Source organism: Mya arenaria, chromosome 1, assembly GCF_026914265.1.
Source record: "Mya arenaria isolate MELC-2E11 chromosome 1, ASM2691426v1".
In the NCBI taxonomy this organism is placed as follows: domain Eukaryota; kingdom Metazoa; phylum Mollusca; class Bivalvia; order Myida; family Myidae; genus Mya; species Mya arenaria.
The window spans coordinates 37,766,379-37,910,557 of NC_069122.1; the positions used below are offsets into that span (position 1 = coordinate 37,766,379).

Here is a 144,179-nt window from a genome sequence, read left to right on the forward strand (position 1 = left end):
GCCACGAGAAATCCTAAATCATTATTAATATAATGAAAACAACTGGAATTATACCAAAAGGCAAACAGTTTTAACCTGTTAAATGGCACAATGACAAACTAAACAAATCTACACAACTCACAGTGCAAAACATACCGACCACATTTAAAAAAAAATACAAACCAGAAATGCATTTAATCATATTTGAAGGGAAACCTCCTTTGAACTAATTCATCATTTTCTGTTACAGACGCATCGATATTTACACCGTGAATCGACTTAAATGCATTTCTACCATGTATCTTGGTCTGTTCAAGACATCGAACAATCCATTCTGGTTTGTTTAGTATGAATAAAATTAAGTTATACCAGGCTCAACCAGAGAACGTGTTCCTGGGAAACGACATGCGCGAAATATGCGTAACATGAGGAAATGACATGGAGAGAAACAAACACATGCTAAAACAGTATATTCACTTCTTTAGAAAGTTCAAGCTACGTTTAGTTTTCAGTTACCGTTTTTTAACATTCCGACCATACAGAGGAGTGTCTCATGTCGTAACACATTATGTGGTTATCAGTATACATGGAGCAATGATGGATGGATTTTAGATGAAAACATAAGCCAGTTCAATACGTCGATGGAATCCAACGTAAACATATGCTAATGTTTTAGATTGAGAATCACCCTAGACTTTCGAGTACAAAGGGATTCCGATATAAAATATGAAATTTAAAGACAGGTAGATTACAATTGGTAAGGTCATGCCAACCAAACTACATGTAGACTTCATCCAATCTGTCTTTTGGCGTTATTTGTACCATGCTTGTTGTTCTTTTCTTCTACTCGATAGCTGTGCTTGTTTGAATTCCGGGTTTCAGTGCTTCTCCGTGTGATTCTTATTGATTTATTAATGAATCTTTACTTCAACTTTATTTTTAAATTTAACAGATTTGTCACATTACTTTTACCCAATACTCTTTTTAAAATACGCCAACTATCAAAATAAATGTATGAACCTCGCGCTATTCCTATGTATGATCTTTGAAATAGTCCCATCAAAGTTTTCGATTTTCTAGTTTTAAAGGTATCGAAAACCTTGTGTAAACTAGCCATAAACGCTTTATAAAATATATACGGCCTATACTAACGTTTAGAAACATGTCGTGACTTAATACAATTGAAGCCTTCACTGAATAACAACTACTGTATAATGTTTCCATGAATAAAGTTCATATTTTTAACGTTTGTGAAGGAGTGTTCAATTGAATGTCCAAATTGTGTAGGGAAAATGAGTTTGTTTGTGTTTCTTTTTTTTTCTTTTTTTTTTTGGGGGGGGGGGTGTTTTGTTGTGCTTTTTTTTTTTTGGGGGGGGGGGGTATAGCGACGTGCAATACTTCTATTCTATACCGTTTATATGAAACTACCAACGGATTTGCATAAAAACGGCCGTTTTAGCTGATCTTAATGGCATAACAATGATTTGTCATTTCTTCCCGACATATTGTGATGAACATTGCAACAACACGTGTCAAAATATGACATTTTGCTGCCTACGCCAATAATGTTTTAAATAAACATTATTAGTTTTTAATATTTTTTTACATGGATTGTAGTTATTCAGAGTTAGTTAATGTTATTTTAATAACGCAATTTTGAAAGCGTATTCTGCACGGCATTGTATTCAGCTAATAAAATGTTTACATGGGAAAGGCATCACATCTCATATGTTTAAGTTGATTATTCCTTTCAAAGCGATACTTCCAAAAATATTCATATGTCCATCATTTTGAAAATTTGTGAAGTAAGTTTCTCTAAGCGCACTTTTAGCATAGTGATAGTGTTACATCTTCGTCAGTTTGTATTTCACCATTCTATACGGACGCAATTGCCTACGTATTTACAGTACCGTATTGTTTGTATTTTGCAATCCGAGATTTTATTTAGTTTGATTCGTATAGTTTCATGGAGATCTACTTTCAGCCTGGAAAATACAATTAAATTATGGGGGTGTTAGAACGATGAAAATTTCATCAACTAATATATCATGTGTTTTTATTGTAGAACAGGGAATGTAAATAACATAGCAAAATTTACCAGACAAAAAAAAGGCCTCGCGGGTATATAAATAAAATTAATCTTGTATTGGTTCTATATCTTAATGCGAACAAAAACCAGTATTGGGAACAGTTGATTTACGAATCTAGAATACACAGGAAGTGCGATGTTTAAAATGAATTGTGGTTTTATGACGCAATAGAGAACGATCAAAGCAATACATGCGAAGTACATAGCAAGTATACAATTTTTTATCCCAAGGCTGGCGTCTTTGAAAATGTTCCGCAATTTACTGCGCGGTTTTTAAATGATTTAGCATGTGAATTACGTTGTGAAATAAGTTTATCGCTGTTAAATGCAAGTGATAACCTTTGGGAGTCTTAAAAAATATGATATAAATCGAACTAAATGTTCCAATTACATTCATTCTAACATTAGCTTAAGACAATATTGCTATTGATAATTGCCTTTTGCACCGAACGGTCATAGAAGACACATATATTTAAAAACAAATTCAGTAGCTTGGCAACATCATAAGATCTTATAGTAATAACATGAATATATTATTGTCCACAGACACCATCGTCTTGCACACCGGACATGCATTTCCGATGAATTGTCGGAATAGACTTCCGGTTGCAATAAATCACGCAAGCACGGTATGTTAAGGTACACCACGAACCTTTTTATAAACACAATCCATATTTAACCCCATTTTAACAAGAACTTAACTATCACGCATTTAGAAAATCGCTATTTTTCCTCTGAATAAAGAGGTTGTGGGTTTGAGTCCTATCGAAATCGCCCGGGCTGATAGGGTGTTCGAGCTCTATCACGGTCGCCCGGTCTCAAAAACTATCGGATTATTCCAAGAATAAGTCATTTCAGCCAATATATGTATTCGAAGTGGAGCTAGATACATTTTTACTAGAATCACTATATTCAAATTATTTATGTCGCAGACAGAAGATGCATGATATTTTCATTCTGATTATTGGCTGGTCAAGGTATCATTTTTCACAACCGAGACAAAATAATTGAAAGTGAATTGATGATCGGGAAATAATGAAGTGCCATAAAGGGACAAAGAACTAAAAATGGGACAGCCAAAAATAGTACAAATTGAAAACATCGATCGAATGTGTGCTTGTGTTATTTTTCAACCACCTGAACTGCTTGACATAATAATACAAATTTGATTCATTTTTAATGGTACAAAATTTTCTTATCAAATAACTAAAATGCATTTAAAAGAAGAAAAAGATTTAAGTGGTAAAGAGTCAATAATTAGGCGACGCACTATACAAGTGGATACATAATTTGAATCTGGGTCTAGGCGGGTGACGTAACTGTTTTGTAGCATGGTGTTAAATAAATTGAGTGCGGTTTAATCGAATAGACTTTCAAATTTTTATTGGGCTGTTTATTGCATTTCCCCGCTCACATTTTTTGGACAACAACCTCTGAACTCTTGCAATGCTGTTGCCAGGTTTCCTTAGGCAGAATATTCGGGAAATATGATTCTATAATTAACCCATGTTTGGTAATGATCTGTATCAGGGAGATGACCATAATTGGTTATTATCAAACGAATCAACTTGACAGCAAAATAAGCATATATAAAATTATGGCAGTATTAACTGTGCAGCTGTCAGTTATCTCTGTCGCGCAATTGGTTAGCGCATTCGGCTGTTAACCGAAATGTTGGTGGTTCGAGCTCACCCATGGACGGAGAGAATTTGCGTTTATGATTGTATTGGCCTTGAACACTGTGCGTTTAAACACGAAATATATGGGTCGGAAGGTAGTGTTTTTTTTAATAAGGCATGTCTAATTACTGTCGAACGGCATATTTCTTTGTTATATGGAACAAAGAACTAATGCACCGTTTGGCTCTGAAAACATTTTATTCTGTGTAAACAGTAAATGCCAAATCTTAGGATCAAAATATATATAATTATTCTGTATTTACAAAAATGTATGTCACCTATGATGCGATATTAGCGTATTATATGGATTTACCTATTATCAACTGTTACACTTTATCTAAGTTACACCTTGAATAATATAATATAATATACGGAATACCGTATGTAACGTCAGTCGTTCTACTGACTGAATCAAATCTTGTGGGATAGATATGACACCACTTTCTTATATATTATCTATGGGTAAAAATGGGTTCAACTTTGAATTAAGAAACAAAGTTTATGAAAAATGATGGCCATGTATTTCAAACGCCTACGTTGATGCGAGACAACCTATTATTTATGGCTTCATGTTTATTAAAAGCAATTGTACGGCATAAGATTACTAGGTCATAATGTCATGACAGATAAGAAAAACATCATCTCCAATTTAGAACAAAGGTGTGATGTAAACTGTTTTCAGAGAGGTTGGCCTCACTTCTTTTTTAAAGCGAACTTTATGGCATTGCGTGTTTTGTGCTACTTTTTAAGCGAAATAGCTTCCTCGTTGGGGTTGTTTTAACAAGACTATTTTCGAGTCTATTTGTGCAGGACATCTGTTACTCCTTCTTTTGTTATTTGAAGCAAAACAACTTCCAATTAAAGACTAACGACTCAAAGCCCATATCTCGCAGAGCCAGCTTAAAAGGCAAGGCTGTTCACACGTGCTATCACCATGTTAGGCTACAACGCGGCATATATATTCCATCACTTAGGGCCAAGTCAAAATTGAATAGCACCAAAAGTCCAAGAGCATATTGTGGTACAACAAAGGACTAACTGCTATAGAAAAAACATCACGTTTCACTGTTATATGTCGTATGTGAATAAAAATAAAACCAAAATGTCTGATTATTAAGGGCCAACACTGTGTTAAAAAAGTAAAGTAACTATTTTTTTTCCAATACTAAATGGTTATGGTGAGGTCAATCCGCTGCAAGAGAACAGCAAAACTGGTTTCCATGCAGGATTAAACTGTATGTGTTTTGTATTTTTTGTACGTAACACTGTTTAATGAATTGTTTGATAAATCACGGTTTAATTGTGTCAGAGATGTATTGTTAATATCAGTGTTCTCGCCTCCTGAAAACTCTCCTTGTTATGTTAATAGTAATTACTCATGTTTGCAAAGACTAGAACATTTGATTGCTGACAATAATATAAAGTGTTATGAACTAATACTGTGTGGTGATTTTAATGCAAGGACCGGTAATTTGCCAGATTATATAACATTTGTCGAGGTTCCAGAGCTTCATGATGTCAGGGATATTCTTGGTGGAGATACCACAAGCATAAGGCAGTCGTGTGATTCTGTTGAAAACAACTGTGGAAGACTTTTACTTAACTTTTGCAAGTCGTACGCTTGTCTCATTTTAAATGGACGACGTCTTAGAGATAACTGTGATAAAGCATATGATAAATTTATATTTGTTAATCAAAACGGATGTAGTGTAATTGACTACTGCATTGCTATAAAAAAATGTTTTTGATTTAGCTGAGAATTTTACTGTTAATCATAGAGTAGAAAGTCCACACTTTCCAATATGTGTATCATTCGACATGTTTTTGAGCATATAGAAGAAATTAATGCTACACCTATTAAACGATATAACCTAAATACTGATACAAAACCTGAATATATTGCAGAATTATCTGCAGGCTATGAAAATGGCATATTCCATTCTTTAGAGTCTTGTATTAATAATAGTGATAATGTTAATGATATAGTGGATAAATTAGAACATGTATATAAACTATGCAGTGAGAAATTTGTATACACAATTATTCCTAGGAAAGTTAAGCCAGGGCATAAGGTTTGGTTCGACTCAGAGTGCAAGAATGCAAAAAAGAGAATTAACATTTGCATTAAGGCAGTTTCGTTTATCTCATCATGTTGTTAATCTTAATAGTTATTTACATAAGAAAAAAATATTCAAGAATATGTGTAAACGAAAACGATTTATACATGAGAAGCAATATTTATCACATATTGAAAAAAAATGTTAATAATTCAAAATTATTTTGGAAGGAAATAAACAGAATGTCAAAGCCTGTTCCTTAGGAATCGCCAATTGATATAAATACTTGGTACCAGCATTTTAAGTCTTTGTTTTCTTCTGACATTGGTGTAAATGGTGGGAGGCTAGGGTACAAGACGTAAATGTTTATGACTTGTATGAGGTGGAAAATATTCTTTTTAATAGTCCTATATCACAAGAAAGGATTATAGATACTATTAAAAAACTAAAACTGAATAAAGCGAGTGGAGGGTTTATTCTACCTGTGCATATTGTCTATGGTATGGTTATTTTACTACCATTGATTTGTAAACTATTTAATAAATTATTTGCTTCAGGGTCATTTCCTGAAAAATGGTCTCATTGTATTATAGTACCATTGCATAAGAAATGCAGTTTGGTTAATCCTAATAATTATAGAGGAATTTCACTTATTGATGTATTAAGTAAGATTTATATTACTATTGTTACCGCTCGTGTAACTTTTGATGTTGAAGCGTATAGTAAATTATCAGAAAGTCAGGCTGGTTTTAGAAAAGATTACTGTACTACAGACAGTGCATTTGTATTATATGCTGTTAAAACTAAATACCTACAAAGGAAACGGAAGCCTGTGTATGTTGCTTTTACAGATTTTAAAAAAGCATTTGACTCTGTTAACCGTTCATTATTGTATGATGTTCTACGTAAAAACAATATATCAGGGTGTTTGTATAGAACTATTAAGTCAATATATGCCTCTGTTAAAGGTGTTGTTAAGACCAAAACAGGACTCTCCAATGTTTTTGATTGTCCAATAGGATTATGTCAAGGTTGTATTTCAAGTTTATAAATGAACTGCATAGCTTATTTTTAAACAACAATGTAAGAGGTTTACAACTTTTTCCTGATATAACTGCAATATTTCTAAATATGTTTGCAGATGATATTGCATGTGTATCTGACACCGTTGTAGGCCTACAAAGGCAGTCAAATATTTTACAGGATTTTTGCAATGAATGCAAGCTTGTTGTTAATATAGACAAAACAAAAGTTATGGTATTTAAGAATGGTGGGCAATTATCAAGACATGAAAATTGGTATTATGCAAATAGTTAACTTGATGTTGTAAAGGGTTTTGATCATGTTGGTGTTCATTTTTCAAGTACACTATCTCTGTATAAAATGGCTGAACATATGTCAATTAAGGCAAAACGAGAACTTTTGCATGTTTTTTAAGTTCGTTTCAGAATTATGGTTATGTACCATATAAAACATTTTTCAAAGTATTTGATGCAAAAATTATACCAATTATGTTATATGGCTCAGAGTTGTGGGGACATTACAATATGTATTGCATTGATAATGTACATATGTTGGGATGCAAGAGGTTCTTGAATGTTCAACAAAACGCTTGTAATGATGTGGTTTTAGGTGACTTGGGACGTTTTCCTATGTATATATATTCATATATATTCATCTAAACGTTGTATTAAATACTGGACTCGCCTTCTTAATATGCCGAAAATTGGATACCCTAAATAATGTTATGATATGCTTTTATATTATGATAGCATCGGCTTTGTAATTGGGTGTCTACTGTAAGAGAAAATCTATATAGTAACGGCTTTGGCTACATTTGGGAAAGCCAACATGTCAATAATGTTACGTTGTTTTTATTCCATTAAAGTAATAGGTTAAAAGATCAGTATTTGCAAGTATGGAGAAATGTGTAGCGAATAGAAAGTTATCATTATATTCTCAATATAAAACAAATTTAACACTTGAAACATATGTTTATGTTCTAGATGTAGCTAAATTTCGTAAATGTTTTGCATCATTCAGATGTTCTGTACATAATATTTCTATTGAAACCGGTAGACATTTTGGGATATAGAGAGAAGAACGCACTTGCCCATACTGCGAATGTCCTTTGTTAAATGTTTTAAGGAATCTTTATATTGCAAAATACTATCGAGAAAACCCTACTATCGATAAATTTTATGATTTAATGTCTAGTACAAATGCTTTGAATGTACGTAATTTAGCAATGTTTATTTATTATGCATTTGAAGAAAGAAAATATTTTATGGACATTTGAGTTTGATATCATAACATGTCATTATCACTATCTATCATGATTGTTTGATATATGTATGATATTGTGTTTGTGTATGGGCCGGAGGCCTTTTGAACACTAAACTTTGAGCTTTGAATAATGGAGACAACAACATGCAAGCCCATTTCCGCAGTTTATACCTTGAGAAATTCTACTGGAGATGTCTTTAATGGTGTCAAACAAGGGATATAAACACATGCAATCATATATTCTCTGGTGAGGAAAGAATAACGAAATATTTCAACTCATTTTTTAATTATGCAAATACCATAAACATAAAATATTGTACCAGATAGTAGTCGATAGATATTCTGAATATATGTGGCCATTGATCTCAGTGTCTAAAATATTTTGTTAATCTCATGCTAATACAGGGTCCCATGTGTTCCGTCCTCTTAATTGCATGTGTAACCGCAGTTTACTGTTTAAAGCTGCACTCTCACAGATTGAACGTTTAATGAAGAAGTTGTGAAAACGGTCCATCTGTGAAAGTGCAGCTTGAAGACCAACATTGTCAACTGCACACTTGTTGCTGTTAAAAAGTATGTTTTAATGTTTTCAATTCAAAGGAAATCTGAAAATTTCGAAAATATATGCATGTGATATGTAAAGAAATGAAGGTAGTTACATAGACATAATGATGAAAACGTTAATTAGAAAATAAAGGTAATGAAGGTAATAACTTATTATTTCCCTTTCTAATCAAGTCGAAAATCATTATATATTATTTCGTTTATTAAAAATAAATATATAACCACACGTTTTTCTTGCTATATTGTAAGTACACCCGGTCAGTTTTTATTATGAGGATGTTCTTTAGTCCTTCGACAACTAGAGCATCATTTTCTCACTAGATAATTTTAATGTCACTTATCATAACAGCTCGAGGCGTTAAAAGATGTGAATATTTCTAAATCCACTTACCTCGTTTTGAAAAATAACGCTGTGAGTGACAAGAATACTTATTAAAGGCTTAACGCATTCACGTGAAACATGTAGATACCTAAGTTATCATAGCTGGCTAGGATTTGATGTTTCAAAACGAATTTTGAGTATCATCCGTTATGTTGTCGTAGTGACAGAGTTATAATCTTGAAAGCATTATTTTATGTACAAAGTCCTAATTAAAAGATAAAAAGTCCTAATTTTGGTGTAATATCACGAAATTGAAAGATAAAGCATGCTAAGGACATACTTTATCCTAACCAAGATAAACTTATTCATAATTGGTATATATTTAGTCCTAACACAGACATTCCTAGTCCTGATTAAGATATAATCCTACGTAGGAGATATTATCTTGTTATAGGGAAATATTAATCTTAGTAAAGACTAAGTATATCTAAATTAAGATTAAGTTACTTCAGATTTCAAGTTAAATTCCGCTAATTATGAATTGTGTGTTCTAATTAGGCCTTACTATCTTCAAATTAGAAGTTAGTACCACTTTAATAGGATATGCGCATAGTCGCTGTTTGCAAATCCAGAATAAATCTTCCTGTAAAAAAATATGTATGGAGTGGAATGACTTTGGTTTCAGTTTAAGGCACTAATATATTTTGTATTTATGTATTAGGTTAATTCGTTGGTTTAATTTCAGAATGCATTGAAACTGCCGTTAAACATACTGAGCAAGTTTTTACCAGAAGATTGCTGATTAAACATAGCGAAACAAGCGAAACCATCTAACGTTTTGTGCTATATGACTTTATGCACCATGGCTCCCATCTGTCGAAATCGTTGTGGACATTGTCTGCCTTGCGGTATTACTCTGTAATATTAAAATAAAACTTTGATTCCTTTTTGAGTCAATTTGTACAGCAATAATTTCCCCGAGGACAATATTGTCAACGACGACATTTTCTGTTCACAATGTGCTCAGACTTGTTAAATAACTTCTTAAATTGTTGCGATATTAGTCTGAATTATTGACTTTATTAGAAAAGTCTGGTGTTGAATAACAGCGAAATAGGTTTGCTTTTTGTTTCACTAAATAAAGAAATTGCTACATGTTGAGGTATTAGACGCGTAATACACACTTTTATAAAAGCTTTAACCGACAACATAGTTATAATCATGGTACACTATGGGACTTTTATCCAAAGTTTGAAGATTTTTTACCTTAAATTAAAAAAGTTATTTATGTTTTATTACACCCACCCCCAAACTCCAAGGGCTACAAAGAGCAACAAGTAAATATTTTGTCTATATTTGATTATTTTTTTCGCATTATCAGAGATAATGAAATAAACACAACAGTTTCTGGTAAAATAATACTTCAGCTAACAGAAAACTAAAGTTCAAACGAACAAATTATTGATACACATGGAAAAAAAATCATTTTGATTGATCTTGTGAGTCTCCGGAACAGAGCAGTATTTCGATGTTTGAAAATATATAGCAGTTTTACAAAATTCATAAAAAATAGTTAAATATAAGGCAAATTGCTGAAATCATTTTAAATATTATCTATAATGTCTATTGAACAATTTAGAAGACAATTTATGATAGTCTCAATTCTGAGTCAATGATTTGGTTTTCATGCCCCTTCAGGTACTTTACCCATCCAGAATGTTCAGTGCTGTAAAGGAAAAGAGGTGTACTTTAAAGCCTTTCTAACTAATAAGTATAGATAACTATACTGCCATACATATTAACAATAAAATATAAACAGTTTAGTATTTATCGACATTATTTTGAAAAAAAAAAAAAAAAAAAAACAAGCTGATACATACATGTATATATAAAGAAAATTATTAAATTTATCAATAAAATTCATCATCATCATCATCATCATCATCATCATCATCATCATCATCATCATCATCATCATCATCACCACCACCACCACCACCACCACCACCACTACCACCACAACCACCCCACCACTTGATTATTGAATACAGTGGGTTTATAAAAACAAAAACCAAGTCAAATATGTTTTATATGAAATACTCACATCATCTCTGTCAGATGCGACTGCCTTATGCATAGACATGGCTGTCAAATCTATCTCAATGATCCAACATAGTATTTAATGCAGGCTCTTCATAACCCTGCCTGAAAGAAATTAGACTTCTGATTATCAACCAACAGAAACTACCACCATAAAATACAAATGCACAAGTATTATACAGTCTGCACTAATTTCCGTTTTAGCCAAGAGTAAGGGTAGGTAGGTACAAATATGTAGTTGTTGTGCGTATGGTTGATAATGATATACAACAGTCTGGGGTTTTAACGAGACCTACACCAAGCAAATGAATGTTGCTAGTGTCAAAGCAGTTGTGGCTTCAAGCTCCAAACCATGTACAACTTTTTCTCACAAGTTAATTGTGAAAATATGCATTTTGTTAACAAATAACGGGTATGTACATATGGTATGTTAGAAATAGGTCACGTACCAAACACATCATTTTAATACACAATTTTAAGTCTGATATTTTTCTAAGATATAACAATCAAATTAAAGATTACATACTCATGTCATATACATAAATAATGTACATAAGTACATATAAAAATATGTAACATGTACATGAGTACATGTAAAAATATGAACACGCTGTGCGTTGTCTAAACATTTAGCTAACCAAAAATGATTTAAGAATTCCAAAGATAAATTAAAAAACAAACATTTTTGAACACATCAACGTACAAAACTGCTCAAGTATACTTACATTCATAGCCCTTTTATACGAATATCTGAATATCCCAGTTCCATGCTGATTGTTGACAGTTCGTTTTTTCGACAGAAAATCTTCTCATTCGCGTATAATTCCTTTATAATCCATGTTTTACTTTAATGACTCAAGTTGTTAGATGTATCGTAATCAACTGTCAGGTGCACTTTAAGTTTTATTTATTTTAAACATATATTCAAGAGAAATACTTCACAGAGTTTCCAAATACTACAATGTAGAAATTCCATTATTGACCTATGAATAGCGGGGAAATACCTTCTGTTTCTAAAAATAGCAACATCCGGTACAGGCCGAATACACCCGATGTTCGTCGCGATCTGTTACGGCGAGTGCCGATATATGTCGATGCTACCCGATGTTTCTCGAGTTTTATTACATGGCTAATACCTTAATTGCTAATTGAAGTAGCATACATGTGCAAAACAGCAGCATTGCGCATGAACAGGCAAGTTCCAACTGAAAAAGCAACCTTTCATCAATTCGAAGAAAAGTAGTAAAGAAATGCTCGAACCTGATTCCTCACTGCTAAAGTACGGTTTTATAAAGTCAATGTAGTATCATCGACTTTGTTCATTGACAGTACGGACTATGATCATTGACCATGTTGTTCAGTGTCTTTCGGGCTTTGATCATTGACCATGTTGTTCAGTGTCTTTCGGGCTTTGATCATTGACCATCTTGTTCAGTGTCTTTCGGGCTTTGATCATTGACAATGTTGTTCAGTGTCTTTCGGGCATTGATCATTATCCATGTTTGTCCGTGTCTTTCGGACTTTGATCATTGACCAGTTGTTCAGTGTCTGTCGGGCTTTGGTCATTATCCATGTTTTTCAGTGTCTTTCGGACTTTGATCAATGACCATGTTCTTTAGTGTCTTTCGGGCTTTGATCATTGACCATGTTGTTCAGTGTCTGTCGAGCTTTGGTCATCATCCATCTTTTTCAGTGTCTTTCGGTCTTCGATCATTGACCAAGTTGTTCAATGCCTTACGGACTTTGATCAGTTACCATGTTGTACAGTGCCTTACGGGCTTTGATCATTGACCATGTTGTACAGTGCCTTATGGACAATGATTATTTACCATGTTGTTCAGTGTCTTTTGGGCTTTGATCATTGACCATGTTGTTCATTGTATTTCGAACTTTGATCATTTACCATGTTGTTAGTGTCTTCCGGTCTTTGATCATTGACCATGTTGTACAGTGCCTTACGGGCTTTGATCATTGACCATGTTGTACAGTGCCTTATGGACAATGATTATTTACCATGTTGTTCAGTGTCTTTTGGGCTTTGATCATTGACCATGTTGTTCATTGTATTTCGAACTTTGATCAATACGAATTGGTGATAGTGTTCGTTCTGTTCTGCTATTCAAAGGTGATGAGACTGACTAATGACATGACATTGACAAACAAAATGTAAGGCATTTGTATCCTTTCGTCTTTTATTTATTAAAATCTGAGATGTTATGGGAGCAAATCATTTTTTAGATTGGAACATACCAAATAATAATAAGCGACGATGTACAGTAGTGGTAAACCAAGTTTGCTAGAAATCAATCGAGTTTCTCCAAAATACAAGCAAAAATTACACCGGATGTTGATACTAGTGATTTAGTTTCGGATGAACAAAATCCGGATAAATCATTTGCTTTTCATCCAAAGGGTGGACGATTTATACAACTGTACAAAAGTCATAAAAATAAACGAAAAAACGTTGAATATGTATTTTAAACACTTACCAAGTTACCATTCTCTTTCTGTAAGAGATGAACGCCATACTGCATAATTGCACGGAGATAGTACCACGGAGATACCCGAAAATTTCCGTTATATTCCGGAAAGTTAAATTTCTGTATACTTGAAAATTTGGATGCTGATGGTACACGAAATATCGAATTTCCTCATTTCTGTTTTTTATGGAATGAAACTTCGGATCGGGATAATACAATAAGCTTTAAATAAAGTAAAACAAATAAAAAATGCTTAGTATATATATATAGCTATTTTTGACCAAAATTATGATTTTTTTCCCTGGTCGCCTTAATAGCTATTTTTATCAGTACACAAATATACTAACACAAAATTTTAAGAATATTTTTTTTAATATTAAAAGAGAATAATATTTAAAACAATGAAATGATCGCGTAAATAAACATTCAAGCTTATCAACTTACTGTCAATGGACATTTTTATTGACATTTGATACATCAAATCTGGACTGAAAATATTAAGGAGACCAATTTTTGTCGCCTTAATCCAACGGTCCCCATAATGCCTAGATTAATATATATATGGTCACCTTAATATCTGTAGTAGATATATATATATACTGGGACCTATAATACAATAATAATAATAATAATAATGTAATCTTACTCCCAGATATATATATATATATATATATATATATATATATATATATATATATATATATATATATATATATATATATATATATGGAGTAGAACGGTCTCCTCAATGCGGATTCCATACGATATAAACGAAATTTTATGGAATTATCCTATTTTATTTAACAGCCGTGGGATGAATTTCCAAAGACCCGTGAAATATGTACCTGGTAATACTAACCGTACCAGGTACTGCGCATGCGCAGACGAGGGTAAGTGAATATCGATTAATGGACGTGAAATATGCAGGATTCGTCATAGTGCATGCGATAATTTTGCATCGATAGGGAGTCGATATGAGGAATTCAGAGGTGATTTTATTTAATTGAATTAGCTTTCACCAATTTGCTATTGCTGCTATAGAATACATACACATTATGTTGTTTTCAAAGTGTATATTTTGTTGAAAATCAGGTCAAATGACGAAACATGTTAGACGTACTCAATCATGCCAATCGATACTGCAATCCACTGGTGCCCCCCCCCCCCCCCACACACACACACTTTGTACAACCCTCCAAAATATATTCAAAATCTCTCGAACATGTCTAGCTATTGCTTCATCATCATAATATCATTAGGGTGCGTAGCTTTCAGTATAACATGTAGGCCGCGGTGTATACATTTTTTTTAAAGAAGTCATAGTATTTAATGAATTATTTAACGTTGTCAAAATTAGTAACACATTTAAAGACAAAGACATCTCAGGTGAAATGTTAAGTGTTGATGTTCTTGCTAGCATGTTTGCAAAATCATATATCACAGTAGCGGTCGTATGTGTTAAGCGCAATCTGTAACCCACTTTCAGGGCTTCTTTAGTTAAGGAAGTGCGCTTCTATTATTACCGTCTCGGGTTCACAGTTCATACCACACTTAAATCTATATAATATATAATTAGTTCGGTATAAACCCCTAGTGAATGAACATGTATATTCGCCGTAAGAAAATAGTGTTTAAACCCTATTAGGAGATAAAATATATTACACCTTGTTTTATGAAGTTATTTCACTTGAAACATGTAGTATTCAAATATTGAAATATTTTATCTTACAAATGAATAAAGCAAAGCGTTGTTGGCAACGATTTACTTTTAACGGCGCCAATTATACCGCGTGCGTATACTCAATCGCACATTCCTGGATCATATGCCAAAAATATCTGGCAAAATTAGAGTGAAACAGCTTTAAGTCGCTTAAGGGTGTCCAAAGCCATTTGTGCCATTTTTAATGTTGTCAGCCCACCATTGCAAAGTATCATCAATTGTTCTTGGAATATTCATAGATGAATCATAATTACCGTAATGTATTCTGATTTGTTCTTCTTTTATCTTTTCAAGTGGCCGTATATACAATGATGCATTTTGAACTCCCGGGGAGACTGCCGTCAATTTTCCAATTAATTTTGCAAAATGACGGATTGTCGTTCTTTTTGTTTGTAAAAATTCTAAGAATAATTGTATTATTTCTTCCTGTTTTTACCATTGTTAAACTAACAGTCATAGATTCGGAACACAGAACAAATCCTAAGAATACAATTCTTTTGGACACTGACTTAGATTCGTTTATTGTTAGGCCTAATTGGTCCAATAATTGAACAGTGTCCTTAACCATTTCTTTCACAAGATCCGTATGAATCGCCCACTAACCAAGAATCATCAATGATATACACACTTATATGTCCTAGAGATCTGAGATAAGAGAACACTGGTTTCATTATCTTTGATCATATCATTGGACTACATGCGTAACCCATGACTAATGCTGTGAATTGGTATTTAACACCTCCGAAGAAAAACCGGAAATATTTACGATCTATATATAGAATAATAAGCATCAGACAAATCTACAGATGCTAAGAAGCAGTCTTTTCGCATGGCATTAATTGCAGATGGTAAAGTTTCCATTTTGAAATGAGATGTGTTAACATAATTTTTATTAAATGATTTCAAATTTAAGATAATCCGAACACGCCCGTCTTTCTTTAATCTAATAAAAATATTAGATATGAATTCGTCGCACGCATCCGTGAGTGCAATTTCGATTATCCCACATTCCTAAAACCATTCGAGTTCTAAATTGATTTTCCTTTACATCATTTTTAAAATTTATTGGTGTAGGAATATGTACTTGTTTTGGTATTGATATTAATTCTATTTCGCATCCCCGAATAGTATTTAAAATCCATCTATCGCATGTTATTGTTTCCCACATATAAATATTGTCAGCAGTCTTGCCCTTAACTTTAACTTGCCCTAAAACTTTAACATAAGTCAATCAGGGGCCCTAACTTGTATTAAGGAGTTATGTAACCTCATTGTGTGATGGTCCTGAACAAGTGTGTGAAGTAGTAAGTCAATTGAATGAAGGGTATAGAAGTTATAAATAAATTTCCCAACCTGCCCTAAAACTTTAACCAAAGTTCAATAGTCAATCAGAGGCCATAATTCGTATAAAAGATAATATGGAGTTATCTTATCTCATTATGTGATGGCTCTGAACAACTGTGTGAAGTATTAAGTCAATCGAATGAATGGTATTGGATTTATCAGTGCAAATCCCAACTTGCCCTAAAACTTTAACCGGACGCCGACGCCGACGCTGGTGCGAATAGTATAGCCCTCCTTATTCTTCGAATAGTCGAGCTAAAACACACACTAAAATTAATAATTTAATAAACACAGGGTAACATAAAGCGTACAATATATATTATTTTCATGAACTCTCAGAGAAAAGCAAAAAGCTACATTTAGGAAGATGTTTTCAAGTCCGAATGCAAGTAAATTGTTGGGAGTACATCTAAATTACAGAAAACCGTCCCTAAATAGGATAAGTATATTGATATACAAAAACATATATGACATATAAAAATAAAGACTATTAAATATGTTTCCTAAAGATTGCAAATTATGTTTGCTCCATTTTCGCTTATTTTGAAAGGGAACATTAAATATACTCATAAAAGGGTTTAAATGTTATTTAATGCGTAATGCATTTGTCACTAACTCTTTGAGAATCCTTTCAATAGTGATACTTTGACAACAGTAAATATCAATACAAAAGTAATTAAAGTATGCAAAGCAATGACAACAAAGTTTGTCAGAATTATCATGTTCTTTAAATTTGTATCTTATTAATTACAAAGTATATTTTGATCAATGTTTACATTTTCGAAAGCTGACTAAACACCACACAAAATGAAAACGTTTGTAACATTACAAAGGTCAAGGTTATCAACACAAAGCGCATTGAACTGTGACATTTTCAAATCTCTTATATATATATAAGTCTCGGCAATAGATGTCTTCTCTGCAAGACAGTCGATAAACTTTGGTGTGACAACGTCTTGAGGTGAAGGCAGAAGATCTGAAGAAAAAAAAACTCAGCGTAAGCTAAGTCAAACAATTGCAATTATTTTGACATGTAAGATAATTGAAAGTTAGAAAAGTGTTATTGGCAAACTACACTTACTCATTACAATGCATTCCGACAATGGGTTTGGCGGCATCCACTTCCCGGTCGCTCCACAATTAAAAACAGTATCTGGGTTGAAACCAGTTGGAAGGTCATAGCCAGAATAACAGTAGAACTTGCACACGCGAGCGTATTGCTCTTTCCAGCCATTGCATGATATTGCACCATGTTTTGGGGCTTGCATAGGTTTGCACTGGTGTGCTAGAAAGAAAGAAACGTGTTTACGAAACACATATTTATATTATTAGTTTTCCTTTTATAGGGACTATATAGTGCTTTATAAATGAATTCATATCAATACATGTGTGTTCTATATTCAGACAAAAATTGTAATTTTCCAGTTGTAACAATTTAAGCATTTACGTTTGACTTTAATCCAAAATGTGCATTCTTCCCTCATTCCATATGACGGTTTGATTGCAGTGTACTGTATTGCAAATTCTCCCCAGGGGAATTCGAAAGAGCTGTTTTGGTAATTTTTCGATATTTCAATTCCGAATCCGTGTGGGTCGGTAAAAATGGGTTCTGCCCACGTCTGATTCGTTGTCATTGTTGTCACAAGAATGACCTTGTTTGTAGGGCAGTGATCATATATAGGTGGCTGGATGTCTAACAAAGAAATGGCTATAATCTGACTTGCATTATTTTTAAAGAGGAGATACAATTCATTAAGAAGCGATATGTCATATATAACACGTATTTGTCCACACGACCTTGTTGAAAGTAAATCGTACGTGAATTTAAAAATTAACAGATGAAACTTCAATTTAAACCTGTTTCACAGTCTCGTCCTATCCAGCCATTGGAACATGAGCATCTATACGTTCCAAGCAAATTAGTACATATTGCACCATTTTTGCATGGATAGCTATTGCAGGAAACTGCATCTAAAGTGATAAAAAACAATTGTAAAAATAAAAACAAGTGTCGTTGATATAAATATGCAATTATAAATTTCCATCAGATATTTTTATCTTACATTCACATGTCGGAAGCGATCCCGTCCAGTAGCCCGAATGACTGCATGTACGTACTGCTTTTGATGGATTAGTCATTTTGTAGTCCCTATCACATCTATAGGTTATCTTGCGGTTGTAGGAAAATGATGCACCAGTATAGGTGCCGTGGCTTATTCTCGATGGTGACCCACATGTGACAACTGTAACGATGATCACAGTAGTACGAATATTCCAAAGGCAATAAATTATTATTATATCATTTTAAATATGAAGAAGGACTACGCAACGTCACTTGTGTATATGTTAAGTAATTTAGAAAGAAAACACACATTTATTAAACTCTTACTTTGTTCGCAACATTTTCCTTTTGTGCCTGATTTGCAGCTACAATAAGCATAATGAGAAATCAATCTGATAGCTGTTCCACCATTATGACAATATGCGTTGCATATTCTTGTCTCCCAGCCAGACCCTGTTGTGGCACACTTCTCAAATTCATGGCAATCAGGTCTATCAAAATGCCAAACTGATCGCGACCGTTTCTGCGTTCCGCCACCGCATGTTGCGGTACATGTAGTCATTCTAAAATGCCGTCCAGGCTTTTTTTTTAATGATGGTTAGTCCAGGCTAACCATCATTAAAAAAAAAAGCCTGGACGGCATTTTAGAATGACTACGGTACATGTTGACCAAGGTTTCCAATCATCCCATCGGCAGCCACAAGCATCCCATGTTGAAGCTCGATCTGCGCGACAGTAATTAATTTCACAGCAAAGTAAGAAGCTGGATACAAGAAATATGTTTACATTCATATTTTGCATTGTTTTATTGTGCTTTAAAAACGTTTATGAAGTAACGATCCATCAATTACCTACGGTACTGTAGTGCGTTGATTTATGAAAATTCAAAGGTTTAAGCATCGCTTATCTACTCAACCAATCAGACTGGGTTATGGTGGTTCGGTGATTCTCCCATTTTGTATTCGGTCGTTGTTATTGTTATAGTTCGTCGCATGATGAAAGAAGTATGTGTTTTATCTCGATACGGATATACTTTATGCTTTGCTGAATGTGGATACAATAAATTGCTACATAACTATATAATTTTTAAAATAATTAAACGTTCGATTTCTTTTCAGACCAAATTAATTCGATGTATCTCAGTAACATTATTGATATGCCTGAAAATAGTCCTCTGCAGTCAGTCACAGGTATTTATAAATTATAATTAGTTTTTTTTAAAGTATTTGAATAAATGAAGGTTGAGATTCAGTATTAAAAAGTTCACATTTCAAAGTATTTTGCTCATCCATTTCCTTTCAGAATTCCATTTTAGTTGGAGGTTGCGCTATTGATTCAAATGTGAAGGTATGTCAGTGTACAAGAGATGTTTTGGAAATTCAAAGGACACGTGTCATGCCATTTGGGGTGTCCTGTATAGTTTATGATGATAATGTCGAATACAACAGAAGTTGCTATGATAACAGAAATGAAGGTAAAGATTTTACTGTTCGCACCATTTTCAAGTTAAATTGCACTATGTTCAATATATTCTCGATTTTTCTTTTATTACAAAGGATAATCATGGCTTTATTAAGCATAAGAGTTGTAAAATAAAACATATTAACAAATAACATGGAACAATTTACAAATTAACTATGAAGACCATTTTAAGGTGAAAACAAAACATTATATAATATGTTAGTTTATGCTTCTATTCACGATTAAGTCTAAATTTGCACAAAAACAGAACCGTGTAACCTTTATCTTTTCATGCGAAAATTAAGTATTTAAAATAAATATTTAAAACAAATCAATATATATTAATATTTAAAACTTCGTTATAAATAAAAGTACGCGTTTTTATAACACACTGTACTTCACATTTTATCCCGGAAAATATCATAATTATATAATAATGTGCATTGTATGCACTGGTCCCTAAGTAAAGCCACATTATGCAGGACGCCGACTAATGTGTGCAGAAAACATGTAAATATAAGGACTGGAAATAATTTTGGGGCTTAAGTGCAACATTGAATTACCGGCTAAAAATAGCCATTCATGTGAAGAGAGTTTTTTTTTTAAATCAACATGATTATTAACTTTATGTTTTAATGCAGTGGTGGTCCACCGCGAAAAAAGGTTCGGTGAATTCGCAGGAGTAGGTAGTCTTGTGGGGGGAGTGTTTGGTCCGATCGGTAGGGCCATTGGTGTTGCAGTTGGACTCGTTGTGGACATAATATGTATATTCCTTTGCGGTAAATTTATTTATACTATAATATAACCAATACCCTAAAACGATGACTGGTTGCCTAGTTGGAAACTAATATTTTACCATTTGCTTACAAACCATTTAATCGTAATTTCAGAAATGATGTATTTTTATCCTGTCTATGCATTGGAAAAAAATACATATCACTGGTACAAATATTTAATTGCTGAATGATTAAGATGAATGCATCAATATTAAAACTATAAGTAGGTATTATTAAACTATCTAGGAAAACAGGATCCCCCGCCAGAAAATAAACCACCGTACGTTAAAACACCGGCAAGACTTCATTCGACGAGTACGATAATAGCCGGCAGCGGAAAAACAAATGCGACCGTATCATGGACTGTGCCAACATTTTATGACAAGGAAGACGCGAAGGAATTAAAGTATGTCATAGATGCAAAGGGTTTTAAATATGCATTATTAAACCAATGACTCTATATAACTCTATCAACTATAATTATTTTTGTTTACTTCTTAGAAAATAGTTTGTACATATATATTGCATATACATTTAACTATATTATTATTTATAAAGTTCATGTAGCATACACTATGATAAAGTAAAATCATTAGTATTTTTTGTAACCTTTTGTGGCATAAAAATTCCCTATTTCTGTACTTTACGCAAGTATTCATTTAAGTTCCTCAACATGAAACTGTGAGTGTTTATGCTATGTTATGTTCCTCACCCTTTTAATGTGCTTAAAAACTCAAGACTTCATTTCCTTTTATTAAAAGCTCTTTAGTGTGAATTATTGTAACGGTACATATTCAAAAATGATCTTTTACCATTGTAAGAAAAAACAAACTCAAATTAAAGAGCATGTCTATGATAATCAGAATATCAGATAAATTATTAAATCAAAAATTCAACACTTATAATATTCATTCAAAAACAAAAACACTTTCCTTTTTTCTAGGAAATATTCCAATCATTTAAGTGATAACTATTAAATATTCCATGATCTACTTCTTAGCTATCACCTCTGTCTGCTCGCTGTCTGTACTCCCTGACCAAAAGCTCATGGCACCTGTCAATCATCGGCGTGTGTGACCGAATTAGCTGTGATTGCAACCATCAATAGCTTTTATGATATCAGGAGACTTATATCCTCTTGGGATTAAGTTTTTACATTTAAAATTTGTAAAATGTTATTTCAATTATCTCCAGTTTTAATTTTATTACTTCTTAGTTTTAAAGACAGCTGATTGTAAAATCAACATCCCATCAACTTGTTTATATTTCTCCACCGAGAGACCTTTTATCGCCTTACTTTAACATATCTTAAAATGTGCACTAATTCTTCCCCGACCCCGCATTTTTCCTCTATTGGGGTAATAGAGGAAGAATGCGGGTTTTGGGAAAGATTAGTGCACAGAGTGACAAAGGAGGGTTCGGAGAAGAAAGAAGAGGGGTCTCTTCTTTCTTCTCCGAACCCTCCTTTGTCATTCAGTTCTCAGGGATACCACTGTACAGTTTTTTACACTTTTTCACACAGCAATAAGATGGACGTCGGTATTTGCACATATAGGCTACGTGTGGAATTGTTCGAAAACTATCAATCACGAACTTAAGGTCTAAAATCCTAAACTCTTTTAACCTGTTGACATGGTTAAATATGGTATTAATCCGCTCCTGCGACATTCACGAAAATCCGGGTCCCTCATTTTCTTCCTCGACATGTTCGTCGAACTACGAGGTATTAGACCCAAATCTACCCATGGTTCACTACAATGTTCAAAGTTTTATAAACAAAAAAGATATTCGTTTTGCAGAGCTAAATCACTATGATGTATTGACATTCAATGAAACATGGTTGATCGACAGTGTTGCATCCCACAATATACTTTTTCCTATCTTCAGTATTCCCTTCAGGCGAGATCGTCCTTCAGGCAGAATTTGTGGGCTCTTAGTTTATGTCAAGGACAGCATAACAGAATTTCGTCGAACTGATCTTGAACTAGGTGATATCGAAGTTATTTGGCTTGAAATCATATTTAGAAATAAGCATATACTTCTTGGTCTATTCTATCGACCACCTAATGCAAAATCAATGATTTTGAACCTCATCAACCAGTTAATTGGTCTCGCGTTTGATACTGGAATTAAAGATATTCTTGATACTGGTGTTTTTAATCTCGACAAATTTAAGCTTTCAACCAAATATTCATGTTGCCACTCATTTCACAGAAAATTCTCAATTTCCCATAGACCTCATTTTAGTATCGTCACCTGAGCTTATTCCAATATCTGGAGTTGGTGAACCTTTTCTTGGCCAGTCAATACGTTATCATTGTCCAATCTGTTGTTTTAAGTATAATTAAGTAGTTAACACTTCGTTTAAGCGAACAATATGGAAATATTCGGATGAAAACTATGAACTTCTTCGTAATAAGATTTCTTTATATGACTGGAATACATGCTTTGATCAAGATATTGATGTCTTTTCAACACATCTCACTTAACAGCTCTTTTTTCTGGGATCATGTATCCCAAACAAAACTGTCACAATTCGAACATCACACCCTCCCTGGTTTCACAACGAAATTCGATCATCTATTGAACATATTATCCGTCGTTGAAAGGGCATACAAGAGAGCCTAGACAACCAAGAACCCGGCACATCTGGCAACCTATAAGCAGTTACGCTATGAAACAAATCATCTACTTCTCTCAGCAAAGCACTCTCATTTCAACAAATTAGCATCGGGAACAACATAAAAAACTTGGAAATTTATCAAGCAGTTTTTACGCAGCCTACGAACGCAAAACAAAATACCCCCACTTTGACAAACAATTACCAAATATAAGAGGACAACTATGACAAAGCAAATATCCTTAACACACATTTTCAATCACATAATATCGACAGCTCCAATGCAAACCTTCCTAATATCTATAACAATGGGGACACTGCCTTATTATCTGATATCGTTATTAATCCACAGGAAGTGTCTAACGCTCTACATATTCTTAAGAACGGTAAAGCCTCTGGACCTGATCTTATAAACGATACAATTCTTAAAGAAGTGTCCAAAAAACTCTCAACTCCTTTAGCAGGACTGTTCAATCATTCGATGCAGTAGTAAGGTCCCTCGACAATGAAAACTCGCACATGTTTTATGCAATCTGTAAGAAAAATGACCCCCAGAATGTTGGAAACTACAGACCTATATCTCTGCTAGTTCTAGAAAGAATTACGTCATTTCAATCTTGATTCATCCCAAACGACTCCACTGTCAAAAACGTACATCTGTCTATCATTCATTTTGTCAAGCTCACGATCAAGGCAAATAAATAAGAGCCAATTTCTGTGATATATCGAAAGCCTTTGATAGAGTTAGGCATCAAGGACTTCTTTCTAAACTCCAACAGAATGGTATTTCTTGACGCCTTCTCAACTGGTTTTATAATTACTTCTGGGGCCACTCTTATTTCATGAACGATATGAACGACATTGCCAATGATATCAAATCCACTAATAAGCTTTTTTCTGATGAAACTACTTTATATATTGCTATTGATCCTGGAGCAGCTGCTATAACTTAATTCCGACCTGCATAAGATAAACGAATGGGCTTAACGTTGGCTTTTCACTTGGCTTTTCACTTTCAATCCATCTAAAACCGAATCACTTTTCATCTCACGAAAACATAACAGGTCATATCATCCTTCTCTCTTTATTAACAGCGTCCCAATCCAGGAAGTCAAAAGTCATAAGCACCTTGGAATCACATTATCATCGAAAGCAGCATGGCATGAAAACATAAACACCTTTAATAGAAGGCATTGTAACGTAACATATCATGAGGCAATTCACGTTGACACTCGATCGAAAATCATTGGAAATTATTTACAAAATATTTATCAGGCCAATTCTGGAATATCCCGCCATAGTGTTGGACAACATAACTCAGACTGAAACTAAATATCTAGAACGAATCCAGAAGCAGCTAGAATAATATCAGGAGCAACGAAGTTGGTGACGCTTAACAATCTTTACAGGGAAACTGGTCACGAACCCCTTGAATCTAGACGATAAAACACAATTTGTTTTACTCTTTTAAATGCACCATTCACTTGCACCTTCTTTTTTAAACGACATGTTGCCATCATATGTTGGTGATGTAACGACACACAGATTTAGAAACGCTCGCAATATACGCAATATTTAATGTAACTATAAACAATTCGCCTCATCCTTTCTTCCTTCAACCATTTCGTTATGGAACTCTCTGTACGAATCAACAAGGGAATCGCAATCGCTTTGTTCCTTTAAACATGCACTCAATAACAAATACCCTGGTCGTTTGAGACCAATTTTATGTTGAAACCAATTCAACACGCACGACTTCGCATGCACTGTAGTTCTTTACATGAACATCTGTTTTTAAAGAATATCATTGACGGTCGTTTATGGAGAAATCGAAGATTTATATGACTTTTTTTAACTTGTCCTCTATTTGCCGACCAGAGAATCGCATGGCTTACTAGCCTTAGACCCCAATTTTACGTCACTTTGCAACTTTTGCTATTTGGCGACAAAAATTTCCAGTCAGATGTAAACAAGACTATTTTCCAATATGTACACACATACATATCTAGTACAAAACGCTTTAAGCGCTAACACATACCGATTACGAGCATTCCCACAATCCCTAAGTACTGTGAGTGACTACTGTCCCCTTCTTTCTTCCCCTATTTTCCCCTTTCCTCTTATTACTATCAACCCCCCACCCACACACACACACGCACACGCACACGCACACACACACGCAAATACACGGTACCGTGTATTTCTCAATCCACTTTTGTCGAAGATATTTTTTTTATAATTATAGCATAGTACCATAAAATTGCGTAATACTCATATTGTACAAGTTATTTTTGTTTATTTCAATCACTTCTTATCAACAGTAATGTATTAAACAATTCCTGAAAGATTTTTTTATCAATTATTTGTACTCACCTTATCTCTAACAATGAAAACAGAAGAGAGACTTTGTAAAACCGATTATGGTTAATTCTCAATTCTGTGATTTACTCACTGTTTATGCATTTCATCACTATTTTTATATGTATGTTTCGCATTTCTGAACTTCAAATGCTTATTTACTTTGTTCAATATTTTCTGCAACAAATGCTGGTTAAACCAAACTAGTGAATCTAAGTATAAACGTACAATCAATGATTTTAAAACTCATTTTTGTTCTCCTTAAGGTACAGAACAACTCCTGCGAATTTCCGCTCCAATGGAATGTATCCAGAAGGAAGTCATGCGGTGTTCTTCGCAGCTGAGGACAGTAAAGGGCTTCCGGTGCAGACAGGTTTGCGGTTTAAAATAAAAGGTGAGTATATCCACATCATTATTTGGGTTATATAATATATCGTAAACATTTACCTCGTTTGTATTTAATTGTTATATTATATAAATATCATTATTTAGGTTAGGAAAATGTGATATGTATTCGCATTGACTATCATATGTTGTTAAATATTGGTTTAAGATATAAAATTTTGAAATACACAAGGGTTATGTATAATGTGTTACTTCAGGATGTTGAAAGTCATCCCAGATGTATTAACTGGGTGTCAATGTTTAAGAATATGCTTTGTTATTTTGGTTGTCATGATGATTGGTTAGCACAAAGATTTGTTAATGTAAATGCCTTTGTCAGTATCTTCGGGTCAAGGACACTGTTAATAAAAAAATAGAGTTTGAAACTAATCTAGAGCCTCGCTGTATAGGAACTTTGTAAATTATGAGATAGATTATCTGTCGCATATTAATATAAACATATATAGAATTACTCTTACAACGTAGTTAGTATCATAGCATGGAGTGAATATTGAAACAGGAATATAGTCTCATTTACTAAGACATGAAAGAATATGTAATACATGTAATAAATTAGAGGATGAATAACACCTGCTATTTGAATGTCATTCGTACCATTGAAATCGGAAAAAAAGTAGATAAAGAACTATTTTTTACGGGACCAAGTCTGTTTAAATGTATTGAAATGTTTAAGTCAAATAATGTTACTTTACTTAAAAATGTGGCGGTATATGAGGGTTTTTTTAATTAGACGCTTGTCCCTCATAGTATATTTTGTACCAAAAATTATAGTAAGCATGCGATTCCGTAGTATAAAAATATTAAACATGTTGTACAATTTAGTGAAAAGTATACTTGTTATCAGTCAATGGAAGTCTGAATAGATATTAGAATGTTAGATTGTGAAAACAGTTTACAACTATAAGAAATTATATATTATAACAATCTAACATAACATACATATCTTTCATTGACAAATTTGGCCAAATATTAACTGTGCATATCACATGTGTCAAGTTGTCAACACAAACAATATTATGACCGTCCACAGTTTTGTTTAATAGGCATGTTTGTATGTATTAAAATGTTTTAATTATGGGATATGTTGACAAATATATGAACGAATGATGTATATTGAACGGTTTCTGAAAAAAAGAACTTTTTCTGCCTAATATATGCAATCCCCTTACCACAATTTTAGCTCCATATTGTTAGGCACAACAATGAAATAGCGGAGTCATTATTATTATGACTGTGAATTTTATTATATTCAATTGCTTAAAAAGGTGTACTCTTAATCCCAAATACGATTCACCGCAATTAATACAAGTGTTTGCATATACCAAAAAATGATGAATAAATGTCATAAACAATGATTTATAGAAGGATACGGAGTTTAATTGAAATAAAGGTGCAGAAAACATGGTATTTCTGCCGTATAAGACTGTTATATCCATGTTTTTATATTTATGCAAAAAGCTACAGAAACATGCTCAGTAGTAAAAAGTTTAAACATAAACCCGGTTTAGTGGCAATGGGCAAACGCCAAAGACATAGAACACAAAATCACAAACATGAAACATAGAACAGCACAGGACTCTTAAAATAGTCTTAATGAGTCTTAAAATATTGATCCAGATAGTTAAGGCGTGAGTATTTTCAGTTCTTTATTTTCTGATGTATTAAATTTAAGTTTTTTATATAATAATATGATATGTGAGCTGAGCTAATTTTAAGCCCTGAAACAAACATCGTACATATCTATAATTTAATTGTAAATAAAACAATGTACACAAATACAAGCAATAGAACATAAGACAAAATACACAAATACAACGAATTCCATTAATTTATGTAGGTTATTAAAACCGTTAATATTATTAATAATATGGAACACAATACAAAGAAATTGACTATTCTTGTTTTACATAAAACACACTCACCTTGAGTATAACCTCTAGTAGACTACAAAACTGACAGCGAAGACCTCTCGCTCAACCTCGACTACATGTTGTATGCAAATGCTGAAACATGCATTTTAATAAACATTAGATTATTTATTGAAATACCATGTCAAATTCCAGCAATAATAAATCTCAAATAACAAATATTTGACTATTAATTGCAATTCAAGTAGAATCAAAATAAAAGAAGCAAATACCTTCAGTTTGATGTTTTCCTCCAAATGAAATTTTATTAAATTATTTTGAGAAGTTTTCACGCCAGAAACTAAAATCAGAATGTTCATGAGAATCAGGCCTGATAAAAAAATACATTTGGTTCAGATAACCCGACCCTACCTACGGATAGGCGCCGACCCTACCGTTTTTATAGTCAGTGTGAAAACATAAATAAAAAATAATATTTTTTTTAATTCTTTTTCAATATGTAGTTTAAAACCTTAAATACTTGTACATAAGAAAACGTTAACACCATTCCGCTAGGATAAAAATGACATTCTTATATAAACCTAATAATAATAATAATAATAAAAACATTTATTTTCTAGGCCTCATTATTTGCCTAAGGTTCACCAAAAGCTTGAGAAAAAAGACATTCATTGGTTAAAAACTCAAGAAAACATATATAACCATTGGTTACTAAAAATAAAATGAATATTAATGAGAAAAACATTAAAACCTGTTTGAGAACCATCAATTCGATATTAATCACATGACTGGTCAGGTGACCGGCATCATGAAATAACAGTTAACAGTAATCAATTATCATGACCACATAAATACCGTAAATTCCCTAATGATCACATATGTAGAAATATTCATTAAGTCATAAAATATCATAATTCCTCTAAAAGTAATCCTAACTTAATAATATTGAAGATTAATAAAAACATTAATTTATGTTGATTTTGAATCGCATGTTATACTCTATTAAAAGACGATAGTAAATCACAGTTCATGTATTAACACTCACCAATCATTTAATATTGTTGCGTGTTCAGCTATGAAATACACAATCGTGTTATCAGTAATTAGTATTTCCCTAAAATTCATTATTTAGTCAGAAGTTACAGGTTTATCACTCAAAATCTATATTTGTTATGCATGTGTATGAATTGATTTTGAATAAGAGTGCCATTTTAAACTAATGAAGACTAAATAAAGTTAAAGCGCTCGTGGAAGAGTGAGTTTGGGTTCATTTTAAATATTTAGGTACATTGTATTAAACCTTTGCTTATAAGTGATATTTCATTTAAGTGATCCGCTGTGGAAGTCCGCCTTGGCCGGAATACGGCAAACTAGACTGTACAAATAGTGATAATCGTAATATATTCGGTACGAAATGCGCTTTGAAGTGTGACAGAGGATATATATCTCCACGTTCAATGACACAGTGCACAAAGACTGGAACATGGAATCCATCAAAAGCACTTGATTGTAAACGTAAGTGTGGTATATCAATTGTTTTTTTTAATATTATAAGACTAATCTTAATTACAATTCCAATAATGATAAAATCGACCTTCTGCTGTGTTCTGCTATCTTTTTCGCTCGTCCTTTTGTCAAAATAAAAGTCGATTTATTGTCATGCTTGGTGTCGTGGGCGTCGGTGTCTTATGGCTAAAAACGTTTTCCGTGGTTATAACTCTACGACCGCGTAAGATATTCGAGTGACATTTGGTACTCGTTGAAGAAATGCGCAGATGTACAGCAAGGCCCGTAACGCTTGCTTTTCATAATCGTTAAGTAATGTGCATTAACAGTTTTAATACAATTCAAGATATTTACATTACTCTTCGTATCTAAAAGGCTTATTACTATGGATTAGATAAGTGTTCAATTTTTATCCTTTTTAGTAACGCAAAAGCTTAAACGTGGTCATAACGTTTTAAATATTCACATATAATATACGTGACTAGTCACAAATTGCACATGTGTATTAAGGCCATAATCGTAGCTGTAATAAGTGTCAAGTTAAATCCCTCGAAGAAAAGCATGCAGAACCTTTAATTTGGTCATATCTTAAGCATCATTCAATATCACTATATGAATCTTTGAATGCATATTCCCAGATTAAACGAGTACATGTGGAGTGAGGTTTGTATCCCTCGTTTTAAGAAGTGTAGATTTAAGCCCCGTATTTAGTTAAAAGAACTTACCAGCGTTGGCGTTCGTCCTCGGCGCTCTTGCACTAATGTTATTACTCATTGTTTAAACTGTATGTGCACACGCATGAGCATCCAATTCTTATTTTCAGCTATCAAATGTCAACCGCTTCCGCCCATTAAGAATGGAAGATCATCATGTCTGGAGGCCGCATACAATGAACCATGTCAAGTTAGTTGCACCCCCGGTTTCATGGTCAAAGGTGTAAGCCATGTTATGTGCGATGCGTCTGGCAACTGGGGAACAATGCCACATTGCCAAGGTAGGTCAAATGAAAATAAATCACTGTTCGTGATTTTCTTATTAAGAATTATTTCATTCGTCGACTTAAAGTGGCACTCTTATTCAAAATCAATACATACCCATGAATAACAAACATTAATTTTGAATGATAAACCTTTAACTATTTACTACATAATGCATATATGGAAAATGTTAACTACTGATAACAAGTTTGTAACCGTGAATTTAATGGCGAAAAGCGCTAAAATATAAAATGATTGGTGAATGCTAAAATATTTACTGTGGTTTACTATAGTCTCATAAGGTAATGATACCGTGTTTATGCTCATTTCTTTCAAATAAATCTCGGTATCCTTCATAAGAACCATTATTTTTGACATTTATTCATCCTTTTTGGATTTTTAAAACAAAATTATAAATTGTGGTCAATCTGGGAGTAAGAGTGCATCTTTAAAGGGACTCGTTCAAATAGTTTGTAGTAGTTGACTTTTTACGTATGTTTATGAACAAACACCAATCATCAATTGGCAATTAGCATCATCTGTTACATTTATTAGAAGATAGTAACACTAAAGCTTGAATTTTCGATAATTTAATATCATTGAAACAACCTGATTTTTATTCACAATTCAAACGAAATTGATGTCCTATACTGTGATATTATAAAAGGTGAACGCAGTTTAAAATCAGTACATATTAAATGAAATAAACAAACTGAGATTATTTTGTATTCTGTCAGTTAGATGGTTAGGCAATGAAACAAATGCCTTTTATAACTGTTTCAATACGTTGAAAATGCTCCTGTATTTTAACTCATATGTATATTGATTTTTGCATCGCTTGATACCAAATAGTCAATGTAAAAATGACGACATATTGTACTTATAATCTTTATCACCATGTGCAAAATAAGAAATTTGGTTATACATTCTTAAAGTATAAGTCTTGTCATACAGCTTGATTAATATCAACATATATCGCCGTAACCTATCTTAACGAACACCGACCGTATTCGGCCTGTACCGGATGTTGCTATTTATAGTAACGGAAGGTATTTCCCCTGATCTTCAAAAGTCAATTTTTAATTTCTACATCATTGTATTTGGAAAGTCGATAACGTTTTCTCAAGTATGTTTGTTTGTAGTAGAAATCCTCTGAAAGGACAGGATTACTGTTGATTTCTAACTGCTTTATAAATCCAATCATCGAAAAACTGAAATTATTATCAAAATATCTTTTTCAAAGTTCGAATAAAAGTACCGCAGAGTATCATATCTTTTAACTTTATTGATGGATCAGACTTGTATCAAACATTGTATTACAAGGCTAATTCTATAAAGAGTAAAACTGTGTAGGTTTGTGCCATTAACTAAAATATGCTTTGCCGTGGCAGATACACAACCCCCAAAGTTCGGCGAAGGAGAGTGTCCACGTGACATGCAGGTTATCATAGACTCGCCTAACAACACTGCTTCCGTTAATTGGGATATTCCTATAGGGCAAGACAATTCAAATGAAGCAGTAATTGTAACTGAAGTTCACGGTTATATCCCCGGAATCAGATTTCAGGCGGGGAACAAGACGATTAAGTATACTATACGCGATGCTGCCAACAACATAGGGGATTCTTGTGTCTTTAGGATAGAAATTCTATGTAAGTACATGTATGACATTTATAGTATTCGGTGAAAACTTCAGGGAAAAGGTCAGTAGTCAAATGTTCAACTATAAACCATGTTTGATGGCACGAGGTAGGGGTCCAAACGACATTGAACGAAACACAAAAGTACAAACAACACAAACACACACGCATCAAAATAGCTTTATCTTTAAATGATTGTTATAACGTATTATTATATTTTTTGATAATTGTTTGTTTTAAAGTAATGCTTTTGTAACGATACATGCGTTGTAGTTTTGTTTCATAGCTGTAACCTGTCAACCACCTGATCTGGAAAAGGATGGACGAGATATAATTTTATACGACTGTCCAAATTTGTATACATTGGGCGCAAACTGCACATTAGATTGTAAAGGCGGATATCCGTTGGCCGGGGTAAATACAATCAGTTGTTTATTCGACAAACACAAGAAAGCACGTTGGCATTGGGATTCGTTTCAACCTTTTTGTAAAGGTTAGTGTTTTGTTTTGTTTTTCCCCTTCGCTTTTATGATAAAAGATACGTTAGCAATTTATTTCACAGGCACGACTAGTTTCTTCAAAATCATGATGTATAATGATAATGACCCTTAATCCTAAGATTATAAAACTTGCACAATTAGCCACATTCATTTTCCTTTCGCAAATAGCTACAAGATAAACGTTTATTCAAACATGCCTTTTAGGGTTAGGTCACTATTTTACTGCCTTTTAAAAGGCGCTGCCATGGATAAAAAATTTATTCATTTTAAATCAAAATAATTATTAGCCCGTTTCTAAATATTAGCTACAATTGAGTTATTTGCGATACTCTCAAGCGGTTTAAACTTAAATCGTTTGGTGCAGTTACTCACAACCTAAAACAGGTCTTTCGCGCACTATTAGTGTCAGTTTTAACATTAATGGCCGATTGATCAACTTTCCTAAACTGAGTTTATAGGATTTAAAGGTCGTATCCCCATTGTAAACTTACTGTAAATGATTGAAATATTAACCTAGATTGGATAAGAAACAGCTAAGCAACTTGTCATTATGTATGGCTCAAGTCCCACATACAAAGGTTTATTGAATATTATAAATAGAAAACGCAATATAAGGGTTACTTTAGTATATAGCGATCACTGTTACGCTAAAAGATCACATTGCTCTCCATTAATCAAAAGATATTTTATCGTATAATGAGTAGATCAGCATCTTCTATAGACATCCAAACTCTAGTTCTCGTGTTCTTAATTGCATAAACAAATTCACTTAAACTCGACACAGCCTCACAGGTATAAAGGACATCGTGATTATTGGTGACTTCAATTTGGACATAAACAAACCGCCAGCGTACCACAAGATCGAATCTATATTAATAATGATTTAGATGTTTACAGCTCATGTCATTTTGTAAAGTAATGTATTCCTAATAAATCCATTCGAACTCAAGATCTCCCGTGGTTCCATAAGGAAATAAAAAAGGCATTATGGCACATAAGAGGGGTTTACAGTCAGGCGAAAGAAGTGCATGTAATCGGGATATTCACAGGTGCATGTACAATCAACGACTGAATTACTTGACTCACCTTGTAAAAGCTGCAAAGTATGCTCATAATGAGAAACTTGTTTCGTGAAACCAGAACATCCTCTTTTGAGGTTTCGAAAGTTCTCAAACACTATACCTTCCTCTACATCTAAGTATATTTGAAACCAATTCAAACAGGGCCAATATTCTGCTTACCTTTTTCCTATCTCAATTTATATCAAATGTTCCGGACGGCCAAACTAATACTATTAATGCTTCTGAATCGGATAGGCTAACCATGTCTGACTTTAATGCATCATGCCAAAAAGGCATTGATTCAATCAAAAGAACGACAATGTGACAGGAGCTGATAAGTGAATAATTACGTACTTAAGAAAATTGATAGGGAAACAGCTCATCTCCTGCGTAACCTTTTCAACTATTCTCTCAGGTAAAGTACCCCGTCCTTGGAAACTAACAAATGTATGTGCTTTACTTAAGAAGTCGGATTTACAAGATGTGGGCAATTACCTTCCAATTACCCTGATAAGAGTTGTCAGCAAAGTTCTTGAAAGTATCATACATGAGTATATCTTTAACTTCTTTAGAAGAACTGAATATTTTACATCCTTTAAGTCTGGTTTCATTCCAAAAAGGCTCCACTGTCAACAAACTGATTTATATGTGTATCACTCATTTAGTCTTACTCTCGCCGACGGCTAAGAAATTAGTGCAGTCTTTTGCGACATTCAAGCCTTTGACCTGGTTTGGCACAAAGGTCTTCTTTACAAGCTACGTAAGGTAACATTTCAGGGGCACCTTTTAATGGCTCACTGATTATCTTAGCGAAAGAAAACAATTTGTTCTTTCGGGTACTTAATCTGACACTGTTACTGTTACAGCCGCAACGGTCTGTTATTGGCCCCCTTTTTCTAGTAATATAAACGACATTGTCCCGGACATTAGGTCTCCAATTCGCTAATTTGCGGAGTATACAGCCTTATACATTGTTATCGATGACCCTATTGCTGCAGCAGATCTACGTTATGACGTCTTGGCAGGGATTCATACCGGGGCAGAACGTTTGTTTGTTTCAATCCAGCGAAAAGTGGCATTTCTTTTCTCTCGAAAGATAAACCATCTTTTCAACTATTTTTTTAAGAATAATTTACAAATTCAGGAAGTAACTTCACAAACACCCTTGAGTGTCACACATTTAAGTTCCCGCTCATGGCATGAACATATTCAGTCAGTCAAACACGAGGCTTAGAAACGAATACATATAATGAGGTTTTACAAATTCCTCCTCGATCGAAGATCATTAGAAATATTTTAGACAATCTCTAGGAAATCCTTAATCGAGTACGCATTGGAAGCGAAATAAGATTAACTTGAGGAAATACAACACAAGCCGTTAGAATTATTTCCGGTGCAATACGTCTTGGATTATTAAACAAGATATATATAAAACTGTCCTAGAACCACTAAAAGACAGAAGATGCACACACAATCTCAACCTATTTTACAAGATGTCTTATTCAATGACTCTGCCCTACTTGTCGTCCATGATACCCTCCAGTGTTGGAGATACAACCATCTATCATATTTGTAACTCGGGAAATATCCTCAACATCCCATGCAGATCTTATACTTCTCTTTTCTTCCTTCTTCAATCTGTTCGTGGAATGCTCTTCGTGACGAAACTCGATCAGCCCCATCCATTGCAGCATTCAAACGCCATCTGAATAAACCAACAACATTTTCGTTTGATTTACGATGGAGATCTGAAGTCGAGTGTGCACCACGCAAGGTACGCATGCATCGCAGCTCTCTCAATGAACACTTGTTTTCTTAAGACATTTCAGATAGTTCATGTTTCCAGTGTTGCATTGAAGACACATACCTTTTTTCTTTCTCTGCCAACTACCGGGATTCAAGACCAATCCTACCTAAAAGTAACATGCAACCAGATCGATCACACTTCAATCCTTCTCTTAGGCTTCAAAAGAGGCAAATGACCAAATGAACTCGACTATCTTATCAAATGTGTACAACAGACCAACAGATTATGAATGACTCATCAACAACATAATTTGAACAGACTTGAATTTTACCACCATCTTATTAACATGGCATTTCTGTTTCTAAATTTGGTACCCCATAAAAATTTGCAATACAATTCTTGCATATAGAGATCGCCGATCTATATATTATTTTTTAGTAGGGACATTTCAAACTCAGTTTTGTTAATCAAATTATGCCAAATTCTCTTATTCTTCTACTTTTATTTTTAGTTATACTTTTGTTAATAGTGAAAGCAGTTTGAAATTGAAAAGTGGTAGGAATTTTATTGATTACAATTGTAAAAATGAAGGGAACTTATGGAATATACTTGTAGATTTAGAACGAAAAACAAACTTCTGATTTCATTGGCCAAATATTATAATATCATAAATATGTATCACCCGTTATGTGCCTTGCTTGTGTTTGTTTTGCTCTGCTTTAAGAAGGCTATATTGTTATTCCAAAATGTGGTCTAAAGGGCAATGTGAATGCTTACCTAGGGCTACATATGGGTTTGTTTTGCTCTAAATGGGCTTTATGGTTTCCATAATGAAGTCTTAAGGGCGCTATGTATGTTTACTTAGAGCTGCACATGGGTTTGTTTCGATATAAAATGGTTTAACGGTTTCCAAAATGTGATCTTATTTCTACTGTGTATGTTTAAAACATGATGCTTCACATGCGTTTGCTCGGATCTTAATAGGCTTCAAGCTATTCAAAATGTGGCCTTTTTGACACGAGAATACTTTCGTAGTGCTGCACAAGGGTTTGTTTGGCCCTAAACGGGCTTTATATTTGCCAAAATGTGGCCTTATGGGCATGGTGCAAGCTTCTTTAACGTTGCATTTGGATTTGGTTTAAATGTGCTTTATGGTTAACATATATGGTAGTATGGGCACTGTGTATGCTGACTTAGAGCTCCATATGAGTTTGTTTGGATCTAAATTGGCCTTATGATTTCCAAATGGTTTTCAATTATACACTGAGTAGCCGCATTCAAAGCTGAACATGGGTACGTTTGGATCTAAGTGGGCTTTATGGTTTCCAAATGGCTGTCTATTTGACACTGAGTAAGCTTACTTAGAGCTGGACAAGGGTTTGTTTTAATCTAAATAGGCTTATGGTTTCCAAAATGTGGTCTGTTTGACACTGAGTAGGCTTACTCAGTCCTGCATATGGGTTTGTTTTGATTCAAATTGGCTTTATATTTGCCAAAATGCCTTATGGGTACTGTGTAAGCTTATTTAGAGCTGCACATAGGTTTGTTTGGCTCTGAATGGGTTTAATGGTTGTCAAAAGCGGTATTTAGGACACTGAGGTGTTTAATTAGAGCTGCACTTTGGTTTGATTGGCTCTAAATGGTGTTGATGGCTTCCAAATGTGGTCGATTTGACATTGAGTAGACCTAATTAGAGCTACACATGGCTATTTTGGCTCTAAATAGCATTATTGTAGTTGATAAAGAATTGAACCGACTAAATTATCAGAGTGTGGTGATGATCTGGAAGACTGGGTTCGGTTACAGCCGATAGGCGGTTGAATGACCTTTAGTTTAGCTTTTGTAGTGCCCTTCTGGGATTGTTTGATAATGAATGGGCTTGACTATAACCACAGTAGGGATTTTTGATCTCTTGATGAACTCCTCTGTAGCAAGAAAGGTACGAAATGAGGTTTATTGCAATTTTTAGAGGGATATTGGGGATCTTTTTTGTCATTTGGAATTTGTTTGGCGCTTTGAAGGGCACAGAATGAGCAAAATGGGTTTAAGGCACTCAGTGGGCTTATATATAAACGAATTATGGCTTGCTTAGATGTATGGTTGGTAAATTACTAAATTGACTTCAGGCTTGATAAGCCTACATTGGACTCACAAACATATATGTTATGTAGCTTGTTAAGCCTAAATTTGCTAAAGGAGGGTGGTGGTTGTCGTTCACTTGACTTTTAATTTGAAAATTATATGAGCTATGGTTGAAACTTGTAATTTGAGTAATGTATTGACATTTTTAAAATAACATTTACATACATAATGAAATGAAATCAAATTGAACATATATGCATTTTGATATTCAAATTAGTTTCACCTTGGTTTTGAAAAACTTAAAGTATGTAATACATTATAAATTAGTTAACATCTATTTTTATTGAAATATATTTTGAAATGAAACAGTTACAATTCATTAATATTGAAGTCTCTTGGAAACAGCACTTTGTGGTAACCGCCTTAGGTAACATATACTAGGAAGACACCTGGTTGTCTCCATAACAAAAAAAATACCTTTCTGCAGAGCATTTTGTAAGAACACAAATTAGTTAAAAAAGTTCAAAAAATAAAAAGACGGAGATGGACACCTTGCTTACCGGTGTTTCATAGTTTTGACTTTGAACTGACCTTAACCTTGAAGTGATCAGATAAGTATGTCAACATGAAGCACAGTATAGCAATAGCAATCTTGCGATCGCCTTAAATTGACAGCATACTGTATTGGAATGTTCCATGGCAGTGGCGGTTTCGAAAAATATAAAAACCTACACCCTAAACTATTGTTTTATTTGAGGGAACATATAATTTACAACTCTGTCGGCGCATTTTAACTCAACGTAAATCTAAAATCAAAAGGAAAAAGTATACAGAATTTTATTATTTTATCTTGATTTTGAAATTACCATGACCTTGGAATGGCTAAAATGAGCTTGAACTTGACATAGGGGAGGTCAGATTAATATGTCAATATCAAGCATATTATGAAATAGATACACGCAATGCATTTTGTTAAACTGGTCAGTGTAACAATAGCAGCGTGTACAGCATTTTGCGACAATCTTTGGCATGCGTTCATAGTATGAAACCTTGGCGTTTTCAAAAAATAAAAAAGCTATGTCCAAAAATATTGAAAAGAAGGAATATTCAATTTACAATTCTGCCACCACTTTTGTACACAAACTAAACATAAATGAATTATAAACGAAGAAAAGTAAACAGGAACAATCAATTTTTAGGGATTTTTAGGGATTGTTTTCATACTTTGACCTTGAAATGACCTTAACGTCGACCTTGAAATTACCTTAACGTCGACTTGAAGTAGTTCAAACTATATGTTAAATTGAAGTTCTGTACGAGAGAAGTGATATCCATGTGAATATTCACTCTAAGTTCTTTTTAAATGAAAATAGCTATATTCGAACAAAATGAAATGGCCATATTGGGCACCTACTTGAATATTTCCTTTTCGCAAAAGCAACCAAAAGTCCAACACTCTAGAGGTAACATTTTTAGCCCAAATATCCCCAAAAAATTGCCAGAAAGGTTGTTTTGATAATTTCCAGCTCCAGTACGAATATGGGTCATCTGGGATCAAAAACTAGGTCACAGAGCACAAATATGGAAAAACCTTGTAAAAAAACAGGACATATTATAGTTCCACATATGGTGTATGGAAGGGCAGACAGGCACCACCCAGTATGTAGTCCGATCAATTACTTTTGAACCCTTTGTTCAATCAGGACCGAATTTGGTCAGAATGTGTATGAACGAGTTTGATAATTAGCAACATTGATGAAGTTACCCGAGAGTTATTGCACTTTAATTATAGAAATTACCTAAAATTGCTCTTGTCCTATCAATAACTTTTTAAGCATTTCTCCGATCATCACAAAATTTGGTGAGAATGTGAATGGGCATAATACATCAGAGAAGCTAAATCTCTGTTATTGCCCTTTACTTATCAACAAGTCTATAGCACAAAGTTTTACTCAGGTGAGCCATCTTGGCCCTCTTGTTTATAATATACAGGCTTTAACTTAAAATTTGATATCAAAAGATATTGTTAATCAGAGGAGTGCCGAAAATGTCCTTAATTTTCACACTTTTCAGCCTTGAAAACCAATAATGGAAAATACAGGGAATTCGCACATTTTTACAATTATTGAACGAATTTAATGTCTGAATCACTGGGTCACATGGAACAGGAGGTTTAGTGTTTTAAAGAATTATTGGCCTAACGTAGGCTTATCAAGATAGATATTCATTATTCTTGCTTCAAGGGTTGATCGCCTGTAATTGTCAATTATTTTAATTTCAATTCTAATGTTCAAAACAGAAAAAAAATATTCGTTCACAACACTTCAGTGGTACTTCCATAGATTTTCCGATTCTACATTTTAAAACTTCGGAGTTCTACACTTATTCAACTCCTTCCTCCATCCGAGCAACTCTTAAATTCCAACGTACCCTGATACCTCATTCAGGTTAAGACTTAGCTTTTATTCATTTAATCATGATCTCGATACGAAAACTGATCTTTCGAAAGCATGTCTCTTTGAAGAAAATGAATCTGTTTACACGTTAGTCTTTTTTAACTATATTTAACATTAAATGAATGTTTACAACAATATACTAGTTAACCATAGGGTACTCTTACGTGGTGTGTTTCTGATCTAATAAATTTTGATTTTTCTTTAAGCTCCGTATACTCATATATTGGTTTTCTACTATAACGTTCCGCTGAGTACATTTTGTGCTCATTAATAGCACATGTTACTTTGTTATCCATGATAATTATGCAATTTCTTTACTAGTACTTATTGAAATACTATAAAAACATATATTCTTATATAATACATATTTAAGTACATTGCATCAAATATTTGAAATACCCCTCTCTTTTTAAAAAAAATAAAGTCTTAAGGCATGACTGGACATAACATCTCTATAACCCCGACAAACAAAGTTTGCGGGTGTTTATTGGTCACCCTGTGGTTTGTCGGTCCGTCGGTCCTTTGCAATTTTCCTTGTCCCGGGGATAACTTGAAATCTGCTGGATGAAAATTTATTAAACTTCATACGATTATACAACATAGTAAGAAGAAGTGCAGTGTACAAATTATTTATCTCTATTTCAGCTTAGTACAGTGATCTTTTCCGAAGCATATCTTCAAAACTACTGATGAAATTGAAATGTGTATAGATAGATGGCAATGAGAGGAAGTGCAGTGCACAAGCACAATGCCCTATTATGTATATTAAGCTACCACACCCCTCATGAAAAACTCAACTTGAAACTCTTTAATTTGAATGCTTTAGCCCATGTTGTTATAAGTACATTACTACACATATTTTGTGGGTTTCATGGTGGTGGTTCGAATCCAACCAGAATTATTTTATGCTTCTTTCCTTTTTCTTTCAGTAGCTTACATTTTTACAGAAGTTTATATTGTATTAAACAGTAATTAAAACCATTTTTTACTCTTCAATTTAAATGCATTAGCCTTTGTGATAAGCAAATGACTACAAACGGGCCATAACTTCAAAACTATTGATGGGATTGAAATAAAAACTTGGTATATAGATAGATGACAATGAAAGGAAGTGCAGTGCACAAGTACCACACTGCTTCATGTATATTAAGGTAGTACTCCCTTAATGAAACATCCACTTGAAACTCTTCAATTTTAATGCTTTAGCCTACGTTGCTAAGCACAGGATTACAATTATTTTGAAAATTTCAAGGAAGCGGTTCGAATCCATCCAGAAACATACTTTTTCATTGTGTTTATTTCTTTTTTAGTAGCTCACATTTTTAAATAGAAGTAAACATAATAAAGGCCATCAGTTATCACAGTTTGAACAAAGTTCATGGAAGAACCAAGTTGTTGAGTACATGCAGTGCAAGCAAATGAGGTTTGATTGCATTTCAACGACATATGTTCTGCTCCTCTTTTAATAACTTTCCTTCAATAAAACTTTTGTCACTCAGCATAACTCGATAACTTACATGAGATGATTGTCAAGTAAGCTGATGCACTGCATCACAATTAAAAACCTTCATTTATTTTGTCAGCAAAATCACTTCCAACTCAATGGATTTTAATTGAACAACACGCCTTGGTTAAGCATGATCAATGCAAATACAGTGAACGTTAATAACCTCAGAGTTATGGCCTCTTCTCAAAGAAATTATTTGCCATTCCTTTGTCCAGGCGGCATTCGGGGGTATTTGTTACTCAAGATGTTGTTAAGACAAAATATTAACTTATTTATATTTAATTTACAAAACACTTTGTAGAAACTAACTGCACTAAGTTGCGGGAGCCACTCAACGGAGCAATTAGCTGCAGTGGATGGACATACGGGCAGATGTGCATAATGCAATGCCAGAAAGGTTTTGATGTCCCCGCAAGTATTGATGGTCAGTTTGTGTGTGGCACATCAACAGGAAAATGGAGGCCTTCGAGTAAAGTACCAAATTGCAATGGTAAGTGATACATACATGTAGATTCTGTTCAGTATTTGTTAAAAATAAGTTTATTATGATTTTCTTTCCTCATCAAGCTTATTATGCGAGTGCTTTCTTTAAATCAGATGTGAAATTCTCTGAACAATAAAACAAACAATTCCTTTTCTTGTATTAGAATAACGTTTCAATAAATTAGATTTAAACATGATTTTTATATTTCGGCAAGAAACTGGAAACTGTTAGGCTTTCAGTTTTTATATATTATAATATAATGTATTATATATACATATCCGTTAAAAATAAAATCTCATTCTATATATTTACCTTGCTGGTTTTGCAATAAGTAAAATTAAACTGTGTTGATGTCGGTAAGACACATGCTTATTTTTCAGTTAAAACCAAAGCACAGAACATGAATTTGCCTTCGGAATTTTATTACTACACCGATAAATGCAACAGCTCAGATACAAACCTTCTCGAAATACAGGAAAATTTTGTAAAAGCATTAAACTCTTCGAAATTTTTCGAGTATTGCCGAAATGATCCCAATTGCCAAGCGAAGTTTGTCGATATTTCATGTGGACCAACAACATCACGCAGGAAACGAGATATCCAACCACGTTCAGATGCAAATCTCGCATACATAGTTAATTTCGAGTTTGAATTACCATTTAATGTTCCTGCTGGGAAAAGTGAATCAGAGGCGTTTGAAGAAATCGAGAAATTGCTCTTTCAAATGGCTGATGTTGTGCAAGATGCTGTGGACAACGGTGAATTTGATATGCCAGGGTTGCGCGTGAAAAGCGATTCATTCGCTCTTGGCAACGCGCAGTTGAAATGTGCTATTGGTATGGTTGGACGACAAACAACGGGATCTTGCGGTATTATCTAGTTTCCAGAAGCTGTTTACACTATGATAGCTTTGACGATTGTCCTCTATGTGAACTGTTGTATTATTGTGTCTGTAAAATTTAAGTTTGCAAGAAGACCTTTTGGTTCTGCATGACATGATTTATTGCTTAAATAAAACACTTAAACAATTATACTTATATTATGGTAGCGAAATCAATTGTATCTGCATCGTTTTGGTAACATTTCTAGTCTAATCCTTGTATTATAGATTATGAGACTTGAAACGTGAAATGCACACTTTCACTTGCTACCCAGTACAGTTCGTTGGCTTTAACTATCGTTTATTTATTTATTTATGTTTCTTTTAACAGTCGGTTGCACAGTTGGACAGTTCATGTCAACTCGATCGGCCAGATGCGAGGATTGTGCGTTTGGAAGTTATCAAGATACGTCAAATAGTATTGCATGTAAAGTTTGTCCACATCTAACAAACACAACATCTATTGGTTCCACTAACATATCAGATTGCAGAGGTTTGTTCTTTACAAATTAAATATAAATGTGCAATTCGAGCATAAAAATTTCAATCAACGTTCCATATACTTGTGTTTGAATACGTCATCAGCATGTGCTTTTTTTTTACAGCGTTTTGCCTTCCCGGGCACTATTCACCTACCGGTCTTGCACCGTGCGCAAAGTGCCCAAGTAGCTACTTCCAGCCGTCTTCACTGGCTACTTCATGTAATGCGTGTCCGTCTGGTACAAGGACTAGGTCCGAAGGTGGAACAGCGATAACAAACTGCACAGGCAATACTTAGACACTTGTTATCATTATTATGATTATTATTACATATCTAAAAAGGGAAAGCGTCATTTCGGAACTGACATGATCGATAATTGACCCATCCCTTTAAGCATTTTTGGTCATGTTTTCATATTTGTGTTTGTGATAAATGTTTTAGAATATGATGTGAAAACACCGGAAAATGCTGATATTTCTCTTGGTGTCAATACATCATCGAGCGATCTTACGGTTACAATTTGGACAATGTTTCGCAAAAACGTACCCCAAGGTCAACAATTGGTTATTGCGGGCTTAGATAGAATGGAGAACATTACAATTGACTTTAGTCAACAGCCACAAGTCAAGATGAAAGGGTAGGTACAACATATATCTGAAATACACATAGTCTTTACATAATGTATGACTTGTAACGTATTACGTTTTTACAACGGACATAAAAAAATAATTGTAATACTTATAAATGCTATAATACATAATTACGATACCAGTGTATTCATTGAGTACAACTCTATCAAAATGAACGAAAAATGACATGAAATAAGATAACAATTTCGGTTATTTCGTTCCATTAATTATATTTATATATAAACTCATGCCGACAATCGAACTCTTGACGCGTTTGTCAATAACGATATGGCATAATGCTAAACGGGAAAACCGTTATTACCAACCTATACATCCGTAGGTATGAAAAAGAATATTTAGAGGATAAGATAATGACAGATAATTGTGTAAAATACTACGTTGACAAAAATACCTTTTTTTCTTTACAGTAAAGCAATATGTACCTCCAGTCAACGTTTAAAAAGGCTCTCGTGGACTCATGTTGGAATTGTCATACAGCCTTTGAGATTGGAGGTTTTTATAAACGGGAAAGAAATTTGTTATCAGACATACCTAAATGATTTCAGCCAGTTGAATAATTTCCGTACCATACGATTTATCGGAGGTAGGCAATGTTTTAAGTATGAAGTCGTGCAACTAGTATTCACAAGGTCTACGACATAAATTGAGAATATCCGGATGATAGTCGTGGGTGTGTCATAATTATGCTACGTAAAACCTCAGACCGTCTTACAAATAAAAAATTCAACACCGTTTGTCCGTTATTCGACTATCTTGAGTTTATCATACGACAGAAATTGTATTTTACGATTTGCCTTTGACAGCATTTACCAATTACCAACACAACATTCGTTAAACACGTCTTTTATATGTGCACGTTACAACCCAACTTTCAAATCCACCCCTCCAAAACCTAAAGTCTACTCTGTTGAGCCTTTGCTAGATTAGTATCACTCAAAAAAACGTACGTTGTATTTCACAGGGGCTTAACGAAAAGTAGAAAACAATTGCACCGGCTAACGTAGTATTCCCTTTTCAAGTCATTTATATCAAAACGATATTTTGTCAAAGATGGATTTAAGTCTTCTTTTTCAGATGTTTACATATGCTTTCCTCAACAGAAACACAGTTGTCTGAATTCTTTGTATTTGATCGACAAACAACTTTCCCGGAGATGAACATTTTAGCCGGCACTTGCCGTTCGAATATTTCATCAGCAATTATCAACATTGATGATTTGGCTGGCCAGACAGGTGTTAGGGTCATCATTCCTTCAATGTGCGACGGTAATGATTCCTTTGTAAAACTTTTAGAGTATTTATTAATAAATTAAAGTTGATTACCATATACTAAACTCCTTGATGTTTGTTTTTGAGAGTTCTGCCCGTTTCACTGTGAGTTATTTCTATTTTGACGTATTCAACCATATTTTTGCAAGTCTTTTAAATTCAAAGTCATGGATTCTCATTATTAGTGTTTTATTAATGGGAAATGAATACAATAAAATGTCAACTTCCCTGCTACTCTATGACATATTCAACCACATGAACACCAACTGCATTTATGGCAGTTGTTGCTAAGCCACTATTGAAACCAAGCTTCTTATCACTGAAGTTATGTTTTGTTTAAAGTGAGACGAAATGCCAAAGATATATTTGCATTTGTGTAGAGTTCTTAAAGATTGGTAAGTTTCATTGTGGTACAATAAGCCTACAACATATCGTTTATAAAATGTTAAATATAACCATTATGAATTTACAGCAATCAACGAATGCAACAGCTCGCCCTGTGGACGATTTGAATGCCAAAATCAGATTGGAGGGTTCAAATGTTTCTGTAGGTAAGCAAGCAAGTGTGTTCAAGTACGTATCAATGAGATACTTTCTAGCACTGTCTTATGGATTTTATTGAAATGGATCATCTACTCTTACAAGTCAAGAGTGTACACTCAAATGATTATCATCATCATATGAATGTTTCCAATCTTGTAGTGGTGGTTTTTCTGGGAGACAATGTGAGATTCCCCCGAACTTTTGTGGTGATTCTGAATGCAAGAATGGTGCAACGTGCCAAAATGACGTCAGTAATTACACGTGCATATGCCCCTTCGGCTTTTACGGACAGATATGTGAACAAAAAGCTGGTAACTAAGTGTTCTGTAATTAAACAATGTCTTTATTATTTCAAACAATAAACAATTCATTACGCGTTTCACAAATGAGTTTTTGCGTATGAGAATTTGTCTGCTGGGAGTAAACACTCAGTCAACGATAAATAATCTCACCAAATATTTTGTGCTTTTACTTAAGAACTGAAATTTATTTTGGGGCGTACATTTGATCATAAATGCCCATGTTATATTGACTCGTAGCGCTTCTCTGACGAATTTTCAAGATATATATTTCATATTTACTGAACCAAACTTTTAAGACACTATGTAATGATTGGTCTATATTGGCAGCAGCTTTTTAATACAGTGTGAAAATGTCGTGGCATATTTTAACAACACGCTAATTTTAAGAGAGAAAAACATGGTGACTCTTGTTATACCGTACTCTGTAATGAATGCATTTTACCGGAAAAGAATCAGTTTTGCTTTCAAAGCAATAAATGCTGCACTTACAATCGCACACATTTACAAGAAAATAGTGACTAAGTAAGCGTTGATAACGATGGAAAATTTGAAAGTCCAAAAAGCATTATTTAGAAAAATGTTGTTTTTTTTATAAAAAGAGGTATGGATAAGATAAGCATTCAAATTATTGCTGAGTGATTCATTAAGTCTACTATTGCTTATTCTTTTTTTCTTTAAGTAACGTCAAATTATTGTCTATATAATATTTTTTCTGTTTAGTTTAAAAACTAGCATGCCGAGAATAACTATTGCTGACTGGTTCGGTTACGCTATAAATGGAAATTAAAATAATAAGTTTATCCGTTTGCTAAATCCGGGTTAAAATGCTCATACTTTAATGAATTTACATGTGTTTGTTCTCTACATTTTTATTGACTCAAAAGACAATTTGGTATAGTCAATATGTCTGTTAATGTGTTTAAACATCCAGAGAAAATAAATCTTTTTCACAGTTAAAAGAAATGAGCACAAGGTATAGATTGGTTCGATAATTTGGGCATGAAATAAAAAAAAAATGTTTAAACCCTAACCTTCGAAATTCAATTTTTTGATAATCTCATTACCGATTGCATTCGACATAAACAACCTGAATATCATGATAATTAAGAAATATTACACACCAATGAGGGTCATATGACATTATAAGGACCGGCCAGTCAGCCCCCGAAGGTGTATATGGACCGAGGCGTTAGCCGAGGACCATTCACTTTCGGGGGCTGACTGGCCGGTCCTAATAAAGCCATATGGCCCGAAGTGGTGTGTTATTTTTTTATATTATAACGAACACTTTTTTACCATTTCATAATCTTAAAGCGCCTTTGAGGTGTTTTATTGAACAAATCTAATATTGTTTACCTGCGAAAAAAATGTCCTTGTGAAAAATGCAAGCAGCACTCACCGGTTTTATGACGTCAGCGGTCCATATTATATGACGTCAGCGGTCCATATTATATTTTTGGCGAGGTCCGGACCGGCCAAAAACATGATATGGACCGCTGACGTCATAAAAACTGGATTTTTATTAAAATACATTGATATACGGACCGATCAACTTCATATACACAAAGAATGGACACATTTATGAAAGGTATATTGTTTTATAAATTTCAAATATAATTTGTGTTGCCTTAATTGGATAGGTGATCATCATTTGATCAATGCATTGCTAGTGCATTTTAGTTGGGTTCAGCATATGTGGATGGGAATGGGAATATGATCATTCTGGCCCAAAAATGACATTTTGAGATATTGTAACCTTTATGATGCCAAGTATTTCTAGAACAAAAATCCAAAGTTTCAAGTCAAAATTCACAATTCTAAAAATATATAGTACTTTTCGTAACACGGGTGTAGAAATTGAAATGAACAAAATTTATGGTCTAATGTGTTTATTTAGAATGAAATATCCATGTCAGATAAGTATCATGTCAAGGACTATTTACATGTAACATATTATCTACATTTAAAGTATGTCAATGTACACTATAGGTCATAAGAGATAAAATTAAGAAAATGGCTTTGTTGTCGACACTAGTGGTCCATGTAATATGAACGTCAGGTATGCTTATAGAAAATATTAGGGCAATGAAAATGTATATTATTTGTCGTGTTTCGCACGTGTATTATCCATGTGCAGATTCAAGGTATTGTCATGGGCGTGTTTACACAATTACATTGTTAAACATCCATACACTTGAGAGCGTTCGTATTGAATTTACATAACTCGCACTACATATTGAACAAATGTTTTTACCTTGCACTTTGTTTATAGTCAATGGAAACTGGTCGGCTTGGTCCGGGTTTACGGCTTGTTCGGTCACGTGTGGAGGGGGCTTCATGACGAGGTTGCGAACATGTGACAGCCCCAAGCCGGACCCGGAAGGGATGCCATGCGAGGGAAATAACACTGAAACAGAGATATGCAACGTTGATGAATGCCCAAGTAAGTTCAATGTTTTAAAATTACATCTTTTGTCGTGAATCACAACAGTTATTGTTGAAGTAATCATCAATAAACAAGCATGGTTTGTTTGGAAATATGTATTCGTTGTTTAATTAAAGGTTGCAGACGTTTGAGACGCTCAAAAGGGATCTTCATACAATGTAATGAGTCTCAGGAGTTACAAAGCTGTACAATCGGTTGCAGGCCTGGTAGGTATTACTTACGCATTGCGTATATGCATTGATTATTCTGTCACTCGCATAATAATCGGTAAAATAACAAGGTGCCGTGTAAATTTTAGTATATTAGGATAGTTGACTACGTGATGTTTATCTATAGTCAGTTGATCATGTGACCGCGAAAAAGGGATTTCTTTTCTTATCTGAAATGTCAGAGGAAAGGCACAAAATGCTTCAAAATCTTATCAATAGTCCGCCAACAACCGAGCTTAACAATCGCTCGCCCAGAAAGTGCTATCACTCATCATGATAATGAGACTTGCAAAACAAATCGGCAAAAATATCTACATTAACCCACCCGCAAATACTGAAAAAGTGCAGCTTTCAACGATAGTTTATTACATTTCTGTGGTAAATGACAAAATCTCACTTACAACAGAAATGAATTCTCTCTTTGCCGGTATAGATCTGAACATGCAACATTTTTATCTTGAACATCAACATGAATTTAATCCATAGCACACGTAGCGATTATTTCTTAACACTTGTGATCTGGAACTGTGTAGTCTGCGATTTGCGGAATAATTGTAACATGATTGGATAATGTTTGGTGACTGATACACGTGAACAGATTTAAGCACTATTTTGGTCACATTAAAACATGGGTAACATTTAAACAGTGTGTCGATGTCAAAAGGGAAAAACAGGTCCCCTTATTTAAAAACGATACTTGATGATTTTTTGGTAATTCATCGTATTTTTATGGACAAAGTAACAGGATCGCCTTCGGCTGACACCCGATTAATTCCTTCGCCTTGCTAGATAAACTTACTCCATTCACGACACTGTCCTAGTATTCTCTATTTATAAAGTCAATATATTAAGGGCTTTCCACATTGCAAAAGTCATTTGAAGGACCGAAACATAATATATTTATAAATTTCATTATTTTTAGGTTGAGGATAAATATTTCATAAGCATAAAACATACATCCATTGCAACAAAATAAAGATCACATAATAACTATCGCAAACATTCGTTTTACTTGCAAGGACTTTACTTCGCTGATCCTCCGTTGCCCGTGTATGAGTGTGGACTTGCTACAGGTTATAAGTGGAATCACGAAAACGAAAACAACCCAACAGGCCGCTTACAATCTTGTTCAGGTAAACTTTTAAATTCAGTCATGAAAAGAAATATAGATAATACTTGTAAACATTATGTCGAATTAGTGAAATTCGTTTCTACCCAAGTATACATTTATTATTTTGAAATAAACCGTCAATTATTGATGAAGATCTTGCGAAATATCCATATCATTTTATCTGCATCTTAACAGCAGATTACATCATTTATATTAAGATCTTGTGATAATATTGAGTATAACTATCAATCGCATGGCGCAATACAAGCTATATAAGATTATTCTCAATCGCTAGAGTCATTCCCTGAATGAAAATGTTAAAATCAGTTGTTATATTATTGTAATTGTGTTGCTACTTGACAGAGCTTAAGCCTCCATCCCAAACGGGGGCAATTTTTGATGGTCATTATGACACCATCCCTTGCAATGAAAAGAACATAGAAAGGGTAAAATTGGAAATGACATCCAAACTGTCCCAGATGGACTGTGTAAAATCTGGTCATTGTATTGCTGAGATGAAAGCAGAAGAGTGCACGGGTATGAGAAAAAGACGGCCCAATAGAAACGGAATTTCTCTCTCGATCCTGATGAAGTCTTCTGGACCTCTGTCTAACGACAGTTTCAATATCGTTGACGTGATGAAAAATACATCGGGTAAGCTCGTTTAAGTGATCTTATTCTTAAACGAAAACTCATTTATTATAAGGTGTACGCATTCGTTTTGTTAATATCTGTACCAAATTTACAGAACCAACGTCAAAGCTTATAGATTTTATCAAACAAACTATTGAGCTTGAGAAAACTGCGCAGAAATTAGTCAACGAGTCGGTGGACTTTTTCCAAGTTACAATCGATCATCAAAGCCATACCGTTGCCCCAGGACCTAATGGACTCACAACATCTCCTCACGTTTTTTGTCCAAAGGGAACAGCTCCGTTAGAAGTATTCTGTGGTAATAAATTGTTGTTTGTATAACTAAATATTTATTAACTTTTATACCCGCATACATCTCCGCAAATCTAGCAACTTGTGTGTACAATTATTGTTAAAACAGACTCGGATTTGACTTAATTTGCTTTCTTTCTCATTGCAGCGGAATCTCCAATTGGTACGTTTTCCGACGGAAAATCTGTAATCATGTGTCCAACCGGGCAATACCAGGACGAAAAGGGTCAGGAATCGTGCAAGTTCTGTCCAAAAGGCACGACCACTGAAGGAATAGGGTCAATTAATGTAACAGACTGCAAACGTAAGCGATTCGTGAGCATGTTTAATTTAGACAAGGCAATATTTTGGAAAATATGTGGCAAATTTCATGTATAATGTTTCAATAACTACTTTTCGGGAATATGGCTGTAAAGCGGAAGATGACATTATTTTATGACAACTTCAACCTTTGCCCAAAATTACTAGTACAAAAAGAACTAATTTAAAATTCATGTTTTTTTTCCAAATAAGTTCTACAAAGCACGTATATATCATGTCTATTTTACGTTGCATAGTGTAGGCATGGTTCCTTCTTATATCATTTTGTTGTTTCTGCATTGTCCGAAAAGTTTGTATTGCATACGTGGTTCTAGTATAACATATTTATTATATTGTAATCATTGACAGCAATAGAGACAGAAACGCAACCTGAAAAGAAGAAGCCCAATACGCCAGGTTTGTGTCCATCATGTGCTTTTGTCCTTATAGTTTTGTTGTATAATAACAGTGTAAATACTACTAGAGATGAAAACTTTTTTTTTACCAATAAAGTAAAATTCAACTTAACATTTAGTTGATGATATTCAAGATTGTGGTTCCCTCGTAAGAGCAATATCCGAATTATATAATTATACATTTTATTTTTTTTCATCACAGATGACACGGTTTCGTCGGCATTAAAGATCGGGGTGGGTGTTTCATTGTCCATACTGTTGTTGGTGATGTCTGCGCTCATCACTGTAATTGCAAGGAAGAAATGCCGCAGGTAAAGTTAATCAACAGATGATTTTAAGAGTTATTTATCGAAATAAAATGTGTTTAACAAGCATATTTGAAAATTGATAAAACCCGCCGAAACATTTGTTTATGCCCTTTTCCTTAATAAATGGATATATGGTACCGATCTGAAAATGGTTAATGCATGGTCCGTCGCATTGGAAGTAAACTTATTTTCTTATAACATCCAAATACATGCATTTAATAACTATATACATACTAGTGTAAGCGTTTTCATTTTGTTAAGGCAATAAACTGGACTCAAAGTCAGAGAGTCCCGGATTTGACCCCGCACGAATCTTCGTCGAAGATTGGTTCTGGATAACACACAAGAATGTTGTACATTAGTTTTGTTTTGTTCTTTTGTTATACATATAATAGTTGGGTTGCATTTAACCTGACTCCCAAGCACTGTAGTGACTTCCTAATCAGTCAACAACGCGACTGTCTAAACGGACAGAAAAGTAGGCGGAAAGCGCCAAACCCATTGCAGAATAGCTGAGGATTTGTTCTTTGAATTATATAATAATATGTAAAATAGTCAAAATCGGTGTCAATGCTATATGAATTATTTTTGGGTTAAGTAGAAAACATTATTCATAAAAATAAACTTTAGGAAAAGAAAGTTTAATCTATGCGGATTTTGCCTTACGTTTTCAGGAGAGATCGTGACGATCATGTGGAATTAAATGATGCCGATGTTCCGTTTGAGATACAGTCTCAACCGGATTTTGAAAAGTCCGATCTATAGACAAAAATATGACTACTCTTTTTCGTTTCATTTCGTTTTTTTCTGGATTTTAATATAGATATTATATAAGTCGCATTCGATTTGAGGACTTTCAACACAATCAAGGCATGATTTGATAATAAACGACTGTAAGTTTTTGAAAAGTATGTATAGGAAAATGATAGAGTAAGTTTTCAGCATGACTATTGATGTAAATCGTCTTGTTTTCAATATCGCTTATTAAGCAACATATATCATGCCAGTCCTTAACTTTGATGTGTATCCATTGGTGTATTTTTGTATATTTCTATCACATTACAGTGTATGTAATAAGTGTATACTACCGATTATTGTTTGCGTTATTGAATCATTACCATAGGCTGTGAGTACGAAATTATGTACATATTGATTATGTAAAATTTATGTTTGCTTTCATCCTGCATTGTTTTCTTTTCTGTAAGTAAGTTTGTGTAAAAAGTACAGTTCTATTCGCTGAGTAAGAAAGAAAGGCTTGCCAACGCTGTATCAAAATGTCATACAGTGTATGTTTGAACAAAAATAGTTATAATAGATTTGACGTTTCAAAAAAATAGGGTTATAAGTGCTGCGTTTTGATTCGAGAGGATACGACCCATATCAAACACAGTACTAATTACTCGTATGCATTACTAGTTTAAATCACTTTATGACATGATACTAAAATACATTTTAATGAAGCACGATTGTTTTTTTAATAACGTCATATAAACATCGCGAATTGACACTTGTTTTGACCATGACATTCAGTGAAGTGGAATTAAATTGTATACGTCTTCTTGATTTACATCTGTTCCAGACTGTTCTATGTACTAAAAACAGTATAGAACTCAAGTGTTTCGACGAATTTTTAATATTTTGTGTGTTATTTAAACTGAAAAAACTAAATTATACGGAGACTAATTAACTTATTATAATAATTTTTTGCAAGAAAGCAAATTGATTGATTTTACCTCATATGTAAACGAAAAAGTTCTAGTGCTCCGAAACTCTCGGTTTGAATGTCTCAAAACAGTACCAGATACAGTAAGAACAGTATAGAACTCAAGCGACGGTATGTTTGTGATTTGTGTTTTTATTTTGTGTTTGTTGAGGTTAAGTATTACACATTGTAAAGTGGTGACTGTTTCTTTGTGCTATGTATACATTGTTTTCATTGTGTTATTTGTCATAATGTCATTACTCTAAATAGCACTTCATGTTGCTTAATATATATGTTGCATGGCATACTTACTTTTATAGTTAATATTTGTACAATGTTTTCTTATATTTTTGGTATTTTTCTAATTAAATTTTTTATTTAGATTTATTTGTGAAAATGTGCAAATTACCTTTATTCAACTTATACAATTCTGCTTATGAATACGTTTGTGTTTGTTATTTACTTCATTATTTTGTTGGATGTAATAAGGTCAATATAAAGACAATTGAACACTGAATGAGCTGAAAGAAACTCACAACTTTATATGATCTTTATCATACAAGCTTATGTCTAGACTAATATAAACAATAAAATAATTTAAAGCTATGTATCACATTACCCCAAAACTGATGTTTCAAAAATATGTAATTTGTTTTTCGAACGTATTCAGAACGAACGAAATACACTAGGAAACTATTAGTATAAACCTTCGTTATTATTAAAGGGAGAAGAATAAGTTTGCCCAGTATTAACTGTATATTTAAAGATAGTCTATACTGTTTTGTTAAGTTCGATTGTGACTAAAGCATGTATCTTTTAGAATCATTATCAGTCCGTATCCAGGGAAAACAGACTTAATATCCATTATGAGAGGCTATGATAAAGTATCCCCGGCTCAAACGTACACGCTCCTGAGTGAAAAAATGACAGCTACACCACAATACCACTCTCCCCGTTTTTCAAACTTATAAAACGGCCTTACCATTACAAAAGGATACATATCTAAAAGCGACTTTTAAGTGGCTAGCTTTATTGACTTTGGAGCTGAGAGTACCAGGTTCGATCCCACTCGGAAGTTTCGCCCCAGATTACTACTTGTTAGGTCCAGTAAAGTTTTTTTTATCAAATGTGCATTGCATATTTTAAAAGTCACTTACGAGCCAAAGTAGTATGTGATTCACTTTCATACGAAAGAAAGGTGCCGGAAATAAATGCAGGTTTCTATTATTTATTAACCTCGTCGTTTTTATTGTTTACTTATTCATTATCAAACGAGTTCAGTTTAAAAACTAAAAAATCGAAATAACACGTTTATTTTAAAAATAAAATCATTGATAAGACCGGTTCCGTTTGACTTAAAGGCCGGATGTTTTGTGAACCAGACTTTTGTTTCACGTCAAACAACCGTCCTTTGGCGGTTCTTGGCGTCACCGTGAGCCGCCCGTTTGGTTACAATGGAAAACTGTGTGCCTGGAGTTATACACTCTTCCGTTCGTCATAGGGGCCGGATGTCTTGTGAACCAGACTTTTAATTTACGTCAAACGGCCGTTCCTTGATGGTTATTGGCGTCAACGGGAACATCCCGTTGGGTAAATATAAGGAACTTTGTGCTCCGAGATATACACTTTCCCGACATATTAGAAAGCCACGACCAGTTTCTGTGAGTCTAAGGGGCCAGATTTCATGTGAACCAGAGTTTTGTTTCACGTCAAACTACCGTCCCTTTACGGTTCTGTGCGTTACAATGGGGGAACTGTATGCATTGTGTTCTACACATTCCCGACACATTACAGAGTCGAATAAATGGATTTGGCCATCAACATTTGCCATGAAGCATTTTACTCGTCTATTAAAAGAATAATTTTTATTGCACCTAACTAAAACATTATGTAACAACATTATAAGTATCTTCCATGGCCGAGAGTGTAAGATAGGTTCATTCCGACCCGAGCGTAGGGTGTTTTGCGGAAACGAGGTTTACCGCTGTTCCGAAAAAAATGGGACCATATCGATTATTTAAGGGTTGGGCTATGCCATCAGTCATACTATATTGTAAATTTCGATTGCTGTACATTTTGTCCTGAGTAGACCAAAATATTATCCAAAAATAAACATTGGCTGCTGAAAAAGGCATCGAAATTCGATATGGAGTTAAATCTTATCACTTCGGACACCGGATCGATGTTATTGCAATATACTGAAACGATATTATATTCCAATCTGAATAAAACTATCGGATATGTTTTGCATTGTAACCAATTTTAAGTCACAAACACTGCATTGTAAGACACGTTCGTGATTCTGAAAAGATAATTAAAAAATGTTTCTGGAATATATATAAGCATCAAGCATCTGAGCATCTTTTACAGCCTTGAAGCAATAAAACACATTGCCACTAACCATCACGCTGCCAATAAAACCTCGAGTGGCGGTCCACGCTCCGTAAGCTCCTTATATACGAACCTTAAAACACTGAGCACGAGAACATTTCCCGCCTAAAACATTTCCCGCCGTAACCAAACCAGTTTCTTTATCAGTTGAAAACTCTCAAGTCTAAAGGCAAGGTTGGATATTTCTTTCGTGGTGGATAGTAAAACGGACCATGCTGGCAAAACAGAACGTGCAGTTAAACAAGCAAGAAGAATGCTAGATCAACCGGCCCAATCAACGACTGGAGATTATGCCTCGGACAATACTAATGTTGAAATGGGCGAAGCTGAAAGTGTAACGGACACACATATGCCACCTATTATATAGGACGGCGGCCAAGGCCAGGGCAATAGTTATTCAGACTTGAAAATAATATCCTGGAACATTGATGGTCTTAAAAGCAAGTGTTATGATGAAGATTTTATCAGTTACTTTAAAAACTTCGATATAGTATGTTTTATTGAAACGTGGATAGAAAGCGAATCTGAAATTCCAGTATTTGGAAGTGGTTTTAAATCATATTTTTGTTCAGCAATACGAAATAGTACACGTGGCCGCGCAATGGCAGGTATAATTATATATTACAGAAATGAATATCAACGTTATATCTCGAGAATATATGAAGAATGTGACTTTGCCATATTTCTTAAAGTTGACAAGACATCTGTAAGGCTGCTTGAAGATCTTATCATTTGCTTTGCATATATACCACCTATTAATTCTCCATTTTATGAAGGTAAAGATAACTCTGGTGTTGACCTACTAGAGAGCACGTTACGTGAATATGATATTCAGACTAGTAAAAGCTTCTTACTTATGGGAGATCTTAATGCGCGTACTGGAGATTGAATGGACTATTTTACTTTTGATAGGAATATACCAGAATTGCAAACGGTGGAGGATTTATTAGACGATTCACATATGTCCCCACGTGTATCAAATGATAAACATGTTAATAACTTTGGTGTAAAGCTTATTGACTTTTGTAAAGTGAATACACTCAGAATAGCAAATGGTAGACTATTTAAGGATCAGAATGTCGGAGATTTTACATTCGTTAACCATAATGGTTGCAGTGTTATAGACTATTTGCTGTATACGGATAATATAGTTAAATCTATAAATGACTTCGAGATTGAAACTCGTTCTGAATCCAGTCATTTACCTATTCGAGTACATCTTAAATGTTATACATGTAACTCAGATCATCATACAACCGCCACTTCAAATATAAAACAAAAATATATATTCAATCAGAAGAATTGTAATGCGTTTGAAGAGAAACTGTCATATGTATTTATTGAAGAACTTTATAATGAAATTGACTCTTTGCTTGGAAGCCAGTTAACTGATATAGATACGCTAGTGTCTACTGTAACTGATTTGATAAAGGAATGCAGTCAGACTTGTTTAAAGACATTTAAAAGTACACAACAGAAAAGTAGTAATTGGTTTAATAATACATGTAAAACATTAAAGTATAAGACGCAGCGGGCACTGAGAATGTTTCGTCGTGATAGAACAAATGTCAACTTATCAGCCTATTTAATAGAGAAAAACGAGTATAGGGAATATTGTAAAACTGAAAAGGACAATTTTAATAGTAATGTACTGATAAATCTTGAAAATAGCTGCTCTGATGGTCAGACATTTTGGCAAAAATTTAAACGTCTTGTTAATAAACAATCCAGAAGAGAAAATATATCTATCGATCAATGGAAAGATCATTTTGAAGGTCTCTTTCAGAGTTTGACTCTCGAAGATAGTGAATTACCATATCCAGATGATGTATATACAGGTGAATTAACGGATGCACTTTTTAATGACTCTATCACGGACGATGAAATTATAGCCGTTATTAAAGATATGAAAAAGGGTAAAAGTGGAGGTAGCGATGAATTAGTACCAGAATGTTTTATATATAGACTGAATTACTTACTGCCTGTTTTGCGAAAATTATTCAATCGAATATTTTCTACTGGAACATACCCAAGTCAATGGCGTGAGACAATTATTATTCCATTATACAAAAAAGGTGATCCTGATGTAACTGACAATTATCGAGGCATCTCATTGTTGAATGTTATGGGCAAAATATACACTGGCATTATAAATAGGCGCCTTACATTTTTCATTAATATATTTAATAGGCTAAGTGAAAATCAATCTGGTTTCAGAGAAGGATACCGGACTGTCGACAATGCATTTATATTGCATTCTCTTGTTAATCAACAATTATCTACACGTGGTAAAAAGCTATACGTGGCCTATGTGGACTTCCAAAAAGCATTTGATGTTGTAAACAGAGTCAATTTATTTAATGTCATGTCGACCAACGGTATACATGGAAAACTTTATTCCTCATTTCGAGCTATGTATTTGTCAGTGAAGGGGAGGGTTCGCGCAAATCATGGAACATTGTCTGAAAGTTTTAACTGCCCTCTTGGTTTGAGGCAAGGATGTATAGCGTCACCTGTTTTATTCATTCTCTTCATAAATGAATTTATCAAGCTTATTGAACCTCCGGCATTTAATGGTATACAGCTATTTCCAGACACTACCCAGATAAACTCTGTGTTCTTTGCAGATGACTTGGCTTTGCTTGCTGACACTCCGTGTGGTCTACAACGCCTTTTAAATGCACTAAGTGAATTTTGTTATCAGTTTGGTTTAAATGTCAATATTAAGAAAACTAAAATTATGGTTTTTAAGAATGGAGGTACCTTGTCTAAATTTGAGAAGTGGAACTATAGAGGGACGTTATTAGATGTTGTAAATGATTTTACATATGTCGGGGTACTACTTACAAGTCAATTATTTTTAAATAGGATGGCATCAGATCAAGCTTTAAAATCAAAACGAGTGTTGCTAACTGTTTTATCTAGACTATATGACTACGGACAAATAAATAAATCTACATTTTTCAAAATATTTGATACTAAAGTTGTCCCAATCTTGTTATATGGTGCAGAAATTTGGGGTGCAGAAAGGATGGTACCAACAGAACAAGTACATCTATATGCCTGCAAACGTTATATGTGCATACCAAAACATACGATGAACTTTCCGGTGCTTGGTGATTGTGGACGTTTTCCCATGTTTATTATCGCTATAAAGCGTGTTTTGAAATATTGGATGAGAATAATTAAACTTCCTAATTATAGATTTGTTAGGAAATCATATGATTTATTATATTTGCAAGACCAAATTGGCAACAGAAATTGGGTAACCAATGTAAGGAACATTTTATGTCAAAATGGTTATAACTATGTGTGGTTAGAGCAAAATGTGAACAATGAAAAACTGTTTATATCACGTATTATACAAACATTGAAAGACCAGTACTTGCAGGAATGGCGTTCTGCAGTTATTGACAGTCCTAAGTTAACTTATTACTCTTTGTTCAAAGATAATTTGTGTCATGAAAATTATTTAGACATTGTAAAAATAAGAAAATTTAGAAATGCGATTGCATGTTTCCGTTGTTCTTCTCATGACTTAGAAATCGAAAGGGGTAGATATATTAGCACCCAAGGGACAGACGCATATGCAAACTCTGCAATATAGAATCAGAAACTGAGTACCATTTTATGTTTAAGTGCCAACACTACAATGATTTAAGGTTGAAATACCTGCCTAGTAAATATTATACTGATCCCACTGTTAACAAATTTACTGCACTGATGTCTTCAAGAAATGAAAAAAATTGTATTAAATGTATCTATGTTCATATTTTATGCTATGAAATATAGGAAGTTGTATTTAACAGATAATAATTAAATGCATAATGTTATATATGTGCCTTTATGTATACTTCTGTTGTGTATTAGAAAAAATGTTTTCTTAACAGTTGGAAATATACATGGTATATCACGAGCATTACAGTAGTAGTACTCTATATGTTGAAGCATTTTAGTCATGTATTTAGTTTCCCTCATTTCATGTATTATTAATGGCATTATTTTAGATTCATAATTGTGACCATAGTTTGAAAATTACCATACTATTTTAGTATCTAGTACTATCTATCATCAGATTGTCTTGAAATTAATACCTAATATTATAATATTTCGACTCAGAGATCCACATAGTAATGCTACAAAGGTCATAAATATGATTTGATGCAATATAATACACTTTTTATGTTGAAGTAAGCCGAATGTTTTATATATATATATATATATATATATATATATATATATATATTATTGATAACAACGAAAAAAAACTAGCTGTGCTGTACAACTATGAAAACACTAAGATTCCCCGCGAGTAAGACCCCTTAAGTAGGCTTCTAATATCCATTTTAGCACTGCACTTAAGATGCGGAGGGGTCAAGCCACAATGCAGCTCAAGGACGCGGGCAGGCCTTCATCACTCTTGACACAAACATATTATAGATTCAAGGTAATTTGAACTGTTTATTGAACCAAAATATTCATAATTACCCAGGGCGTCATGACATTTGAAAAATGAGTAAAAGTATATAGCTATAAAGTAAGAAAAGCTCTCTTTTAAAACAATAAGTTTTTTTGCTTCATCACAGAATAGTACAAATATGATCCCTCGACTGAATAATATTATTAGGTCATGAGTATAATAATAATAATAATAATAATAATAATAATAATAATAATAATAATAATAATAAAATAATAATAATAATAATAATAATAATAATAATAATAATAATAATAATTAATAATAATGATAATAATAATAATAATAATAATAATAATAATAATAATAATAATAATAATAATAATGATAATAATACCAAAACCTTTTAAAAAAAGAAACAATTTATTGCTGTTGTCTTAGTTGTGTTTCAGGCGGTGTAAATGAGCCATGGCGGTTAAACAAGCAAGGGAAGCAATCATTGTGTCACAAAAATGTAATTAATGGATATTCAGTTGAAGTTGAAAACACAACAAATAATTTAACAGGTAAGAATGAAAGCTGATATTATTAACAAACTGTATGCATAAACAAAAGTGGAAATGCGTAAACAATATTTTTGTATTTTAATATTGTAAATAATTCTTATCGAATCTCCGAAAAATGCCGAAGTCAACTTTTTTCTCGACATACTAGAATTTAACATCTATTGCAGGGTTATTGTGTAAGGGAAGAAACTACGTCTTTCAGTAATATGAGAAGAAACGGAGTTGTAACTCTTCGGAGGCTCTACAAAGGTGAGCATGTATATACAATTTTTAATCTATGACAGCGCATTTTGACAGTATATATTTGTTTCAATAGCATTCATTTAGAAAACTGATACACGTAAAGAAAACTGAAATCCCGTTATAGTGACGTTTTTTAACTGTGCCGGCGAACATGCTTATCAAAGCACTGAATGTGCTGAAAGACTGAGGCGATTAAATGTTGATATATTTCACGATAGCATGCATATGATTATGCTGACAATTTTAAATAGTCTCATTTATCATTGTTGTTTACCAACGCGGAGCCTGAGTAGGCACACGGTTGTAGCGATACTAATCTGGCAGAATGTAACTGACTTGATTGATCGATTATTCCGGACACATTAGCGGAGAGCCTGAGCATTTAACCAAGTTACTCCTCTAATACCAGTGGTCGAAATTAGTTCAAGCCCGCAAGCTTAATACTGATAAATTGCTTTTCGGGCTTGATTAAATGTTGATTTTATATAGCAAGGCTTGTTTGAATTTGAAGATGGCAGGTACTAGTATACTGATCCGGGCTTGTTCATCCAACACCATTATTTCAACGACTGTTATGCCCTGCAAAGTAGCCCAATTTACTTAAAACAAATACCAAATTGATCAAGGAGTAAGACCAGCAATCAGTTTACCTGTGCATTTCATGTATCAAATTGCGTCGCAAGAATACAAACTCGTTACTGATATATTTAAATACAATTATATGATAGCACTCATAGTTCTTCAATTTATTTTACTTTGATAGTGTTTTCGTTTTACAGACATTTTCTCTCGGAAGTTATTTTGTCGGGGACAAAGTACAGCGAACAGTGCACAACCGACAGGGCCTCTTACAGGAACAAGGGTCCTCGACCTTAGCAGGTAACAGTAAAAAATAAGATCTTGTGTGTTCAGCACATAATAAATGATCTTATGTGTTACTAGCCTTAAGCTTAATTATCATAATATTATATTGAATTCATACACTCGCGGACTCGAGTAGCAAATGAGTGCCTTTCATTATTTCAGAGTGTTGGCGGGTCCCTACTGTTCAATGATTTTAGGGGATCTCGGAGCAGAAGTTATCAAAGTCGAGAAGCCCGGTATGTACCACCAGCTAATCATAAAATATATGTTTAATTGAAATAAAGCTAAATTAGTTAGTATTCAAACGGATTTTACTTTCAAGACTTTGTAGACATATAGATGTTTGTTTATTGTATAATTATATCTTCTGGATTTGTTAATTTAACTTCGCAATTACCCTCTAAGATATCCTATCTTTGTCTGTAATATATCCCACTGCTCACTTACGCATATATCATTTGGCGCATTTATGCTATAGTATTTATAGTTTTATATTGTAATAATGCAGGGGCTGGTGATGACACTCGTTCCTGGGGTCCGCCATTCTGTGGCCAAGAGAGCGCGTACTTCCTGTCTGTCAACAGAAACAAGAAGGTTAGCACCGATCTAATTTTAAATACATAGATCAGGGACAGGTTTCACGAAAGACCTAAGATGAGGAAATATTTGTTCTGCCTTAAATCATACAAAGTTTTAAGACAGTAATAATAAGGCAATCTAATCACGTGGTCTAAAAAACTTTGATTAGTTTGTTTAATATGCGATTCACGTTTGTGTGTGAAACCAGGCTTAGATCATCTGAATTTATTTGTAAAACTTGTACATGTTTTTGACGAAAAAGGGGTACTCTTATTCCATTTCCTGGATGTTTAATGCATTAATATAGATTGGTATATTATTTTATATGTATCAAACATTTATGTTAATTTATCGTTTGTTTACATTTGAAGAGCATATGTGTTGACTTGAAGACCAAAGAAGGCCAGGATCTTGTTCGAAAGGTAATATGTTCGTAAAAAATACAGTGTCACTCTGTCAGTAGTGTTATTCAAGCCTTGCAAATTTAGCTGTACAATGGATTTTTAAAATGTTTACCTACAAGTATGACTCATTAAAAATTCACTTAAACCTAAAAAAAGTAAAAATCAATACGTACACATGTATAACAAACATAATTTTTGAGCAATAAACCTTTAACTACTTAATAAATCAGGCATTTATGGAAACTATTATTTACTGATAAGATTTTAACCGTGCCTTTAATAGCTGAAAACGCACAAATATTAAATCATTGGCGAGTGCTGATCAACTATCGTCTCACAAGGTTGAAATCCGTGTTTTTCGCACCTTTCTTTTTAAGTAAACACAGTATCCTTCATTAAAACCATTGTTTTAGATATTTATTCATCCTTTTTGGTAAATTAAAACAATTGTATTAATTCTGGTACATTTTATTTGGGAGTAAGAGTGCATCTTTAATTGTGTTTGATACCTATATTTCTAGCTCGCCATAAAGAGCGATGTTCTTCTGGAGAATTACATTCCGGGTAAACTGTCAGAGATGGGCCTCGGGTATGAACAGCTGGCTGAGATAGCGCCGGGCCTCATCTACTGTTCTATCACTGGTGAGGGAGAAAATAGTTCGTTTTATGGTAGGGAACCAACCATAGAAAAACCGTTCAGTAGAAAAACTAACTCTTCCAGTATAATGTGTTGTTTTACATTAACAATACGATATATTTTTGTTCTTTCAAGGATATGGTCAGACGGGCCCGGATGCTAAACGTGCCGGATATGACGTCATAGTTGCGGCCACTGGCGGTCTAACACATATCACCGGACCAGAGGTGAGCTTTTTTTAACGTATTTTCAAAACTAATAATGATGATTTGTCTTACTGACTGACATTTCATCAAGTTATTGGCAGTAATGCTACATTTTGGTGCCTGGTGACCTAATGTAAATTTTGTATCATTAGTATTGCTTACTGATTAGGCATTTGAAACAAACATATAAGGAAGACATCGTAGATCAAGATATTGCAGCCTTAATTCATACTCGCCAACCCAGTGTATTAAAATATATGAAATCGGAAATGGCCGAGAAGTTACGGATGCCATCTCGATTATGAATGGTCCAATGAGGGCGCTGTTTCAAATTGGTGTATGCAGCATATCAAGTTTCGTTGGCCAATTTTCCCAGGGCTTCAGATATCTAATGAATACGTTGGGATTCCGAGGATGCCTTATTTTAACTGAAATCAAACTTAAAATGACCACTTGTGCAAAATTGCATTGCAAAATATATAATTGGTAAAAAATGAGATGTAATTTTGACATAAGTTTAGAACTGATACCTAAATATTACATTACTTGTCAAATGTACCTTTTCCTACATATTTAACACTACGATTAAACGCTACATAGAAAATACACTATTATTTAAAACTCATTATAATGAAAACACACATACATCAAATATGGACACAGATAAATGTCGTGTGACCATAATCGTTCTCCGCTTTTTACTAGGATGGCGAACCGTGTAAAGTGGGCGTGGCTATGACTGATCTGTCCACGGGTCTGTACGCATACGGATCCATCCTGGCCGCTCTGCTCCATAAAGGAAAATCGGGCAAGGGGCAACATATTGACTGTAATCTACTCTCAACACAGGTTTGTTTGACAGGGTTGTTGGCGTGTCAAACCGAATTTAGCCAATGTCTTCTTTCTTTTCGGATCGATTCTCATCGCTCTGTAGTCAGCATTATGACTGGAACTTACTGTCCATTTAGGTTAGTAAATTCAATCCATTCAATCAATTTTACAAAATATGCAATATCTGCGGTCAGGGTAGTTTGCTTGTGTGGAACGTATGTGTTGGTTTTACATTTTGTGTTTCTCGTTTAGTGTCATTGGACCCAACCCTTGTGCATCTAAACATGGTTTCCCTTACGAAAATACTACCTAGATTGTCCATATGGTTTTTATTGTATTATTATGGTTACAGATAATTTCTCATACGTAGTCCAACCATTTATGGCAGGTGGCCTCGCTGGTAAACATTGCCAGTAACTACCTGAACGCCGGACAGGAAGCGAAACGCTGGGGCACCGCGCATGCCAGTATCGTGCCATATCAGGTACGCATGCGCATACTAATTTTGTTGTTACGTTTAGTTATACTAAATCATTGAAGGAAGCTGAAAGCTGATTTGAGTCGCTCTCATTTTTGAGAGGCCATGAGAAAGTACTTTGGTGGGGATCGAACCCACAACCTCTTGGGTGAGAGGCGGATCTTCTTACCACTTGAACAATCTAACATTTTTAACAGCTGATTGCTCTGTTATGAACTAAGAAAAGATGCAATGATGGACCAAGCATGAGTATGACAATACACTGCACGTGAATATGATCTAATAGATAAGTAACGTTACAGAGTAACTAGACAGTTTGTTTAATTTCTGATTGGCTTACGGCAATTAATGAGTTCATGGAATGTATTTTCGCGCTCGTCTACTCATTTAATCCCATATTAAGACAATAACAAGAAGGTGGAGCTTAGCCGTGCTGCAATGTGTAGCGTGCGGATTAATTATTATAACTATAATTATATTCATTGGTACGTACTATATTTGAGCCGCATCGTGTTTTTATTGGACGCTGTCCTTTATATTTTAGCACAAAAGAGTTAAGTTCTACACCAACCAAAAACTCTCGATTTTGAAATTATTTAACTGGAACTTTCCGCTCGTCTATGATATAAAGTACTTAGAGTAGAGTAACTAGAAGAATATCTCGTGGATTCCCAGACAGGTAATTTCATGGATCCTATTATTATGTCAAAGGATAATGAATTTAAGTAAAGTCTTCCAACAGTATAGGCTCTTTTAAATTCGTTGAAAGTTTCTGAAGCTTTCTTTTACCATTCAGGCGTTTCCTACCGCGGACGGTTACATAATGGCTGGTGCCGGAAATGATCGCCAGTTTGTTACCCTTTGTAAGGTGAGTGTGAGCGACTCTGATGCATATTATTCATGTATAAAATGCGGACGTATCTTTTGTTAAGATCTAAATATAATGACAGGTCTACCAGGGTTTACAGCAGAAGCAACAAATGTTTTCGAGCGGACCTTGTAGCAGTGTTTTTCTCTGGTACAGACGCACTTTAAAAACCCTGTGGTATTTTTCAACTTATTTTGCAGGGGCCTAAATTGAAGAAATTTCCAATACGGTTTATTAGAAATTTGTCCATCCCAATAAGAAAAACAGATAATACGAACGTTAAGATTATCATTGTTTGTGTTACTGGTGTTATAGTAATCTTTGTTTGTAGCTGAATTTCAATCTTTCATTATTTGAATAATAAGTTTGAAATTGAAAAGTTTCGTCGTTAAAATTTCCCAGAGTGAAAAGGCCAGGCCCCTTCCAAATGTTAGCTGAAAATCACTGACCACTAAACAGATTTTCTATCTACAATGTAAAAACACTACTGAGGCGCCCCAAAGGTTAGCAAGGTGTCGCCGTTAATTTTACTTACAAATGATTAGTGTATTAAATTGAAGATTGTGCGCCAGAAACGAATGCTATGAAGGCTGATATGAACAGCTTTTGAATTATTTCGGACAACGCCTGTGTTGTTTTGGAGAATTATATGGCAGAAAATATGATTAACTCATCAATTCAAAATGTGTTAGTTTAATTTCTTGCATATTTAAAAATGTTTTTTTATAAGAAACATAATGATACTATGCCTGACTTTATGAACAGAAGAATGCCAGAACTCAGCGGTATTATTTGGATACAAATATTCTTTTTTCTTTCATGCTTTACGATGAAATATGGGGTTTTAACAGTGAAATAACAACAGTGAAAATATCAATTTGATATTTTCACTGCAAAATAAGGAGTGAAAATATCAACTTTGAGAACTACTTTTAAATTCCTTTGTTATTACATGTACTTGCCTTGATCAAAACAGAACACTGGACTTCAGTAAATTATGTCAAAAAATGTTAAAAAAATAAAGAAATGTTTTATAAATTTAAATAAATATATAATTGGAAATTAACAACTTACCGTTTATTACCGGTTATCCCGTTTATCAAACATTTTACTGATCTTTGAAGCTGAATGTTCGAACATTTGCTTAGTAGTACGTAAATGAGCTTCCTGGAGAATTCACACAACAATTTACAGATAGATCCGATATATTTTACCCCACCCACACCTCAAAATGTGTCAACAAACTAGCGTGGCATTTACTTTTTATCTGGAAAACAAACATTTTAAAGCGAAACAGACTGGTCTCTGACAGTAAGATGACTGAATATTAACTTACTATAAAAAACACGCGTACAAGCTGTCTTAAACTGAGAAGAATGGTTAAAATCCAATGAGTATTCACATTTGTTTTGCTAACACATTTGACCTTCCAAATTTTCATTCTTTAAATAGCGGCATAGTAAATTGGTTATGTATTCATGCCCATCTTAAAATAAAAAGTGTTTTCATTATTTTTTGGAACATATGTGCACTAATAATACTTCATTGTTTACTGTTCATAAAGCTTTGAAATAAAAAAAACGAGCGAATATTAAGCTATAAGAATGAACAGCAGAGAACTATTATTCAGCAAACCGAAAGTAGAAAAGTTGACAGCTATAATAATGCATGAGGGGCGCCCCACGGGTAGCGGCGTAAAGCCCACCCTTTTCAAAAAAATGGGTAATTCAGAATTACTAGTGAACATTTGGTCTGAATACCACCTGTGCACTCTTTAGAATATCCTAAGCAGTATATATGTTATTGGTTTGAGGGATTTTCTGCAATATTACACACGCTTTGGTGTCTTATTGCATTTCGTTGTCATGATATTCGTGTCTCTGTATCATTTACAGCGAATTGGCTTATCGGACCTCGCGGACCACCCAGACTATAAGACTAACAAACTGAGAGTTGCAAATAGAGCGAACTTATTAGAGAAGTTCTCAAACAAGTAAGGCTCATGGTGTAAACACAATGTGGTTTTTTTACCAATAAGATTTTTTAAACCATTTTTAAACAGCACGTGACTTAACATGTTTATACCAGTACCAAAGTATTTCTTGACATACTTTTTTGAATTGTTTAATACAATGACTTAAAAAACTTATAATAGTGGAATAAAGATTGCATGCTAAAACAAATCCCAGTTCTAAAATAGGGCGTCAGAAATAGCAATTCTTAAATACTTAATTCTAGAAATTATCACAAGCTTTGAAGAATTACCCGTGTGTATCACAGACACAGTTACAGTATGTTAAACATTATGATGTAAACATTATGCCATAATCGAAAGAATTGAAGTTATTTTAGACTGAGTTAACTACACGTTGATGTCGTGATCATATGATAATTTTCGTACATTGTGATCCAGAATACGATCTAAATCTACCCTGGAATGGTTGGATGTCTTGGAGGGCTCAGGAATCCCATATGGTCCAATAAATAACATGCAACAAGTCTTCTCTGATCCGCAGGTCGGTGTATTGCTTAATTCAAGTTGTTTTGAGTTTTATTATACGTTTAATAAGCTATACATTTGAGAAGTTTAAGAGCTTAAAACAATTCGTCATAAATGATTAACATTGCTAAGCATGTAGACAAACGTTACTGAGTATTTAGCGCAACACATAACTTACTACAATAGTACATGTTTCAATCTCTTCTATATGTACGTGTAGGTCATAAATAACGGTATGTTGCCATATTCTCTATATATATTTATAGGATCATTTATAACGGTATGATCCAATATCGTCCATTTATACTTGTAGATCATAAATAACAATATGATGCAATATCCACAATATATACTTGTAGGTCATAAACAGCTGTATGATGCAATATCGTCTATTTATACTTTTAGGTCATGAACAGCTGTATGATGCAGTATCGTCTATTTATACTTTTAGGTCATAAACAGCTGTATGATGCAATATCGTCTGTTTATACTTTTAGGTCATAAACAGCTGTATGGTGCAATATCGTCTATTTATACTTGTAGGTCATGAACAGCTGTATGATGCAATATCGTCTATTTATACTTGTAGGTCATAAACAGCTGTATGATGCAATATCGTCTATTTATACTTGTAGGTCATAAACAGCTGTATGGTGCAATATCGTCTATTTATACTTGTAGGTCATAAACAGCTGTATGATGCATTATCGTCTATATATACTTGTAGGTCATAAACAGCTGTATGATGCATTATCGTCTATATATACTTGTAGGTCATAAACAGCTGTATGATGCAATATCGTCTATTTATACTTGTAGGTCATAAACAGCTGTATGATGCAATATCGTCTATTTATACTTGTAGGTCATAAACAGCTGTATGATGCATTATCGTCTATATATACTTTTAGGTCATAAACAGCTGTATGATGCAATATCCTCTATTTATACTTTTAGGTCATAAACAGCTGAATGATGCATTATCGTCTATATATACTTGTAGGTCATAAACAGCTGTATGATGCAATATCGTCTATTTATACTTGTAGGTCATAAACAGCTGTATGATGCATTATCGTCTATATATACTTTTAGGTCATAAACAGCTGTATGATGCATTATCGTCTATATATACTTGTAGGTCATAAACAGCTGTATGATGCATTATCGTCTATATATACTTGTAGGTCATAAACAGCTGTATGATGCAATATCGTCTATTTATACTTGTAGGTCATAAACAGCTGTATGATGCAGTATCGTCTATTTATACTTTTAGGTCATAAACAGCTGTATGATGCAATATCGTCTGTTTATACTTTTAGGTCATAAACAGCTGTATGATGCAATATCGTCTATTTATACTTGTAGGTCATAAACAGCTGTATGATGCAATATCGTCTATTTATACTTTTAGGCCATACACAACTGTATGATGCATTATCGTCTATATATACTTGTAGGTCATAAACAGCTGTATGATGCAATATCGTCTATTTATACTTGTAGGTCATAAACAGCTGTATGATGCAGTATCGTCTATTTATACTTTTAGGCCATACACAACTGTATGATGCATTATCGTCTATATATACTTGTAGGTCATAAACAGCTGTATGATGCAATATCGTCTATTTATACTTTTAGGTCATAAACAGCTGTATGATGCATTATCGTCTATATATACTTGTAGGTCATAAACAGCTGTATGATGCAATATCGTCTATTTATACTTTTAGGTCATAAACAGCTGTATGATGCAATATCGTCTGTTTATACTTTTAGGTCATAAACAGCTGTATGATGCAATATCCTCTATTTATACTTTTAGGTCATAAACAGCTGAATGATGCAATATCGTCTATTTATACTTTTAGGTCATAAAGAACTATATGATGCAATATCCTCTATATATACTTTTAGGTCATAAATAACTGTATGATGCAATATCCTTTATTTATACTTTTAGGTCATAAAGAACTCTATATTGCATTATCCTCTATATATACTTTTAGGTCATAAATAACTGTATGATGCAATATCCTCTATATATACTTTTAGGTCATAAAGAACTGTATGATGCAATATCCTCTTTACATACTTTTAGGTCATAAATGACTGTATGATGCAATATCCTCTATATATACTTTTAGATCATAAAGAACTGTATGATGCAATATCCTCTATATATACTTATCTGTCATAAATAACTGTATGATGCAATATCCTCTATATATATACTTATAGGTCATAAATAACTGTATGATGCAATATCCTCTTTATATACTTTTAGGTCATAAAGAACTGTATGATGCAATATCCTCTATATATACTTATAGGTCATAAAGAACTGTATGATGCAATATCCTCTATATATACTTATAGGTCATAAATGACTGTATGATGCAATATCCTCTATATATACTTTTAGATCATAAAGAACTGTATGATGCAATATCCTCTATATATACTTATCTGTCATAAATAACTGTATGATGCAATATCCTCTATATATACTTATAGGTCATAAATAACTGTATAATGCAATATCCTCTATATTTACTTTTAGGTCATAAAGAACTGTATGATGCAATATCCTCTATATACACTTATAGGTCATAAATAACTGTATGATGCAATATCCTCTATATATACTTATAGGTCATAAAGAACTGTATGATGCAATATCCTCTATATATACTTATAGGTTATAAATAACTGTATAATGCAATATCCTCTATATTTACTTTTAGGTCATAAATAATGTTATGTTGCAATATCCTCTATATATACATTTAAGTAATAAATAACTGTATGATGCAATATCCTCTATATTTACTTTTAGGTCATAAATAACCGTATGATGCAATATCCTCTTTATATACTTTTAGGTCATAAATAACCGTATGATCCAGGAAATGAGCCACCCAACAGCAGGAACCGTCAGAGTTGCTGGTATGTGGTTATAAAAACTATCTTTATACATATAAAATGTCTTTTACTTAAAGCTGCACTCTCACAGATTGAACTTTTTGACAACTTTTTTAGTTTTTGTCTTTGAACGAGCCGATTTTTGTGAAAATGCATGGAAAACATTTATATAAGACTGCTGACAAAAAATAAGATCGCATATTTGTATATTTAAAGTTAAAAAATTGATATTGTATGCATTTTTCTTAAACCGTTAGTAACGGCTTAAGCCATATAACATTAATTTTCGAACGGAAATACGAAAATCTGCGATCTGATCATTTGTCAGCAATTTTTTATCATTGGTTTACAGATATTTACGCAAAAAAATGCTCTTTCCAAGATTTTTTTTAAAAAAGATGTAAAACTCTGTGAGAGTGCAGCTTTAATATGATAGCTGTTTAAGTAAATACTATGACCATGTGCTTTGGTTGTTCATTTAAGGAATGAATTGCGGGGTTGATGTCATTATCAGGGTATGAACGCAATTGGGTTGGTCAATGTGTGTGGAGTCCGCAATTCATTCCTTATATTTACACCAATAGTTCATTATTTCATTCAAGAATTGTTAAAAAAATACTTCATTTCATTTAAGAAAACCTTTCAGTAACCCTTTCTTACCCATTCGGTAACTTGAAATCACTTTAAAACGTAAAATTGAACCACTTCTGGTACCAATATATTTAAAATATAATAAACTAACACTTTTAAAAATGTTGAGCTATATTTTACGGGACCTGCAGACACAATACAACCAATAACAAGATCAATAGCTTTCATGTATATTGTTATGCAATGAATTACGATCCGAACATATCCGAAGATGTTGCGTTCATCGATTGATGAACGCAATTGCCGAAAGGCAGTTCATTTAAGGAATGGAAGTTGATGTGTAAATATTTAAAGATAAAAGAATTGGCGTTAGGTTTCTACCACGGCTTGATAATATTTTAATTCCAAAATTATGTATTTGTATTTACATCTAAACCAAACAAATATATATTTGTACTCAGTTAAAAGACAGCACTATTCGGATATTCATAAATCAATGGAGATTCTTTGAAATGATTTACCATGAACAAAATCCCACTGACTATACCCTAATGCACTATTTTACTAATGAACAGGCAAACTTCCTTGCAGTTTGGAACGATTTGAATCTAGTGTTTATGGGTTCAGTTTTATGTATTAAATTCATTGTCTTCAGGTCCTGCCGTGCGGTTTAGCGAGACTCCAACAGTATTAAACCATTCCCCACCCACCCTTGGTCAACACACAGACGAGGTTCTGAGTGGAGTCTTACAGATGAACGAAGAGGAAATAGCCAAACTACACAGAGATGGAGTCATTACATAGCATATTATGCTTCCTGAACACTTATATTATTAATCGGACATCTTATCGAGTGTCTTTATTTTATTATGTTTGTTTGGCATTCTGCGTTGCAAATTTTTGATTTGAGAACAAAAACAAATAGTCGGACTACGCTCGGTGTTCGTGATAACATGATGTTTTTGCAATATTTCGACATCAACACTGATTAACACTCAGTGCTGATGATTTATTTTGGTAGTGCCTTTCAAATGTGTCGTCAGCTGATAAACCTTTGATTTTAAACTCATCATATTAGTACAACGATCGTGAAATTAGTCCTGGCAATATCCTATTTACCTAATTCGTTGTCACCATGTTACGTAAAGGTATCGTCTGTTTATTAAGAAAACAATGCGATTTCCAACTGTTTGTCTGAAAGTGTTGAAACGATCATGACGTAGTTTTAGTAGTTTAAGGTCATTTTTGTGACTTCCTCTGAAAGTTACGTAGAGGTTATGGCGTACTTTTCCAAGTACTCATGGAATCAGACCATAGTTTTTTACTGTATGCATGTTAAATATCTGACGTCGTGATCATATGGTTATATCTCCATGAAATAATTAATAAAGTACTGATCAAATAAATTTCATTTTCTGAAATATGACTTCAGGGAAAAATAAAAGAAAACCCAACCATGGTAATGATCTAAGTAGACTTCCACTTTCGGTAACAATTCACAACCCATTGCATTAGCTCAGTAAGTTGGCGGTTAAATGTCAATATTCTTTGTTTTTAAACACGCACATTCTTAAAAAAGGCGAATGAATACAATAATTCTCCACAGTAACATATCATAATAAAACAAATTACAACAAACTTTTTTTTTGAAAAAACAACAACAACATTATTCAAAACACTGTATAAATGGGATATTCTTAAGAAACCTTAAATCTTCTCTTTTCTTTTAAATTACGCGTCACGACGCCAGGAAACAATGACGCAAGCAGTACTTGCTGACATATACCAAAAAAGTGTTTTAAAGTCTTAATTTAAAAGGTATAAAAATATGATATAATTATAATATACAAACAAAATAAGCAGTCACCACTAGCGACTTTTTCCGCCTGCCCTCGTTCGAGGGAATTTCATTTTTTATAACCAATGAAACTTCATAATTTTATTATCAATTTTTTGTTATAGAAATCCTAGTCAGACATCTCAATCAAATCTTTATCTACATAACCAGTAATTTATTTTAGTATTTCTGACGTTAATGCATGATTGAAAACGTTATTCAATTTTGAAGGAGTATATTTCACGCACCCCGACCAATTTTTGAAATGTGTAATAAAGGAAATACTATAATCATGAATTGCAAACATCGAAATGCTCAATGTCTAATAAATAAAAATGTACACTGTACATAGAATATCAATTCATGTTCAAAAAATTCGTTAGAGCATTTCTTTATGTGGTCTGAGCTTAATCCAATTTGACACATTTCAATCCGCTCCTCATTGTTTCTCCATTTTATTATAAACTTAATGACTGTCTCCGAACGGGAGTGTCCAAAAATGCCATTTATTTTCATTTAATTGAACTTTATCCCTTGCGACTGAAATTTGTCTTTCTAACCATCGATTTTGCATACTAGCTGATGGAACAATTTACTAGCATTGCACATCATACATTTCCATCATTAATGTTTGTTCAATATATGATATACTCGGTTGTAAAATCACTAAAATCATATGAAGTTCGCTTCATTTCACAACTCTGTGTACAAAGCTTACCTTTGCTATGACCAAAATATGACGTTTCATATCTTCACTGTAATGAGCGATTTCATTGGCTAATTAAAAGTCAATGTGAGGTGACCCCTAACGCGATGTACTCAGATCCACATAGCGTAATGTCCTAAAGCTAGTATTTGGGGCCGGATTTGACACGGCTAAAACGTAATGTCAATGGCATTGTTGTAGGCACTGCATATGAAACAAACTTTAAAAGAGACTCGTTTACGGTATATGGACGACAGTTTTTTTTAAAATTTGTTTAAATTGATTTATTTTACCGACATTTTGAACAAAAACTAAACAGCATATATTTATTTTAATCTAACACTTAAATCGTTCAAATTTCAAAAGAATTCCCAACGGATTTGGGCAAAGTAAAGCATTTCATATCGATTTTCAATAACACATAATTATACAACTCATTTCCACCTTAAGAATTATCTTCTTTAGCTCAAAGCAGTATGTTACGGTTTTCTTTTCATTCTCTGGCGAATGGCGCAAACATGTTCCAAACAAAGGCCTTGATGTCATGAACATCTAAAATTATCTTCCATTTGAAGCAGCATTGAATTATATCTTTCTAATAAAATTTTACAGGTTTTTGAAGATAATTTATATTTAAGAGGTTCAACAAACCCTGTTCAATGCCAAATGGCGTCTTGAACCGATAAAATGAGTTTAAAGGTATGGAAATGATGAACGTGTCTCTTTGTAGGCGGATAGCAACACCTTAGTTAGATAAACATGACAACAATGTCAAACATTCGAGACAGCCAATGTGTGGAGAACCTAACATGACGTGCTATTGGGAATTGTAAATGAACAATCAGACGGTTATTGCTGGTCTAATGTGAGACTGAGGGAAGGAACTTTTGCAGCTCTAATCTTGTTTATCTCTCATTTTAAGGTAGGTTTCAAAATTGGCAATTATATTGTCTATAAATAACAACTTTCTCCAGTCATCTTAAGTGCAACCACCCTTCTGTTCTGTAATCTGTTTTCGACATTTCAGGGTTTCCGTCTTCCTTATGTGTTGTCACCCGTCTTCCTTATGTGTTGTCACATCAATAACGGATAAGTTAGTTGGCCAACTATGTTTCTTTTCCTTTCTTTAACGCCTCGTTCTTTTATTATCGTTATGGAGGTTATGGATTTTAAAATGCTCGTTTACAATGGCGTTTAAAAAGACATGATAGAAAAGTCTAAAGTGCAGTTACCATCATATTTTTTTGTTTATTTCGACGTTATATATTTCCGTCTTCATTATGATGTTGCAATGAACATGATGATTAAATCTGTTGGCTACCTTTATTCATACGTAGAAGTTACCCAATCCAACGTCTCGTGTGATGCAGGCCACGTATCAGAATCAGACGATACAAAAAATGGCGGTACCGATCATTTAGTTACCGTCATACAACGTTCATTATTCGAATAACCATCGCAAAAGAGTTTCACTTACTAGTCATTCGAAGATATTTCGAACCCTTTCCGTGAAATCAAAATCAACGAAAATCATGTATTTGACACCAATATTTATGCAAAAAGCTACAGAAACAAGCCATGTAGCAAAAAGTTTAAACATAAACCCAGTTTAGTGGCACTGGGAAAACGCCAAAGACATAGAACACAAAATCACAAACAAGAAACATAGAAGAACAGCACAAAACTTCACAAACAGCACAGTGCATACAGACTATATATATATATATAAACTAGGTATGTTTATCAAGAATTGTTCGGTACAGCATTGCAAAAGCCAAATCACATTTTCCTCAAGTATTTAATTTAAAGATATAATATGTTTCAGATTATGCTTGATCAAATAAAGGCTAATTTAATGAAATCAGCACAAGGTGCACATCCCCATCAGTAGCACAACAGTCTGTATTTTCATTCGACAGCATTTTAATCGCAATTGTGAATGGAGGCTTGTAACTTGTTCCCTGAACCTGACTGCAAAATACTGGAAACTAGAATCAAACGCTTATTGATTGATTGAATGAGTTTTTCTTCGTGATAATTTCGAAAGCCTAAAACGGCTTTTAGTCGATTCCTTGTTCAAGTTAAGTTGAAATGGCGAGCTGGGATATTTTGCAACATATGGTAAAATGTATACAAAGAACCAAAAAATGACAACAACCCCCTTTCATTTTATGTCTATACACACGCATACCCAAAATTCACAGTAGCACCGTCGGTGCTGAATGAGTGGGTCGAGCACTCGTGTTAGTTAGATAAGGAAGAAACTTCATCACTAGAAGGTGGTGGTGTTCAGGAAAACATGTTATATTGTTTTTATTTTACCGACATGTTCATATTTCCCTGGCTGTAGACGTCTTCCAATACCAAGATCGTAAACCTCTTTTGGCGTCTGATTACACTACAATATAGTTACATTACTATGTTCAATAATGACATTAACTACAATGTAATATACTTATATGCATGTCGATTGTACATTTTGACACAATTAAACCGTCAGCGATCCCCGAAGGCTATATTTGACAAATGATAACCAGAAACACTTTTTGCATGCCGGCGTATACTAGATCCCATGGTTATATTTAGTCTTTTCGTTAACATTGACTGAACTATAAATTACACAAGTCTTCTAGATAGTATCGAAAGACAATATAGGATTTTAGAGAACAGTAAGCGATAACAGAATTTAATGTAGGTATTTACTTACATTGAATGAACTTTTAGCCACATGTAATGGCAGCAATTAAGCCTATTGCAGTTTCAGTTAATTAATATTTTTTTTAGTAAACCACCCCCGCCCATGTGGTTTCCCCGGATGTCACGTTATGTACCGTAACGGCTGACTCGTTCATGATAATTGACTTGATTATTAACGCTGAATACAACGTTTAATGTGCCTGAAACACAAAGATAATGTTTTTGAAGAATATTACGCCCTTCTTTCTATGATAACATAATAAATGAATATTTTGTAGTGAGATTGCATTTGTTGGTTAATTGGTTAACGTCATGTTAGATTCAGGCATATTTCCGGAAGTTTGGAGTATAGGTTTCACCTAACTTCTATATAAAATAAGAATGATTTCTGAATTAATCAAACGCTTAATTGATTAACTTTCAAATATATCTGTATTTACCTTATCTAACCTTTTTTTTAAATTTCATTTTTTAGGCAAAAGTGTCTGGTTCAGAGGTGACGTGTTTAGTTTAGATCAAGGAGAAGTAACTACAATGGACTTTAAGAAATCCATCTATTTTATTCTAATCAAAGTCAGTACATCATCCATGGCCTGTAACATGGCCGCTCCAGAAGCATTTAGTACGCCCAAGTCTTTCTGAATTGCTATCAAATTGTCCACAGCGGTACGTAGACCTCCCACGTACGTCTGAGCCTTCTCCAAACTGCCCGCTCGTGATTGAAATATGATAACGCCTGAAATTGAATCAACAATGTATTAATTCAAACAAAAATTCGACATATCTCAATATATGTACACTGTGGTACTTAAATATGTCAATTAATTTGTTTCAATAATGAAAAAAAACAGCCCAGTAAATACCTTGTGAATTAAGTGGCAAGGTTATCTGTGAATCTTTTTTTAAACTGAATTCACTTCATTTTCTCGTTTATCAAAAATAATATCCGTAGTAAATGTATTGCGTTTTCGCAGTATTGTATACCGTTACATACTGTAAAATAATACTCGGGATACTCGAACATGTTTTATAACTTAAGTTGAAGTCTTTATTAATGTTTCGCAAACTATGTAACCATGGAGGATACCATTTTTGAAATTATTTGAACTGCGTTAAATTACAGGAGTTTTCTACAAGAAAATGGTAAATATGATTCAAATTTGCGAACAGTTAGTTTTTTTTTTGCAGAGTTAGTGACATGGTGATTTTAGCTTAGGCTTCGATATATTACATCGTTAATATCAAACGATGTCATGTCAAAAGTAATATCATTAGTTACAAAATGTAATTATCTAGTTCATGTCTATTAATGAAAACATTCTCTAGAAAAGTTACAAATATCCTTTATGTTTACCTGCTGTAACATATGACTCATGAAACGTTTTGTCAAAGTCCCGCAGTTCCTTGCGTAAAGGCGAGTAAGCCTTAACATTGGAGATTAAACGGAGGTCGATGTAGGTCCCGTGTACCATATTAGCTAGGAAAAGGGACGAATGTATGAACTCATGAACTATCGGTTCAGCATAGTACGCCACCGATTGTTCTTCATAGACACTAGGGTCTTTCTTGCCAGATAACTCAAAGAGCTGAGCTGATAGTTCCACCAGGTGATCTGTGATGCTCTGCCTTATAGAAAGCTATGCATCCGATAAATTGGTTAATAGCGCGGTACAGCTCTGTATTTGTAGACTTGATCAACTCCATGGCTGCCTGGACTTTGGACGTAATATGTCATTGCTATTCTAATGTAAATAAATGCCGTCCAGTTTCTACATACTCAATTGTTCCAGCATTATTTGCAGAGGTAAGCGATGGTAATTGTGTTTGAATTTGCCCCTGTCTTTTTCACTGTTAACAAATAGAACAATACACTGAAACCATGGATTTATCTTATTTACCATCATTTGCGAAGTGTTTTCCACTTCCCTCTTCTGAAGTCTCAGAGGACCCTTTTGAGGCTCAATAAACATGGCCATCATTTGTGGTAGTTCAGCTCCACGCTTCTGAAGTCTCAGAGGATCCTTTTGAGGCGTAATATCCATCGCCATCTTTTGTGGTAGTTCAGCTTCACGCTTCTGAAGTCTCAGAGGATTCTTTTAAGGCGTAATATCCATCGCCATCTTTTGTGGTAGTTCAGCTTCACGCTTCTGAAGTCTCAGAGGATTCTTTTGAGGCGTAATATCCATCGCCATCTTTTGTGGTAGTTTAGCTTCACGCTTATGAGGTCTCAGAGGATTCTTTTGAGGCGTAATATCCATCGCCATCTTTTGTGGTAGTTTAGCATCACGCTTCGGAAGTCTCAGAGGATTCTTTTGAGGCGTAATATCCATCGCCATCTTTTGTTGTAGTTCAGCTTCACGCTTCGGAAGTCTCAGAGGATTCTTTTGAGGCGTAATATCCATCGCCATCTTTTGTGGTAGTTCAGCTTCACGCTTCTGAAGTCTCAGAGGAACCATTTGAGGCTGATTTGTTACGAGCATCTTATGTGGTAGTTCAGATTCAGGGCTGTGACTGAACAAGAATTCTCGGATTTCCCTTTCGTTATTGTCTTCTATCGCTCTCAATGATTTGTAGTTGGCATGATCGAGGTTTTGAATGTTCCAGGACAAGTGAGATTTTCTATAATTATCCACATTTCTTTGAAGGTTCTGTATAAAGCTTTGTTTTTTGGTTCTGAAAAAGGAACAAATAAGACACTTTAGGTCACAATTTGTACTATGCTAAACATTAGTGTTCAACTAGTAAGTACGATTATAGCCACTGCTTAACGAATTTTCCACGTACTTATGTAGTTGATTTAAATATCTAAACCTTACTTTTTATAAAAGGGAACATAACTATATAGTTTCTGTTAAAAAATATGTATGTGATATAAACATAAAGTGTGAAATTAAGCAGTCAGAGCAATAATTTAATATATAAACAGAAAACATGGATTATAAACTGCAAACGGGTTTGAACCAAAAATTGCACAGCCTGACACGTTACTGACTGCGCTTCACTTAGTTTTATAAAAATAATAACGATTTTGTCATGTTTAAATTATGACCTGTGTTCAAAACCTAAGTGCAATTGATACCAATTCAAATGGAGTCACCAGGCATATTAAATACTCATAATTGTACCTCTTACAACATAAGTGCAATTGATACCAAATTATATGGGGTCACCAGGCATATTAAATACTCATCCTTGTACCTCTTACACCTTAAGTGCAATTGATACCAAATGATATGGGGTCACAAGGCATATTAAATACTCATTCCTGTACATCTTACACCTTAAGTGCAATTGATACCAAATTATATTGGGTCACCAGGCATCCAAAATACTCATTCTTGTACCTCTTACACCTTAAGTGCAATTGATACCAAATTATATGGGGTCAAGATGCATCCAAAATACTCATTCTTGTACCTCTTACACCTTAAGTGTAATTGATACCAAATTATATGGGGTCAAGATGCATCCAAAATACTCACTCCTGTACCTCTTACACCTTAAGTGCAATTGATACCAAATTATATTGGGTCACCAGGCATTCAAAGTACTCATTATTGTACCTCTTACACCTTAAGTGCAATTGATACCAAATTATATGGGGTCAAGATGCATCTTAAATACTCATTCTTGTACCTCTTACACCTTAAGTGCAATTATAAAACAAATTATATCGGGTCAGCATGCATCTTAAATACTCATTCCTGTACCTCTTACACATTAAGTGCAGTTGATACCAAATTATATGGGGTCAAGATGCATCCAAAATACTTATTCTTGTACCTCTTACATCCTAAGTGCAATTGATACCAAATCATATGGGGCCAGCAGGTATTTTAAATACTCATTCCTGTACCTCTTACACCTTACATGCAATTGATACCATATTATATCGGGTCAGCAGGCATCTTAAATACTCATTCCTGTACCTATAACACCTCTAGTGCAATTGATACCAAATTATATCGGGTCAGCAGGCATCTTAAATACTCATCCCTGTACCTATAACACCTCTAGTACAATTGATACCAAATTATATCGGGTCAGCAGGCATCTTAAATACTCATTCCTGTACCTCTTACACCTTAAGTGCAGTTGATACCAAATTATATGGGGTCACCAGGCATATTAAATACTCATCCTTGTACCTCTTACACCTTAAGTGCAATTGATACCAAATGATATGGGGTCACAAGGCATATTAAATACTCATTCCTGTACATCTTACACCTTAAGTGCAATTGATACCAAATTATATTGGGTCACCAGGCATCCAAAATACTCATTCTTGTACCTCTTACACCTTAAGTGCAATTGATACCAAATTATATGGGGTCAAGATGCATCCAAAATACTCATTCTTGTACCTCTTACACCTTAAGTGTAATTGATACCAAATTATATGGGGTCAAGATGCATCCAAAATACTCACTCCTGTACCTCTTACACCTTAAGTGCAATTGATACCAAATTATATTGGGTCACCAGGCATTCAAAGTACTCATTATTGTACCTCTTACACCTTAAGTGCAATTGATACCAAATTATATGGGGTCAAGATGCATCTTAAATACTCATTCTTGTACCTCTTACACCTTAAGTGCAATTATAAAACAAATTATATCGGGTCAGCATGCATCTTAAATACTCATTCCTGTACCTCTTACACATTAAGTGCAGTTGATACCAAATTATATGGGGTCAAGATGCATCCAAAATACTTATTCTTGTACCTCTTACATCCTAAGTGCAATTGATACCAAATCATATGGGGCCAGCAGGTATTTTAAATACTCATTCCTGTACCTCTTACACCTTACATGCAATTGATACCATATTATATCGGGTCAGCAGGCATCTTAAATACTCATTCCTGTACCTATAACACCTCTAGTGCAATTGATACCAAATTATATCGGGTCAGCAGGCATCTTAAATACTCATCCCTGTACCTATAACACCTCTAGTACAATTGATACCAAATTATATCGGGTCAGCAGGCATCTTAAATACTCATTCCTGTACCTCTTACACCTTAAGTGCAGTTGATACCAAATTATATGGGGTCAAGATGCATCCAAAATACTTATTCTTGTACCTCTTACATCCTAAGTGCAATTGATACCAAACCATATGGGGCCAGCAGGTATTTTAAATACTCATTCCTGTACCTCTTACACCTTACATGCAATTGATACCATATTATATCGGGTCAGCAGGCATCTTAAATACTCATTGCTGTACCTATAACACCTCTAGTGCAATTGATACCAAATTATATCGGGTCAGCAGGCATCTTAAATACTCATTCCTGTACCTATAACACCTCTAGTACAATTGATACCAAATTATATCGGGTCAGCAGGCATCTTAAATACTCATTATTGTACATATAACACCTCTAGTGCAATTGATACCAAATTATATCGGGTCAGCAGGCACCTTAAATACTAATTCCTGTACCTATAACATCTCTAGTACAATTGATACTAAATAATATCGGGTCAGCAAATAAACAAAAACATGCTCTCGGATCCCACAAGCAGTACGGGCCTACACTAGCTACGCCCCTAATCACAGTTCAAATATATGTGTTGCCTCTATTTTGCTAACTCATTTTAAATTCTTGATGAAATAAGGTCTTAAGCCAGATATGGTACCGACATTACTAGCTTTGTGTGTTATGAATATTTCGAAATGACAACTTTTTTGACGTTTATGTAGAGGTTAACACACTTTTTAATTGAGCCAAGTCGATGAAAAGCAACTAAATTGGTTTGCGACTTTTACATCAACTCCCTTGTTTATGAACACTTACATTATCACTTCAATCATGAATATTCAACTGGTATTTTCCTTTCAATTTTTGTACGCGTTTTGAATTTTATAGTTCAATAAATCTGAACTCGTAGCAACAATTACTACTTCTGTTCTAAATGAAACACATTCCTCGTATTGTTGAGGTCGACATTTTATGTATATTTCCTCCACGTCGTTTAGTCTCTTTTCATGTACATAAACAATTATAAAATAACATAACACAACATATCATGCCATTTATTTAGCATTGCTCGTTTACAACATGCATAACCAACAACATTATACATCACATTGAAAAAACCCCAAAGACATGATCAATAGAGTGTGTTGTTTATTATTTCATACATATTAGTAAAAATTATTTAGTTATCACTATCTGTTTGCGATTGTAATAGAGATGAATTGTATATAAATTTACTAATATATCGTGAAATATTGTCTAAAATCAGATGACATCAAAGATATAAACTTTTGTTTTGTAGGCCAATGGCAAACATAAGGTTCAAATTATTCTTTCCTTAAATTATCATAATTGGGACAAATTAGAAAGAAAGGATATTCATTTACAATGACACCGTATTATTGATATCAATATCATTGTTTAACAAATGTATAAGTATGCTTGAAAAGTGAGTTGTTGTTAGATTTCAATATTCTATCCAGTATTGATATTCTTTATTTTACCTTCTACTACCATTGAATGTCTGCCTAATTCACTATTTAACGCAGATAGATTCGTACTTTGTCTGGCATTAAGAACTTTCTTCATGAATTTACAATGATTTAATTACATGTCCTTTAATGGATGGTATCCGAACATTTCTGCACCGAAGTTTAGAAATTAGCCATCCAAGTTAAACCCCAAAGGCCACAGTATACTTGTAGAACATTAAGAAATGTTTGTAAGGCTAAGGTTGTCTTGGCAAAATAACTGCGTCGCCAGCAAATAAGAGTAAGTATAATTGTACATCATTAATACTGCAAATACCGTCAACATTATGATTAATATTTAATAGTATATCATTAAAATTCAGCATAGCAACGAAGTTAAACATCATTTGAAACGTATATGATTTGGTCAAGCCGCAACATGTTGCGGTCCAAAATTACACGCTTATTCTAGAATATAATGGTGAATGCTAAACATGACAATGTATGCAAAATATAGAAAAATAGTGCACCTACTCTTAAAGTAGCAAGGATCTGTTAATGATCCTTCGTTTGTATATGTGGCAAGATCATTAGATAAATTCGCTTTGTCCGTTTTTTTTTTCACATGTCGAAAAGTTAACCGTGTAACTTATTTCAATCCATGTTTAAATTTAAATCAATAATCAAGTTTCATAAGACTGAAATAGCACTATATAGAGCTATATGTTTAGTTCAGAAATTGTTTAACAACAAAACTGTTGTTTTTTTTGGAAAATTTAGCTTAAATATGGTATAGCTCAGAACTAAAAATAACAAGTTACCAACAAAAATGCAGGAAATATTTTACAACCGCGATTGTCCTTTATGTGCTTATATATTCAAGGGTAAATTTGGTGATGAATATAAAAAAATAATGGAATTCAGGTATTGAACAATGTAAGGTCATAGCTATATACAGAAGTTGCGAGTTTTAAAGATACTGCTCTAGTTTTTGGAGTTTTGCATTCTTTTTGCTAACTTACATTACTCTGATTTTCGATGTACTAATACGCATTTAGTGAATTCTGATTTGGTACATTAGTCCGTTGGTGAACGTTTTCATCTTCAAACTTTAACTGGAAGGTAGTTCGACAAAGTAAATGTTTAAAGATCGGTCATCGAGTCAATACCTAGACACATCACTGATCATCCATCACATCGACCCATCATTAAATCCTATCATTAAATCCAGTCAGAATCTTGGAATCAACAGAATTTGATAATATTAATTTTGACACAATTCTACCAATTTATATTGATGACATAAATGTTCAAATACCTTTTGTGGAACTGTTATTCGCCTTGCTTAAGAACCTTGAACATTTTAGTAAAGTTGATTTATAGTGTCGGCTTTTGAAGTTTAATATAACCAGCTTTCATTTCTGGCTCGTCTGGTCTTTGAAGAACAACACGTTGAGGTATTGACATAACCTTTGTGTGCTCATTTCATTATAAATTGTAGCAATAAAGAACAGGTACGTTTCATTAACGGATTAATTAAAGATATATTTACTGCCTGGTTAGTTGTGTTTGTCAATTCGGAAAGAAGGGCTTTGATATCAGACAAATACTCGAACGAGTCTCTATATCTTAACGAAGGGGAAATTTAAAAGAAATCTAATTCTGAAGAAGTTTAATCCTCAGGATTTAAAATCTATCTTTCTAGTACACAACTATGGTGTTTGATTTGCCGTAGACATAATATCATTATGAAAAATACAAGTTTATGAAAACTTTTGTTTTTGTTTCCGATCAGTCAAAACATTGACATAAAGTTTCCCGATCCATGAGACCAGATAGTTATGATCTAGGTCCTCCCTATTTTATTTCCTCGTCAATTTCAATTAAAGGGACTGTACACCAGATTGGCACCAAAAAAGTTTTTTTCTGTAACGAATCTCAGGACAATTATTTAATAGACTGTGTTCCGCTTTGATATCATATTTGTAAAAAAAAGTACCAAAATGTTAAAAAAATGTGTCGGAGACCGGTTTCGAACCCGTGTCGCCAAAATTGCAGTCAAGCGTCGTATCCACTGAGCTACGACCGCTTACTATAATCGGGTGACATAATTAAGCTATACACCTAACTCGGTAATATCACGTGATAATACCGACTAGCCAATCACGCATAAAAATGAATTCTACTAGGTAGACATACCCAGTAATCTTTTTTAATGGAAAAATACGAAATTACTGCTAAACTTAAATAAATTGTAAACTATGTGGTACTCCAGTTAATAAGTTTCAATGCATTGTACACATTAATACCAAGTTTATGACAGTTTTCGACAATTTTCTTTATTTCTTGCAAATTGATCATCTGGTGTACAATTGCTTTAGTGCTTCCAATGTACTTCTACTGTAACTGCTAAATTCTAGTTCGAAGAGTTTGGAGAAAACGAAAACAAGCGAAGTGTCAACACTTTTGACGATCTTGTGACTAATTCATTATTTGTCGCATGACACATTTGAAATTGCAATTATTAAATGTGTTAAGCCGGTCACATTAAAGAAAAATATATGGCAAAAAGGTTGTAAAAAAGCGAAGTAAAAGCTATTTAAACCTGCAAATGGTGCCAGGTTAGTTCTTTTGAAACGGATCCATCAATTAATGCTTAAAATTGTTACATGATGACAAATTGGAGGGGAACAGAAGTACAAAGTGTTTATCTGTATACATGTGTGGATCTTTCTAACATTGAAGTTTAGGAATAAGGGAGACAACAAGTTCAGAAAAAACAAAAACACTCTATGATTGTTTAAAATTTGTTACATTATAGATGTGAAACACCATTTTGTTGAACATCTGACATATGTGTCGCAAAACACGATCTTTATGAGTCTTTCATGTGTACAGCTGTATTTGTGAGTGAGTTCCGGTGTCAATTATAAAGTACACCAGTTTATATGTATGCCAGTGCAAACACAAATATTGATAAATAATTATAAAAGTCGTGCACATTTCTTAGATAATTAAAGAAGTAATGTCCCGAAGGTAGTGTGTGAGTTAGTTTAAATTTCACTACATTCGCTGATAGATGCTGGTAAAATGAGAGGTGACAGAAACAATCGCAGGTGAATCATTGCTCTAGTGGACAATTAGACGTAAAGAGACATGTGCTCCACAACTTCCTTCAATTCTTAGTTTTCCCGGTCTTGCATCTGAAATTAAGGAAAAACCTTGTGGCAGTAGGAAACTAATCAACGCCTATATAAAACTAATAGATTAAAGTTTTTTTGCACACTTGCCATAAACTTGGGCATGAATTTTTACTTTGTTTTCTTTAACTTTAACATTTGTACGACCAAAATAGCACAGCAGTTGATTAGGGAATTACAGAATAACCAAAATGTCTTTACATACAATAAAAAACGATCCGTAAACTATTATTTTAAATTAAGATTATGTACGCCCTCTACACCCCCGTTTTGAAAATGGACATCAAACTGAACTACGTCTAACTAATTTTCTATTTAGCGCAAAGTGTTTGATGAACACTATATGTGGTAAATATCTCGTTATTATTTAAAGGCTTGTAAGAAATGTTTAAATATTCATGATGCAATTGCTCTTCTTGATAAGTTAGCATTCCGTTTAGGGAATGGCCTGTTATGTAATGGAATTTAATTTTATCATGACACAGAACTTTTTAATGTTTTTTATATGCAGGCGATGGGGGATGTTGCAATTATTTTAACCCACATCTATTTTATAAAAGTATGATACTGACAGTTATGCTTGTAAGAACGTTTTTTTGTGTTTAAGTGTTGTTATCGCTCTCTGCCTATTTTATATATGAGTAACTAGAACTTATACACAATTCTGGTAGAGATGATACGGGCTTCAAAGGAATTACAGATTTTACATGCCCGGGAATCTCACGTAATTTTGGTATAATTTGAAAGCTGCAGGGAAAGAATATGTAAAACAATACCAAACAAATTACATAGAATTAGTTGTGTTTTTAAAATATATTAAACTTTGTCATTTAAAGGCCGATTTGTGGAAAAAATCAAGGAGCAAAAATACAAATTTCAATAATGTCATTTTTTAACAGACCTTCGGCCTTTTATTATACATATTAGTTATCAGCAAGCAGTGCTTACAAAATTACAATAAAACTGTATGGGGTCACTAGATATTAAACTTTTAAATTATGGATAAATGAGCTAGTTAAGTGTTCATATTGCGACGTTACCGGGACATTCATCAGTCGGCGCCGTACCTATTCTTGTAATAGAATGGACCATAGTGCGCAGACATGATGCTATACTGAAAAACTACAGAAACAAGCTCAGTAGCAAAACAGTTTAAACATAAACCCGGTTTAATAGCACCGGGTAAATGCCAAAGACATATAACACAAAACAAAATATCACAAACAAGAAACCTGGTTAGAGCTACTCTGGTTCTTAAACGTGCATCTGTATATAGCATACACTTGATACACTTCTGGTTAGAGCGACCCTCGTTCTTTAACGTTCCCAAATGTATAGCAAAGACATGATGTTTCCATGGTTAGTACAACTCTGGTTTTATAAGTGCACCACTGTATACAAAAGGCATGATGTAACGCTGGTTAGAACTACACTGGTATATTAACATGCCCAAGTGTATAGCATAGACAGCATAGATAGCTCTGAGCTTCTCTGGTTTGTAAGCGTTCTACAGTGCAAAGCACAGATAGGATGTAACTATGGTTAGAGCTGCTTTGATTCTTTAACGGGCACTAGTGTATAATACAGAATGGATGTAACACCGGTTAAAGCCACTACGGTATTATAACGTGCACCAGTGTAGAGAGATACCACCAAACTAAGCTATCAGAGTACTAAATAACTATAGGGTAGGCCCCCTTAATATCATGTTGTTGTTTTATCAGAATAACGAACTTGGCATAGATTGATAAAGTAACCATTTACAATACTTTAGAAATGTTAGAATGTTTTAGAATGTTGTCGATGATAAATGCAGAATTTAATACAAATTAAAAACAAATAAAGTCAAGTACCAACGTTTCTTAGAGCTGATAATTATATAGTGTAACTATCTCTTAGTGGACTATCCATAAAGAGCTGATAGTTATATAGTGTAACTATCTCTTAGTGGACTATCCATAAAGAGCTGATAGTTATATAGTGTAACTATCTCTTAGTGGACTATCCATTAAGAGCTGATAGTTATATAGTGTAACTATCTCTAAGTGGACTATCCATAAAGAGCTGATAGTTATATAGTGTAACTATCTCTTAGTGGACTATCCATAAAGAGCTGATAGTTATATAGTGTAACTATCTCTTAGTGGACTGTCTATAAAGAGCTGATAGTTATATAGTGTAACTATCTCTTAGTGGACTGTCCATAAAGAGCTGATAGTTATATAGTGTAACTATCTCTTAGTGGACTATCCATTAAGAGCTGATAGTTATATAGTGTAACTATCTCTTAGTGGACTGTCCATAAAGAGCTGATAGTTATATAGTGTAACTATCTCTTAGTGGACAATCCATAAAGAGCTGATAGTTATATAGTGTAACTATCTCTTAGTGGACTGTCCATAAAGAGCTGATAGTTATATTGTGTAACTATCTCTTAGTGGACTATCCATAAAGAGCTGATAGTTATATAGTGTAACTATCTCCTAATGGAGTAATACTTTTCGTTGTACGTTCAACCAATATTGAAAATTAATACATAAGATAAACTTGAGAATGAAAATGATTTATGTTATAACAGAGAATTGATCCATGTATATATATATATTATGCCAGTGAATTAATCGCCGTCATTCACAAATTTAGATTGAGGAATTCTTATCTATGATTTCCATCTGCTAAGCGGACAAACCAAACAGACAAAAGTGTAAGGGGACACCCGGGTTCGAACCAGGGACCTCTCGATCTGCAGTCGAATGCTCTACCACTGAGCTATATCCCCATATATCAGTTCGTACTTTGACATTATTTCTAAATCTACATACAATACCCTGTCTGTCTCCACAATAACTTGCATATTTAAGATCATATGCAGCTGTTACTTATTTACCATTGTGTCGAACAATGCTACACCTGACACAGGATAAAGCTCAGCGCGCATGTAAAAGAGATTATGATTCAATTTGCTTTCATTGTATATTTGCCTTAAGTAGTTTTAGTATTGGGCATTTGGGGATATTAATCAGATTAAACATGTAAACTTACTCGTTTCGCGAATAATACCTTTATCATCATATCGGCCCAGTCTACGTGCTAGATACTTTAATATTTCGGAAGCATAACGTTCATACCAGTAAAAATGGAATTATACTTACAAAATGAATATTACGTTTTATTGATGAATGACTTTTCGGAAAAATCTCACCTAAGCATAATTATGTTCATGAAAACACATATAACAGTTGAACAAAGTTTTAAAAGGCCAGGGTGCTGCAGAAAAGGAACAGGATGCTAAGGGAAAAAGGGTACATTGTATCGGACTATAATGAACTTATTTAAATATTAACATGAATATGAAAAACAAATGTTGGAAATGGTGTTTGATTTAAGAAGTATTAAGGATCAACTGGCAAAAAAATGTATGTTTCTATAGTCATAGTATTAGCTTTAATCAGAACTAAAGACATATCCGATAATCTTATTTTTTTTCTTTTTATATGAAGGCAGAAGGGCGCACATGCTGATTCCAATAAGGGTACTACCAAGAAAGGACGGGTTGTAGTACTCATCTATAACTATATAGCTAAGACCCTACATTAAATACACTTAGCACAACAATCAACTGAATCTACAACTGGATTTAAACTCAGGCAAAAAAACAACAAAAATATTATTGATAATGCTTTACTCAAGCATCTTTAATTATGAACAATTTAGTGTTGCGGTTGTCAATTTATGCGTCATTATAACCACAAAACATGATGATACAACAGTTAACTGCGTTGCAACTGAAGACATTTGTTAGATTCATCCTGCACAATGCAAATTAATGTCATTATTTGATATTTAATCACAACCAAATAAAAGCATGTATGGAGTGTTAAAATGCTTTTTATCTAACTTGACTAAAACAATCGGATAATATTTGTTTTCGACTGTAACAGGTGCATAATAACCTGTAGTCACAGTAAGGGGAGTAACTCTTTTAGTCTTATTGTCCACTTGAGTAATCAAGTGGACTGAATTGTCGTTCTTGTTGTAAAAGAGTTACATAATAAAATGTTCTAAGTGACGAAGGTTTTGTGATTTCTATCACTTAAACTGTAGTCACAGTAAGGGGAGTAACTCTTTTAGTCTTATTGTCCACTTGAGTAATCAAGTGGACTGAATTGTCGTTCTTGTTGGTGACTCTTGTGTAAATCTAGTCTTATTGTTTGTGATATATATGGTGCATAATATGAGTAATATGTTTATTATTTGGGTGAAGAGTACTATACAGGGATATGGCATATTATTGTAAAAGAGTTACATAATAAAATGTTCTAAGTGACGAAGGTTTTGTGATTTCTATCACTTAAACGTAATGTCCCACACACTGTTTCATAACTGTACCGATGACTGAACGATGATGAATATAGCTGGTGAACTATGACGTTGTAAGTATGGGTCCGTAAATAAGACAATATTTCACTAAAACAAGTTACCTGGTATTCATAAGTACCTGAAATGTTAATCTTGATGCCCCTTGACCAAGGGATGTCTAAGTCATAACTTATGACCTGAGAAATATAAACAAATACAACACAAACATATTTAAACTTGATCAGAAAACACGGTGCACTTAAATGCAATCGAAAATATGTCTTGTGTAAATATTTTATGTGGAAAAGAGACAGAAATGGAATTAGAAGTTTAGTCCTAGATAACAATTCAACGTCTATAAAATGATATGTAAGCAATATCAAATTACGTGAGTTTGGTTTGTGGTCACCAAGCCGGGCCAGTGGGTTTTCTCCGGGTACTCCGGTTTCCCCCACAACACAAGACTACACTCTCGCGCAACATCGTGCCAACGAGAGTGACTTAGTATAAGCTATCATAGCTTCCTTCACAATCGCTGTAAAATATATAATGTTTAAAGTAAATTACGTAAGGCGTAACACTGTACAATATACTTGATTTGAGGTTGTTAATTGTTTAAAGTATTTTTTACTGTTTTTGGTTTTAAAAATGTTAATAAATACATTTGTGTCCTTACCGTAGACAAATGTTGGTACATACTCGTCAGTTTGTTACGTTGAAAAGTTGAATTTTGCGAGAACATATGGTTATTATACTATTTAAAGGCAATATTTATAGTGTATGATATGATAACACTAAAACAGCTACATATATATGTACTGTCCCAGCAATACAGTAGCTAAGTAGTATGATCAATGTCCCAAGCTGTTATCAAATCATCGAATTTAAATGTCAAATGATACACATTCTTCGGGAAATAACCTTACTATATATATATATATATATATTTTTTTTTTTCACAGCTTACAATTATTTATACAAAACATTGATTCATGATCTGCTAGATCCATGTAAGGGAGTGTACAGAAACAACATGTACAATTACTGCAAGTACTTGTTCATGTAGGTACATTATTGGCAAAATTTAAACACATTTTGATACAATGAAAATGTATTTTAACAAAATTTTCAAGGTGTCTTGTTTTTGGAACACAAATCATAGCACATGTTAACAAAGGGAAGTGACTGCGAATTTTCATACCATTGTTGTCAGGCACAGCACATATATCGGAAAAAGAATGTGTTTTTAAAGTGACACTCTTATTCAAAATCAATACATAAACATGTATAACAAACATACATTTTGAGTGATAAACCTACTACTACTTACTAAATAATGCATTTATGGAAAATATTAATTAATGATAACGAGATTGTAACCGTGTATTTAATAGGTAAAAAAACGCAAAAATATAAAATGATTGGTGAGTGCTAAAAGATTTACTGTTATCAACTATCGTCTCATAAGGTAGAATTTTTTTTTGTTTTCTTCACCTTTATTTCAAATTAAATTTGGTATCCTTCATAAGAACCTATTGTTTTCAACATTTTTCATCCTTTTTGGTATATTAAAACAATTTTACGAAAGTGGTAAACCTATTTTGGGGAGTAAGAGTGCAGCTTTAATAATTTTCAAGGTCAATATAAATTTAATTTTGTTCATACTTTATTGCAATTAACTTTAAATATACGAACCACGTATACAATTTTAAGAGCAAAGATTAACTCATTTTACCCAATATTTACACCTCAACTTCCATTCCTTAAATGAACTGCCTTTCGGCAATTGCGTTCATCAATCGTTGAACGCAACATCTTCGGATATGTTCGGATCGCAATTCATCGCATAACAATATAGATGAAAACTATTAATCTTGTTATTGTTTGTATTGTGTCAGCAGGTCCCTTAAAAAAATAAATCAGCATTTTAGAAAGTGTTAATTTATTATATTTTAAATGTATTGTTTCCATAAGTGTCAATTTTACGTTTAAAAGTGATTTCAAGTGGTTGATCTTTTCCCGCGTTATTGTGACGTCATTTGAAAAAATGTTTCCGGTTATAGTCGGGTCGTTCTATTTACAGAATAGGTAAGAAAGGATAACTGAAAAAATTTCTTAACTGAAATGAATTAATTATTTAACAATTCTTGAATGAAATAAAGAACTATTGGTGTAAATATAAGTAATGAATTGCGGGGTTGATGTCATTATCGGGGATATGAACGCAATTGGGCTGGTCAAAGTACGCGTGGAGTCCTTCGTAAATTATTCTCAAGAAGCCGATTACGGCGTTACGCTATGCATAAGGACAAAGTTATCCGAATCTCTCCTACAAAAACAGTTCATCGTTAGAGACCCTATGACGTCACTTTTGATGATCATTTAAAAAAGAGCCGATTTATCAAACGGTGGAAACTACGTCGAGATCAGAGACACTTGTTTGTTAAAAAGGCCCGTCTTCTTCATTTAGCGTTCAGACAAATGTGCAGACAGCTTGGGGAACATAAGTCGCTAGTACTTTCTGAGCTCGTCTGTTAATCTGAATAATTAGGAGGTGTACCAGCATCTAAGCGTCTGGAAAATCAGCGATAAAAAGTGCAAGGTGAACTCGTTGAATAAGAGGACAAATATCCCGAGATCGCGAGATGTTGCCAGACGATTTTAACGATATGGTATCAGCTTTAGTTATCATCAGGGAAGTGTTCATGATAACAAAGGACCTCTTCCCCATACCGAGGCTTGATCAGTACCACGGCGACCAAGGATTTTAGGGTTCCGAGCTTAGTTCCGGTTCCGATGTAGATAACAAGGACTACCAAGGAAAGTCCACATATCTCAAATCTTGCGCTGTGATTTCATTTACAGTTGATACGAGGCTCAAGTTACCAAGAACTGCGCCCTGGTGTTGAAGCTAAAGAAACCGGTCAGGGCTAGGGAATCAAACTATGGTGCTGAATCGAAACTCATTTGGAATTGATATAATACACATCACACGTATATAACGGTAATTAATGTAGACTGTTGCAAATAAAAGTATTATTATCTGCACATTATTTTGTTATCTGTACAGAGTTTGGATCCAGAATTTTCATATAAATATATTGAAATAAAAAAAAAGAATGTGATTATATTTTAATCTTTGGGTGTCACTCGGTAAATTGATACGTTTTTCCTCTATGATATTGACAAGGACAACTAAAATGACACATCAATCAGACACAATAATATCATAGTTTTTAACATTGAAGACATACGTTAATAATAAGTATAAAGCATATTAGTAGTTAAAAAAGAACACCATTTATGCACTCAAGTAAATGGTATACCGTACAAAGGTAAATTATTTGAAGTAACTATAGATGGAGTGTGATGGAGTAGGATGTTTATAATAATCATGAAGATTGGACAATCATGGACAATCTAGTGGCATAATGCACCATCGTAGAGACTGTCTATATGTGGCTATAATTGAAACAAATGAATATAAGATTATTCTTGCTGGTACTATATGTCAGATAAACTTTAAAGTGATACGTTTAAAGCTTTATGTTGTCGACAATATTTTTCAACATTTGTTTTTAAATTATCAACGTTATTTAACAGACACCAAACAAAATCCTGGAAATATTCATACAAATTGACTTCTTTTATATTTTGCTTAGTATCAATCAACTCAATATTATTATTACTTACGTTTTTGGGCAGAGTAGAGCATTTGATATCGCATTTTTCAATAGATATTAATCTAGTTGATGTTTGTTTTTTGAACTTGTTATGATGTGTCAATAGTTTTATTTAAACAAGCATTTGATTTGCATTTTATACGCAAATATATTGTTCGATGTCTGTCCCTACAGGACTGTATTTATTCAGTTGAATCATAACCTAGCTCTAGCCTTGATGAAAATAAAAGTTCACATCATCTATAACTCATCTACAACAGTGTCGCTACTTTCCTGCTTAGAATTATTTATTCATATTCTAGACATAAAACGCATTAATAAAATGATAGAAAGTGAAAATCGAAAATCCATGTTTGTCTGCTCACAGGGTAGACTACACGTTTTTATACCTATAATTTCCCTTACCAGTTTGGCAATCAGTATAAGTTCAAAAGTAATTTCGGAAAAAAATATTGACTAGTTTTTGTAAAATATCCTTGTATTTTAGAGCAATGCGTTTCATGCGTGAATATTAAAGATAACCTAACTGAAGAAAAATGTTAACATTATCATGTTGTAGATCATGTTTTAAATGTGGACTATACATGTTAACAAAGAACAAGATACGCCAACATATTACCCTAACTCAAATGTGTGAATCGGGTAACCTTATAATACGTTTGTTAACAGTTCCGTTTTATATCAAAAGTGAAAAATGTGACAAAACGTGCTAAACTTGTCGACATGTTTAATGCTGTTTTGGCTCAAAAGCGGTTTAGTCAAAATCAAAATTATTAATAGAGGTTGCAGACGCCGCTCGGTCCATTTATGTTACTTTTATAAAAAAGACTGCATAAAGAATGTCACTATTTATATCAAAACCTACAGAAACAAGCTCAGTAGCATACGTTTAAACATAAACCCCGTTTAATGGCACAGGGTAAACGCCAAAGACCAAGAACACAAAAACAAAACATCATAAACAAGAAACATGGGACAACAGCACAAAATTCCACATACAACACAGCGCATATATACTATATAAAAAAACTAGGTGTGCTTATCAAGGATTGTTACGTACCACCTTGAAACGGTCAGTAAAATGTAAATTTTCTGGGGGTTTTAACCAGTTTGCGTGCACAACCTCACTCTCATCCAAACAATCCTGAATAAAGTAATAACGTGAAAAGTAAATCTTATCAAAGTATGCATTAACTTAAGAAAATTAATAATAAGACCGATACCGAAGTTACGGATATAGCGTTTGCTGCTTGCCGATAACTCTTTTCTTAGAATAAATAAAACAACGATAACGATGTCCTCAACGTAAAAGATTATAATATATATGTTATTATTAATAACATGTTAATTTTAGTTAAATGCGAGGCTATTAAAATACCTCCAGCACTTCCAACAGTTGATCATTGCTCATATTAATTAATGCCTTATGCAAGAGTATGAGACCGAGGCTCAAAATATTCATAACATATTTTAAATAAATGCAATAATTGATGTTAAAATAACAAGACGTTCATATTGGCCATGAAGTGTTCATTTATGTAATCGAAAATGATGTTGGATTGTCTTGATAGTCATAAGTTTTTATATCCAACGCCCAATGGAGGATGGTTTTGCACCAATAATCCGACGCCAGAACGAATCAAATATTAAGAGCTAATTGATTGAGTTCTCTGTCTGTTTATTATTGTCGAGCCGCGTTGTCAGAATAATACGCACAGGGAGTGTTTCCGTTATCTTCGTGATTATTTTCAATATCAAAAGTGATTTGTTAGACCCTTGGTGCGATTGAAGGCGGACGTTCGGAGGTTTGGCAATACATAATAGAATGTATAAACATGATCAAATACTGACCAAAATAACCTCACCTGCAGTTCTATGTCAAAATGCTCGCACACCAGATTATCACAAAATGCACATCATAGTTCCACGGTAGCACCATCCGTGTTGAATGTGTCCGTCGAGCAGGTGTTTTGTTAGATATTGGAGAAGAAACACCAATAATGATGGTGGTTAGGGAAACATGTTATATATTTCTGTCTTCTACAGATATGTTCATATCTCCCTAGCAGCAGGAGTCCTCGAATACTTAGATCGTAAAACACTCTTGGTGTCTTATTATACTACAATACTGGTCCATTGATATGTTTAATGGTGACGTTTGTTACATAATAATGATTGTCTTGTACAATTCATTTCTTTGTATGTCGATTACACATTTCGTAAACATTGTAATCGTTAGTTACTCCCGGAAGCCATATAATTTTGACAAATAGTAACGAGAACCATTTCCTGACCACCGCTGTATACTAGGCCCCATGTTTCATATGTTTGGTATCGTTTGCGTGACTGGATAACAAGTACACACGTCCACCAGTTGTTTTAAAAATCAATAAATGAATATGGGAGAAAAGTAAGAGTTGTGTCAGTTATTTTCTTACATTCAAGAAGTTTTTACTCAACCTGTGATAGCAGCATTTAAATGGATCCTGGTGCTATAAATGTTAATCAGTAACGAATGAAACGGCCTTCTATCCCATTGTGGGGCAGCCAGATGTGACGTAGTGTACCATAACAGTAGACTCTTACATGCTATTGAGGCTGATTCTATACGTTTTAACAATGATTTCATTGAATTAATTGTTGATGTTCTTGAAATTACAAAGGGTTTTTAGCCTTTAAAGAACAATAAGATCCCGCCTTTATTTGATTTTACAGTTAATGCATATTCCTGTTATTGTCCTGATTTTATTGCACTTTTTTTGAAAGTCGTTTAATTCCATGTTAGATTCGGACATATGTCCTGAAGTTTGAAGTTAAGGTGTCGTCTTCTTTGTATATATGCAAAATAGAGCAGTCATAAAAACAATTACAATGGTATTTCTAGTATGAGACTGCGTTTTGGTGAATTGCTTTACCTCATCTTTTACTTACATTAATATACTTATTTGTTTTCGAAACGACCTGTTTATGCGTGTAACAAGATTTGCTTTCAGAAAAGAATATTGCACTGTTTATTGAAACAAATGGCTGTTTGTTCAGTGGTCGTAATAAGCAAAACCCTTCAAGCGCTGCACTGGCGAACTATTTGCAGGGCTGTTGAAGTTCTGAATATCATATAACAGAGTTATATGTTTTATGCCAAATAGGTATGCAAGAATTCGAGTTCGGTTCATCGAAACATCTGATTTTGATGACTGTTGATTTTACCTTGCTTAATAGAACAGAACTAATTTTTTTGCATTTTTTTTCATAAAAAGGCGTTTGATTATGTAAAATGTTTGAGCCTTTTTGAGAAATATTGAACAATACTGTTGATGGGAAATGCTTACAGTTAAATGTAATATTTACACTGTTGCTAAATCATGTGTAAAGGTAGTGTATTTTCATATTTTGATGTTCAAATTATAATAGCATTTTTTCAAAGACGAAGTAACATTAAGAAGAGGCAGTGGTTGCAGTAGTCATTAACGTCCGTTATGTACAAATACTTTATTTGGTGATTTTGGTTATGAAAATCACCTTTAAATGGAATTTCAATATTTAACCAACCACATGAAAAAGAATGTACAGCAGTTTTATGTTAAATATCCACATGTATACAAACTATGAATTCGGAAGGTAATAAATGTTTTAACTACCCTGCAATAATGTATTTCTCGCTGTTTTATTCAGCTTACAGTATCTGGATTTTAGTATTGATAATATGTTTTTTTTTGTTTGAACATTTGAAAATCAAAGCAAACTACAATATCGCTTCGGTTTTGTAATACATTTTATTGTTATTGCTTCAACTGGAGTTGAAACGTTGTAACTTGACATTTGTACGTATTTTTGCCAAATTCAATACGTGAGCCGAATCTTTATCTCGATGCATCACGGATCATGCGCCACGCTTATCCAATCACAATCGGGGAACCAATTATATTTCAAATGTATGCGAACTATGACACAGACGTCCACACAGACAGTAATTTGTAAAAACATATTGTGAAACTTGTATTGTATAAGTCATAAGTGATCAACAAATTCATGCATCCGAGGGAATCTCCATTTATAAGCTTTCATTTTATACACTTTTATCGAGGTACTGTCAAAGCCTTGGTGTACTGAGTTGTCGTCGGTGTTGTCGTTGTGCCAAAACGTTGTTACATTGGCTATAACAATATATCTAATGAAACGTTGTGTACATGTTTGCAGATTCGATACGCGTATATATTGGAGAGACATATCAATGACTTTCATCCTTGTTGAGTTATAATCCAATTCAGAGAGGTAAGGACAAGAATAGCATTTAAAACCGCTCCGCGGCGCTCTTGTCATACTGTCTTCGAAAATATCTTGCAGTATTATTTCCTTATCACAACATTCACACACCTATAATCACATAAACGGCCTCCGAAAATAAATATCAATAATGTTGAATAAGCACATGCTAGTCTACTCATGAAATATGCTATGTAATGGAATGTTCCGGTAGATTATATACACGATATGCTTTCAAAAAGTGAAATAATCTTAATTACGTTATAAATCATACGTTGCCTTCACTGCTAAATCTCATTCCTCTTGAAATTTATCTTAAACTGAACAAAAACAGATACTATTGAAGCAAAGACTGGAGCTACATTTAACTGTTCAGTATACACAAATCGCCCTTAAAAAATAGTTATACTTGAATGTAAAGGACGACTAAAAAGATTCAATTTTTTGCAATATGAATACTTATGTGAACAACTGCAGAAACAATCTCAGTAGCCAAAGGTTTGAACACAAACCTCGTTTAATGGCAAAGGGCAAACGCAAAAGACATAGAACACACACACAAAAAAGAATTTGTCAATTAGGTCACCAACAAATAATTAAACAAGACCATAGTAAGTATAATATGACAAGCCTAAACTGTGTACTGAACCATTTGGGGCTCAATATATTTGAATCAGTCATAGGTGTCTCCGTCTAGCGTATTATCACACTTTTTATACACAGGTCCCCATTCCTTGAATAAACCGAAATGCGATTGATAATATTTCTTATAACATAACAACTTTAAATCCTTGTGCCGTTTCACCTGATGTTTGACCTTAATTTGTTTGAGAGGCAATGGGCCTGTGCTGCCTCCTCGATCTGAATATTTTTATTGCCCGATTGGGAATAAAAACGCTCATTTTAGTACAGGGTTATTTCCTAATGTTTTTTATAACCTGTGGCCTAGCCTGATTGTACAATAATAGTGTTTGTCTGAATAATTCATATCATGTATGTATGTTTTAAACAATAAAATACCATTGAACTAACCTCAGGCGTTTTTGCGAAAACGTTCAGAAATAATAGACTAACGGGTAAGTTGTGCTTCTCGATTAGGAAATAAGTGTTGTTAATTCAGAAAACAGCTTGGAAAAAACTATCGAAATGCCAACAATGGGAGCATTTAAAGAGAAATATTCTGAATTGTAGTACATAACTTTAGTTAAACATCTGACAACGTGTCACACAACACATTTAAACAGCTCCTTGAGTGTGTAAAACTTGCTGCATAATAGATGGAAAAAAGACAAGAAAACTTGTTAAAACTTTTGTTGAACATCTGACAAATGTGTCGCAAAGCACTATCTTTACTGGAGTTCATATGTTCAGCTGCATTTGTGAATGGGTTCTGATGTCAAATAGAAATGTATTTCACATTCACGCCTGAGGAGACATATATTTTATGATGACAGAAAGTCATGGACTCCTTCCTTAAAGAAGTAATGTCTAAATGGTAGTGTTTCAGAAAACTTCAAATGAAGTACACACTTATTTGATACATTTTAAATATAAAAGAAGAACTTCGTTTGTGACTTAAAGAGTCTTATGCTAAACCACTTCAGCCTTCATTTTAAAGAAGATCAGTTGAAAAGATGCGTAATTCATCAAATTTCACTTGTATATTTACTTGGGAAAATATGAAAAATTATCTAACACATTATTAGACGGTGCGTATTTTTAGTTCGTTTTACAAAAGTATAAAACCAAGGTATTTTTATGATATAATAAAGATGATAGTATGACAATTTATACACCAGTTTTCAATAATGATACACATAATTAAACAGGTACTAAGTACCATTAATCGGGCTTAAATGCCGATGAGTTATGCCCCATTGAGGCACTGAAAATAATAAACAAATACTGTTACCCGCATGTTTTGATAAGCAGTTCAAGGACAAATTAAAATAAAAACGATTAACTTACAAATGTGTGAAAGATCTTCGTCTGTCGACCTCGAGGTTTATAATATTGACTTAATTTGTTGATTAATAGTATATAATTAATACTAAGTACCGAAAAAACGATATCGATTCAAGAGTTACGACGTTTACGAAGCCAATTTCCCCAGGGAACCATAGAGGTTATGATACGCTGGGTCGCCGAGGATGGATATTAAAGGCAGAGTTAAATTCGCCAGTGCTTGACAATGTTGCATTTTTAATAGCTACTTTCACACGATAACTAATATAAACACTTTGTTTCTCTGTTCTGCATTTGGCTGGTATTTATAAATTAAGGTATTCGATTTACAGATAAGAGTTTCGTTGTATCGTGCCATTAGCTGTAATGTTAAATTATGAATACTCATGTCCTTTAAGTGTCTGTCAGTGAATGTTTAAATATGAATGCATTTATTAACAGAATGTTTTATAGTCTTATAAGTAATTGTATCGTTCTACTTTTTACATTGACAGGTGACTTATTTTTAAGAATAATGGTTTTTCTTTGTTTCTTTACTTTGATGGCCATATTGAAAATTTAAATATATTTTTTTCATATGTCTTAATGTGTAACCTTCGTTAGATAAAGCTTTTATTATTATATTTAGTACAGTTACCCGTCTGAACTTGGTTATATGATATTATTTTTAAGAAAGCCAATGCTTAATATATATTTTAAAATAAAGAGGAATTAAAAAAAAAAAAGACATAAGTTTCAAAATTATTTAAGAAGTTTTATGAATACCAGGTACACTTTGTTCATGCGGCGAGCATCAGTAGACAAAAGGCACGTAGGCGAAATAACGGTTTTGTTAAACAAATCAAGTCGTTGTCGCATCTAGTATTAAACCGACATTAAACTGAAGTATGTATATCTTATTTCCTATTTAGCACAACATTTTTGATGTACAATATCAAACATAGTGAAAACATCTCGTTATTTATGCGCGGCTTTTTAGAAATGTTTAAATATTCATGATATACTTTGTCCTTGCAGATAAATCAGCATTCCGTTTAAGGAATGGCCTATTATGTTATGGAATTACATTGTAGCATGAATCATATATTCTTTCAATGTTTTTCATAACATGCATGGGATGGGGGAACTTTGATATTCCAGTTATAGTAACCCACACGTTTGTTTTGAAATTATGATACTGACATTTATGCCTGTGAGAACGTTTCTATTAAATGACAATGCTAATTTTTGATAACAATTATCATTTGAAGTACTGCTGCATACATGACCATAAAAGATTTCGTATCTGTTATTAAGTGTCTTATTTACACAAGGGCATATTTATATAGAGACAAATATGGCAGACTTTGTGTTAGTACGTTCGTGACTTTGTATGATAAGTGTGCCCTTTCTTTATTACCGCCCTTAAAACAAACGTTTAGCCAATAAGATTCGACTATACTGTACTTTTAAAACAAATTGTAATTTAAATATATAAAATGGTATAGTGATTATATTTAGAGGAATTGGGAGAATATGAAATATCCTTGTATAATGTAAGTATTTATAAATGTTTAAGGAGTAAACGTTAAATGCAGTGATTCTTTGATCATTGAGATTCATCCTGCGACTAGATCTACTAGTTCACCTTTTTCTCAAACGCTAGACTGTTGAAATGATCACATGATTAAACAGATTCATGGAAACTAAACTGATATCTTAATGAAAAATATTTTGTCCTTCAAGACATATTTCTGCGTATCTCAATCTGTTTAAAAAAGCCCGATGTTTTGTGTAAGTTCTAGGGTCGTCGTCGTCGTACAAAATGTTTGGCTATCAAAGGCAATCCAGACATTTGGGTAACACATTTCACACAATCATACTCACAAAACGACCCTGCGTAAAATCCATGATTTATTCCAAAAGTTAATTATTGCTTGTTTTATTGATTTGATGGTGGTGCAGAAAGCTCATTCCGCTCATACTATTTTTCTTTTGTGTAATATTTGTGTATAAAAAAATCAATTCCATACACTTTGAAACATCAATGTTCACATACTTTTGCTTTAATATTGCCAATATACGCGGTCTGCCTGTTGATATATTGGTTTATATAACATTCCACGCTCTTTCCCCAAGATGTTGACATTGAACATTACGAGGATAGTTTTGGACATCCAGTTCAAAATATGATTTCATTAAAATCGTAGTGTACAATGTCATGCACACGTGCGTTCAATTTTGACCATTTGTTGTGATGGCCCTTTCGACCCACCTGTTACGCGCTTGAATTCTTCATAATGAGCTATTACTACTGTCAATGTCCCTTTCTGCGCCACCCACCGCCTGCCCCCCTTCGCAATACGACTTACCCCAATCCCCTTCCCTCTTCTGCCCCACTCACACCCACTAGTACCGGTTCAATCGTTATATAAAAGTGTTTGGTGTTGTTAAGGAAACACATACCTCTAGTGATACGTATATAAAGGAGCATTGTTTTTGCAAGGATGAATGGTTAGTATAGCTAGATTGGATAAAGTGATCTCAAGAAACAATACTATGTTCTTATCGTCTTAATATAAGTAATTTATTTTTAGTAAACGCCTGTTATAATTAACCGAGCTAAATAAGTTCTCTAATATCTTAATTAGCCGTCAACATTCCTGGGTGGGATGTGCACACAAAGCAGACACATTTTGCCGTTTATAGAATGAACGATATTTATTGAAAGAATAGTTTTTAAAAAATCCATTTCCGACCCACACATATGCGATTTTGGATGCCCGGGATTGCCTTGTTATTTTTGTATATTTTCAGAGGGTTTTATGAGCAAAAACAAAGATATATAAATAAATACCAAAAATAATATCACCTAAACAGTAGATTAACCTTAAATATCGAAATATTGTCATTTGACGTCTTATTTCATATTAGTTATCAGTCAGATATACTTTTTTTTTCAAATGAAACCAAAACTGCATGGGGTCACCAGATAACATAATAAAACTTGATGTTTAATTGAACTAGATGGGTGAACGTTTATATTACGAGGTCACAAGGATATGAACACATCGGCGTAGGATCAAGTCATGTTATATTATTAGCCATAGTTCCCAGACGTAACCCAGGTTAGTAGAACTACTCTGAACCTTAAACGTGCACCAGTGTAGAGCGCACAGAAAGGATGTAACACTAATTAAAGCAACTTCAGTTCTTTAACGTGCATCAGTTTTTAGCACAGAAAAGTTGAATTTCTAGCTAAATCTATTCCGGTTTTGAACGTTCAAGTGGATGACAAGACTGAAAGTGACCTTAATTAGAGTTACTTTTTCAATGTACATCAATGAGTATAGTAGAGCTACTATCTTTCTGTAATGTGCATCAGAGTACAGCACAGGCAAAGCGTAACCCTGATTAGAGCTTCGCCATTTCTGTAATTTAAAACAGTGTATAGCACATACAGGATGTATCCCTTGTTAGAGCTACTCTGGCTCTTTAACGTGCATCAGTGTACAAAACAGACAGTTTGTATCCCTAGTTAGTACTTCTTTGTTTCTTTAATGATCATCAGATAATATAACAAACCGGTTGTAATTCTGGTAAGAGTCTGTCATTTTCTTTAATGGGCATCAGAGTGTAGCACAGAGTAGATGTAACCCTGGTTGTAACTACTTTGGTTTTTTGATGTGAACCAATGTATAGCAGACACAGAATAGCCCTGGTCAAAGCATCTCTGTTTCTTGAATGTACATTAGTGTATAGCACAGAGTGGATATAGCCATGGTAAGAGCTACTCCTTGTCTATAATTTGCACCAATTAATAGACATGATGTTACCCTGGTTAGAGCTACTCTGGTTCTTTAGTGTACACCGATGTCAACACAGACATGATGTTAACGTCGTTAGAGCTACCATGGTTCTTTAATTTGCACCAGTGACATCACACACTTGATGTAACCTATGATCTAAGCTTTCCTGGTTAATTTACCTGCACCAGTGTATAGCCCAGACTGAATGTTACTCTGGCAAAAGTTTCTTTTGTTTTTAACATTCACCATTGCATAGGACTGTCAGGATGTAACTGTTGTAAGACCTATCATTTAATGTCCAGCTGTTTATAGCACTGTCGGGAACTTACCCTGGTTAGAATTACCATGGTTCTTTGGTGTGCAACAGTCTATAGAACAAACTGGATGTAATACTAGTAAGAGCAACTATGGTCTTTGCAAGCATGATGAAACCCTGGTTAAAGCTACTCTGATTATTCTACGTGCATCATATAAAGCACTGTAAAACACAGCCTTGTTAAGCTACGGGCCAAAGTGTGTAATAAAATGTAACCCTGGTTCAAAATGTTAGGTAAGTAAAGTGTACCGGTTTATAGCAGTGTCACAATCAGTCTTCATATGTTACGCGTCATAGAACGAAAACAATATTAAACACCTGGTTCCATCTTCCCTGGGTCGGTATTTAATATGCAACTTAAGTTAACCATATTTTCATAAATCATGCTCTTCATTCTTTCTATAGGTCAATAATCCGATTAACTACATCCTTCTAAGATCAAAGTAAGACCAGTATTGAATACTTTCCCTGTTCTATAACGTATACTGGTTAATAACACTGTCACACGCAGTCTTATAAGGTTAAGGGTTTAATTGCACGGACAGAATTAAACCTAGTTAAAGATATTGTTATTCTGTTACGTGCGCCGGCGAAACACACATATGGTTAGTGCTATTTCGGTTCTTTAACGTTAACCTTTGTATAAAACCAACATGATGTAGCAATACTTAGACCTACTAGGACCTAAAACCTACTGTAGTTCTGCAACGTGCTCCGGTCTAGAGCAAAGACAGGATACAACCCTGGTTAGAGCTACTGTAGTTCTTTAACGTGCACCGGTGAATAGCACAGTCAATATGTATACCTCGTTAGAATTTATCTGATGTTTCACCTGCCCAGCCTGCCTGGACGAAAAATGATTAAAACTGTTCAAGTTATATAACTTTCACCGGTGAATCGCACATACAGGATGTAACCCAGGTGAGAGCTACTATTGTTCTTTAAAAGGCACCAGTTTTACCACAGGCATGTGGTTAAACAGCGTAGAGCTACATTTGCTCTTTAACGTGCTACTCTTGTTTTAAACGTGTAATAGTTTAAAGCGCTGTAAGGATGTAAGACTGGTTAGAGCTAGCTTATTGATATGTCTGATCCCGTAAATATCTTATTGTTTTATCAAATTTGACGTTTATAGACAAATTAATTTACATGTACAATGCTTCAGAAAACCCCTAGGATATCGATGGTAAATGCAGACTTTGAGAAAAATGAAATGGAATATAATAGAGTGCCAATGCACTTAACTAGACTATCCTTAAAGCGCTATGTTTAATCTGTGATAATAATGTAGTGAAACTCATAAGTTCAACCAAAATTTAACATCTAAAACAAATGATGAAATTGAAAATGAAAAAAATATGGAACTCATTCTTGAATAAATATTACGGCTGTCAGTTAAAAAAATGAAATTGGAGCTACATATCCATGATTTCAATTTGCTTGGTGGATGCAACAAAAGGTAAAAATATAAAGGGACACTCGGGTTCGAACGAGGGACCCCGCAATCTACTTTTCCACTGAACTATATTACCATAGTTCACCCCGCACATTATCATTTTACCATAAGTACATTTGCCTTGATATCGCCACATTCTATTTATTTACACAGGATAACATACAGCTGTTCCTTATATACCTTTGAGGCGAACATTGTTACACGTTAACAGAATAAAGCTAAGTGGTTGGCATGCAAAGCCTCGTGCAAAAGATCTACTTAAATATGCTTCAATTGTGTTTTGCCGGACGTAGTTCTTGTTTTTGAGCTTCTCGAACTGTTCAACAACGTAATCTCGTTTCACGAATATTATTTCATCACCATTTTTTCCAATCTAGGTGTTTAATACTTTCATTCTTTCGATAGTTTAGGAGTAATTGATAATCACTTCTTATACCTTTAAGATTGTATTGTCGTCACTCTCGGCTATTTACCACTAATGTTTCTGAGCTTGTCGGAGATTGCCGAGTAGTTACGATTGAATTGTCGTCACTCTCGGCTATTAACCACTTATACGTCTATGCTAGACGGAGATGGCGAAGTAGTTGCGACTGCATTGTCGACCAGAATCAAAAGGGGCCTAAATGGTAATTGGTGGATTTAATTATGTTGACGTTGTAAACGTGTGCCTTCATGTGTTATATTCATATTTATATTAAAGCCAGAATGGCAACAACGTCTATCGAGATAGTTGCCGCCATATAGTAGTCGAACTACCTTCGGGTAAAACATTACGTATACAGGAAGTTCACTCGGTAAACAGAAAAGGCCAGACGTTGAACAAATACGGTCCCACCAGAATCTCAAACTGAAGATGACGATGACGATAGCGCAGATGGATTTCCGGACTTCAGTAGATGAAAATCACAGAAGTGACCGCTTGGTAAGGTAATATATTCGTGTGACAAAACTATTGGAAATTGTTATTTCATTACGTCAAAGCTAGATAAATATGATGCTGTAATAACTGATTAAAAGGGTGCCGTTGAAACCGTAGCAGACCTTTCACCTACGTACAACCTGTATGTTTTATCTACTTTGAAATGTACTAGATAATTTTCAGAAGTTTTTCAAAACAAATCATTGAGTATATTGCATTTTATGTCATATTTTGTTCATGCAGACTACATCAGGCAAACTGATCCTGGAGATTTGACAATCATGGACAATCTAGAGGAATAATGCACCATCGAAGAGAATGTATTTTAAATAATGAGCATACATTTTTGTATTATTATTCGCAATGTATTTTGTTCAAAACAATTTTCATTCAAGCTAGGATTTGTATGATCCTTTTGATTAACGAAGATTAGATAGTGAATGGTGTAAATGTCATTGTATTTACATGTAGAATAGTGTTGTTTGAATCCCATTTTCGGTTCTGTGATAGATATGGCGTTCTTTTCAATGTGTTTAAATTCCTCTTTGTCAAATCATAAACGGCGTATTGATAGATCATATAAAACATGTTATAACTCAAATGAGTACACTATTAAAGATGCACTCTTACTCCCAAATACGATTTACCACAAATAATACCAAAAAGGATAAATGAATGTCGAAAACAATGGTTCTTATGAAGGATTCCGAGTTTAATTTGAAATAAAGGTGCAGATATTTCCACCTTTTGAGACGATAGTAGATCACAGTAAATCTTTTAGCACTCACTGATCATTTAATATTTTTAGATGTTCAGTTATAAAATGCACGGTTACAATCGTGTTATCAGTAATTCATATTTTCCATAAAAGTAATGCATTATTAGGAAGTTGTTAAAGGTTTATCACTTAGAATTATGATTGTTATACATGTGCATGTATTGATTTTGAATAAGAGTGACACTTTTAAATAATTAGTATATTGTTAATTGAATGGAAATAAAGTCAGGCATATTCTATTTTCGTCTTTAATTCATTGGATAAAACATATAGCTTGAGTACATCTAAAAGATGTCCTCTTACTCCCAAATAAAATTTGCCATAACTAATACAAATGATTCGATATACCAAAAAGGATGAATACATGTCCAAGACAAAGGTTCTAATAAAGGATGCCGGGTTTTATTTGAGAGAAAGTTGCAGAAAACATGATATATATAGACCTTATGAAACTAAAGTAGATCATAGTAAATTTTTTAGCATTTATCAATTATTTAATAGTTTCAGCTGATAAATACACAGTTACAATCTTGTTATCAGTATATAAAATGTTCTATATTTGCATTATTTATTAAGTAATTAAAGCTTTGTCACTAGAAATATATGTTTGCTATATATGTATTGATTTTGAATAAGAGTGCCACTTGAACAAAAGTGTTAGAGTAACTTTTTTGAGTTAATTGTTGAGTATTTCTTAGATATTTAAATATGTCTTGATATTTTTTCGACAAACTGCGATCTAGTATACATGCTACCTAAACTTTTAATCAAGGTTTGATATTAAATAAATCTAATGCAGTTGGTTGCTGAATTATTTTAATGAGAACATGTTTTGCTTCCGCTCCATCATGCTTTGCTGTTATAGTTGCGGGACAAACTCATCAAACGTTATTGTAAAAAATGTCTCCTAAACAACGTTTATACCAATCATTCTGTGAGGCGCCATCTGTGTTCACCTAATGAGACTTTATCTACGGAGACTGCCATTTAACTTTTTTTCTAATCAATCATGCGACTAATGCTTGGAATAGATTTACTAGCATAGCACATCATATATACACACTATGACCTTTGTTGCATATATATATATATATATATATATATATATATATATATACACATACGCCTTGGCAGGAGAAGGCAGTGCCGTCAAACAAATTGAAAGGAATTTATATTAAAGATTATTAGTTGGTACAAATCAACACCGTTTATTAACAAATATCACTCAGCATCTTGGAGATGTTCATTTAAACAGATTTTCACTTTAAATTCCATTAAAAATTTGTAATATGTTTGACTAATTATTGTAAAGGTAAACATAATGGAAGCATATGCCATATATATGCAGATTTGACCCGAAAGCGTTTTAGGATTGCAATTTCAAATAAAAAAAAGATATGAACGCAGGTGCACAAATTGATTGCTAAAATATTGATTTTTTTTATCTGACCTTTATATCATTTCCAAATCACGTTTGGCGTGATATGGTAGATTTGAGATTTTCTCGTTTATATTTGATTCAACGACATTGCTTTTCAGCTCTTTTCCAAATTTTAGGTGAATGTACGAGCTCGAAAAATGGCAACGTATGTTAAAATCCAAAAATTGTATGATAATGACCAATACGTGACAACAAAGTCCTTCAGTTTTGTCAATATTGTTTCACACCTTCACCTGCTGTGAGCATTTCAAAAATCAAGTAGATTAAGCTAGATAAAAACTGTCAACAAGATCAACAGATTACCATGGAACTTTGTTTACCTTCATATCAAAAGTACTTTGTGTTGTTGGAAACAAAATTGTAAATTATTTGATGATAGGGTGTTAATTTATTTATAAAATTTATATCTTTATCATATAAAGTACTTGATTTATGCACTTCATGCTCTGTTTTCTTTATAACTTTAAAAAAGCCTTATTGATTGGTCGGAGGATTTAAAATTAACAATGAGGGTAATTATAGGTATAGCCATGAATTAACCGCTTTATTGTTGTCGTTGCTTGTGTTGGTTTGGTTTTCGGCAATAGGCCATTTACATGATCAACTATAAAAAGTATTATTTTTTAAAAGAGTGAACTCTTAACTCGCAATAACACCTTTTTCCATTGAATGAGAACAGGCAGCAGAAACACGTTTTTAAAAAACAAACAAACAACAACACAAAACAACAACGTGTGTAACTGGATGTCATGAATATCTGTAATTATCTTCAACCCGAAGCAGCTATCAATAACACATACAAACATCTAAATCTTTTAAATCAAATTATGAAGGTTTGTGAAGATTTGTTTTTAATTTAGATGCTCACTCACAATCCTATTATAAAAAAGAGTTAAAGAAAGTAAAACCAAATAGGTTGATGAACGTTGAACATGTCTCCTGTGCGAGCAGAGAGGACCAAGTAAATTAGATCAAAATGACAACAATGTGAAACGTACGAGACAGCCAATTTATGGAGAACCTAATTGAAATTCTTTTGGGAATTGGTTAATGTACCATCACTAATAATTACTGCTGGGCTAATGTGCGACTAAGGAAAAAAGGTTTTACAACTCTTGCTTTTTTAACATCCTCATCTTTTCTTATCATAATTACGCTAGGTTTAAAATTGTCAATTATCGTGTTCGTCAACAAGGGCGTTAAGGAACATAACTTTCGAATACTTAAAGATGCATTTGTCTTACTTTTTTTGTTTTCGACATGTCAGAGTTTTCGTCTTCTGATTGTCTTACCCAAGTTACTCCGGATATGTAACTTGGCAAGCTTTATTCATAGAAATTCGGCACATTACGCAGAAGGCCGAATGTATGACACCTTCAAAACAAGCAGAACAACTAGACCCCAAAATTCAACATCGTTACAATAGTTACCGTTGTCTCGATTGCTGATTAAATAAAGATGATGAATTTAATGGGAAAGAATATTTCTTGTAAGTATTCATTATATGAACTATTTCATTGTACGTTTGATTACTCTCGGTTGCTAGAGCATTAGAGCTTGATGTCATTGATAATCGTATTCTACTTGAAGCTTCTTTAGAACTAAGCCAACCTTTATGTGATTTACTAAATGCTTCGTTAAATTCTGGAGTTGTTACTTCTAATTGGAAATATTCAAATGTATGCGCCGTCTTTAAAACGGGGGACCCTTCCAAGCCATCACATATTGTCCAAACTCTCTTTTTAATACTATGGAGGTGGTTTTGAAAGAAATATATATGAAAATGTATTCAACTTTCTCCATTTCAACACGTTTCTTTATCCGATTAAAATTCGGTTTTCTGCCGGGCGATACTAATATTAACCAGCTTGAAATAGGAGTTGTTTTTCGGTATGAGTGTAGCAATTGTCATTGTGGCCAACTTAATAATCTCGAAAAAGCAGGCCCGTGTGAGTGGTTACTGTCTTGGTTATCCAACTACAAAAAGGTGTCAGTGTGTGGTATTGACGGGAGCCACTTCAGCATTAAAATCAATAAAAGCTTCAGTTTCTCAGGGGACAATTCTTGGTTCTCTTTTGTTTCTTGTTTACATAAATGATAACGTCAACAAGATACATTCAAATATCAACATTTGCTGAAGATGCACGTCTGTTTGATATAGTGAATTCCACCAGAAGCTGTAAAATAAGGCGGACATCAACAGCCTGTCCGAGCTGATAAGTGGGTTGTTAAGTTTAATTTTACTGAATCTGAATTAATGTTCAAATCTCGGAAAAGAAAAGAAAAAAATTGCCTGTGTATATGTTTGATACTGATGTCTTTTTTGTTGAACATCACAACACCTTAGGTATTTTCTTTCTGATAAAGGCAATTTGTATACTCATATTAATTATATAAAAGAAAAAGCTTGGTCTAGAGTTAACATCATAAAACGCCTATGAACTTGATAGGATTTCTATCGAGGATATTGATCCTTCTTTGTTTAGTCCAAGCCTAGAGTATGCGGACGTCATCTGGAATAATTTTACACGGTATGGAAAAGATAATCATGACAAAATTTAAAATGAATGGCGAAGTATTGTTACTGACTGTTCTCGCTTTGCTTCTATGCGACATTGACTCTGGCTTGGAGAGTTGAGAAACTGGGCAAAACAAACACAAGCTTCTACTCTTCTTCAAAATGAAAGATGGTATCCCTCCTAATTATCTTTCACGTTTGGTTCCTCAGACTTTATAATAAGCCTCAACAAGATCACTTAGAATTTCACCCAATATTTCTAGCCTTTGAATTTAAACGTCACTTTATATGCATCTATTCGTTCATTCAACAATCTCAACATGGTAAAGCTTAAACACTAATCATTGCCACTTATTTAGGTTTTAAACCTTACTTAAAGTCGGATAATCTCAAACCATATAGTCTATTTAATGACAGAAAATGCAGATTACAGGTTATTCATACTCACTTACGGAACGAATTAACTTCATTAAACCATCACCGTTTTGTCATCCCTCATCCTTCTGCTCGTGTGGAAAAGGACAACCTACCATTATTTTCTCATTTGTAGTCATTTTAGTAAGCAAACGAGACTAATGCTCAACTCTGTGGAAGCTTTGACTGATGTAATGCTTCATAATATATTATACGGTTATACTAACTTGAAAAAAGAGAAAAAAACATTGTTCGATGCAGTTCAACACTTAATTCAAATATAAAAAAAAATGATAGCGACTGATCGTTCTTATCCAACTACTAAATACTAATAACACCCCCCCACACACACACACACTCTAAACTGTTTTCTTTCATGTGATATTTAGCACTATATTAAAGCTCAGCGAAAGATTTGGCAATGGAAGTATTGCAATTAAGCCAACACCCTACCCTCTTTCTTCTTACTACATTGTTAATTACACAGAACTATTTTATTTTTAACTTTACTGTCTTGTCAGGAAAATATGCCGTCTGTAAATAATTTCCCTCCAAATATTGTTTAATATTTAATAAAACAATAGCATATTTTACACTTAACTCCAATACCACTACTCTAGTACATTCAACAATATCAGTATCATTGTGTCATTTGCATTGAGCTATAAAAATGTGCGTCACTTACTATGTACTTTTGCTAATGTTTGTAAAAGAACGTTTTAGATATACTTATCTTTCGTTCGGATCCTTTACAGTTAACAGCATCCGGATTAAGTTTGCAAATCCGGAATTTTTGCAAACTGATTTTTTTTATTTTTCACCCAATGTTTTTTATTTTTTTATTTTTAAAATGTGTTAGGTAATACTAATAAGAGATGTTTTTTGTTTCCTGAAATTTAATTTAGAAATATGTTTTTTTGGCATTTAAAGTCAACTTTTCCAATGGGAGTCCCATTGGAAAATGGCCTTCCCATTGGAAAAATGGTTTTTCCAATTGGAAAATCAGCCCAACATTTTTTGTTGGAAAATTCTCCCACATTTTCAAAAAGGAATTAGTGATTAATAACAATCATTATCATTAATGGTTATAATGTTATCTAGAAAAAGTGCGTTTCTAGTACTTTTTATCATTTTTTGTAAAAAAAAATCCCGTCGACCATTTTTTCCAATTGGAAATTCCCACAATTCAATATGGGAAAAGTCAGGAAATTGGAAAACTCCAATTGGAACATTGTCCCATTGGAATCTTCCAATTGGTAACATTGGCAATGGGCTTAATCCAATTGGAGGTTCTGGCAATAAATTTTAATGGGAAAATATTTCAACTTTCCTAAATCTCTTAAAAGAACACCTATTTATTTATTTAGGAATATATTTGAAGTTTTGTTTTATTGTTTACCTGTGTCCTGACATTGTATCCATCCAATTCCAAGCTAATACTTCTGTGCTGATATCTTAGCGATAAGATTTAAGCATCTTTTAATGAATTTGAATGCAATAAATCATATCAAAAATTACCTGAAGTATTCTTACTCAACCAGTGACACAAATTCCATTTTTTAAATATCTTTACACTAGTTTCATCTCCTCAGACGCCATTTTTAATCGATTAAGTTGTGGTTACAAACGACTAAGAACTTATTCATTTTTTCAAAGCTATACTCACTTTTACGCTTGAAAATGTTATTTCGGTTGTCAGTACCTTTACACAGAAAATGTACCATTTTCTTGATTTTTAATGAAGATGTAATTAATTGATGGAAATCCATATGAAATGTTTTACCTAAGATAATAGTTTATTTCATACACACTGTTCTGCAGGGGAGCAGGACCTTTCAACCCCAAGAGGCTTTTTAACCCTTCTAAAAAAGAACACTTTTCAGTTTTCAACCCTTAGACTTTTAAACCCCTATTTCAAAGACTTTTCAACCCCTACCTGTTTGGACTTTTTAACTCCTATAACAAAGACTTTTCAACCCCTAGTTGAATTATTTTAATTACCATATTAAAGACTTTTTAACTCCTAAACCAAAGACTTTCCAACCCCTATTATTTGGTTTTGAGCTGGTCCAAGCTAAACACCATTAAAAATGTTGCAAGGCATTTTAGAATGTTAACATGCATCATGTGCCAATGCCTTCCTCAAACAGTAATACTAGTATATGTTTTAGAAAAAAATATCGAACTGTACAAAAATGTAAGGCTGGTGAATTTTGCATTACAAAATAAACGCTATTGGTAATTAATGCCATGTGGTCACTTTACTACATACCCGGTAGTAGTATATAAGCCAGTCATCCTACAAGATAGCAGTGAAGCAAAAATACACATATGATGATTACTTGTAAATCATCTTGTATATATGTGGAAAAAATGAACTTGTTATCTAGCTGATTGTAAAACACTTTGTCATTCTTAAAGGGACTCGTACCTCATTGGCACCAAATAATCATTTTCCAGGTAATGTGTCTGAAATAATTAGTTAACTCTTTGATACTGAAATTGCAGAACAAAATACAATGAAAGTATGAAAATAAAGTATTGTTTTAATCAGGGGTGAACCTACGCTTTTTACGTCATGGACAAATAAATAGCATAACCACTCAGCAAAAGGGACTCATACATAATTTATGGATATTTTGATCATGCATACCTTGGAAGCAACACCTTTTATTTCGTATTTAAAACAAATTTGCTAAAGAACCACATTTTACAAACTACGAGCTATAACTTATACAATAAACTCATACCTGGTTGAGCATTTTTGATGTAGAAATGAGGCACCCAAAATGCCAACAAGTACATATGCATGCATAAATATTGAAGCAATGGTTAACATCGTCGCTTAAGTATATCCCTCACGCATCAAAATTAATTTTGCAATTGCACTAGTGGCCAGAAGGAGGGGGGGGGGGGTGACCCCTCCCCCCAACCACAACGTACCGATGTCGTCCAAGTTAACTTTTCGTTTCGAGGCAGGGGATACAGGGTAATCCAGAAGAACTGGAAAAAAGGTTGTGAAATTGCGTAAATTTGTTTATTTTTTGTTTAGTGACACTGTTATTCAAAATCAATACATACACATATATAACAAACATCAATTGTGACTGATAAACCTTTAACTACATACTAAATAATGCATTTATTGAAAATATTTATTACTGATAACAAGATTGTAACCGTGTTTTTAATAGCAGAAAGCGCAAAAAATATTAAATGATTGGTAAATACTAAAAGATTTATTGTGGTCTACTATAGTCTCATAAGGTAGAAATACCGTGTGTAATGCTCATTTCTTTCAAATTTAACTCGATATCCTTCATAAGAACCATTGTTTTCGACATTTATTCATTCTTTTAGGAATATTGAAACAACATTATTAATTGTGGTAAACCTTATCTGGCAGTACTTAAGAGTGCATCTTTGACTTTATTACTCGAGTGAATGCACCTTCAAACCGGTTTAACACAAACATGTCACAGTAATCAATACCATCTGTGTTAAGATGTCGGGAATGTGTTAGACGAATGATTTTGTTTTATGGAGCTTTGAAGAGCGATGAATGGCACTAAAGTGGTGCCAAATGGATATCTCAAACACCCATTGGTAAGTCATTTATTTTTTCCATTTAATTTTTTGTCTTGATTTTTGAATATATAAACAGTCAATAAGTAGGACATCTCGTAAAGAACGTTCACTTGAAACAGTCCTCTTCTTATCCACACTTCGACAGGGAGTGGGGCTACTCTGCCTAAATAGCCGTCAACGAGTATTTTAAGAAATATCAAAATAATAAAAAATGGTGTCCCAGTGGTTGCATCAGTCAATTGTAACCATGCCCCCCCCCCATAGTCCACCTAAATGACCGTCAATGGGTCTTTTGACGATTTTAAGACTATGGCAGTTACAGGGATACACATGAAATGTCAAAATAATAAAAAAAGTATCCCTAATCGCTCATTATTGTAGCTACACCCCCCCCCCCCACCGCCCCCAGTCTAAAATAATAGACGTGTAATACATTCTTCCAATCCTTACTGGTTGATGGTACATTACCTAACAGGGCACATATCCTGAACACCGGCTAAAACACACGTTTGTTTACCGTGATCGATTATTCGATGATCTTGATCAATACAGAGGATTGCCTTGGTCACACTTGCAAAGTTTCATCTTGTTTTGTTAAGCATTTTTCTAAAAAATGCCATTTATTTAATATAGCATACTTTTTAATTATAATTGTATGACCATGTATTTTCGCTTTTCAAGTGTTCGGTATTTGTGCCCTCCATAGCGTAACTCTAGATTGCACACGTGGATATATTTTCTTTCTGTTATGTATGTAAACATTGATGAATAAAATATGTTAAATTTGAATTAAGTTGAATTAAATGTAAGGCTATTATAAGGCTTGCATCGCGAGGTACATTCTTTCTTTCCGTGCCCATATTAATTAACGGTCTGAGTATGACTTTGAGAACCAGTCTTAGGAGACTGAATTTCAATTGTTTAACTAATAACTTTTATATGTAATGTTTATTTATGACGAAATATGAAGTCTTATCTGATTGTAGAACAAAGTATTCGTAACATATTCATAAACATCTACTTTAATAATTATCACTATTGAAATAGCAATTTTACAACATCCTAGGTCTATTTACTTTTGAACCTTAAGTCTCAAACTTGGACTGTATACGTTTATATTAACCATGCAGTGTTTATTTGTTTATTCGAGACACATCAATTTCACAGTATCATCGTCTGTGCTTAATGTGAGTTTGTTATACACGGGAGTATCTACATCATTAATGATTGGTGTTCAGGGAAACAAGTTTTGTACTTTTGTATCCCATGAATATGTTCATATCTCCCTGGCAGCAGAAAGCTTCTTATATTACAAGCGTCAAATACTTTTCGCGCCTATACTAAAGTACAGATGCACTGCTATGTTCAATGGTAACGTGTGTTATATGATAATGAATGTCGTGTATACTTTTATTTTTTTGTATTTCGATTACATATTCCGAAAACCATATTAAATCGTGGTGTAACCATTTGTTGACCACCGCTGTATACAAGAAACAAGTTTTACACGTATTGTGTCGTTAACTTTACTGGATTAGCCTTCGTACACACACACGTCACTATACATAAATTCATTCGTTTTCATGATTTCATTAAGGAAATATCTCCCAGTTGAACCACAAATCAAATAGAACGTTTCTGGTTTAAAAGCTTACTTCAAGTCGGATAATCCCATACCAAATAATCTATTTTATGAAGGAAAACGCCTAAGAACCATAAATCATGCAATATTAAGGGATACAAGTGAGGTTTGTGCACTTAAACTGCTTTAAATCCCAGTAGATTTACATTTTACTGACAGTTCCAAGGCGGTACCTAACAATCTTTGATAAACATACCTAGTTTTAAAAATGGATGTATAGTATGTATGCACAGTGCTGTTTGTGGAATTTTGTGCTGTTCTTCCATATTTCTTGTTTGTGGTGTTTTGTTTTTGTGTTCTATGTCTTTGGCGTTTACCCAGTGCCATTAAACCGGGTTTATGTTTAAACATTTTGATACTGAGCTTGCGTCTGTAGTTTTTCAAATAAGTATTCATTTGTTTATTCGAAAACGTTTTAGAAGTATGGTAATGTAAACGTGACTGGATTAAAAAAGATCAGATCGCATATTTTCATATTTCTGTTCGAAAGTTAATGTTTTATGGCTTAAACCGTTACTAACGGTTTAAGAAAAATGCATCAAACATTAATTTTTTAACTTAAATATAAAATTATGCGATCTATTTTTTGTCAGCATTCTAATATAACTGGTTTCCATGGATTTTCCCAAAAATTGGCTTGTTCCAAGACAAAAATAAAAAAGTTGTCAAAATGTATAATCTGTGAGAGTGCAGCTTTAAGAACATACGAGCTAAAATTATGCAATATGCTATGGGAATGAATTGTCCAATACATTTCACATTTGATTTCTTTAAGATAAAACAATAATTCAAATAATGTTATTCATAATACATTCCGTTTGATATCAAAAGTCATTTTCCCGTATATTGTTCATTAATTGGAAACACAGACACTGTGTAAGGAAGTATTTGAACTACTTTTGTTGACTTCGTTAACTCCATTCACGCTTAAAATTAGTCTACTTGAATGTATAAGAAGACTACAACGTATACTTCTTTGCAAACAACATTCTACGAGATCAACCCAATGTAAACCACCAGACCGAATTATGTATTAAATGACAAGATGCATACCGTAAAATGAAATATTATACGTCGTAAAGAAACGAAACAGTCTACCGTATAATATCTTATGACCAGGGCACACTTTCCGGACTAAAACATTACTCCAAGATTAATAATTCATCGATTTTGGTTTCTTGAAACAAACGCAATATAATATCATAGTGCCAGACGTTTGGCCACAAACATTTTCCGAAGAATAATTTTGAGTGACAAAGGGCATCCGCTGTTATCTGTGATGAAATTGCCCGATCGAGAATTAAAATGCCCCTTTTTGGTATATTTCAGTACAAATGTTCAAACTGTGCAGTCAGTGGACTCGAATAATGGTTGTGTACTAGAGAGATAGATCTTATATCCGATTTTTCACATTTAATCTAATTTAATCTGAGATATTTCGGGCAAACATATGCTAATTGCGCAAATTTATTTTCATTGAAAAAGAAGAAATACAGAACCGGTACAAAACATAGTATGTTAAATTATCAATCCTTTTTTTTACAAGCTGTTCAATCCATATACGCAAGTAACCTTAGTAAAATCACATAGTCGAACAAATTATAATTGAGATATTTACAATTGGGATTTATAAAAATAATCCTAAATTTAGTATTTAAGAGCTATATTGAGCTATCATTTTAGTAGTCTTTTTGTGCTTATGCACAAGACCCTTAAATGAAAATAGGCTTTTTTGTTTTGTGATCGGGAACACAATTGATAACAGTTTTCTGGTCCATGTTCTGAGGCCAACCTATGTAAATAATCCCCCCAATTGTCGTACATGGTTTCAGTTTGACTGTGATGAAAACAACAAATTAAAAATGTATGAACATTTCTTACCGAAGGACTTTGAGAAAATGTTAACAAACAAGTTGTTAAAACTACTGTTTATCATCTGAGAAAGTTTCAATTCGACGCATGACACAATAAAAAATCGCTCCATAAATGTGTATAAGTTGTCACATTATGGAATGGAAAAATGTTTCAATGTTTTAAAAATGCGAAGCTGAAAGCTATCAAAAACCTACGCATGCTTCCAGTGTGACGTTTTTTTTTAAACTGAAACACAATCGAAGTGTTTAACGTTGTTTGGGAGAAACTAAGACGATAAGTTGTTATAACCTTTGCCGATCGTCTGACAATGTGCCGCACAACACATTTTAATACACTGCATAAATGTGTAAATTTGTGGAATGATGGAAGTGAGAAAGTGTTATTTTTAAAAACATTTGTTGTTGAAAATCTGCCTAATCTGTCGCTTGACATTACATTGTTGTGAGTTTTATGTGTTTAACGGAATTGGTTAATGGATTCTGGTCTTAAATTGAAAATATTTATTTTTTGATTTTAATGTCATATTAAGAGACACACATTTTGTGATATTAAATGTGTTCCACACTCCCTAAAGCATTAACGCTGTAATATCTAAAGGGTATGATTAGAAAAAGTTTAAAATTATGAACTTATGAATTTAATATTACATGCTTGTATAATGAAAGACAAAAGAGACCCGCGAATGGGTCTGAATCAAACTGGGTCAAGGTATATATTTATTTTCTGAGCTTCATTTAAGTTTCATATGTTTTCCTCTCGCTGCATCATGTTTCTCTGATATTTGTCTACGGGACAAAATCATTAAACGATGTTTTAAACCTGCGCTGTACAACATAATCCAACATGTTTAAAACGTGAATATTTATTTTAGATGTAATAACTGCTTTTGAAACGACGTATTGAGCCTTCATTCTGGTAGTGCCCCAATGTGACATTGTTTTCACTTAATGGATCTTTATCCCCGGAGACTGCCATTTATCTTTCTAACTTATCAATTATGCATACTAACAATTTGAATATGTGAACTTGCATTGCACATCATATATCTCCACAATAACGCTTGCCTCATGATATATTTAACGCTTATGCATTAGTTTTGGGCTTTGCATGTCAGACAAATCTTTCAGACACTCGATCGCAGGTATTTATGTTTAAACACTATTTATTAAAATCATCTGCGTTTATTAACAAAGACCAAACATCATATGGGAAGCATTTAATGGTGTCAATAATATTTCTTCATACTTATAATTATCTAAAGAGCATCTAGTATATATTCATTTAAACAGATTTCCTCCCTGTTTTGCCTTAAATTACTTAATTTAAAGAACCGATACTGACGAGTTTTGGCAATATATGGCTTTTTATTTCGCAATTTTCATTATCCGTTCACATCCTATTTCTTGATTGAGCTTGTAAATATGTGTTTTATTGTTACATGCATGCCAACACTTTATCTTAATAACCTATCATTTTTCTTACAAGTTGTGCAATCTTTAAACGTTCAAAAGTAACCACAATAAGATCACTAACTCATCTGTGAAAGCCTTCAACTCCAGTTCAATACGTTTGAAATGTAAATACAAATGCATTGTTTCTTAAGAAAACTGATCATATAATCCAGTTTTAAATCATATTTAAAATGTTGTCTTTAATATAAGAAATAAGAATAGTCATAACGTATAGTATATTTATAGTTTTTAATTTATATTAAATGTAGAACATTTTACAATGTGTGCTCAAATGTAAACAAACACTTTTTTTCGTACGTTCTTTGTCAAAATCAGAGAGATACTGATAAGTTTGTATATATGTATTCATTAAGGTTATCTTAAAACATGCAGGTAAAGGGGCAATTTGGTATTTGTAGTATAGTTTATTAAACACTATAAAGAACGAAAAACACTACTGAAGACGTCTTTTGTGAAAACATAAATGACACAGTAGACGGATGTACTGTATAATGTACAACATGAGGATGACCACGCACGGTTTATACGTTTTTTGTGACGATATTTATAAGGTTATTATTTCTTTCAGTTTAAAAATATCCTTTTGAAATAACCTGTTCTTTTTTTAATGGGATATAACGTAACTATATGGACTTCAATCTTATACAAACCTTTTTAAAATAGCTAGACCTACTCGAAGCAGCAACGTCTTCTCATTGGTTGGGGACTGGCATCAACATGTTCCAAAAAAGTCAGGATGTCATACACCTCTGAATAATCATCCAACTGAAGCCGCTTTGAGAAACATTTAAACATGTAAATGTTCCTATCATAATAAAATTGTACAGGTTTCGAAGAAAATGAATTTTTAGATTCTCACTATACTAAAACAGGGTGTAGCCAAAATATTTTAACACGACCTATTTGTGATCAGAAAGAACACACAATGAAAGAAACGAAACAACCAATTTGTGGAAAATCTTACTGAATTTTCATTTTGGATTTGTAGATGTACAATCACTCATAATTATTGTTTGATACATTTGAGACTGATGGAAGGAATTGTTTTACATGTTTTATTGTTTACTAAAAACATTATCTATTTTCTTTTGAGTCCTGTACGTGACTGAATATGTTTTATAATGTAGATTATGTAGTCTTTTCTTAAACAACTTTATGACAGTAACTTTAAAGCTCATCGACCAAAGGAGGCATAGGACTGAAATGATAGTTTAAAGATATACTCTTTGTGCAATTAGAGAAGGAATCACGGGTTTGGAAATAGATGATAGAATGACTGAACATGACTAAATACTGAAAAAAATACGTCGAGAAGGCGCGTTTGTTACGGGAGAAGCAACATCATTAGAGATGGATGTTCAGGCAAACATATTTTGTACTTTTGTATACAACTGATATGTTAATATTTCTCGCGCACAGGAAGTATTCCAATACTTAGATTGTGAGCAACGTTTGAGCCTAAGTATACTATTGGTTAATTAGTTTCTCTTCTGTTAATATTTACTCTATTAAAATAAGCATTTCTTAGACACCTGTATAAACTAAGATCCACGTTTTATATGTATATATGGTGTCTTTAATTCGATTGTGTTGCTGTTTTGATTAATCAGATACAAAATAAACCGCTTGCTTACCCCGGTGTGGTTTACGCCGATGTGACAAAATGCACCGTATCGGTGAAATCGTACATGCTCTTGAAGTAAATTCAATACGTTCTAACAATGATGCATTGGATACAATGTTTGATGTTTTGCAATTACAGAAGTTGTCTGACTTTTAAAACAACGATCAGAGCCCGTCTCGTTGGATTTCATAGTGAATGCATAAGCTTGTTAAAGATGCCTGAATATATTGCACTTAAAGGTATATCCATTACGGTCATGTTATCATCTTACCAATAAACAAAAGTAAGAGCAGAAATCCCTCAAATTACCTTGGTATTACTATAACGCACTAAGTTTTGGTATATTGTTTACCTCAGTTACAACTAAAACTTAACATACTTTACTGTTTTTGTAAAGATGCGAGGATCAATGCCTGGTTTTGGAAAAGGTAATTGCGCTGTACATTATATGATTTTTTGCTAAGAAATGGTTGAATTAGCTCGATCCCGTCATCCTTTCACTGTACAGTACTTGCAATGCTTTTTCAAGTTCTGAATTGTATATAGCATGGCGTCTTGTAGTATTATGCGAAAAAGTATGTAAGAAGATGGACTTGTTTATCAAAAGTCTGATTTCGATGACTGTCGATTTCACCTTGCTAAAAAGAAGAAAACAATTTTGTGCATTTGTTGATTATTAAAAGGCGTTTGATTCTGTAAACCTGTTAGCCATTTTGAGAATTAATTAACAAGAATGTTGATAAAACTACCTTTGAATTGTATATTAAATTAACTTTGTTGCTAAATCATGTGTAAATCTGATGACTTTTCATATTTGTATTATTATTTTATGCGTGCCTGAACGATCTTTCCGCTTTCTTGGACTGAATTTGTAAAACATCATTAACACCCATCTGTTTTAAAATCTGTATTAAACCTCGGAAGTAACAATTAGTTGTTATATAATGTAGTAAATAATACTTTTAAATCACAAAAGTGTTTAGGATATTAATTGTATACGAGACAAATTACATGTATTTGAGGAATATCTTGATATCAATCCTTTTCATTCTTTAAATCAAAACTATAAATCGTAAATTGCACACATAAAAAGGTCGTTATTTTAGCGTTAAAGGAAATATGATAAAACCGCGTTTGTCCGTTATGTACTAATAATTTGTTGAACGGTTTGGATAATACATATGCCTATTTAATCGAACGGATATAATTCAACAAAACAGGGAAAAAGTATAAACATCAATGTTTATTAATACATCCTAATGAAAACACCGTTTGGATACAAAGGACATTGCTCAATTGTCAAATATGCATTATTTAGAATGACTTACATTTACCCCATTCTCGCTGTATTATTATTCATTTATGTTATTCGGTATTTAGCTTTTAGTATTGGTCTGTGTATAGTAAAAATTGTTGACTTGTTTAACATCAAAGTATTCCCTTAACTGACACGTTGATTTTGTTCTGCATTCTATTATTATTGTTCCCTGCAGTTGAACTCTTACAACTCAAAACTTAACATGCGTAATCAAAGTCAATTCGTTCTTCGAGTATATACCACGCAGCACACTCATGAAAAACATCATGCATTAATATTTCTTCGAATAGATATCGTTACCTTAGTCACAACTAAAAATGTTTCAGATCTTTGTTTGGACTTTCGTTCACATGTTGACGGATACGATCGGCATATAATAAGGAGATACAGAATTCTTGCTTTTATAATTGTCGAGTTATACCCCTTTTTCGAATGGAAGGATACGAACAATCCAGCGATGACGATCACACCGCTGCACTGATGTTATACTATCACGAAAGCACCATGCATGAATAGTTCCTTGTCACAATATCTTGTGTCTGTTGAGTAAATCATCAAATAATCAAAGAATGAAAGCATTGTACACGAACATTAAATGAATTTTATTTTATAGCATAACACCTATATAATTAGCCATAACTGTAACTTTAGGTTTAATAAATAATATTTCATTAAAGTCATAAATGCAAATCATCAGAAAAGCAAATTTTGTAAACAACAAGCTGTATTCAAAAGATAGTTCCAATCCAAAATCACAGTTTGTTCTGATATATTTTTGGAATGTTTGTTTATTTATTAAGCAGAGCGTGCTAAAATAACGTCGATAATTTCGATTGAAGGTAGAAGCGATTTCAAATGCGGGAAATACAAAGAGTAGTCCGCAAAATCTTTGTTACCATGTCAGTGACTTAACATATCCCTTCTAAAGTCCTCATCTACCGACAGTGTAATTTATAGTATCTTATTTTAAGGTCTGGATTCAAACATATAGTTTTTGCAAATTGTTTTAATAAAGAGTGAAGCGATACAAAACTTACGATGGGTCACGCTGTACCGAAACTTGTAGCCCTAGCGAGACATATAAACCTGATATGGCAATGTTTTTGTATACAGTAGGTAAAAATTTACATTATTATTTTGCTAATTGTTAAATGTTAATAATAAATATTGTTTATTATCATCGAACGTTTTATTCAAACTGTAAACATGCGCTAGCTCCAAGACTTAGTTGAAATCAGTTCAGTTTTACACATCTGTTCAATATTTCTAATCATTAATGGACTGTACAATTACATAAGCTTCTTAACTGTACTTATGTTATTGTTTTCCTCTAGAAAGTTAGTTATATGCATAGTTTCGTCCGTGAAAAAAAATTGCTCCTTAATAATATAAAGCCTTAATATGTTCACTTCATTTATATTTACTGGGTAAAGTATTTTTGTATTCAGGGTATAACCGTATACAATACGATAGTGTACTGTGTATACTGATTGCGTCATAGTCGTAGCAATATCGTATGTAGTAGCATTATAACATTAAAAGGTTACTTAAAGTTAGGAATTAGAGATCTTTCAAAAATAAACGTCATTTAACGAATGGTACTATATATGATTTGGTTAAGTATCAAGTAGTTTAAGCCTAATGTTAAGGCACATATGTATTTAGTTTGATTTGTTTTGCTGGGTTTGAAAACCTAATCGACAGCTTTAGTCATTTGAATGCGTTGTCATACCTTTTAGGGTCTGCATTGGCTCTATGTCACTCTTTGTTGTTTTTTTTCTTCGAAATTTGTGACAAATGATTGTATAATGCAGTGAAAAATCTTCAACACGTTTTCGCTTTTAGATTAAAAAGCATCATTTATCATCAGTGTCAGTGTCCACACTCTACCGATGAAACAGGCAACTTTAATGTCATCATTCACCATGCGATTGATTCTCACCCAAACAATCAAATTAAAGTAAAACGCGGCCATGGGAAATCTATCAAATATGTCAATTGCAGAATCAGTGCAGATTTATGTCACAAACAAGGAAGAGCAGTAACAATTAATGAACATAAATTAAAGAACACATTCAAAGATGAAATTAACACCAAAAGAGACTCCATTGAAAACATTATAAAAACTGAACACCTCATTTATAGAGAACGCTGCAGTTCCGACATTTGCGACGAGGTGTTTGCAATTAAGTCAGTACTGACAATGAAGTCTGTTAAAAATTGGTCAGTATATTGCCTGATATAGTAATAACATTGTATTTATATTGTTCCTCGATGTTGTGAGATGGTCTTCGGTTGAGCAGTCAGCCAGTCTCTTTAGATACAGAAATGGGTGCAAACCGTTTTGGAACACAGGATACACACTTTTTAATAGATGATCCAAAACACATGGGCCAAGTTGATGAAGGGGTTGAAATTCATGGTAGTAATAAAAAAAGTTGAATAAAAAAATATGGTACTTACTCTGTCTGTAACTTATAATCTTTGACTAAGAATGTTTAATAGGAAGGCTACACTTGATACAATATCTGCGTAAAAATGTCTATACTTAAAACATTACCAGTGCGATTTTAAACGTGAAATTCTCAGAAGTTTTTAGTAAGTCAATTTTTAAAAATAGTTTCTTTAAAATGTTCATTAATCAGTGAGCTATGTACTTCATCACCAGTTTACTATAATTTTAAAGCCATCCAAGTACCACAGCTGTGTCGGTGTCTGTAGAACTGGACATGCCTATACTAAATATACTGATGCTTCATTGTGACAATTTAGATTATTTATATAAAATACTAATGAAACTTACCATTCCTGTGAAAATTGCAGTATTAAGTCTCACATCGTCTTCCATATCTGGTGTACGATCCACCGTGAAACCGATACGTTTCCTGAATCCATTAGCAGATAGTTATTGTCCGGGACCCACCTGTTAAAATATTTCCGTCAGATCCCGCCCTCACTTCCCTTTTGACGATGCTGGAACTACTTCACACCGTACATGTGGAAACAATTAGCACTGAAGGGCTTGGAGGAAATGGAGACAAACAAAGTGATGAATGTCTGACAAAGTTACTATTTGTCACTTGACTCATTTGACAATACAGAAGTGAGAAGATGGGGATCCAAAAATATAATAATTTGTACGTTAAGGATTGAGGAAATTAAGGAGATTTAGTTGAATATTAACTAAAACACGTATAAAATACATCCTTTTTTTAAAACATATCGCCTTATGTATGTTTAAAATTGGAAGAAACTAAAATTTAAACTATTCTTGAAAATAAAGTGACATTTATGGAAACACATCGTTGAAGGATGCTATTTTTACTTATACTTCATGTATGTTATTATAAATAGGTTATTACAAATAAATAAAAATGACCTCGTGAACCTTATGTGTATTTAGTTTCGCACATTCAGTTTCTTTTCGTATAAGCGTAACACATTTGTCATGATATGGAACAATTAAGCTAGAGGTGAAATGAGAATATTTTGGAAAAGAAGGCATAGTTTTAAATCAGCTGTTATAATAAACTGTAATGTTCACTAAAACTAACGATTTTACCACCAAGCTGGCTAATTTGTTAAGCACGGGCAAAAACATTTAAAATTCCTTGTATGCAATAATAAACCATAATCCTTTAAACTATCAGGCTAAAAGGTTTTTACCCGCCTCCCCTTTTAAGATAAAGATGAACATAAGTCTGCATTATTTATTTCCTAGTTAGCACAAAAAGAATGATGTACGTTATAAAACGTGTGGTAAACAGCTCGTTATTTATGCAAGGCTTTTAAGAAGTAGTTAGATATTCATGATAAACTTTTGCTTGACTGAAGATCGTGAAGATTGCCCTTACAGATAGTTAAGCATTCCGTTCCGGGAATGGCCTATCATGTTATGGAATAAAAATATATCATAAAACATTACTTTTTAATGTGTTAAATAGCATGCATAGTGAATCTCAATGTTTTAGATATTTTAACCGAAAACAATTTTATGAGACTCTGATTGTTGAAGTTATGACTGTAAATGTTTTCCATTTTGTAACAGTGGTATGTTATTGATATAACATTTGCTGTACTAATGCAGACATCACCTCAGTGAAATATGTTTAATGAGTTATTTATCTTCACATACTACAATGTAGCCGAATATTTCAGACTTTATGTTGGCATAAACACGGTTTTGTAGTTTCACTACTTTAAAACGTTTTAACTGATATATTTAAGTCATTAGAGTACCATCCATTTTGGACCCTTATTCATCTACCTTCGTTTAAAAAATAGTGTGATGAATACAATCAGATGAATTGATACTGAGATAGTGTGGCATTTTAATGTACATTTCAAATGTGCTATTTTTAAAGAATAACAATATATATTGCATAGGTTTAATTTACTTACACAAAACTGACGATATCAAGAATAAAGTATTTTGTTTAAATTCTAATGTCCTATCATTAGCATTTTTACATGTCTGTTTGTGGAAGAAATAACTCGAGGTACAGCCTTAGTATTATAGTGTTTTTGTACCAATGGCGTTCAATTTATTGACAGGACACCTGAGTTGAATCGCTATAAACACATCATATTCATCGGTACGTTAATAGAGATCGTCGGGTTTATTTAGGTCGTTTCTAAGGTAAGAAACGCTCTGCCTACGGCGTTCATAGACAAGGATTGCTCTAACAAAGCGCTACGTGGTATTGTGTGGGCCTACGCAACTCATCCTTGAGACACATGACATTAATCCACAATGACAGAACACCCCAGCGTTTCAAGGCTTATATTTCATTGGAAATAATATCTTGCAATTTGCCCCTTGATATTCTGAGGAAAATGAACAATCGTTGACATGCACTTGCTGTGCTTTTATTTTCTGAAACTTATAAAATGAATTTAAATAAAAAGTACGTTCTGAAAAAGATCTTACAACACAAACGAAGTTGAATGTGATTAAAACTTGTTATTGAAGAAAATGATTAGTCGATACTACTATTCACACCCCAGAACAAGGAAAACATTTAAAACCCACCAACAACAAAATCATTTGTTTATCAGGACTCTCCTATTATTTTTTCAGCGATTTTTTTAATCATTGAAAATCAAGGCATAAAATAAACCATTATTCGATATCGTTTATAAACTGTTCGACAAAATATCATATTTTTCTGTCATATATCTATTTTAACAATAGAGCTTTCATTGATTTTTTATTAATTTGTAATTTTTCAAACAAGTATTTTGCTAAGCTTGTAAATTATTAACATTTAAAATGTGAGTCCCTCATAGATGTTCATTTTGTTAAGTAAAATTATAACTATTCTTTACTAATATCTACAGAAACATCAACGTGTTCAAAGTGTTATAGTAAAGATAGCTAGACTGGTGAACATCATTGCATTCCATATACTACTAGATTCATTCTGTCCGGTATCCAGTAAAGTAAATTTGGATAACTCCCATTATACGTGTAGTCAAGTTATGAATTTTGACAGAAATCTAATCAATAGGGCCAAGATGGCCAATCCCTGCTCGCTACCGGCAATGTTTTCTAAAGCATCAACATGGCATGAACACATTTAATAGAATGAAAAGAACATTTCTGGGATTTTGTTTTAAATCAGACAAGCGGATTTTGAGGAGAAGATTTTCTAAGTTTTCCATATAGAAATATAGTGAAAAATAAGCCTGCCCCCTTGGCGGTCATACTATTTTACGAATAGACATGGGGTAAAGAAATTTAATGCAGGGTCCCTAAGAACCATTTCTGTGAATTAATTTGAATTTCGGGATAGCGGTTCCTGAGACAAATATTTTCAAAGTGTTATCCTTTCGGTTGCCATAGCAAGAGTTTTTTTGAAATCACTTTTATTGAAAGAATATGGAAGAGGAAAACCCCAAAGACAACTCCTGTGCATCAGTGTACAGTACTGACGTTGAGTCTTCACAGTCCAGACGCACTTAAATCAACCTCAACATGATGTATCGAATACTGAATGATCTGACATACATGACATGAAGGCAGCAGTATGATTGTTTGGAACCAGCATCTACGCATACAAAGTCACAACACTCTTACAAACTTAGACAGTTAGTATCCGAGATTAACAACTACAACTACAGTTTCTTCCCTCGCACCATCAACCTATCATCATCTACCGGCGACCATCGCCGAACCTTCTGTACTGATTTAGTACACTTCAAACACGAGCTTGCTAAAATGAAACTTTACGGCAGCTATCTTCCCAGACTGTTTTAGGAACCAATGATGGTTAGAGTTGTACCAGTTTGGTGAATTCCCCCAAGACCTCACTTGCCAGATTGGAACTGACGAAATATACTCTGCACTCTTACCGTTGACTTTCTATTTATTTCTATTCTGGCATTATGATGCTTATTTTTTAAACGCTTCTGACTCTTGTTGCTACTAGCCGAATCGTTGTAATCAATAATAACAGTGTTTCGTAAGGATGGAGATGAACATAGGACTAATCTCAGTGCTATGTTGCACACGCGCCTGTACATGTTCATAGTTTTTTAAGCTGGCATCATGTTCTGAATCTAGTAGCTCTGGTATTCGTAATTTTGGCGTCTTGATCAAATGTAACGCGATTTACGAATTATTCAAAAATAGTCGAGTTAGCTCACTGAAGTAAAAAATACTTTCAATTTCCTGACAAAAAGTTTTAGCATTAGTAAAACATGAATACTTCTTCCAAAATGAATGTTCTTTATTAAGGCTTCATGAATGAATGACATTTCTGAAAAAATACACTTGTTCAAGGGTATTTTTTTTTTACAGCTTAGAAGTAAAAATGCTCACTTCTTATTCTTTCATCTAACATATTCATAACGACTATATTATTTAAAATAATGTCGAATATATTATTGAAGAGAATAAGACCCCCTAGATTGTTAAAGTCGATGAGTTATCGCCCAGTTTTACCAAAGTCGGAGTTTTAGTGCAGCGAAAGATGTCACCAGTGTCCATCGGAGCACACGACATCTGTCACATGATTTGTATAAAAAGAGTCGATTTATAAAATGTTGGAGGTTTTTCTGAGCTCAGAAGCGTTTGTGTGTGAAACATATGCTTCTTTTTACGTTCATACAAACGTGCAGACAGCTCGAGAAACATGAGACATTTGTGTATTTGGTGCTTGTCTGTTACGACCTAAGAAAAGTGGAGATGTACAAGCATTTTTGCTTTTTGAATAAAGCGATAAGGTAATGAAAGGACATTTAAATTAATTAGAGAATAAATACCCTTTACTCTAGCTATACATCTTCAAAATATAAAGTAGTATCAGTTTAAGTAATCTTTAGGGAATAGGTCTGCATGATAACGAACGACACCTTGCCGAAACCGATACTTAATAAGGAGGATGGCGACCAATGATTAAATAGTCCCGAGCCTTTTGTTGAATCTGTTGCAGACGAAAGTGACAAGCAAACAGTCGACAACTTTTAAGTCTAACGATGTGATTCCTTTCACAGCATATATGAGGCTGGGAAGAGTTTCGCTTGCGCCATTGTGTGCAAACTGAGGAGACAGACATTGGGTTGGAATTGTAACTCATACGAGCTTGATATACTGGGTGAGTACCTAAATTGGAACAGTACCTAAATATGGAACACCCATTATAAAAGGTTTTTTTTCCGATCGAGATCAGTTTATTGATGACTTAAATCAATAAAGACGCTTGCTTCAGATACAAGTTCCAAAGAACACGATTCTCCGGTAAATATTTCAAATACTGCGTTCATTTAAAGTTTTTCATGTTCAAATGTCAATACAGGGCACGCGGGGGAATGACTTCATGCTTGCCACAATCATAGCATAATGGTACAGCCAGTATTTTAATTAAATCATCAAATTTTACTGACAAAAATGACAAAAAAGTCAAGCTGGAAATAACATCAATTATTAATTTACTTTAACAAAACATGGAGCAATAATTTTAAAAGAATACATAAAAAATAAATAACAAATTATAACTGTTCAATAGTTAGGTACTCCGGGGACGAAAATGGCAGTCCTTGATTGTGCGGCTAATAAAGTACTTTTCATGAATATTGAAGTATCTTGAAAAATGCCATTTATATCAACCAATTGGTCTTGAATCCTAGTATGCTGATGGAAAATTTTGTAGTTGTGGTGCAAGTCTACCTAAAAATATTTCACAAATAATGCCGAAAGTGTTCCGATTTTGTACACACCCAGTACACATTTCGTAGATATGTAAAGTGTACTCTAGATAGGAATGCCACAATTATGACGTTTAAATTGCACATACACGAAGAAATGGTTCCTAATACGTTTACAAAAGTATTTAATGTAAACTCTTGCATATTGAACAATACCAGTTCACATTGTTAGGATTATAAATTCCATGACACGAACTTATTTTTCAAATCTCGTCCCGAATGTTACGTCCAATTATCTACGAAATTCATCTTCTACATATAATTACTTTTGCAAAACACAGGTTATTATTCCCTATGGAACGATCTCCCGTCTTATATCTGAGGGTCGGAAACATTGCCGTTATTCAAGTCACGGATATTAACACATTATAAAGCATTGAACGTACCAACTTATTATTATGAAGGCAAACGTGTTGACACTATTATTCACTGTAAAAAAGACACCGTTATAGTAATTTTAAAGAGAACTGTTTTCTTGGAACATAGTTCCAGACCCATACTGTCAGTTCAGCCAGATAATAACGACCAAACATGTTTTCCTCCACAAAGACAGACTTTCTTTAAAAACATCCAAACCCCACAAACTGCGAATGTCCCAACACTCCTGTCTAGGAATTCACACCCTGGTGATATTACAAACATAATTACCTTCCGCCTTGTGCGCAAGTTCATCTCGGCCTGGACAAAAGTTTTCGTAATTTATCATAAAGGCCTATTAGATATTGTGCCCGAACCATGAGCGCAGACAAGTTCATATGTCCTACTGACTACTTTTTTTTCTCTGATCCCTTTTCCCTGTCTTTTTGACAGTCCGCCACAATTCCGAATAAGGGACTTAATAACCTTTCTTCAATACTCCCTTCCATCCTTTACATAGCTTTTTTTCAAATGAGTTTACCTTAATTATGAATAACACACAATTTAGTGTGAAAGCTGTTTCTCTACAATACGTTACTGTAGTGATTATTTCCTACAATTTTACAACATGTATCTTTGCCTGCATTCCAATAAGTTGTCTATACCATATCGATTTATTAATAATATACATAAGAGAAGTTTTGATATTTGCTATTTAAAGTTATCTCTTCGATCCTTTTTCCCGTGGGACACTTGTAATATGCTGTGCTATCATCATTTGAACAATGTTTAAACTAAAGTTTCGCTTGAAATAGATTCATCAATAGGATATATTGTCCTAGTATGTTCATATTTAAATATATATCTTTATCACGAATCTTGAAAATTCTAAAATTTCTTACGATAAATGTAACGCTTTGTAGAAACATACGTTTTTCCTCCATGACATTGAAGGACAAAACTAATATTATACATCATGCTTACTTCTACACTCACAATATACAAAGCATATTAATAGTGGTTCTAAAAGAACAACCCTCAATTAAAGCACATATGTAAATATATTACAATTACAACGTTAAATATTACTAAAAAAATAATGATAGAATATGATGTTCATAATAATCATAACAATCATGGAGTCAGGCATGATGTACCTTGGTAAAGAATGCATTATCAATAATGAGCCTAATGTTAAGACTTTAGACCGCATGCCTACATATCAACAGTACCGCAAATCGTATTCAAGTACCGGCAGATCTACGTTTTGTCATGACATGTTAAAAGTATTTATGCGACGTGGTTACAAAATTGGACATTTGGTGATATACAGTTAAGAATTATTAGAATTAAAAGACCACTTTAGTTAAATACGTTCATAAGATTGCAAAGTTAATGAGAATTAGAAAGCAACCCGAATAATCTTGAATAAATCTTAGCGGACAGAGGAGAATGGACAATTATAGATAATGACGCCGAAAATGAAAATGTGTTGATTAAAAGAATTTGTCTTACTTTACTTACATTTTGCGGACAATCTAAAGTTTGTTTGGATTCGAGTTCTGTTGTCTGTGAAGATAATTGTAAAAAAAGTAAAATACAAAATTTGTTTAATTATTACTCGTTATGTATTTTGCCAGAAAAAATATGAATAATTATGAAAAATAAAACGAACAATGTGTTGAATGATACTGTGGAATAATTACGCTCAGATGTTGGATGGGATAAATTACATGTTATTTAATAAACAAACTAACATTGACGTCTCTGTCCTGGAAATCCTTCTTACTGTTTATAGATAAGTCAATGTGTTTTATTAAATCCGTTGAAATATATTTCTGTCAAATTATAAACGGTTTATTTATAGATCATACAGTATAAATACAAACTGCAATAACCTTATCTATAACATATCTCAATGATATGGTTTACATGAGCTTGCTTTTGTTATTTTTCACATAAATATTTACATATAAACAGTCAGTAAGAAACCCCCTTCAAATTGAATCAAACATAAATGGGGTCACCACACATAAGGAATAAAATCATTATGATTTTTAAATAAACATGTATTTCTGTACATTGAATAACTAAAGTTATACAAAATGTTATCCCAGATTCGTATCCAAATTGAATCATTTGGCTCTATTTAAAACAAACAAAACCTTATGTGTTATGTAGAATGTAAGGTCTTTAATTTTTGAAATCTGTTAAAAAACACCAAGAAAATTTTCAAAATTTCTCAAGTATATACTCTCCTGATTACAATATTTATATAACATTTTTTCTATTTCTTACTATTTTAGCACAATGATGTGTATTTGCTGCCTCTTCCATGTCATAAGATAAAAAAGCTTGACTGCAACTTAAAGTGTTCGAGCAATACTCGAAGTATTTTTGAGAAACTGGGGTCTAGTTTATATGTTTCCTAAACGTTTGTTTTAAACTTTATTCAGCTTTATGCAATTGACGTCTGACTTTAATTAATTTTGGCATGTTTTATTTCCGCTTTATCATGATTTTTGGTTGCTTTTTCTAGAAAAAAATCATCAAACGATATTTAAAAACTGAAAAGGCCAGATAACCGATCCTTTTTAGAAAATGAAAAGTCAATTAAATTAAAAAAAAAAATGTCTCCGAGACAACGTGGGGACCAATCATAATGGGAATTCCCATCGGTGTCATATATTTTCATTTAATGGTACTTTATCCCCGAAGACTGCCATTTATCTTTTCCAAATCAATCATGCATACTAGCGGTTTGAATAATTTATTAGCATCGCACGTCATACATCTACACCATTACGTCTATTGCATGTATATATTTAACGAGTATGCATTGTCATGAGGATTGTTGTGGGTGTTAAATTTTAATATTTACACCTCAACTTCCATTCCTTAAATGAACTGCCTTTCGGCAATTGCGTTCATCAATCAATGAACGCAACATCTTCGGATATGTTCGGATCGCAATTCATCGCATAAAAATATACATGAAAACTATCGATCTTGCTATTGTTTGTATTTTGTCAGCAGGTCCCGTAAAATATAAATCAACATTTTAGAAAGTGCTAAGTTATTATATTTGAAACGTTTTGTTGCCAAAAGAGTTTCAATTTTACGTTTAAAAGTGATTTCAAGTCGTTGATCTTTTCCCGCATTATTGTGACGTCATTTGAATAAAAAAATGTTTCCGGTAACATTTGGGTCGTCCTATTTACAGAATGGGTAAGAAAGGATTACTGAAAGGTAATCCGAAATGAAATGAAGTATTTTTTAACGTGTCTTGAATAAAATAATGAACTATTGGTGTAAATATAAGGAATGAATTGCGGGGTTGATGTCATTATCGGGGATATGAACGCAATTGGGCTGGTCACAGTATGCGTGGAGTCCTTCGGTCTCCACACACTTAGACCAGCCTAATTGCGTTCATACCACGATAATGACACCAACCCCGCAATTCATTTCTTAAAACAAATTCTAAACAGGACGCGTTCACAGATATAATGTGTCGACAATATTTTTCAACTTTCTTAAAGTAACTTACGTTTATTACGGCTTTTTTTGGTCTAAAACGTTTTTACTAAATTTTTAATATCGTTTCTGATGCTTAAAGTCAAAGTTGGGGATTATTCAAAACATTCACAGCATTTTTCAATATATGTTAACAACAGATGTTTGCGTTGAACTTGTCATGATGTTTTTTCGTAGTAAAATAATTATCTGCATATTTATATGAAGTGATATGTCTTACCTTGTTCAGCATGAAATAGTTCTTTAAACACTTCCATGGTATTCAGTGATACAACCTATTGAAAAGTGAAAACGTCTCATTTTTCAATATCAATCTCTTTTTTCATTCATATTATAAATAAAAAACAGACTAACTCAGACCTTGATGAAACTTTTAAGGTCACATCATCAATAACTTTCGTACAATAATGTGTTGACTTAATGTTTAGACTATTTTCATTAACATTCAAGACTTACAAATACTGAATGAGTGACAGCCAGTGAAAATTGGCTATCTGAATCTGGCTCCTCTGGGGGTAAGCAGTTTTGATTTTAATTTCGAATCAAGTTCCTTACGAGCTGTTCAATCTTTGTATATTCACAAGTAACATCGGTGAAATCAATAATTCGTCTCTGTAAACGTGTCTTTGATTTTGGGGATGCCATTAAAATGAAAAACAAGTGTTTTAATGAGTTTATAGTAATTATATCTAGTTGAATAGTTACTTTAAGACTGTAATCATTCATAACTGTACGCAGATAAATCGTGATAATAATCATGTATACACTTTTTAATTTGTTCTACAAGTGAAACATGTTACAGTAAATGCTAAAAATTATGTCTAAAGTTATATATATGTTCCTAATTCAGAAGAAAACCAATGCTTGTAAACGTACATGATATATATAATAAGGTCAACTAAAACAGACAAGTACGAAGGACATGTTACAAGTCTATGGGGTTTTGATATATGGTTGACTACATTTAAAGTCATAATTACAATATGTACGCGTATGGTGATGTCTTGAAGACGATTTTATGCCGAATTGGCCCGATAGCGTTTTAGTATATAGAACATTCATAAGAAAAAACAACTGATGTTAGATTTGTACCAATAAATTAACCAAAGAGCACTGGAAACAGATTTCTTAATGACGTGTCGTCTGATCTGTTCATTATTGTCGGACATTTTCTTAAGCCTGCTTCGGGTAGGGACTTTAGTGATTTGGTCGTTGTTCTTTTGAAAACTTAAATAATATTGGTTTGAAAATGAGGCAACTCATTTTAAATGGTATGAAAATGACAAAGAACTAACAAAACTACCACCAGTTCCGTCAGCATGATCACACAGCTCAAACTCCTCTGATCGGATTAACTATTCATCAGACGTAATAGTTAATACAAAAAAAACCCCGTCAATATGATCATCACTTTATACGAAATACGCTTGCATTATTAACAGATGGTCGTAGAAGTTTGCACATCCTTATAATAAGGGTATTTGTTGTTGTTGGTTTACAACACTGAAAATGCTGACGATATGGTGTTGTTAACATTTGTATCTTAAACATCTAAAGGCCTAGGACTCTAGTATTTAAACACTCCACACTCTGTATTTGTTTTATTATGTTACACCTTTTGGTTGGTCGGAAGTATAACAAACACGACGATAAATAAAGGTTTAGATAACATGTTGTTGTTTCAGTTTTATTGTTGATGTCGTTTTTAGGGTCGGTTTGGTTTTCTTGAATAGGCCAATTTTGCCGCAAAACTGTAAAACGTATCGCGTTTAAAGTGGTGAGTTCCTGATATAATCAATAGGTTAGATAGACACGTTACACAACTCACTGGTAAATTACAGTGCAAGATTTGCCATTTTTTTGTCTTTAGAGAGAACATGCGAGCGTCATTCATGCTCGGACGTAGACATTTAAGGTACGTTCTTGGAGATCAATTACCGCCCTATCCGTTCGCTAAGGACTAACATGAAGTAGAGTTCAGCTTTGGAAGTAATATGTTCTTGAAAAAAACTCAGTCAAAATACATTTATCAAAGACATATGTGACCCGCAGTATACCGTTTGATAGAATAGTGTTCAAAGAAATTAAAAACCAATCAATGAGAATATCTTTTACGACGATATCTTATAAAGTTATTATAACTAATGCAATTAAACAACGACTTTGTTTTTTCCTAGCTAAATACAATATTCATGTTTAATAGACCACTCAAGGTAAATCCATTTTTAAGACGATATATTATAAGGTTATTATAACTAATGCAATTAAACAACGACCTTGCTTTTTTCTAGTTAAATATAATGTTCATGAGTACAATAGCCCATGGTAATATTTGTTTCGAAGTTAGCCTTAAAAATAATTACCCCTTTCTCAAAGCAGCAACTATTTCATTGTCTTAGGACTGGCACAAACACTTTCTTAAAAACGCTCCCTTACAATCCAAATATAAAAAAGTAAAACAAAGATCATCCGAATTGGTATGAATGAGGTTGAAAGTGTCTCCTTTGTGAGCAGATAGGAACGCGTTAATTTAATCAACATGACAAGATTTTGAAACATACGACACAGCCAATTTTTGGATTGCCTAACTGGAGTTCTATTGGGATTTGGTGAATCATCACTCATAGTTATTGCTGGTCTAATTTTAGACTGAGAGAAGTAAGTCTTTGCATTGTCATTTCTTGAAGTCCTCGTTTTTCTTAAAAAAACAAACAACACTCTCGAGTATTCAAAAGTGCATTTATCTTATAATTTTGTTTTGTGGCTTCGACATATCAGTGTTTTCGTTTTCCCTCGCCCGGAGTTAAAGAACTATCGTTACCTCAATCTTTACGTTGTACTGTTACCAAACGACAACAGCATAATGATTTAAGCATAATGACTTTCATTGACACTTCATGATTCGAACAAGTTTTTTATTTTGGATTTTATTAGATAAATTCACAAAGTAAAAGGATCATTACTTTTTTTCAGGTTGTAGAAACATCATTCGGAACTCCACGGCCATTTTCCATCGAAAACAACCTCGGATGAATGTGGATTGTTTACCATGTCCAATATGTTTTTCATTTAAGTATACTGCAAGAAGATCTCGGAATCTTGAGTATTTATGCAATAAACAACTTCATGAACAATCAAGTCAAACTAAGATATACAAAAATGGCCTTCTATGAAAAGTGCTGAACCACGCTAACAATTTGCAAAAATACTCATTTTGTTCTTAAACTCAGAATGCAACCGAATTGATTACCAAAATAATATCGAAAAAATATGCTTCTTTAGAATTAACATTGCCAATTGCTTAATTTATAAGTCTGTGTCACTTTTCTGGATGTATGTCAAAATCATCAAAATCCCAGAGAAAAACAGAGTCTATGAAAAAAAGGTTAATAAGCTTCAATAATAAAGTAAGGTAGATGTTAGAATGTTTTGATCAAATTGTCGTAAGCATTGCAACACACGAAATATGTTTCCGTACACAAGATAAGTTTTAACCTAAAGTTCGAAAACTATTGAAATAAAGAATTCTTTTTAAGTCAGAGAGAACATGATCAAATGAAGACAGTGTGAAATGATCAACTTATCATTTAAGAATTATTACACACCAATGAGGGTCATATAACATTATAAGGACCGGCCATTGAAGGAGTATATGGACCGAGTCGATGTCCATTCACCTTCGGGGGGCTGACTGGCCGGTCCTTATAATGTCATATGACCCTCAGTATATTTACTGTCTTCTTGATCGGTGTGTTATATTTCTGAAATAATAACCTGGCCCCGATTTCTCGAAACTTCTTAAGTCCCTTATAACAGGATTAAGCTAAGTTCACTATTTTTGGTTTTCAATAAATTTCGTAATATTAACTTCTTTAAGAGTTTTTATACTTAAGATAGGAATTATCATTATGATAATCACAGTAAATCATTTTTAATTTATCAAATTTCAATTTCAGTATGTATTTTGGCTTATTGAAATAAGCTACTTAAGCCTGTTACGCTTAAGGAGTTTCGATATTTGGGGCCTGATCGTGTGTGCTAAAGTTCTTAAATTGTATCAAACATGACTATTCTATATTTCTAAAGCGCCTTTAATGTGTTTTATTGAACAAAGCAAATACATTCGGAACTTCTCGGTCATTAACCATCGCAAACAACCTAAGATGTATGCCGTTACACCAGCGGAAATACATCGTAAAATTTTAAACAATTGTATTAGTTAAGTGTAGTGTTTTAACGCGTAATTTTGTAACCAAGTTTAAATTGATTGTCAATGAATAGCAGTGATTGCCAGTTAAGTGTATTATTGCATAAATAATTAAGATTCCCAAGAGTGAAGTCATTAAGTTTAACTGCTTAAATGAAATTACTATGCAATCTATTTGCAGCGTCGTTTAATGTAAAACTTTCTGATATTGTTTTGATGAAAATTGGCTGAGGTGTTCCGATTTAAGCGAAGTATATTTACCTTAAACCAACTTCCGCCGTTGTGAAAATCGCAAGCCAAACTCAAAAAAATTATGACGTCAATGGTCAATAAAATATTTTTGGCAAGGTCCGGACTATAAAAGAGTATGATATAGACCGCTGCCGTCATAAAACTGGCTTTATTTTAAAAAATACAGTGATTAACGAGCCGATCTACTTTATATATACCAAGAAGGGACATAACTATGTTAGGTATATGTATACTATTCACAAGTAGATTCAACTCTTTCACCAATGTTACTTTCTGTGATAATCTTTGTAGTGCACTGTAATTTTCTTTACATTCAAGTCATAAAATGTCATAATTTTAGATTTGAGTATATCTTTATATCAAAACGAAAATGGCATCGATTACATTCCGAAATAAAAAAAAAAAAAAACAGCAACAACAATATGACATTGCTGAACCATATGCATGTTTACTAACTGACCAGTCGGACTGTGTAAGGTATTTGGAATGAAGCGAAGCTCTTGCTTGTGTTATGACATTTACAACATAGTAACACTGTTTACTTTTGAGCCGTCCGTCTCAATCTTGGACTGAATACATTTAAGAAATATTACAGACCATTTAGGGTCATATGACATTATAAGGACCAGCCAGTCAGCCTTAGAAAGTGTATATGGACCGAGTCGTTAGCCGAGGTCAATTCACCTTCGGGGGCTGACAGGCCGGTCCTTATAATGCCATATGGCCCGAAGTGGTGTGTAAATATTTTTTTTATATTAATACAGAACTTTTTATATTACCATTCAATATTTTTAAAGCATTTTAGCTTTGTTTTATTGAACAAAGCTTATAATGTTTCCTGGCAACACAATTTCGCCGCTGTGAAAAGAGCAAGCCGCACTTACCTATTGTATGACGTCAACGGTCCATATTACATTTTAAGAATGGTACTGACAGGCCAAAAAAATATGGACCGGTGACGTCATAAAACTGGATTTTTTTATCAAAATGAAGTGATCGACTTAATATATACAAAAAAGGGACACATTGATATAAGTATAATATATGTTGATATGGACCATTCACCGTTCAATTTATTTGAAAACGTGTAACGAGAGTAAGTTTCATTCCCAACGACCTATGGTGGTTGGTTTTGTAATAAAAATCAGACAGCCGAAGGCGGAAATTATGATTTTAAGCTAAATAATTGAGTTATCGGGCGTTACATTATTGTCGGGCCACTTTGTCGCGCATGTAGTAATATCATCCTTTTCATTTTAAAGATGCACTCTCACTCTTAAATAAGATTCACCACAATTAAAAATATTGTTTTAATATTTGAAAAAGGATGAAAACATGTCGAAAACAATAGTTCTTATGAAGGATACCAAGTTTAATTTGAAAGAAATGAGCATAAAACACGGTATTTCTGCCTTATGAGACCATAATGGACCACAGTAAATCTTTAAGCAATCACCAATCATTTAATATTTCTGCGCTTTCTGCAATTAAATACACGGCTACAATCTTGTTATCAGTAATTAATATTTTCCATAAATTAATTATTCAGTAAGTTGTTAAAGGTTTTATAAGTCAAAATTTATGTTTGTTATACATGTGTATGTATTGATTTTGAATAGCAGTGTCATTTTAAGTACGTCGAAACTGATTTACAAACAATCTAAGTCCATTTCATAACTGCTTTTCAGATGACTGAAAACAAACACGTTCAGTGCTATGTAAAAATGTAATTACACACCTCCACACATCAAAATATTCACAACCTGAGTTTAACGGTGGCACCATTTGTGATGAGTGTATGTATCATGGAGTTGCCTGTGTTAGATACGGGTGTAGCTGCACAGTGATTGCGGTTCAGAAAACCTGCTTTTTTAAGTTTGTATCATCTGAATATATCAGATGTCTCAGGCTGTAGGAGTCTTCCAACACTAAGATTGTAAAATACTCTTGGCGATTAATATCCTACAAGTTACGTGCATTTGTCTTTTTGATAGTACTTTTTGCTACATTATAATGTTTGCCTTATGGACCATTATTCTTTGTATGTCTACTACACAGTATGAAAACCACGTGTCCGACAGCAATCCTGGAAAGCCATATTTGAAAAATGGTAACGAGAACTAAGTATTTGACGCTCCTGTATACCAGTGGTTTTTTTATAATTACAATTTATTATTCATAAAGAATGCCTAACCTCGAATATGAAATCTATTGGAAAACTAATCTCCATAACATATTGCATCAATTGACTCGCATGTGCTACATTATTTATAATTATTGTCAGAGGCCATATTCGAGATCATAAGACATCGGATATTGTGACAATGGAGCAATTAGTGCACTATGTTTTTCATAAAAGTATAACAAGAGCGCAGTGTAGCGATCGTCAACGCCGGTCGCCAATTTGTTTTGCATCCGAAATGGACAATTACCGAAGCTACAGACATGTCTATCATGTGCATAAGCATATCGTATCTGTAAACATATGGACATTTGTTTTAAATAGCTTGAATATAGAAGCTATAACAAAGGCAACTGTTTTTGAACCGACGACACCGACGGCATTGACAATAATCCGACCATTTTCTTCGAAATAACATACGAGAAAACTATGAGAGCTAGTAAATGGAGTTTCCAAGGTTGAAGGAATTTAAAGGGGCTTCACACCAAAACAAGCCTAGAATTGTCAATGCGAGCTGGAAGGAGGCCAATAATACATCCCTTTACATGGATAAATAATGAACGCAACAATCATGTTGCTGTCTCATCTGTATTTCTGTATTGCCGCGTTTTAAATAGCGCATAATGATTTCCAAGTTTAAATAATATCTTTTTATGGGATAAATATACCGACGCTATTTTTAAAACATCGAATTGGAATGCGCAAAAACTTTTAAATATGCATATGTCTTAAGCGATGTTATATATCAGTAAGTAAGATTCAATACGTTGTATACAACTATATCTTTTTTACATTTTTCTGTTGTTTTTTTCTTGCAATGTTATCATCTGGTGCCTTCAATGTACACTGTTAATCTGAAATTGTACACGGTTTTCAAGCAGGTGGGTAATAGACTTAAGAGTCTCC

General features: G+C 33.5%; 2 protein-coding genes, 1 non-coding gene and 1 pseudogene across 5 annotated transcripts; 2 read left to right on the plus strand and 2 right to left on the minus strand.

The window, feature by feature from the left end:
* Positions 1–14,515: 14,515 nt before the first annotated feature.
* LOC128231848 (uncharacterized) lies at positions 14,516–54,134 on the plus strand. Of its 3 annotated transcripts, none has more exons than XM_052945089.1 (28): positions 14,516–14,545; positions 19,801–19,872; positions 19,985–20,156; positions 20,785–20,922; positions 21,166–21,325; positions 26,164–26,291; positions 29,500–29,685; positions 30,500–30,670; positions 32,045–32,305; positions 32,580–32,786; positions 41,948–42,136; positions 42,511–42,999; positions 43,342–43,503; positions 43,616–43,777; positions 43,933–44,128; positions 44,549–44,724; positions 45,242–45,406; positions 45,882–45,960; positions 46,112–46,263; positions 48,527–48,697; positions 48,817–48,906; positions 49,929–50,042; positions 50,384–50,674; positions 50,769–50,972; positions 51,114–51,269; positions 51,635–51,682; positions 51,884–51,992; positions 52,664–54,134. In XM_052945089.1, exons 1-28 carry the CDS (start codon positions 14,531–14,533, stop codon positions 52,752–52,754), a joined length of 4,554 nt encoding a protein of 1,517 aa, XP_052801049.1. In that variant the 5' UTR covers positions 14,516–14,530; the 3' UTR covers positions 52,755–54,134. The 3 variants fall into 3 exon arrangements, with proteins under 3 accessions (XP_052801049.1, XP_052801038.1, XP_052801058.1); XM_052945078.1 differs by lacking the exon at positions 14,516–14,545 and adding an exon at positions 19,445–19,538; XM_052945098.1 differs by lacking the exon at positions 14,516–14,545 and adding an exon at positions 19,577–19,686.
* A 6,377-nt stretch (positions 54,135–60,511) lies between these two features.
* On the plus strand, positions 60,512–73,593 carry LOC128231865 (succinate--hydroxymethylglutarate CoA-transferase-like). The gene is made up of 16 exons (XM_052945110.1): positions 60,512–60,529; positions 60,944–61,068; positions 61,236–61,317; positions 62,091–62,190; positions 62,338–62,411; positions 62,684–62,769; positions 63,126–63,176; positions 63,680–63,800; positions 63,931–64,022; positions 64,707–64,850; positions 65,221–65,316; positions 66,107–66,178; positions 68,074–68,171; positions 68,592–68,694; positions 71,570–71,633; positions 72,856–73,593. Exons 3-16 carry the CDS (start codon positions 61,275–61,277, stop codon positions 73,002–73,004), a joined length of 1,293 nt encoding a protein of 430 aa, XP_052801070.1. The 5' UTR covers positions 60,512–60,529; positions 60,944–61,068; positions 61,236–61,274; the 3' UTR covers positions 73,005–73,593.
* A 4,401-nt stretch (positions 73,594–77,994) lies between these two features.
* Positions 77,995–79,488, minus strand: LOC128226878 (uncharacterized; annotated as a pseudogene).
* A 10,330-nt stretch (positions 79,489–89,818) lies between these two features.
* Trnac-gca (transfer RNA cysteine (anticodon GCA)) lies at positions 89,819–89,890 on the minus strand. Its single transcript has one exon. It is a non-coding gene; the product is annotated as a tRNA-Cys (tRNA).
* Positions 89,891–144,179: the final 54,289 nt, after the last annotated feature.

Bases quoted from the DNA above. Each gene is read 5' to 3' on its own strand.
- LOC128231848 (XM_052945078.1), top strand. From the start codon at position 19,461: ATGTTTACATTCATATTTTGCATTGTTTTATTGTGCTTTAAAAACGTT. The intron at 32,787-41,947 runs GTTAGTGTTTTG...AACACTTTGTAG, and splicing joins GTTTCAACCTTTTTGTAAAG to AAACTAACTGCACTAAGTTG. The intron at 51,270-51,634 runs GTAAGCGATTCG...AATCATTGACAG, and splicing joins TAATGTAACAGACTGCAAAC to CAATAGAGACAGAAACGCAA.
- LOC128231865 (XM_052945110.1), top strand. From the start codon at position 61,275: ATGAGAAGAAACGGAGTTGTAACTCTTCGGAGGCTCTACAAAG. The intron at 62,412-62,683 runs GTATGTACCACC...GTAATAATGCAG, and splicing joins TATCAAAGTCGAGAAGCCCG to GGGCTGGTGATGACACTCGT. The intron at 63,177-63,679 runs GTAATATGTTCG...CTATATTTCTAG, and splicing joins GCCAGGATCTTGTTCGAAAG to CTCGCCATAAAGAGCGATGT.